Source organism: Capra hircus, chromosome 5, assembly GCF_001704415.2.
Source record: "Capra hircus breed San Clemente chromosome 5, ASM170441v1, whole genome shotgun sequence".
NCBI lineage: Eukaryota > Metazoa > Chordata > Mammalia > Artiodactyla > Bovidae > Capra > Capra hircus.
Genome location: NC_030812.1, coordinates 86,101,170 through 86,225,282, shown reverse-complemented (window position 1 = coordinate 86,225,282; position 124,113 = coordinate 86,101,170). Strand labels below are relative to the sequence as shown.

The following is a 124,113-nucleotide window of genomic DNA, read 5'->3' as shown; positions in this document are numbered from 1 at the left end:
ATTACACTGGCATAAATTTCTCAACCCCTTTTTTAATGTCCAGTATTTTCCTCTTGTTAGAAGAGGTGTTCAATAATGCTCCAATGTATCTTGAAAAGTAAAGCTAGAGATATATATTTACTAAAATCTGTAATGAGCAAGATTCAGCTTCTAGGCTGAACTCACTGTGGACTATTTAAAGGAGGGATGGTAACAGTGGGGAAGTTACTAATTACTGCAATTGATGGGAAGAACAGAAGTGAACCTAATCTATGGCTGGTATCCCTGTACAGCTCACTGTAATATGACACACATGCAATCTGTTCTGAACAGTTGCATAAAGGATTTCTAGACCTGCTATCGATTGAGTTGCTTCCCACAGGAGAAAGTAGCTTCACACATTACAGGCAACATACATACAGACAGCTACTACAATTCAGATGCAAGCAGTTGAAATTTTAGCAATACTTATGGGGACCATGTTGGAACAACAAAACTCAGTTGATGTAGGGATCTGAATGAATATTTCAAGAATAAATTCAGCTACATACCTTGGGACCTTAGTTCTTAGTTAACTCCTGTGGCTTGTCTTCACACCCACTTGGGTAAAGAAATTGACTCATCACCACCACACCTAGCCGAAGGAAGTTTGCTCAAATATCCCCTGATATATATTACTATTGAATGTTTGTCTACTGCTACAAAGAGAAAAACCAAAATTTCTAAACAATACTATAAGATTTTATGTGATTTGACCCCTACCAACTTTAACTAAGTAAGTAAGTGTTAGTCGCTCAGTCGTGCCTGACTCTTTGCAAACCCATGGACTGCAGCCCACCAGGCTCCTCTGTCCGTGAGATTTTCCAGGCAAGGATACTGGAGTGTGTTGCCATTTCCTTCACCAGGAGATCTTCCCAACCCAGGGATCTAACCCAGGTCTCCTGCACTGCAGGCAAGTTCTTTACTAACTTTACTAGCTTAATTTTCATGACCGACCCTTCCACTGACGTATTCCAACTGCATTGGTCTCCTTTAAACAATACCATTTTCCATTTCTTAATAATTAATGTTGAGAAAACTGAATAGCTGTATGGAAAAGGAAAAATTGCACATGTTCCTCACATCATAGTAGTTGGAACTTATATCACAGAAAAAGGATTAATAACTCTGTGAATAAAGAGCTTCTAAAAGAGTTTTTTTTTTTAACGACTAAGAAGTATAAACAGATGGTTCCTATCCATCCTGTGCATGCGTGCTCGGTCATGTCTGACTCTGTGATCCACAGGACTTTGCCTGCCAGGTTCCTCTGTTCGTGGGATTTCCCAGGCAAGAATGCTGGAGTGGGTTATCATTTCCTACTTCAGGGAATCTTCCCGACCCAGGGATCAAACCCACATCTCTCTTTTGCATCTCCAGCATTTTCAGGCAGATTCTGTACCCTGCACCACCTGAAAAGAGAAAATCAGGGAATTCTCTGGCAGTCCAGTGCTTAGGATTTTCACTGACAAGGGCACAGGTTCAATCCCTGGTCTAGGAATTAGAATTCCCAAAGCTGCACAGTGCAGGGGCAAACAAAGAAAAAGAAAATCAAATGGTCCTTGAGCATATAAAAAGATGCTCATAATTTTAAAAGCTGCAAATCATACCATAATGAATTGTCATTTCTTATATATCTGGTAGGAGAAAACCCAAAAGCTTGACAAACATACTCTGTTGGCAAAGCTGTGGGGAAACAGATATATCATACATTTCTGGTGGGAATGCCGAAACATAATCCATGTGGAGAAGAATGTGGGGATATTTAGCACAATTACAAATGAATTTTTGTTTGATGCAAAAATCCCACTTCTAGAAACATATCCCAAAGAAACACTAACAAAAACACAGAAGACTGCGTGCACAAGGCTATTAACGATAGCACTCTTTGTAACAGCAAAAGACTAAGAACACATATGCCTATCATGAAATGACTGAAAATCATGAAAGGCTGAATAAAGTACTATGTCATTTGCATATTTAAATATGAATAGTATGCAACTGTAATATGAGTAAAGGCAGTGTCTATATACTACTGAGGAACAATTACCAGGATATACAGGCTAAGCATGAAAAAAAGAAGCATGTTTTGAAAACAACCAAGTTGAGGGGAAAAAAAAACCAACCACCAAGTATCTTTTCTCGTAGGAAGGGGAGGAATAATAATAAAGAGAAAATATTAATATATATTATTTTGAAGCAAAGAATAAATGAAAACTAATAAAAATGGTTACCTGTGAGGAGAGAGAGTAGATAGGAAAGAAGCTAGCCTTTTTAGAAAATACTTTATTCTGTGGCGCAGGCTTTGGAAACAAAGCAAAATACAAAAAAAAATTTTTAATTGAAATCAAAATAAGGCAAATCTAACTATATAGAAGGTGCTTACCTCGTAGCTCAGATGGTAAAGAATCTGCCTGCAATGCAGACCTGGGTTCAATCTCTGGGTCAGGAAGATCATCCTGGTGACAGAAATGGCTACCCACTCAGTATTCTTGCCTGGGAAATACCATGGACAGAGGAGCCTGGCGGGCTACAGTCCGTGGGTCTCAAAGAGAAAAACGGTAAATTAACCACATACAAAAAATCATTCCAAATGTCTTTACAACATAGAAGTTCATCATATATCCCTACTGCGAAGTATCCTAGGGACAAAAATAACTGCAAAGAAATCTTAATCTATTTTATAGATTTAGTAATAATATCCATATTGAATCTTTAGTAATAATATCTTTAGTAATAATATCCATGTTGAATAATGTGTATATATATATTTATAATTGGACCACATCAAATTTAATGGCATGTATATTTTGTTGGAACTCATTAAGTGTGTAAAAATCCAATGTTCATAATATTTACAGCAACAGAATAAAAAGCCTTGTTGTTCCCTTTGGAGAATGCTAGGAAACAAACACATTATTCTGAGAACAGAAACTAAAGAGAATGAATAAAGTATTATCTTGCCTTTCCTAGAAGAATTTCACCTCAGGATAACTTAAAGGAATAATTTATAAGGGAAAGTTTTTCTTTATAGATATATTCCAGTTCATAAATAAAGAAATAGTAAAATTAAAATATTACCAGTCTGTGCTGTATAGCACAAGGAACTATATTCAATACCTTATAATAAACTCTAAAGGAAAATATATGTATCTAGCTGAATCAGTTCAGAGATGACTTCTCTATCTGAAAGACTTGTGTGTGGCAAGCCAAACTCATCTTCCGGTGACTTGTCTTTCTCCTTTTGAAGTCCCAGGCCCCTACCTGTGTCTCCTTAGCTGAAAAGGACACAGCCTTATATTAGCCTCAATTTCCTGACAGATTTTGAGTGTCATTGTCTCTGAGGGGCTCTTGCACATGTATATTTAAATGTGTTTTTCTCCTATTATTCTGTCTTATTTAATTATTAGACCAACCCAAGAACCTAGAAATTTTTTCACCCTACAGGAAATATATAGAATTAATAAATGTTTTCTTTTAAAATTAAGTCTACCATGAATTATTTTACTCATCCTGTGTCTAGGGTGCTCAAGACATTTAAGTTGAAAGATGAGTAGGAATTAATTTCAACACAATTGACATTTTCTCAAAGAAACCTTCCCTGCATTCCCAGATTAGGTCAGCATTGTGTAGTACTTTAAGTTACCCCTTTTGATGTTAAAATAATGGTAACTAAATAATTAATTAGGTGAGTAGTTGTTTAAAGCCCTCTGCCCTGGTAATAAGGCCTGTAAAATCAAGCACTGTCCGTTTCTGCCTCATCATTGCATCGCTGGCAGATTACACACAGTAGGCAATATAGTATATTTTTATTAAATGAATAAAATGTCATGTCCCTGTGTAAGAAGAACGGATTCTCAAGTTGGATGAAATGCTAAGGACTTGCAAGGAGACAATAGCCCTGGAGTTAAATCTTTAACTCCTCATTTACTATTTGAGACTGAGTAAATTACTTACACTGTAAAAACTAAGGATTTCTATAAAATTAAGAAGTGTTGGGAGTATTTCAATAATGCATTTAAACTTTCTGGAGGGACTTCCCTGGTGGCTCAGTGGTAAAGAATCTGCCTGCTAATACAGGAGACACAGGTTTGATCCCTGGTCCAGGAAGATCCCACGTGCCATGGAGCAACTAAGCATACGGGCCACAACTACTAAGCCTGCGCTCTAGAGCCTGGGAGCCGCAACTGCTGAAGCCCCCTTGCCCTAGAGCCTGTACTTTGCAACAAGAGAAGCCACTGCAACAAGAAGCTCTTGCACCACAAGAGAGTAGCCCCCTCTGCAACTAGAGAAAAGCAGGAGCAGCCACTAAGACCCAGCACAGCCATAAGTAAATAACTCTTAATAAAACCCCAAGAAACCGTTTCTGGAACCCAGAAGTATCAAACAACCATTAACTATTGTTTAGCTATTCATTTATTCAGTAAATATTTTTATGTGGCAGAAAATGTTCAGGGAACCAAACATTTCATGGTGAAGGAGAAACATTATCACTGCCCTCATGGGATATATTTCAATAGAGGAGAAATTAGGAACTAGGTAAATGAATACTGTAATCTCAGGCAAGTATAGGCACAATAAAGTATAATAGGAATTATTTTAAATAGAATAACTTGAAAATAGCCCTTTTAGAAGCAATATCAGGAAAAAAGGAGGGGAATACACAATGCAACGATGTAGAAGGAGAAGGGATGGTAAAGAAATTAGCTTCTCCATAAAAACTATTATGATTGTGGATTTATTTGTTTTCCATTACAGTTCTATCAATTTTTTTTTGCTTTATATATATTGAGGCTGTTATTCAGAGGACACAGAAATAAAATTGTGATCTCTTCCTGTTGATCATTTCAACATTAGAAAGTGAACTGCTCACAATATTTTTTTCATGAACATTTATCTATTAATATTGCCCAACCAGCTTTCGATTGGTCAGTATTCTCACCATATATTCTCTGTCCTTGGAGTTTTCCAGGCAAGAATACTGGAGTGGGTTGCCATTTACTTCTCCAGGGCATCTTCCCAACCCAGGAATCTAAACCACGTCTCCTGTGTTTCCTAGCACTGGCAGGCAGATTCTTTACCACTGTGCCGGCTTGCGGGTATATTTCTGCCAGTGAAAATGTTAGTTGCTCTTCATGTCCCACTCTTTGTGACTGCATGGATAGTAGCCCACCAGGCTCCTCTATCCATGGAATTCTCCTAACAAGAATACTGAAGTGGGCTGCCATTCCCTTCTCCAGGGGATCTTCCCGACCCAGGGATCGAACTTAGGTCTCTTCTACATTGCAGGCAGATTTTTTACCAACTAAGCCACCTCGTAAGACTTCTCTGTATACAAATGTTTCATATTTTCTATTGTGAGACATGTTTCCCCTAGCACAGTGTTTATCTCATAGTTGGCACTCAGAGAATATTTGTTGAATAAATGAATTTGTTGACTGATGACATCACTACATATCGATTGTTAGAGAATTTAAGGGCTCGTGTAAATAGTGGTTATTGAGTGTTTTATTGGACCAACTGCATGACACTTTCAAATTTATGCAAACAGCACCCCTTTTAAACAGCTCTTTAGAACTTTTGACTACAGGGCCCTCTCTTCCACCACCCTGCTCATTTGGGGAGGCATTTCCTTGTGCTAAGCCACAAGACAATTCTGGGGAAGAGAGGCTGGGGGGTGGGGGAGCAGGTATAAATAGATCCTGTCATTTTATATGTTAAGGAACTGGGTTCAGTGGTAATTTGCCTACGGTTAGTGAACACGCCCCCTCTTTCCTTCCTGTAACACACCTCTTGCAAACAACAAAGTAATTTTAAAATTCTGTTTTGGTTATCATATTTTCCACAACAAGTGGTGAAGTCCTGAGGCAAAAATGAGCCCTGATGTGACTTGGAGAAAAGTAAGCAAGTGGAAGAGGGATAGTTGAGCACTGCTTTTATCGTTGCTGTTGGTAGGGAATTAAATTGACCCTTTATTTGATATCATCTTTCTAGTCTCTGGAACAAACAGTGCATTTTCTTGTCCCTGTTGTTCTTCTAGAATGCCCTTTCTCTCCCCACTTATGCAAATCTTACTGCTTCCTTCAGCATCAGTTACTATTTACTGATGATGCTTTATCCTTATACAAGGTCTAAGGTATGGATCTTGATCTCCAGAAGTTTGTAGTTCAGGTATGTGGATGAAACATTTATTACACATGAAAAATGTTAACTATAATAAATGACTACATGTTGTTGGTTAGTCGCTAAGTCATGTCCAGCTCTTTGGGACCCCCTAAATTGTAGCCCACCAGGCTCCTCTGTTCATGGTATTTTCCAGGCAAGAATACTGGAGTGTTTTGCCATTTCCTTCTCCAGAGGATCTTGCCAACCCAGGGACTGAACCCATGTCTGCTGCATTGCAAGCAGTCTCTTGCATTGCAGGCAGATTATTTACCACTGAGCAACCTTTTGGGTGTCAACTGAATGGTTTGGATGAAACATTAAAGGAGTTAAGGAATCTGAGAAAAGTCAGGGAAGAAGCCTCACATAAAAGAAAGAAGTGAGTTGGCAATTTGAGGATTATCAAGATCTAGACAGTGGGGATTCCTTTGAGAAAAAAATCAAGAGCAAAACTATTCAAGAAAGAATGCTTACGAAATAGTCTAGAAATAATGACTAGAGTTATGGCTGGATTTGGGGATTTTGGAGAAAAGTGGTAACTTGGAAGAAGGATAGGTTATCCCCAGGGCAACAAATGGCAATCAGAATTGGGAGGGAGCTGATTCAATCAATAAATCGAAGGAGCAAGAACATTGTTATGTCAGCAAAGGAAGCCATCTAAGGATTTTTTGGAGGAAAGAAGCATAATTAGAGCAATATTTTACTAAGTGAAAATTCCATGAGGATTCAGGATAAATTGAACTACTGAAGGCCAAAGAATCATTGCTGTGCTTTAGCTATTAAATTAGCATAAACATGGTAACTGTTAATGGAAAGGAAAGTAGAGACGGAAAGTATTAAGGAAGAATTGATGAGACATAGCTCTGCACATTAAAGGGAAATAAAATGAAAGAAAAAGCCTGCCTCATGTTTTGAAACATGATGACACAGAAATGAAGGCACTATTATTAGAAAAGGGGGAAAACGAAAATCAAGAAAAATGAGTTTAGTTTTGTAATATTTTTAAAGAACGAAAATTCAACTGAGTCAATATAAGCATCAAACTGGCCTTATCAAACAATCCATGAATCAGGCAGCATCCATATAGTAAACAGATACGAGCTCCCTTGAGTTATGGAAAAGGAAAGGTTTTTAAAGGCAGAAAGGGGGTGGAAACCGAAAATTATTACCAAACAATGCAGTTTCAGACAGGATCACCTTTCTAAGGGGAGAGAAAATACCTATTGGCCAATTGCTTCAGTTAGTGCTGACAGGTAATTCCAGGCTGACTGGTTAAAGATCACATTCCAAGGGAGTTGAGACAGCAATTAGATTAGGTATTAAGTCTTGATTTGGTGACGTGGACTTAGCATAAATGACTCTATTTTGGGACTATTGTTCCTTTTTTAAAACATTGAGTTTCATGAAGTCTTCCTCAACTGTCCCAATCTGCTTTGAGCGCCCCAAAACCCAGTGACTTTACAGCAAGGATTTCTTATGCCAATTCTGAGTTGGTTGGATGGCTCCTCTGTCAATTCTGCTGACCCACTCATGCAGCTGCATATTTGCAAGAATGGCTGTTCTTGCAAGAACGCTGTAATTTGCAAGACTGGATGTTCGACACTGGCTGTTAACTAGGGGGTCTCAGGTCTCCTGAGAATGTACTCCATCCTATGGTGGGGTAGACTGGCTCTAATATGGTAGACATAGCCAGCATTCCAGTAGGGTAGAAACAGTCTGTCATTGAAATTTCTTGCCTGAATTGTTTCCAAAGTTTTCAAAGTCCACCTAACAGTCAGGAACCATTGCCATAACCCAGTCTCCTCTTCCCTTGCAAAGTGAACTTGATACTTAAAATTATACCATTTTAAAAGTTTATTTTTTATACTTAGGGCCTTGAAAGGCAGGCTTCTTTCAATTGAAGTGTTACATGTATTGGGGTTCAGACTACGTCACTCCAAAATGTACCTCAATAGCATATTGATTATTTTGAATCAAAGTTGCTAAAGGCCAATGCAAGAGGGCCACTCTAACTCTCCTCTCTGTCTCCCTGAAAGCAGGAAATAAATGTCCCATGTGAAAGAGGCCCTTCTTTCACCTGGAGGCAGAAGGACATTCTTATCTCCTGAGGTAGGAAATTGGGGCTGAGAAGCCTGTGTAAATAAACTTGATGACTTTTAAAATTTACTACCCCAAGCCCAAACTCAGTTCAGATTCTTCACTAATTGGGTGCCCCAAACCTAAGTTTCTTTGTCTGGTCAATTCCTCACAAATTTATTGTTTCTTTGTATAAAAAGTATAAAAGTTGCCTGTTTTCATCACTTCTTAGGTGTCATTTATATGGGACCACCATGCGCATGAATTAAATTGTGTTCTTTTTTCTCCTATGAATCAGTCTTGTGTCAATTTTATTATTACTCCAATTATAAGAACACAAGAAGAGACAAGGAAACTTCCCGTTCCCCAACACTTGGATTCAATACACGTGAACTTCCAGATGTTCAAGCTGATTTTAGAAAAGGCAGAGGAACCAGAGGTCAAATTGCCAACATCCGCTGGATCATCGAAAAAGCAAGAGAGTTCCAGAAAAACATCTATTTCTGCTTTACGGACTATGCCAAAGTCTTTGACTGTGTGGATCACAATAAACTGTGGAAAATTCTGAAAGAGATGGGAATACCGGACCACCTGACCTACTTCTTGAGAAACCCATATGCAGGTCAGGAAGCAACAGTTAGTACTGGACATGGAACAACAGACTTGTTCCAAGTAGGGAAAGGAGTATGTCAAGGCTGTATATTGTCATCCTGCTTATTTAACTTATATGTAGAGTACATATGAGAAATGCTGGGATGGAAGAAACACAAGCTAGAATCAAGATTGCTGGGACAAATATAAAAAACCTCAGAAATGCAGATGACACCACCCTTACGGGAGAAAGTGAAGAACTAAAGAGCCTCTTGATGAAAGTGAAAGAGGAGAGTGAAAAAGTTGGCTTAAAGCTCAACATTCAGAAAATGAAGATCATGGCATTCGGTCCCATCACTTCATGGCAAATAGATGGGGAAACTGTGGCTGACATTATTTTGGGGGGCACCGAAATCACTGTAGATGGTGATTGCAGCCATGAAATTAAAAGACAGTTACTCCTTGGAAGGAAAGTCATGACCAACCTAGACAGCATATTAAAAAACAGAGACACTACTTTGCCAACAAAGGTCCATCTAGTTAAGGCTATGGTTTTTCCACTAATCATGTATGGATGTGAGAGTTGGACTATAAAGCAAGCTGAGTGCCGAAGAATTGATGCTTTTGAACTGTAGTGTTGGAGAAGACTCTTGAGAGTCCCTTGGACTGCATGGAGATCCAACCAGTCCATTCTAAACGAGATCGGTCCTGGGTGTTCATTGGAAGGACTGAAGCTGAAGCTAAAATTCCAATGCTTTGGCCACCTGATATGAAAAGCTGACTCATATGAAAAGAGCCTGATGCTGGGAAAGACTGAGGGCAGGAGGAGAAGGGAATGACAGAGGATGAGATGGCTGGATGGCATCACCGACTCAATGGACATGAGTTTGGGTAAGCTCCGGGAGTTGGTGATGGACAGGGAGGCCTGGCATGCTGCAGTTCATGGGATTGCAGAGTTGGACATGACTAAGCAACTGAACTGAACTGAACACTCACATGCAAAAATTTTCATGATGTAGAGAAAGATATAAAGACAAAAACATCCTTCATACTCTTTCCTTAGACCATACAGCTTTGGAGTGCCTTGAATTTTAATGACAGTGTATCAGAACTGTCTCTTTCCAGATAAAAGAGACAGTCACATGACCATGTTAAAGTCTAATGTTTCAAAAGTCCCTGTCATCCATAACTTTCTCCACTTTCTGTTTTTCTGACTCAGAAAGAGAAATGATGGTTTGATATGTTCCCTGAAGATTAGCAATTCTGTGAAAAATAAGTAGAGATTAGCAGAGTGCGGACATCTCAGTTAATGACTTCAATTATTACAGGCTTGGAGTGATGATGCATCTTTAACGAAGATGTGAGGAGAAAATAGCTGGTGAATGGCATCTGGAACTTACCTGAAAATTTTTTTGCTTGGGGTCAAATAGAGAAATAAGTAAGAGATTGATGTCATTCTTAGCATAGGATACTTTTGTTTTGAAGCTTCATTATATAACAAGCTAAAACATAATAGTTCTTTCAAATACTTTTTATGGTAAAAATCATAATGAACAGAATCAAAGACTCAATTCAGCTCTTTTCTCTTCTCACCTAGGATGTAGCCTATCCACAGAGAAGAATATATTTATGCATTCATCACATGGTGATAGTAACTGAAATCACAGAAACAGTGTCTAGGAGAAAATACGTTCCTTGCTCTTTGGGTGCTTCACACCTTTTTTTTTTTTTTTAATCATTCTCTTTTACATGGTTACCAAAGTCATAATATTTTTGCTTAAAACATCTGATCCTCTGCATAATATAATGGAAACGTAGGGAAAGCTTTGGATTTCCAATATTCTAAACACACAAACTCCAAAGCATGAATAGATAATTTACTCACTCTGCAAAATTTAGAAACTGGTCTAGAAACAGCTGACTTAAGTTGGGGAAGAGCCTGTCTAGAGCTTTTGATCAGATTCGTCACTTAGGATATTCCAAAAATCCTTTCTCATTCTATCTTGCTCCCCTTTCACATATCTTTTTCTCCTGGAAAAAGCAAAATCAATACCCCAGTGTTCCAGATAGCTGGCACCTGAATTTAATGTGCCACAAAAGAAGTGGATAGTTTTTTAAAATTAAACTTTGAGTTTTAAGGTGAAATTTTCAGGTTCGCATGCAGTTGTAAGAGTAACAAAGAGATCCCACACACCTTTTACCCAGTTTCCCCCAATAGTAAGCTGTTATTTAGTCACAAGTCATCCCCAACCCTTTACAATCCCATGACTGCAGCGCATCAGGCTCCCCTGTTCTTCACTATCTCCAGGAGTTTGCTAGATTCATGCCCATTGAGTCAGTGATGCTATCCAATCATCTCATCCTCTGTCACCCCCTTTTCCTCCTGCCCTCAATCTTTCCCAGCATCAAGGTGTTTTCCAATAGTAAGTAGCATCTTTCAAAACTCTAGTGCAATAATACAGACATCACTGTATATTGTTAGCGCTCCCCCAAAATATTTTATTGTTATTTAATAGTTTAGCTAAATTAGCCCAAAATGAACTCGCTGGTCAGTAAGGATAACCCACACATGCTAACACTTGCCACCATCATTGTCTAACCAATGGAAATTCAGAGTTGTGCTGGAAGAAGTGGATTTAGTCATAAATCACAATGAATGAAACTAATTATGTAATTGTGAATAATTCAAGTTTAATTCCATTAAAGAAAGGGTTCTTATTCAGAATGTGGGGGAAAGTACTAAGAAAAACCTTAGATGTTCTTTATTTGTTGTTGGGTTCTTTTCAAAATATACTCCCCATTCTGATAAACTTTCGTGGGTAGTGGTATGGTTGACAAAATTCTCAAATGGTCCCCAAGTATCCCACTGAGAGGTTGTGCATTACCTGATAATCCCTGGGACTTTGAATCTGATGAGTTTTCCTCTTGTGATTATGTTGTTACAAGGAAGAGGTGACCTTAAGGCAGGGAGATTATCTGGATGGACCTGACCTAATTATATCGAATCTTTAAAAGTAGAGCATTTTTGGGCTTCCCTGGTGATCTAGTGGTTAAGAATCCACCTTACAATGCAGGGGACACTGGTTCCACCCCTGGTCCAGGAAGATTCCACCTGAGTTGGGGCAACTAAGCCCATGTACCAAAACTACGTGCAGCAACTACTGAAGCCAGGGTGCCCTAGAACCCATGTCTGCAACAAGAGAAACCACCACAATAAAAAGAGCAAGCACCACAAATAGAGAGTAGCCCCTGCTTGCCACAACTAGAGGAAAGCCCACATGCAGCAATGAAGATCCAGGGCAGTCAATAATAAATAAGTAAATATAAATGTGGTAGTTAGTGGCTAAGTCGTGACCAACTCTTGTGACCCCATGAACTGTAGCCCACCAGGTTCCTCTGTCCATGGGATTTTCCAGGCAAGAATATTGGAGTGGGTTGCCATTTCCTTCCCCAGGGGATCTTCCTGACCTAGGGATTGCAAGCTGATTTATTTATATTTAAATATAAATAAATGTTTTTTAAAAATAGAGCATTTTCTCTGGCTAGTTTAAGAAGGGGACCTTTGAGAACTGTCTGGCTTCGTATGTTGTGAAGTAGTAACAGTGGCCCTGCAGAAGGGGGCTAAGGACAGCCTCTAGCTCCTGGGAACTAGTTCCTCTAGGTCCTCTAGCTCCTGGCTGACAGCCAGCAAGCAAAGGGGACCTCTGTCTTAGAACAGCGAGGAACTGAATGCGGCCAACTACACCAGTGAATTTGGAAGTTGATTTTCCCCTAGAGCCTCCAGGCAAAAATCTCAGTCCATATGACGCTTTGGTTTCAGGTTCGTAATATCCTGAACAGAGAGCCTGGCCACACCATGTTGGACTTCTGGTGACAGAGAAGATGCAAAAGAAACTTGGATGACTCTGTAATAATCCATTACAATTTGGTAATGACCACCCCCTTTGAGAATTTGCATACTAACATTATATCATGTAGCTAGAGGATAACAAAGATTTATGACAAAAGGAAAATAGGAATAAATAAATTGCCATGTGGCCCTGACTCATGTTGGAATCATATTCAGAGGTACCAAGCCCAGCCCAGCCACATTCAATTCATTATTGTCATAAATAAAAATGTCCGGTCTCAGGCACATAGGTCACGTCTAAGCATGTATCTTACTATGTAAGAAACTTAGAAACTCCTGTTAAACCTCAAATTACTTAATCATTTCACTTCCTCTTGCTTTGATGCTTCATTTGTTTCCCTGCACAAAGCAAATTTCTCGTAGTTGTCAAGGCAACCACTGCCTCCATCTGTATTCATGGGGTATTTAGGAAAAAGCCCACTTCTTGCCTGTTTAACTTTTATCTTTTTTCTGGCTAGGAAGACAAATTTAGCTGAATTTTAAACTTAATAATCATGACACATGATTTTAATATGACCATCAGTTCAGTTCAGTTCAGCCACTCAGTCATGTCCAACTCTTTGCGACCCCATGAACCGCAGCACTCCAGGCCTCCCTGTCCAACACCAACTCTTGGAGTCCACCCAAACCCATGTCCATTGTGTCGGTGATGCCATCCAACCATCTGATCCTCGGTTGTCCTCTTCTCCTCCTGCCCTCAATCTTTCCCAGCAGCAGGCTCTTTTCAAATGAGTCAGCTCTTCGCATCAGATGGCCAAAGTATTGGAGTTTCAACTTCAACATCAGGCCCTCCAATGAACATCCAGGACTGATCTCCTTTAGGGTGGACTAGTTGGATCTCCTTGCAGTCCAAGGGACTCTCAAGAGTCTTCTCCAACACCACAGTTCAAAAGCATCAATTCCTTAGTGCTCAGCTTGCTTTATAGTCCAACTATCACATCCATACATGACCACTGGAAAAGCCATAGCCTTGACTAGATGGACCTTTGTTGGCAAAGTAATGTCTCTGCTTTTGAATATGCTGTCTAGGTTGGTCATAACTTTCCTTCCAAGAAGCAAGCGTCTTTTAATTTCATGGCTGCAATCACCATCCTCAGTGATTTTGGAGCCCAGAAAAATAAAGTCAGCAACTGTTTGCTCATCTATTTGCCATGAAGTGATGGGACCAGATGCCATGATCTTCATTTTCTGAATGTTGAGCTTTAAGCCAACTTTTCACTCTCCTCTTTCACTTTCATCAAGAGTCTCTTTAGTTCTTCACTTTCTGCCATAAGGGTGGTATCATCTGCATATATGAGGTTATTGATATTTTTCCTGGCAATCTTGATTCTAGCTTGTGCTTCACCAAACCAGCATTTCTCATGATGTACTCTGCATATAAGTTAAATAAGCAGAGTGACGATATACAGCCTTGACATACTCCTTTTCTTCTTTGGAACCTGTCTCTTTTTCCATGTCCAGTTCTAACTGTTGCTTCCTGACCTGCAAGCAGGTTTCTCTAGAGGCAGGTCAGGTGGTCTGGTATTCCCATCTCTTTCAGAATTGTCCACAGTTTATTGTGATCCACACAGTCAAAGGCTTTGGCATAGTCAATAAAGCAGAAATAGATGTTTTTCTGGAACTCTCTTTCTTTTTCAATAATCCAAAGGATGTTGGCAATTTGATCTCTGGTTCCTCTGCCCTTTCTAAAACCAGCTTGAACATCTGGAAGTTCATGGTTTATGTATTGCTGAAGCCTGGCTTGGAGAATTTTGAACATTACTTTACTAGCATGTGAGATGAGTGCAATTGTGCGGTAGTTTGAGCACTTTATCATTGGCTTTCTTTGGGACTGGAATGAAAACTGACCTTTTCCAGTCCTGTGGCCAGTGTTGAGTTTTCCAAATTTGCTGGCATATTGAGTGCAGCACTTTCACAGCATCATCTTCCAGGATTTGAAATAGCTCAACTGGAATTCCATCACCTCCAGTAGCTTTGTTCATAGTGATGCTTCCTAAGGCCCACCTGACTTCACATTCCAGGATGTCTGGCTCTAGGTGAGTGTGAGTGATCACACCTTTGTGATTATCTGGGTCGTGAAGATCTTTTCTGTACAGTTCTTCAATGTATTCTTGCCACCTCTTCTTAATATCTTCTGCTTCTGTTAGGTCCATACCATTTCTGTCCTTTATCGAGCCCATCTTTTCATGAAATGGTCCCTTGGTATCTTTAATGTTCTTGAAGAGATCTCTAGTCTTTAGACTGGTTCCAAATAGGGAAAGGAGTACATCAAGGCTGTATATTATCACCCTGCTTATTTAACTTATATACAGAGTACATCATGGAAAACGTTGGGCTGGGTGAAGCACAAGCTGGAATCAAGATTGCTGGGAGATATATCAGTAACCTCAGATATGTAGATGACACCAGCTTATGGCAGAAAGTGAAGAGGAACTAAGAACCTCTCAATGAAAGTGAAAGAGGAGAGCAAAAAAGCTGCCTTAAAACTCAACATTCAGAAAACTAAAATCATGGCATCTGGTCCCATCACTTCATGGCAAATAGATGGGGAAACAGTAGAAACAGTGAGAGATTTTATTTTGGGGGGCTCCAAAATCACTGCAGATGATGACTGCAGCCATGAAATTAAAAGATACTTGTTCCTTGGAAACTTTCTCTGTTCCTTTTCACTTTAATCAAACTCTGCTATACAAAACCCTTGAGTGATTAAGCCTGGTGTCTGGTCCCAAAGCTAAATCTTCTTCTTTGGAGATCACGAATCCGACACCATTCACTGTAAGCTATCATCTTGGGGGCTCCTCCAGGATCTTCAGGACAGGGTAAGAACACTCAAGAGCTCTAGCCTCTCTGCTTTCTCAGTGTAAACGTTTTCTGCTCTACTTCATTAACTCTATGGTGTGCTTGTGTGAAAGAATGATATGCCCTGCGTGAAGCAAGTGTTGAGGCCTGCTCCGCGGTTTTCCAGTGCCTTGTAATGACTGAAGGCAGTCCCCAAAAGGGGAACCTTGTCGGGGCTTTGTACCTACCTGCCAATGCCAGGAGACACTCAATGTCCCTGTGAAGAGAACGGCCAGAAATGGGTGAAGTGTATGGACCAAACTTTCCTTTCTAGGTCAACTTTACCTGGTCCCTTTGACTACTTCATAATTACATGGGGAATTAGAACTACTAACATAACCTGTCAGATTATAGACTTTCAAGGGACTTGTGATCCGTGCTGTTGCTGTGTACTTTTACTTAGACCCCATGTATGGAAGCACTTAGGCTTGCTAGGAGCCAAAAGTTACAGGAGCATATTTGGGAACAAAGTGGAACTCTAGCTTCAGCAACGTCTCTCTCGGTTGCCTCCTTCAGGGGCCAATGACCTGAAAGTGAATCTTTGTCATGGCTGTGCCTCTGATCAGTGTGGACAGAAGCACTGCTGGAGACCATGAGGTTTTTGAGGACACAGATCAGGGATTGCAGGATCTGGTTGGATTGGAAGTGCAATGGGCCTCTTCCTTTGGTAGTGCTAGCTCCTAGAAGACCAGAGAAAGCTCTCCAGGGGCTTCTGTTTCAACTCCTTAGATATTCTTTATTGGAATGTGTGGAAATGAACTAGAAGGATTGGCCCTAATAGCTTGAGGACAAAAATCACTTTTTCCTCGCTGGCCGACCCTTTTGCCCTCACATATGCTGGCATGATGACACTCAGAAGGGACATCTTGGTTGTTTTTCATCCCTTTATGACTCACCATTTCTACTGTAGTCAGGACTGTACTCAGGAATGCGTAGGCAGAGGGAAGATGGATGCTTCCCCTAGTCATCTTAGCTTGGGAGACATTACAAAAGACTACTCTGATCCGCTCTGGGTGGCATCAGAGGAGAAGAAATCAAACAAAGGTCGTGGTGGTAAGGAACTAAGTCAATTTGGGATGCCATCAGGTCTATCCTTGGTGCATCTCCACCCCACATCTGTGGTAGAACCAGGGGTGATGAGTAAGGCCCCTGCGTCCATAAGGGACAGACTAAGCCTGACCAGGGAAGGAAAGCTTCGGTGGAAAGTCTGTCTACACCCCCACCTAAAGTAGAGAGGGACACCTCTGGTGGAAAGAAACCACAGCTGTGGATGTGCTTTTTTTCCCTCTTACAGATGGGAGCTAGCAGTTCCAGAACCACTCCTTTATAATGTATATTTTTTGTTTTAAAAAAAGGGGGACAAGTTTGACCCCCAGAGTTTGAAAAAGACACACCTGATCTTCTTTTGTGATACTGAATATCACAGTATCCTTTAGAAGATGGGGAATGCTAGCTTGTTGAAGGGTCTCTTAATTACAATACTGTTTTACAACTAGACCAGTTCCATAGAAAACAAGAGAAATGGGTAGAAGTACCATATATGTTGCTCTTTATTTCTCTGTGAGACATGCCAGACTTATGCCCTAAAGGTGCAGATTTGGGTGTGAAACCTTTGGCCCCCTCCTGTCCTCTTACTTTGCCCCTGTATCTGAGGCTCCCAACTGAACAGGCTGAGAAGGCTGAACAGGGCACCCTTCCAGGAGGGGTTGCCTCAGTCTTGGTAAAAATTCAAACAGTCCCAATTGTGGTTGAACTATTTAGAGGATCCGAAAGGTACATAGAAGGCTTTACAGAACTAACTTTACTTTATGATGTTACTTGGAGAGATGTAATGCATGTCTTTCTTGGGACAGACACTGACTCCTGACTCAAAAACTTGAGTTTTGGGGGAATCAATTACTTTTGGAGATAAATGGCTTGAACGTGAGACGGGGGGAAAGAGGGAACACGAAATAGCCCTCCTTCCTACTGGGAGCCAAGTGGTTCCAATAACAGAGCTGCTTTGCCGGATGTATACTTGATGGTCTTAAGCAAGCACACATTAAGACTTTAAACTATATTAAGTTGGCTGACATAGAACGGGGAGAGAAGAAAACTCCTGGTAAATTCCTAGATAGACTATGGAAGGCTCTCCACAAGTTTACTGACGTTCATTCCGAAAGTTCAGAGGAGGAGTAATATTAAACAATAGATTTCTCACTCAGTCAGCTCCAGATATCCACCATACGTTATGAAAACAGGCGTTTGGACCAAATCAGTCTTTTGAAAAACTGTTACAGATGGCTCAGATATTATGGTAGAGAATATGAAGAGGAAAATAGGTGGAAAAAAATCAGGCATAAGACTGAAGCCCCAACAATGGTCGTTAAACCTGCTCTGAAACAGCCTGAGAAAAATACCCAGAGAGAACCAGGTGAAAAGGGATGGACTTGTTATTACCGTGGAAAGAAAGGGCCTCTCAAGGAGGAATGCCCTCAGGCATCTAAGCTGCCCCCAGCTCCATGTCTGGTCTGCAAAGGACCATACTGGAGAAGAGACTGCCCTCTGAGGTGTAGGCTCAAGACAGACTCTCAAGACAATCAGGACCGAAGGTGCCTGGGGGTCCCCACACAAGCCGCCATCCTAATAATACCCGAGGAACCCCAGGTATTAATAACTGTGGGGGGCCAATCAGTCGATTCCTTTTGGACACCAAGGAAACTTTCTCTGTGCTCACTGAAGCCCCTGGTCCACTTTTCTCCCAATCCACTACTGTAATGGGACTGTCAGGACGAGCCAAAGGCTATTATTTCAGTCATCCTTTAAGCTGCAACTGGGACTCTGCTGTTTTCTCATGAGTTTCTGATCTTGCCAGAGTCTCGCTCATCCCTTCTAGGGAAGTCTTCATTCTAGGACTGAATGAGGTCCAGGCCTCTGTTTTCATGAATATGGAGCTTGCTCTTTCTCTCCCATTAATTTAACGAAATGTAAATTCTTGAGTGTGGACTGATGGAAAAACTATGAGTTGAGCACAAAATACTGTTCCTGTCATTATCAAGCTCAATGACCCTCACCTTTTCACATCAAAAGCAGTATCCACTAAAGCCCAAGGTTAACTGAATTGGCAAAATCTTACTGTACTGACTTCTCATGATGTAAGTGGGATCTTAAACTCTGAAGTTCAGAGCAACAGTTCTCCACCTTCAAAGCTGCTGTAACTCGAGGGTGTCAAAAACTCGAGGAATAGAATGTCACTTACCCTGTTCCTGGAGACCCCAATGTCAGAAAAATTGAAAAGGCTAATGACATTATTAAGAGACATCTGTGTAAGCTAACTCAGGAAACACAAGACAGTTGGTTTAAAGCTTGACCCATAGTTTTAATGAGGGCTTAACTGACCCTAAGAAGAAGGGATTATCTCAATGACAGTTTTTGTGCACAGATATTGTCATAGATCCTGAAGCCTTAGAATTAACTACGTGACTCAGCTTTCAGCTTTTCAACCTCCTCCTCAACTGAAGGCTTCCCAGGGTGGGTTTCTCCAGTTCAAAGAAAGGGCTTTCCTCAACTCTGCGATGACATCTAACAATCCTAAGATAAACGGATGTAACTATGGACATAATGGGACTCTTAATTTTGATTACATTTTAACTTGGTTTAATGACTATTTTGCTGCACATAAGAAGTTCAGGTCCTCCTTTTTGCCTGGCCAGGCACTGATTGGGACTGGATCCCTCAGCCATGCTGGCTTGCTCTAAAATGGACCTACTGTATATGTGGCTCTTACCTATGGGTGTGACTTCCCCCTGGCTAGATAGGGAGATGCACCCTAGGTGTAGCTTTTACTCATGGCTTCATATTTTCAGAGTTTCCAGAGAAGCCTGAAAATCTGCCACACCTTAAGACTCATTGGGCAAGGTCTGTATTTCACTGGTATGATTATCTCTCTGGGAACTATGGATGTTATGCTACAAGTTGATGTTCTGACTAACTTTACTCAACTGGCTTTACAAGATTCTCAAAAAGCTATTTCAGCCCTTAATGCTGAATAAACACATAGTAGAAAGGTGATTTTACAAATCAGAATGGCCTTAGATACTCTAACAGCTGCACAAGGAGGAACTTGTGCTATTATTCATACCCAATGTAGATATATACCAGATATGAGTACTAATGTTACTCACTTTATTAAACACATGAACAAGATGATTCAGGCTATGGATTCTCCTGAAGCTTCAGTCACCTCACTTTAGGAAATGTTAAGTAGCTCCTCATGGTGAAAAACTATCTTAATTGTAATAATTCTAATTGTTCCGTTTTTACTTTTTACTCCCTGCATCTATAACTGTGTAACTGGATTTGTTTCTAACCGTCTGAAAGCTTTTAGGTTACAAATGGCTGTTCAAGCTCCTATGAGTGCCACAACCTCCTCCAACTATTACCTGGGGCCCCTGGATCAGAGACCCTAAATATGAGAGTTAGGAGAATATGATCCCTTGATAATTTAGGGATGATGCCTCTCAACAGCAGGAAGTAGTTATGGAATGAAAATGATGCCCCTTTCCCTTGGCAACATAATTCTCCTGAAAGAAAAGGGGAGAAAGAGAGAGTCAATTCCTAGGCAGGTTGATAAGAAGTCCAGGATCCTCGAGAAGGAGAAAGGGGCCTGGGGCTCTCAAAGGGGAGATAGGGGTCTGAAATTCTCAAGGAGGAGGAAAGGACAAACTTTTTTTTTTTTTTTTAAAGACAAACTTTTTCTCCTACATTCCTTAGAAAGGATCATATAAAAATAACGTATCCTGCTTAAGGACAGTTTCTCCTTGAAAACCTTCTGATTAATACTGTTATCCTAAAATGTATATTATGGGAGTGGGCCTGGTTAGATTTTTCTGTTGTTAGTCCTAATCCTGTCATCTTAAAATTGTGGGAGTGGGTCTAGTAATATCTTTACAACCTTGAGACATTCTTTTGATTTATTGTAATAACCAATTAAAAAATTATATAACTCCCTTGCATAGACTAGTGAGGGGGCACTCTCCATCCCCCTTCTGACGTCTATGTCAGAAGCTTTCTCTGTCCCTTAATAAAACTCTGCTATCCAAAAAAGAAAAAAGGCAGAGACATTACTTTGCTAACTAAAGTCCATCTAGTCAAAGCTATGGTTTTTCCAGTAGTCATGTATGCATGTGAGAGTTGGACCATAAAGAAAGCTGAGCACTGAAGAATTGATGCTTTTGAACTGTGGTGTTGGAGAAGACTCTTGAGAGTCCCTTGGACTGCAAGGAGATCCAACTAGTCCATCTTAAAGGAGATCAGTCCTGAATATTCATTGGAAGGACTGATGCTGAAGCTGAAGCTCCAATATTTTGGCCACCTGACATGAAGAACTGACTCATTGAAAAAGACCCTGATGCTGGGAAAGATTGAAGGCAGGAGGGGAAGGGGACAACAGAGTGTGAGATGGTTGGATGGCATCACAGACTTGATGGACATCAGTTTGAGCAAACTCTGGGAGTGGTGATGGACAGGGAAGCCTGGCTTGCTGCAGTCCATGGGGTTGCAAAGAGTTGGACACGACTGAGTGACTGAATTGAACTGAACTGAAGGTGAAGGTCAAAGTTTCTTCCTGAGTCTTTCGGGCCTTGATTGCTTTCAGCTCAAAATAATCCACTTACCAAAGAGACATTTGGGAGTGAAAAATCTTGGTCCTAGCCCAGAAATGCAATGCAGTAAGGCATGTACTGTGAGGAAGGCAAGGTCAGGGAAATGAGGCAACATTGAGGAGGAACATTGAACTCAGTTTGGGGGCATCAGAAAAGGCTTCTCTCAGGAAGTGTGCCCTATTGCTGATTTAACAAATTGCCACATGATTGTTAGTAACTTAGTACCTTAATACCTTAAAGCAGTATGCATTTTTACAGCATGATAACTATAGTTAATAATACAGTATTGCATATTTGAAAATTGTTTAGAAAGTAGATCTTGGGCTTCCTGGTGTTTCAGTGGTAAAGAATCCACCTACCAATTCAGGAGATGCAAGACACATGGATTTGATCGCTGGGTTGGGAAGATCCCTGGAGAAGGAAACGACAACCCACTCCAGTATTCCTGTCTGGAAAATCCCATGGACAGAAGAGCCTGATGGGCTATAATCTATGGGGTGGCAAAGAGTCAGATGTGACTGAGGACACACAGAAGGTGGGACAAGGATGAAGTGAAGCACTTGCTTTGTGTGTACCACTTAAGAAGGCCCCCAGAGACCTAGAAAATAAGATAAATTATTTTCAAAAATAAAAATTAATGTAAAAATCCATGATGAACAACTTATGAAAAATTTAAATAAATGCCAGGTTATTAGGGAAATCATTAAAAAGATGTGATGAGCACGTAATGCAGAAGAGGAGTACTGGGTCTCAACACACTTGGATGGATTAGGAAGAACAAAGAGAAGAGCTGTGGCAGGGGAGGGTTGATGATGTCTTTCACTAGTACAGTATACTCAAGAGGAGGCAAATGTTTAGATGGGGCAGGTGGGAGAGTGTGTCAAGGAGAAAATCAAGTTCTATTTGGGCATGCTGAGTCTAAGAAGCCTGTGGTATTTTCAACTGGAGAGCCAGTAGGCAACTTAAATATATGAATATAATGAAGCAAAAAAAAAAAAAAAAAAATGTCGCCCAGCTTTCCTTCTCCCTCACCTACTATCTTCTTAGTCTTTACTACTATTTCTCTGCCAGACCAGTTCTTGGAGAGAAAAGAAAAGGATCTTAAAGGACCTAATTCCTTGGGATACAAGAACAAAAGGTTGGTAGCTAATTTTTGGAAGGGAGATGATTAGGGACTATTTGGCATATATTAGAGCAATTGATGGATCTCCCCTCTGGTCCTGAAACATTTTCAAATCATTATACTTTCATCCTCACTGTTCCTCTGTGATTCATGTCATCAGCTATGTCAACCTCTAACCTTTGTTGGTACAGTCACTTATTGACAGTTTGGTCATTCTTTCTTTCTCATCACAGACTTTGATCCCTGAATGAGAAACACACACATTGCCATTATCTGAAAACATTTTACTCTAAAATCATACCACTCTAGGACTTTCATCTTCCTTCCAACTCTTCCCTTCACCATTCCTATTATATCAGTTCCTTGGGTTCATCAAGTCTTAATGGCCCTTGACCCACTTGTCTGGATGTCTATCAGCCCCTTTATACCTCCGCTTTCATTCCTGTCCAGCTTACACTGCAGTGGCTCATAACTTCAGCCATTTTTCTGCCAATATTCTCAATTCCTGTGCTTTTCTTCCTGTTGTCATATCATGTGATAGACTTTAATTCTGTGAGGACCCTCATATACGTAGGTGCTTATTGTGCACTGCACAAGTGCATCCTACAAACGGGAGGCAACCCCAGCTCTGTGCAGAGTTCTGGGGTAGTTCTTCTTCAAGGTTGTAACTTTTTTCTGATCTGTCATTGTCTAGTATAGAGGCTCACAAGTTTTGGTCCCCACAGACCAAAGCCACTTGTTGCCTGTTTTTGTATGGCCCACAAGTTAATATTTACGTGTAAAATTTAAAGCAGTTAAAAAAAATCAAAAGAAGTATAATAATTTGTGATATGTATAAATAAATATAAGTAAATATATATAAGGAGAAAAACTGTATTAAATTCAAATTTCAATGTCCATAAATAAAGTCTTATTGGAATACAGTGATTCTTTTTCATTTTTATATTGCCTATGATAGATTTCATACTACAAAAACAGAGCTGAATAACTGTGATGGCCTTATGACCCGAAACTCCTAAAATAGGACTATTATGCTGTTTGCGGAAAAAGTCTACCTATCGCTGTCCCAGCAGTTCTGCTGTCTGTCTTCTCTGTCCCAACAGCTGGGATGTTAAATATTTGTTAGAGAAAAAAATCCTTCAGTTACATCAACTGGTAAATTGGATGATTATTCATGATCTCTAACCCCACCTGGAAACATTACCTGCTTAGCCGTCTCATTTCTCTAGTCAGCTTTCTCTCCTCGCCTGTCGCTTTTTCTACTCTTCTAAGCCTCCAAACATGTTGCATCCTTATCCTGACAATGCCTCACTTCCTACTACTAGGTGAAAACAGAAGCCATCACATTGGCACCCCTGAGTTTCCTGTTCCTGTACCTGCAAATTTGCCTGTAAGTGCAACGGCACCCCACTCCAGTGCTCTTGCCTGGAAAATCCCATGGACGTAGGAGCCTGGTGGGCTGCAGTCCATGGGGTCACGAAGAGTCAGACACGACTGAGCGACTTCACTTTCACTTTTCACTTTCATGCATTGGAGAAGGCAACGGCAACCCACTCCAGTGTTCTTGCCTGGAGAATCCCAGAGGCGGTGGAGCCTGGTGGGCTGCCGTCTATGGGGTCGCACAGAGTCGGACACGACTGAAGCGGCTTAGCAGCAGCAGCAGCAGCCCTCATCCTTCATTCACTGCCTCTTGTTTTAGGTTGAAGTGGGAACTTGTCACTCATTTACGGCAAATTCTTCAACCATTGCTCCAGATGTCATCACCTTCTTCTTCAGCCTTCTAACACAAGTGATTAGCCCTTCTGTCCCCTGAAGCTCCATGTCTATTGGGTCCTTATCATTAGCAATTTGAAAATTCTGTATTAGTTGGCACATTTAACCTGACCCTCCTCCTTGAAACAATTTCTTCATTTGGCTTCCAGGACATCACATTTCTGGTTTTCCTCTTTCCTCATGAGCTGGTCCTCTTCTGTCTCATTTTCCGATTCTGTCCTATGTTCCCAACTTCTAAACCAGTGGTTTAGTCAAACATTTTGGACTCCCTTTATACTCTTAGAAATTATTGAGAATCTCAAAGAGCTTTGGTTATGTGGCTTATAACTCTTGATATTTACTCCACTAAAAATTCAGCTTCCCTGGTGGCTCAGATGGTAAAGAATCGCCTGCAATGCCAGGAGACCCAGGTTTCATCCCTGGATCAGGAAGATCCCCTGGAGAAGGGAATTGCTATCCATCCCAGTATTCTTGCTTGGAGAATTCCATGGATAGAGGAGCCTGGTAGGCTACAGTCCTTAGTATCACAAAGAGTCAGATGTGACTGAGCGACTAACACATGTAAAAACTCTACCCACTCATTTAAAAATGACAATTATAAGTTCATTACATGTTGACATAAATACTTAAAATTGCTTTCATTAAAATTTGTATTGATGTATAATTGACATAAAACACGTATTAGTTTCAAATGTACAATGTAATGATTTAATATTTGTATATATTGTAAAATGAGCACCACAGTAAGACTGGTTACTAGGTATGTAACCTCACATACTTAACAAAAATTCTTTTCTTGTGAAGAGAACTTTTAAGATCTACTGTCTTAGCAACTTTGAAATATGCAATACCATTATTATTAACTATAGTTGCCATGCTGTACATTACATCCCCATGACATTTATTTTAATGACTCATTTCACTAACTTCCATCCCTTGTTTCTGGCAACCACCAATTTATTTTCTGTATCTATGACTCATTGTTTTTTTAAATTCCACATACATGTGAGATTATATAGTATCTGTCATTCTTTGTCTGACTTATTCCACTTAATATAATGCCCTCAAGGGCAATTCATGCTGGTGAGATCTCCTTTCTTATGGTTGAATCATATTTCATTGTGTGTGTGAGTTTCTCTCTATACAGACACATCTTCGTATCTTGATGATTCATTTTCCATCAGTGGACACTTAGATAGTTTCCATGTCTTGGCCGTTATAAATAATGTGGCAGTGAACATGGTGATGATATGGCCTTCAAGCTAGTGTTTACATTTTCTTCAGATAAATACCCGGAAGTGATATTGCTGGATCACATCATACTGTTTCCCATAGTGACTTCACCAATTCATAATCCCATCAACAGTGCATGGGCTTCCCTGATAGTTCAGTTGGTAAAGAATCCACCTGCAATGCAGGAGACCCTGGTTCTATTCGTGGATCAGGAAGATCCCAAGGAGAAGGGATAGAATGGAATACCCATTCCATTATTCTTGGGCTTCCCTTGTGGCTCAGCTGGTCAAGAGTCTGCCTTCAATTCAGGAGACCTGGGTTTGATCCCTGGGTTGGGAAGATCCCCTGGAGAAGGGAAAGGCTACCCTCTCCAGTATTCTGGCCTGGAGACACGACTGAGCGACTTTCAACAGTGGATGAGGGTACTTTTTAGGAAAACAAACAAACAAACAAGCAAACACTGCATTCTTCAAAACAAATTAGTGAGAAAACTGACATTGTTTTACCATTTTGAAAATCTCTTTACTATCCAGTTTAGAGGCCCAGAAGTCCACAAATAATGGCCTACAGATCAAATTCAGCCAACTGCCTATTTTTGTAAATACAAATTTATTGGAACATAGCCATGCTTATTCACTTTCATACTGTTTATGGCAGTTTTCCCACTACAGTGAAGAATTGTATTTTTGTGATAGAGACCGTATGGCCTACAAATCCTAAAATATTAACTATCCGGACTTTTATAGAAAAAGTTTGCCTATTCCAGGTCAAATTGGTCTCATTTAATAGAAACCAGCTAGATTATGATTTCTGCTTCTTACTCAATCTATCGGAATTATGTTGTTTTGGTTGAAGAGTTACCAAGTCTAAGCTCATACTATTCACCACACAATAGGCCAATGAATTAGAGACTAGTTGTTGGGTCAAAGAATAGCAACTTTATTAAGAAAGCCAGCAAACTGAGGAGATGGTGAACTAGTGTTCCAAAGAACCATCTTACCTGAGTTAGAATTCAAGCTTCTTTTATACCAAAAAAGGAGGGAATGTGACTGGTTGTTGCAAATTTCTTGGTGCCAGAATCTTTTGTTTTTGCAGCTGTCCTTGTAAGGCTGATCACAATGTTCTCACAAACCTCCAGCAAGACAAATACTATTCTTTGTTCTGTGTCTTTTCATCTCTATATGCATGGAAATGTCTTATACCTTTAAAGGTCAGAACCTTGACAATGGACTATCTGTATATTTCAGTCTATAAGCAACATTCTTTTACGAAAGGTGTAGAGTTAGCATGACCATGCTAAGTCACTTCAGTTGTGTCCAACTCTGTGTGATTCTGTAGGCCTCCAGGCTCCTCTGTCCATGGAATTCTCCAGGCCAGAATACTGGATTGTGTTGCCATGTTCTTCTCCAGGAGATCTTCCCTGCCCAGTGATCGAACCCATGTCTCTTATGTCTCCTGCATTAGCAGATAGATTCTTTGCCACTAGCACCGCCTGGGAACCCCCAGCATGACTAAGCACAGGCAACAAAGCACAAAGTTTAGAGGTCAAACAATTTAAGTTCAATATGGAGTCAGGTTTGTTCTTCTCTGTTACATCATGACTTTATAAATCATTTAAATGCTCACAACCACTAAATTTTAATCTGCAGCCTGAATCATTCTCCTACAGATTGGATGTGCATTGGTATTTCAAACTTAACATTCTCAAATAGAATTCCAGATCTTACTAGTAAGTCTTCCCCTAAATTACTATCTTCATTCTTCCCTATCACATTAATTGTTCTCATCATATCAACTGTCTGAGGCAAAAAACCTTTGAGTCATCCTTGACTCCCTCTTTTCTTTTTTTTTTGCCACACCATGCAGCAGATGGGATCTTAGTGGCCCAACCAAGGATCTTAGTTCCCAAGGCAGGGATCAAACCTGTGCCCCTTGGATTGGAAGGGCAGTCTTAACCTGTGGGCCATCAGGGAGGTTCTCCTTCTTCTTTATTTTGTACCTCACATTTTTTAGCAAATTTTGTTTGCAGCTTCTGAAACTAGATTCTTATCATTTCTCACTATATGTTTAACTACTAACTTTGCCAACAAAGGTCCATCTAGTCAAGGCTATGGTTTTTCCTGTGGTCATGTATGGATGTGAGAGTTGGACTGTGAAGAAAGCTGAGCACTGAAGAATTGATGTTTTTGAACTGTGGTGTTGGAAAAGACTCTTGAAAGTCCCTTGGACTGCAAGGAGATCCAACCAATCCATTCTGAAGGAGATCAGCCCTGGGATTTCTTTGGAAGGAATGATGCTAAAGCTGAAACTCCAATACTTTGGCCACCTCATGAGAAGAGTTGACTCATTGGAAAACACTCTGATGCTGGGAGGGATTGGGGGCAGGAGGAGAAGGGGACGACTGAGGATGAGATGGCTGGATGGCATCACTGACTCGATGGACATGAGTCTGAGTGAACTCCGGGAGTTGGTGATGGACAGGGAGGTCTGGCGTGCTGCAAGTCATGGGGTCCCAAAGAGTCGGACACGACTGAGTGACTGAACTGAACTGAACTGAAGTGGTTCAAACCATCATCACATCTCATGTATATTATTATTTCACCAACTTTCTAACTGGTCTTCCTGTTTCTTCCCTTAGCTACCCATGGTTGTCTAGGTTTTCTCAACACAGCAGCCAGAATAATTCCTATGAAGAATTAGATTATGTCACTCTTTGACTCAAAAGCTTCTACTGACCTCTTGTATGTTTTAGCTTAGGCAATCTTAACAAAATATTATAGACTGGGTGGCTTAAAAAACATAAGTTTATTTTTTCACAGTTCAAAAGACTAGAAGTCCAAGATTGCAGTCCCAATATAACTGTGTTCTGGTGAGAGCTTGTTGGTGACAGCTACCTCTCATTGTGTCCCCACATGTTGGAGAAAGAGTATGCAGGCTTCCTGACACCTCTTCTTACAAGGATACTAATTCTATTGGATCAGAACCCCACCCTTTTGCTCTCATTGATCTGCCGGCGACGGAATGAAACACCAACACTGCAGAGTGGTTTAAATCTTTATATTTTAACACTTGTTTTTTACAGCTGCTTTATTTTATATCCCTTACACAACAACCTACAGGGCAAGCTGCCAAGCACTACGATTTAGAGACTATACAGTGCGCAGGCGCAGGGCGAGATAACCTTTACCTTGGCTTATTTACTGCAGCTAAGACTTTGTTTTGGGGAACTTCCTTATCAACTTAGAATCTGTTTTGTCCCAAGGTCTGTTCCTTTTGAGGAATCAGAGAAACATCCTTGTGTGCAAGCAATGTTCTTTTCCCATGGGAACAAACAGGATTCTTAGCTGAACATCTCGTTTGCAAGAATGTTCAGCCCTGGTTGAGAGTCTCGTTTGCAAGCACTTCTCAACCTTCCTTAAACCTAGTTCCCTACACTGGGCAGAACATCTCGTTTGCAAGAATGTTCAGCCCTGGTTGAGAGTCTCGTTTGCAAGCACTTCTCAACCTTCTTTATACCTTGTTCCCTACATTGATCTCAAGATTTTATAGCTCTGTAAAGTCCCTGTCTCCAATACAGTCTCCAGAGGGATTAGGACTTGGCAATACCTGAATGTTAAAGGGAAACACAGTACAATTTAATCCATTACATGTGTGTTTAGTGAAAAATTAAGCACTGTGTTTCCATTTCTTAAGAATATTGATGATACAATATTACTTGCACAATATATTTGCTCCTATTTAAATCCACCATGGGGATAACAGTAATGGCTACTAAATGACTGCTAAAAATCCAGAAAAGAAAAATTAGTTGAAGAAGCGATATATATTTCAAAAGTAAGCACTTCTTTGAAAAAGACTATGCCCTCAAACCAAAAATTTAGCATGTGCAGTTGTAGAAAGCCTTAACATACCACATTGTGATGCATTGGTCATAGGATGGTTTCAATTAATTTTACTCATTTTTTTATTGAATGTTTTTTGCACTCTTATAAAAAGTAGAGCAAGGGCTGTTACTGTGTTGGGTCCATTAGCAGAACAAGTAGTTTGTAAATAGTTAAATGGTGTCTGCTTTTATATCAGTGTTATCAGATCCTCAAATAAAAAATCAGTTCATTTCAGTAGTTTTTAATACAATTCATGGAATCAAAATTAAGTTTTTGAAAGGTCATTCTAAGGTAAAACATCTAAACATTTAACATTATTGTGAAGGTTACTGTAAATTTCATTTAAAGATATCAGCATTGAAACCTCATTTTTGCAAAATTTATTCAAATACAAAATACTGATGAATCACAGTATTATGATAAAAACAATGATCTAATAAATTAAGAAATCTGGAACAAAAATTAGTTTTGATACAATACTCATCAGTTCAGTTTAGTCACTCAGTTGTATCCAAATCTTTGTGACCCCGTGGACTGCAGCACACCAAGCTTCCCTATCCATCACCAACTGGGAGCTTGTTCAAACTCATGTCCATCAAATGGTGATGCCATCCAGTCATCTCATCCTCTCTCATCCCCTTCTCCTCCTGCCTTCAGTCTTTGCCAGCATCAGGGTCTTTTCCAATGAGTCAGTTCTTTGGATCAGGTGGCCAAAGTATTGGAGGTTTAATATTCATAATTGTATGGAAATGTATACTTCACAAGAGGACCTAGAGATGTCACATAAGTACATGAAAAGAGGTTCAATATCACTAATCACTCAGGAACTGCAAATTAAAACCATATGAGTTTCCACTATATACTTGTAGTAGTCTGTGCTAGCTACCATAAGAGAATACCTCTGACTAGGTGACTTAACTGACAGAAATTAATCTTCTCACAGTTCTGGAGGCTGGAAGTCTGAGATCAAGGTGTTGGCAGGGTGAGTTTCTGGTGCAACCTCTTTTTCTGGCTTGTAGAATGCTGCCATATTGCTGTGTCCTCATTTGGCCTTTTTTTGTGCTGTGTACCTCTGGTGTCTCTTCCTCTTCTTATAAGGACACCAGTCCTATTGAATTAAGCCTCCACTCTATAACTTCATTTAGCTTTAAAGACTGTCTCCAAATACAGTTATACTCAGAGGTTAGGGTTTCAACATAGAATGGGGGGGAACACAATTCAATTCATAATATTGGAAACGTTAATATTTTTAATGATAGTATCAAATGCTGGCTAGGATGCAGAGCAACTGGCACTATCATACATTGCTGGTGGGAATTCAATTTGTGTAGCCATTGTAGAAACACGTTGATAGATTTTTATAAATTGAAACACGCATTTTTTGGGGCCTGCATCACACAATTTGCAGGTTCTTAGTTCCCTGACCAGGGATCAAGCCTGTATCCTCTGCTTTGGGAGCTCAGAGTCCTAACCATCAGACCACCAGGGAATTCCCAAAATATACCTTTGGCATACAGTATAGCAATTCCACTCTTAGGCATTTACCCAGGAGAAATAAAAACTGAAGTCTATAGAAACACATACCTAAATATTTATAACCCTAAATTAGAAACAACCCATGTCCATCAGTTAGTGAGTAAAAAAAACAATACACCCACCCATAAAATCCAATATTCAGTTCAGTTCAGTTGCTCAGTCATGTCCAACTCCTTGTGACCTCATGAATCACAGCACGCCAGGTCTCCCTGACCATCAACTATTCCTAGAGTTCACTCAGACTCACGTCCATTGAGTCAGTGATGCCATCCAGCCATCTCATCCTCGGTCATCCCCTTCTCCTCCTGCCCACAATCCCTCCCAGCATCAGAGTCTTTTCCAATGAGTCAACTCTTCTCATGAGGTGGCTAAAGTATTGGAGTTTCAGCTTTAGCATCATTCCTTCCAAAGAACACCCAGAGCTGATCTCCTTCAGAATGGACTGGTTGGATCTCCTTGCAGTCCAAGGGACTCTCAAGAGTCTTCTCCAACACCACAGTTCAAAAGCATCAATTCTTCAGCGCTCAGCTTTCTTCACAGTCCAACTCTTGCATCCATACATGACCACTGGAAAAACCATAGCCTTGATTAGACGGACCTTTGTTGGCAGAGTAATGTCTTTGCTTTTTAATATGCTATCTAGGTTGGTCATAAGTTTTCTTCCAAGGAGTAAGTGTCTTTTAAAATCCAATATTACTTAGTAATAAAAGGAGACATTCTTGCTTATTCATTAACCACATTTGGATTGAATTGAGTTTTGTGCTATTATGCATAAAATTGCTCATAATATTTAAGTTCAAGTCTTTATGGAGACATATATTTTCATTCTCTATTTATAAATATTGAAGAGTGGAATTGCTAGACTGTGTTTTAATTGTATGTAGCAGAAACTCCAGTACTTTGGCCACCTCATGCGAAGAGTTGACTCATTGGAAAAGACTCTGATGCTGGGAGGGATTGGGGGCAGGAGAAGGGGATGACCGAGGATGAGATGGCTGGGTGGCATCACTGACTCAATGGAAGTGAGTCTGAGTGAACTCCGGGAATTGGTGATGGACAGGGAGGCCTGGCGTGCTGCGATTCATGGGGTTGCAAAGAGTCGGACACGACTGATTGACTGACCTGAACTGAACTTAACTTTATAGGAAACAGCCGAATTGCTTTCCAATATGGCCAGACAATTTGGACTTCCCTCAGCAGTCTCTATGTACCAGTTGCTTCATATTCTCCAACACTTAACGTTGTCAGTCTTTTAAATTTTAACCACTCTAGTGGATGGGGAGTGGTGTCTTATTATGGTTTTAATTTGTATTTCTGTCATTCCAGATTGAACATTTTTTTAGTGCTCAGTTTTTTTAAATGTAATTTTTTAAAAAGCAGTTTTAGGCTCACAGCCTTTCCTGGACTCTCAGCCTCCTTTCCTGAATCTCTTATGTACTGAATCTCTGAGCCTCTGCCATAAGTTGTCTTTTCTCTCAAATCTCTTTAGATCAAGCTCCTTTACTCTTAGGGCTTCATATACTGTCGAGATGATAATGATTTTATGGTGCTTAATGGTAATGACTATGAATATTTAATAAGAAGAATGTTTCAACTCTACTACTACATTATGATATTCCTAGAAACAAGAATGATCACCTTGGAGTCCCCCTACAGCCTAGCAAAAACTACGCAGACATCTGCTCAGACTGTGAATACTTTTGGATACTATCCCCTTCCTACTTTCAATATGTGACATTACACTCCATTATAAAAATACAATTGCAAATTTCCTGATGGTCCAGTGGTTAGGACTCAGCACTTTCACTAGATGGCTTCAATCCCTGCTCGGGGGATTAAGATTCTGCAAGTCTTACAGTGTGACCAAATTAAATAAAATACAACTGATCCAAGTAAATAACAAAACGTATGAGCCAAATAATTCTATGATCAGTAAAAGCTTTAAGACTAAAGAAGACTTCAGATGAGGTTGAACATTTCCATAAAAGCACTAGGAGGTGATAGCTATTGAACATGGACTTAAAGGGACATACCTATTCAGAACACGAAGAGGGGAAAATTGTCTTCTAAGCACCGGGAAGCTGTGTGCTCAGGAATACGGAGCAGTGGCTAAGTGCTGGGTGTCGTAGCGCCTCTTTTCTGAATTTTCAAGATCCTTTCACATCCACTTAGCTAAAAAACAACTTAACTATCACATTGGCAGAGTAAGCTGTATGTTCTCTACTTTATATATGATCTTGAATGAAGTCACATTGCAAAAAAAAGGCAGAGCCAGGACCAAAATAATTCATCACTTGGTAGCATTTGTAGACACCGAAGTTCATATACTTAGGTGGTTTCTTTCCAGCTCAAGATAGATCTGCTCTTGAAGATCTTGGATTTACTACATAGGCAAATTATCTGCAGTGATGAAAATGGGTTATATGGTGCAACAACACATAATTTACAGCAATATCTATTTTTATTCCTAAAATATTTTTCACATCTGTCTCAATTTGCTCAAAGGAATGACCATTTCTAATTTAATTATTACAAGTGTCTTTCTAAGCTTTCTTCCATTCCACTTGCAAGTAATTGTGACTGCAAGGGTATATCTTACACTTCCTTTGTATTTGAGCAGGATAAAATTTCTAATTAATTTCTTCCATTGCTGCATGTGAAAGAGATGTAAAGTAATAGCACTGAATCAGCATACAAACAGCAGAACTTAAGAAGAGGGTCAAAGTGAATTCTGCAATGTCACAAGATATGCTTAAGGAATAAGATTTATTGGGGAAACAAAACTGAAAGTTTAGCAAACGGAGACTATAAACTTTAAGCTCCACATATCCAAGATTCAACCCTTTCTGGAGCTCTTTCAATCCATGAAAAATTGTAATCCTCCTGGTAGGTAGAAGAAGCCACCAGCTGGTGGATAGCTGAGTTCAAAGGCAGCCCCTCCCCCTGAGAGACAGCTGCTTATTGTCTGGGAAACCTGCAGTAAGTTCCCTGGGTCATTTTTGAACAAAGCTGCTCCTTATAGAGCAGTACTCAAAAAAAAAAAAAAAAAGAAAGAAAGAAAGAAAAGAAAAGAAATGTCTTTCTTAGCAGTTTACTATTTGAAATATTTAAACACTCAAGTTAAATTTTAGAAATGTAAATTTTAGCTATTAAACAAATAGAGAAACAAAGCAGGAGAACACACACACATGGTAGCATTTATTCCTTTTCAACAAAAGCTGCACCTAACATTGATGAACCCTTAATCTACATTATTTAAGTGAGAATATTTGGGTGTCCTTGACAATGACTTGGGAAAAGATTACTTTTGAGGTTATTAAAATTAATGTTTGATTTATTAAAGTTATAAGTTAAAAAGCTCATTTCTTCTTAAGCTTTTAATCAAATTATCAATCAAATTATTAATTTAAAATCTGAAAAAATTTAACAATTACTTTTAAGAGGCTTTTGATTAATATTTAGTCTTGTGTATGGTTTTAGTTAAATAATTCAACTGTCTGATCAGCAAAACTTCCCAAGTCTTTGAATAACTCCTAAAGCTAGAAAATTAAATATGTAAATATATTTATGTTGAATCTCAAGCTATTTTAAAAGTTATAATATTATTTACAAAACTTAATAACACTGTCTTATGTCTTTCAACTTAAAATTACAAACATAAATTGACATAACTTTTTATATTGAAAAATGAGAATATCATGATGATAACCTGTAAAATATTAAATATGTCAAATACTTAAAGCACCAAACTGTAAAACATTAAAATGGCAAACAGCTAATTCCCAAACCTACCATGACAATATTAATACTGTAAATTTGGTTTCCTTCATCATTTTAATATGCCTTTCTTAAATGGGATTTTTCTTTCTTAATGTGGAAGGCCCATAATTTATATATATGTATATAAGTGATATTCTAATAAACATTGTACACCTATCAGAATTGGCCTATGGCTTTTCTTTGTTGCAAGATACTATGGATATCAAGGCTGTTGGGAATGAAGGTAGAGGGGACTAGAGAAATAGGCCAGTCTATCTTTGCTAGAAGCTACCAGTACATACAAAAATATTCTGAAAATTGTTAACTGGCTAAGTTAACCTAAGACATTTTGAAACATTTACATTGTCTTTCAACCCCCAGCAGAATGCCTGAAACATGATAGATTATTAGTAAATACTTGTTCAACCAATCAATGCTTAAATTGTTTTATAAATATATACTCCTGTTTTATTCTTCTCTTGTTGTTCAGTCGCTAAGTCGTGTCCGACTATTTGGCAGCCCCATGGACTGTAGCCTGCCAAGCTCCTCATTCCATGAGATTTTTCAGGCAAGGATACTGGACTGGGTTGCCATTTCCTTCTCTGTACTCTTCTTTGTGTGTGCTTAGTCACTCAGTCATGCCCTATTCTTTGTGACTCCATGGACTGTAGCTCGCCAGTCCATGGGGATTCTCCAAGCAAGAATACTGGAGTGGGTTGCCATGCCCTCTTCCAGGGGATCTTCCCAACCCAAGGATTGAACCTAGGTGTCCTGGGTTTTCTAGCAGTCATGTATGGATGTGAGAATTGGACTATAAAGAAAGCTGAATGCAGAAGAATTGATGCTTTTGAACTGTGGTGTTGGAGAAGACTCTTAAAAGTCTCTTGGACTACAAGGAGGTCAAACCAGTCCATCCTAAAGGAAATTAGTCCTGAATATTCATTGGAAGGACTGATGCTGAAGCTGAAACTCCAACACTTTGGCCACCTAATGTGAGGAACTGACTCATTTGAAAAGACCCTGATGGTGGGAAAGATTGAAGGTGAGAGGAGAAGGGGACAACAGAGGATGAGATGGTTGGATGGCATCACCCACTCAATGGACATGAGTTTGAGTAAATTTTGGGAGTTGGTGATGGACAGGAAGCCTGGTGTGCTGCAGTCCGTGAGGTCGCCGGGAGTTGGACACGACTGAGAGACTGAACTGAGATGAACTGAACTCCTGCATTGCAGGCAGATACTTTACCATCTGAGCCACCAGATAATATTATTACTCTTCTTTAAGATGTTATATATTTGACAGCAGAACATTTCGATATGTATTTCCCACTCTGATCTCAAATTCAACATATTTAAATCCCTAATTATCTGTTTCCATAAATGTGTTCCACCATCCTCCCCAAAATGGTCTCAAGCACCTTGTTTTAGTTATTTATTGTTGCATAACAAACCAGCCCAATAATTTAGTGGCTTTTAGAAACAATCAGAATTTTCCACAGTTTATTGTGATCCACACAGTCAAAGGCTTTGGCATAGTCAATAAAGCAAAAGTAGATGTTTTTCTGGAACTCTCTTGCTTTTTCAATGATCCAGTGGATGTTGGCAATTTGATCTCTGGTTCCCCTGCCTTTTCTAAAACCAGCTTGAACATCTGGAAGTTCACAGTTCACGTATTGCTGAAGCCTGGCTTGGAGAATTTTGAGCATTGCTTTACCAGCATGTGAGATGAGTGCAATTGTGCGATAGTTTGAGCATTCTTTGGCATTGCCTTTCTTAGGGATTGGAATGAAAACTGACTTTTTCCAGTCCTGTGGTTGCTGCTGAGTTTTCCAAATTTGCTGGCATATTGAGTGCAGCACTTTCACAGCATCATCTTTCAGGATTTGAAATAGCTCAACTGGAATTCCATCACCTTCACTAGCTTTGTTTGTAGTGATGCTTTCTAAGGCCCACTTAACTTCACATTCCAGGATGTCTGGCTCTAGGTGAGTAATCACACCATCGTGATTATCTGGGTCATGAAGATCTTTTTTGTACAGTTCTGTGTATTCTTGCCACCTCTTCTTAATATTTCTGCATCTGTATGGTCCATACCATTTCTGTCCTTTATCGAGCCCATCTTTGCATGAAATGTTCCCTTGGTATCTCTAATTTTCTTGAAGAGATCTCTAGTCTTTCCTATTCTGTTCTTTTCCTCTATTTCTTTGCACTGATCACTGAGGAAGGCTTTCTTCTCTCTCCTTGTTATTCTTTGGAACTCTGCATTCAGATTCTTATATCTTTCCTTTTCTCCTTTACTTTTCGCTTCTCTTCTTTTCACAGCTATTAGTAAGGCCTCCCCAGACAGCCATTTTGCTTTTTTGCATTTCTTTTCCATGGGGATGGTCTTGATCCCTGTCTCCTGTACAATGTCACAAACCTCCATCCATAGTTCATCAGGCACTCTATCAGATCTAGTCCCTTAAATCTATTTCTGACTTCCACTGTATAATCATAAGAGATTTGATTTAGGTCGTACCTGAATGGTATAGTTGTTTTCTCCACTTTCTTCAATTCAAGTCTGAATTTGGTAATAAGGAGTTCATGATCTGAGCCACAGTCAGCTCCCAATCTTGTTTTTGCTGACTGTATAGAGCTTCTCCATCTTTCGCTGCAAAGAATACAATCAATGTGATTTTGGTGTTGACCATCTGGTGATGTCCATGTGTAGAGTCTTCTCTTGTGTTGTTGGAAGAGGGTGTTTGCTATGACCGTGCATTTTCTTGGCAAAACTCTTATTAGCCTTTGCCCTGTTTCATTCCTTACTCCAAGGCCAAATTTGCCTGTTACTCCAGGTGTTTCTTGACTTCTGAAAGAGATGGGAATACCAGAACACCTGGCCTGCCTCTTGAGAAACCTCTATGCAGGTCAGGAAGCAAAGTTAGAACTGGACATGGAACAACAGACTGGTTCCAAATAGGAAAAGGAGTATGTCAAGGCTGTATATTGTCACCCTGCTTCTTTAACTTATATGCAGAGTACATCATGAGAAACACTGGGCTGGAAGAAGCATAAGCTGGAATCAAGATTGCCGGGAAAGATAGCAATAACCTCAGATATGCAGATGACACCACCCTTATGGCAGAAAGGGAAGAGGAACTAAAAAGCCTCTTGATGAAAGTGAAAGAGGAGAGTGAAAAAGTTGGCTTAAAGCTCAACATTCAGAAAACAAGGATCATGGCATCTGGTCCCATCACTTCATGGCAAATAGATAGGGAAACAGTGGAAACAGTGTCAGACTTTAATTTTTGGGGCTCCAAAATCACTGCAGATGGTGATTGCAGCCATGAAATTAAAAGACGCTTGCTCCTTGGAAGGAAAGTTATGACCAACCTAGATAGTATTTTCAAAAGCAGAGACATTACTTTGGCAACAAAGGTCTGTCTAGTCAAGGCTATGGTTTTTTCAGTGATCATGTATGGATGTGAAAATTGGACTATGGAAGAAAGCTGAGCACCGAAGAATTGATGCTTTTGAACTGTGGTGTTGGAGAAGACTCTTGAGAGTCCCTTGGACTGCAAGGAGATCCAACCAGTCCATTCTAAAGGAGATCAGTCCTGGGTGTTCTTTGGAAGGACTGATGCTGAAGCTGAAACTCCAATACTTTGGCCACCTCATGCGAAGAATTGACTCATTGGAAAAGACTCTGATGCTGGGAGGGATTGGGGGCAGGAGGAGAAGGGGACGACTGAGGATGAGATGGCTGGATGGCATTACGGACTCGATGGACGTGAATCTGGGTGAACTCTGGGAGTTGGTGATGGACAGGGAGGCCTGGTGTGTTGCAATTCATGGGGTCACAAAGAGTCAGACACGACTGAGCAACTGAACTGAACTGAACTGAAAAGTAATCATTTATTTGTTCATGATTCTGCAGTTTGAGCAGGGGTCAGGGGCATGACTTATCTCTGTCTGATATGGAGCTATCTGAAGTTGTTCATGCATCTAAGAGCTGATGCATGGAAATATCCAAGATCATTTCCTTCCTAAGTCTAAGGCCTTAGCAGGGAGCACTGGAAGCCAGAGTTTTTTCTTTGGAAGTCTATCATCTCTCCACTATTCAAAAGTCTCCTGACCCAAGGATTGAACTGGGGTATCCTGCATTGCAGGCCGATTCTTTACTGAGTCAACAGGGAAGCCCTATTCAATAGTCTAGTCCAAGTTTATTTATACTGCTGCTGGAGCTCCAAAAGAAGAAGCCTCTTAAGGCCTGTGTTTGAACGTTCTAGTATAAAATTGAAGTACACAAAACTGAATTACAATATTGAATTACAATATTTTGTAGTTTCAGGTATACAATAAAATGATTATATATACATATATATATATATTTGGGCTTCCCTTGTATCTCAGCTAATAAAGAATTCGTCTGCAATGCAGGAGACCTGGGTTCTATTCCTGGGAAGGGAAGATCCCCTGGAGAAAGGATAGGCTGCCTACCTCAGTATTCTTGGGCTTCCCTGGTGGCTCAAACAATAAAGAATCCACCTGTAATGCAGGAGACCTGGGTTCGATCCCTGGGTTGGGAAGATCACCTGAAGGCAGGTATGGCAACCACTCCAGTATTCTTGCCTGGAGAATCCCATGGACAGAGGAGCCTGGCAGGCTACAGTTCATGGAGTCACAAAGAGTTGGACACGACTGAGCTACTAAGCACAGCACAGCAACCTTGGTACTAAAATTAATTGTGTCAAAAGATAAATAAATAAATAAAATTAATTGTGTCCTATAAGAAAATAACATTATAGACAAACCTCAATTGTGAACGTAGAGCCAAAGATCATATATAAAATATGCTTTGAATAATCTAGTAACTGAAAAAAGTTATGACCAAATAAGGTTTATTCCATGAATATAAGCATGGTCCAAAGGCAGAAAATCTGTAACAATTTATCATATTAATATTTTTTTCAGGTTCAAATGTTTATACTAAAGAGATTCTCACATATGTCATCATGTAAAAGTTTTTTACAGTGACGTTTTTTGGTGTAATTTCCCCTCAAATTGGAGATTATAATTTTAATGCTTTTCCATAAGAAAATATGTATGTAAACAAATTGTATGTTATTCACTCTGGAATCCTATGCAGCAATTAAAATGAATTCATTACATGTATCTGCATGCAACAATCTTCAACACAAGTATCCTTCAGTTTCCAAATATTTGCTTTATGTCACTTCCCTTTCTACCAAAGACCTACACTAGTGTGTGCCAAATGAAATCTGGTTAGCAAAGCTGAGAGCTTCTGTGCTTAGGAAAATGGCAAAAAGTAAAATAGTCTTCAGCATTTGTTTTTGCAGAATTCTCTGAGAGCTCAGTGGTAAAGAATCCACCTGGAGAAACAAGAGATGGCAGGTTCAATTCCTGGGTTGGAAAGATCCCCGGAGGAGGAAATGACAACCCACTCCAGTATCCTTGCTTGGAAATTTCCATGGACACCTGGTGGGCTAAAGTTGACAATGACCACATTTGTTTTGCAGCCCATGATTATAGAGGCCGTGTGTGCCAGAGAGTGAGAGGGGCAACACCAAGCTCCTTTCCTGGGATTTACACTCAAGCCACCATAGCTTTGAATTCCAAGCACCTGTGCTTTATCTTGACTTACTTTGCGAATCCTTTTAGCAGGATGTGCCCTGAAGGACGGAGAAAGAAATGGCACCACACTCCAGTACTCTTGCCTGGAAAATCCCATGGACAGATGAGCCTCGTAGGCTGCAGTCCATGGGTTTGCTAGAGTCGGACACGACTGAATGACTTCACTTTCACTTTTCACTTTCATGAATTGGAGAAGAAAATGGCAACCCACTCCAGCGTCCTTGCCTGGAGAATCCCAGGGACGGGGGAGCCTGGTGGGCTGCAGTCTATGGGGTCGCACAGAGTCGGACACGACTGAAGTGACTTAGCAGCAGCAGCCGCAGCAGCCCTAAAGGAAATTGTTTCTTTGCTCTCCACAGCTTTGGCTTAGGAAAATACCATAGGAATGCTCCATGAACTTTCAGATTGCAGGAGAAACCTGCGTATAATTTTTAATGAAAAAGCAGTTTGCCGTTTGCAGCAACATGGTGGGCCTAGAGATTGTCATGCTTAGTGAATTAAGTCAGACAGAGAAGAACCAATATTATATGATATTGCTTATATGTAGAATTGAAAAAAAAATACTAATGAACCTATTTACAAGACAGAAATAGAGTCACAGATGTAGAGAACAAACTTATGATTACCAAGGGGTGTGAGGTGAGATAAATTGGAACATGGATTGACATATACACACTACTACATATATGATAGATAAGTAATAAAAACCTACTGTATAGTACATGGAATTCTACCAATTCTACCAATACTCTGTAATGACTTATATGGGAATACAGTATGAAAAAGAGTGGATATATTGGGTCAGTCAGAAAGTTCATTTGGATTTTTCTTTATGATGTTAAGAAAAAAACCTGAAGGAATTTTTTAGCCAATTCAATATGTATATGCATAACAGATTCACTTTGCTCTATAGCAGAAACTAATGCTGATGTTGTAAATCAACTATAGTCTAATAAAAGTTAACTTTATAAAAGCAGTTTGCAAGGGGATGTGTGAGTGCTCAGTCCTGTCTGACTCTTTGTGACCCCAGGGACTGCAGCCCACCAGACTTCTCTGTCCTTGGAATTTTCCAGGCAGGGGGATCTTTCTGACTCAGGGATTGAACCCCCATCTCTTGCATTTCCTGCATTGGCAGACAGGTTCTTGAAGCTCGCATATAATGTAACATTTGTAAACATACAGAATAATACTACATAGTATATAATGAATATAAACAATACATATGCTAAAAATATAAAAACATGCATGAGAATATACATATCAACTTCAGGATAGCTGTTCTGGGGAAAGAGAAAAGAAAACGAGGTAAGAGGGATTCTACTCAATAATTTTTTATTTCACCAGAAAAATGAATGCTAATATTTGCTAAATCTCACTTATATGAATATGGCTATCTGTAATATTGTTCTTACTACTCTTCTATATGTCCTCATTTCATTTTTAAAAAGTTAGACCTATTTGTTTGATGTGACTGAAATAAAATGCTTGATTATGGAAAGGGCAATAATGGCTCCTTCTGTGACCATAAAGCCACAGTTAATTACACAGTAATTCTAATATTGACATATGATTTCAGTTTGTATGGAACTGCACTGTTTTAGGACTCCCTCCTTTGTTTCGTTCATTACCATATCAAAAGGATCTGTCTTCAGGGTTTGTATCCTTGGGAACCCTCCCGGTTGCTAGGTAAACCAGTAACAGCCCCAAGATTCACATTCAATTGTCCATGACGGTTACTAAGCTGAAAGGAACCAACGAGAGGTAAGGGAAAGATGCATGTGCTCGGACCAAAGCAGAGTTTTAGTTCAACGTTCAGCCTACAAATAAAACATCACATTCAGCCCCTGGAGAGTCCAGAGAGATCTAGAAAAGAGTCACTGCTCTTAAATGAGTTCCATTTTAGTTCATATACTTACATGTAATAATAGAGAAGAGCCCGAACATGAATAGTAAATATGATAGTAATTCAGAGGAATTCAGAAACACAGCTTTGTGAAGCCAGATACTTGGTGAAATTTCAAGGCAAAAATGGGGCTTGCAGTGGGAAATCAATCCTGCTTCATCTGCTAAAACTGACTCTAAGTTATTTTTAATTTTAAAATATAAACAACACTATTTTATACAAAGGTGATTTTCCAAAGAAAGTAGAAGAATGTTGCTAAAAAAAATTATTGAAAGCTTAATTTCCAGAAGTACAAGGGCAAGGAGAGGAGTGATGTGGGAGGTGGCAGAGAGCTGGAGCTGGTTGAAGCAACTGGATTTTCTACTTGAGACGAGAAATGCGAATTGGTGTTACTTTTAACGTCAAAATGTCTTAAATCTGATATTTATTGTTTATATATGTTTCTGTCATCCTTGGATATTTAGAACACTTTTTATATCAGAAATTTGTAATACTATTCTGCACAAATCAAGATGTAACCAAAAAAACTTCATTGGTGGAATGAGAAACTTTATTCTTTAAAGCTAAGAGCTAGAAACTGCCTTCAATGTAACTACTGATTTTAATCTTATTATGAAAAATTGCAAACACTCACAAAGGTGGAGAGACTAGTAGTATAATGAACCCTAATACACGCAACTCAGAGATTTAAAAGTTTATTAGTATTAGCCATACTGGCTTCATCTACCCTCTTTTTCTTTCTTTTTATTACTAAAATATTTTAAAGTAGGTGGTGCAAGTGGTAAAGAATATCCACCTGCCACTGCAGGAGACCTAAGAGACGTGGGTTCAATCCCTGAGTCGGGAAGATCCCCTGGAGGAAGGCACAACAACCCACTCTAGTATTCTTGCTGGAGAATCCCATGGACAGAGGAGCCTGGCGGGCTACAGTCCATGGGGTCTCAGAGAGCAGGACACAACTGAAGCAACTTAGCACAGCACAGCACAATCCATGCAGCTCAGAGCTTTAAAAGCTTATCAGTATTAGCCATACTAGCTGCATCTACCTTCTTTTTTTTTCTTATTACTAAAATATTTTAAAGTAAATCCAAGACCTCATGAAACTTCATCCCATCTACTTATAAGTCTTCTGAGTTTTAATTGAATTATTGATTAAGTAGTTAACAGAAAACAGGATATTACAGGAAGTATCTACTGAGCTGCAAAGTACAGCAATTAATCTTTTCTCATTTAATCAAAGACAGCAGCAGGGCTCTAGTAATATCAATTATGTTTAGAAATGGAAATTTTTTAAAAAAATCAAAAACAAGGAAGCAATTTAAAGTATTTTTAAGCCCTCACTTCTACTTTACTTCCTCTTGACATATTCCCTGTTAACAACTGGCTACTTCTGAGGGCTCCGACCTCTCAGGGTAAACAAAAGTTATATGTAAATCACATTTATGTGGCTCAGCAAGGGGTTGGCAGAATCCTAGGACATAATTACAATAAAAGTTTTTATTTTGTACAGCAAAAACCTTGCCCTTCTAACTGAGAGAGCTTTCCAATGCTTTATATTTTAGCTCTTCTGTTGATGTTACTATTGTTGTTACTGTGTATTTATCAGTATTTTAAGATAAAATTTCCTAGATTTACATGAAAAAACACACAAAGAAGTAAAATATCTAATGTCGATAGAGGTTTATATGATGAATTTCTGGTGGGAGTATTTACAAGTTGTCACACTTAAAATTAACCCTCCCCCAAAAAAAGCCAGTTTGATAATCATACTTGAATACCAAGTTTAAATATTGAACTTGGAACTTGATAGCAAGTTTTAATATTTGGTATCTTAAATTCTGTTAGCCTCTTCATAACTGAGCAGGATAAGAAATTCTTAATGTGGAAATGACACTTCCTCCGCTGAAAGAGATAATGCTGACTTTCTGTTTTGCTTTATTCCAGCATCCCATCTTTTCCTCCAGAGAAAAGGTCCCTCTGCCAGGAAGTGGTGGGAAGAAGAGAAAAAAAAAAAAAGTAATGAAGAGGGGTGGACAGAAAGGGAAAAGAGTTGAGAAAATATTGGAGTGTGGCTTATAACAAAGAGGCTCCTGCCAGGCTCCTCTGTGCATGAAATTTTCCACACAAGTCCTGGAGTGGGTTGCCATTTGCTGCTCTAGGGGATCATCTCCACCCAGGGATCAAACCCCTATCTCTTGTGTCTCCTGCATTGGCAGGCAAATTCTTCACCACTGAGCTACCTGGGAAACCCCTTATAACTAAGAGGCTCCAGAGTAATATGAGTTTACAGAAAATTGAAAAAGAGAGAAAAAAGAGATGTAGGAAGTGTTACTGGAGTGTTAACAGCTTTAGAGGAGAGCCAAGTTCAGTTAAGCCCAGTCACTCAGTCATGCCTGATTCTTTGGGACCCCATGGACTGCAGCATGCCAGGCTTCCCTGTCCATCACCAACTCTCAGAGCTTGTTCAAACTCATGTCCCTCGAGTCGGTGATGCCATCCAACCATCTCATTCTCTGTTGTCCCTTTCTCCTCCTGCCTTCAATCTCTCCCAGCATCAAAGTCTTTTCTAATAAGTCAGTTCTTCACATCAGGTAGCCAAAATATTGGAGCTTCAGCTTCAGCATCAATCCTTCCAATGAATATTCAGGATTGATTTCCTTTAGGATTGACTGGTTTTGATCTCCTTGCCGTCTACAGGAATCTCAAGAGTCTTCTCCAACACCACAGTTCAAAAGAATCAGTTCTTCGGGGCTCAGCTTTCATTATGGTCCATTTCTCACATCCATACATGACTACTGGAAAAACCATAGCTTTGACTAGATGGGCCTTTGTTGGCAAAGTAATGTCTGCTTTTGAATATGCTGTCTAGCTTTTCTTCCAGAGCAAGTGTCTTTTAATTTCATGGCTGCAATCACCATCTGCAATGATTCCGGAGCCCAAGAAAATAAAGTCTGTCACTGGTTCCATTGTTTCCCCTGGAGACCCAGGTTCAGTCCTTGGGTTGGGAAGATCCTGTAGAGAAGGAAATGGCAATCCACTCCAGTATTCTTTCCTAGAGGATCCCATGGACAGAGGAGCCTGGAAGGCTACAGTCCATAGGGTTGCAGAGTTGGACATGACCTAGCAACTAACACCCAGACTTTAAGTACTCTTAAAATATAAAATAATAATTAGGTTTCTGTAGGGGATTTTTTTTGCCAGGAAAACAAATGATGAACAAGACAGGCATAAATGCCTTAATTGTTGCTTAGCTCAGTTTTCACTTAGTACAACTTCTGAAAATATTTCTCTTTTATTTTAGGAAATTTTATATTTCCATTAGACATGTTCCCGAAGTCAACAGATATGAAGATACCTGTAACCAAACTTGTAAAACTGAGATAATAGCCACATTAATACCAATGTCACTTTTAGCTAGAATCTAAAAGATATACAACCATGTATAAGAATCTGCACAAAACAATATTAAATTAGCTTTTAAAAAAATAGGATTTTTTTTTCAAATCACCACTGTGTCACTATGTATATTTCTTTAAAGAATTATCTCTCTGCACATATTTGAGTATGTGCCAAGTTGGAATTTCCTTGTTATGAGAAATGAGTCACAAAACAAAGTTCAAAGGAAGTGTTCACAACTCTAACTGCAGCACGTTTGAAGTTAGGATAGTTACACATACAATAAAAAATGTGAGGGAATGTCTCAGTGAATGAAAGACAACTCACAAGCTGTGTAGCCCTAGAACGCTGCAAAAATGTAAAAGATTTCCCATTTCCAGAAATGTTTATCAGTCTGCTGAGTTCTTTCAGCATCATTATGCCCCTTCTATTTGCAATTCAAATAGTTAATGAGTTACTTGAAGAAGTTAAACGCTAGTGTAGAATTGCAAACCTTAGGTCATATTCCACCATCCAGCTCACTCTCATGTTACTGGAAAATTAAGATCTCTTAGAGCTGTTCATTGACTTGGAAGTTCATCAGAGCCTGAAGTAAACAAAGTGATCTTTAAACACCAACAAAACTTAGATGCTTTTCATAATTTTAAGAGCTGTGTTAGTGTCGGCAGTTGGGTGATGATAAAGTCAATTATCAGCTCTGTTAGGTAAATCTCCTGTAATCTTAAGAAAACGGTCTTAGCACATTCAGCACTTCATGATCATGAATATCTGTGATTTTTCCAAAATGTGCTAGCTATCCAAAACTTACGTCAGTTTTTCAATTCTGAGAAATACGTGTGAGTTAATTCAGTAATTACCTCAGTCATTTCTTAAATGCCTACTGTTTGAAGCGCAACGCTAGGTAGGGAATAAAAAGCAAATAAAATGTAGTTCCTGTGTGCTGCAGTCCAAGGGGTCACAGGGAGTCAGACATGACTGAGCGACTGAACTGAACTGATCCTTAAGAATAGGCTTACCTGGTAGCTCAGCTGGTAAAGAATCTGCCCACAATGCAGGAGACCTCTGTTCAGTTCCTGGGTTGGGAAGATCCCCCTGGAGAATGAATAAGCTACCCACTTCAGTATTCTTGGGCTTCCCTAGTAGCTCAGATCTATCACCTCACATAGTTACCATTTTTCCTTGTGCGATGCAGGTTTCACGTTCAGCAACTGTATACAATACAGTATTTTTCACTATACTCACCAAGCTATACGTTAGATCCTCAGAATTTATTCATCTTATCAATATAACTGGAAGTTTGTACTCTTGGTCTTCACTCATTCCTTTCTCTCATCAATCCCCCATGACCAATCTGCTGTTTCTGTGAGGTGTTTTTTTTTTTTTTAGATTCCACATTTAAGTGAGATTATACAATATGTCTTTGTCTTATCTCACATTTCATAATGTCCTCTAGGTCCATCTATGTTGTAGCAAATGGGATGATCTCTTTCTTTTTTAAGATGTATGAGATATGTATAAAAATTTTTCTTCATCCATGCATCCTATAGTAAGCAATACTACAGTAAACATGAAGCGAAGTGAAGTGAAAGTCGCTCAGTTGTGTCTGACTCTCAGGGTCCATGGAATTCTCTGGGCCAGAATACTGGATTGGGTAGCCTTTCCCTTCTCCAGGGCATCTTCCTAATCCAGGGACTGAACCTAGGTCTCCCACATTGCAGGCAGATTCTTTATCAGCTGAGCCACAAGGGAAGACCAAGAATATTGGAGTGGGTAGCCTATCCCTTCTCTAGGGGCATCTTCCCTACCCAGGGATCGAACCGGAGTCTCCTGCATTGCAGATGGATTCTTTACCACCCAAGCTATCAGGGAAGCCACAATAAACATGGGGATGCATATATCTTTTCAACTTAGTGTTTTCATTTTTTTTTTCAGATAAATACACAGATGTGGCATTACTGGATCATATGGTAGTTTTATTAAGTTTTTGAGGACCCTCCATACTGTTTTCCATAGTAGCTGCACCAATTCACATTTCTGCCACCAGTGCACAAATGTGCCCTTTTCTCCACACCTTCATTTGCATTTATTGTCACTTTTCTTTTTGATAATAGCCATTCTAAGAGGTGTGAGGTGATAGCTCAATGTGGCTTTGATTTGCATTTTTCTGATGACTAAGGATGTTAAGTATCTCTACTTATACCATTGACCATGTGTATGTCTTCTTTGGAAAAATATATATTTATGTCCTTTGCCTGTTTTAAAATCAGATATTTTCTTGTTTTTTTGTGTTGTATGAGTTCCTTACATATTTTGGATATTAATCATTTATAAGATATTGGTCTGCAGATATTTTCTCCCATTCTATAAGTTACCTTTTCATTTTGTTGATCTATACTCGTCTTGAAATATAAGTAGAAGCTTTTTCAGGCATGGACTGGAAGGACATACTTCGGGTGTTCTACTATTGCTCCCCGCCCCCCCACCCCAAATGGGCTATTTATTTGCTGTCAATAAATCTATTGATAATGATTAAGAAATCGATGTGGCCTGAGGTGGGCAAATAGCACTCAGGGAGGGAAAGCTATACTATTTTTATTATAAATCTTTAATCACAATTCACAAGTGATATTTCTAGCATAATAAAAGTAAGTGAAATAAATAATGTTACAGTTTTGGTATATTACTTATTTGTTACTAATGCTAATATCAGATGATTCATATATATTATCAATTATTTCTTAAGTAGCTTATGGTTTCTTAAATTCTAAAGGTTCAAAGTTTTTCAAGGTCCTTTTATCCAAAAAACATGCATAACTACTTTTTAGCAGTCTCCCTTCAACATAGCATAAACATAAAGCTTAGAGTTTTCTAGATGACTTCAACTCTTCTATCAAATTCCCCTGACTCATCTCTTAAGGACAACCTAGTCAGACACCAGAGCTTTCCAATCAGCTTTAAATCAGCTTTAAAATCCAGCCTCATTTGACGAATTTCTGCTCACTTAAGTGCCCCTCTTCCCCTACATTGGCTAGTCTGTCAGCTAGGGATTGAAATAGAAGTAAAACTCAGTTCTTTTATTCTTTATCAGACATCTTGCCAGACAAGCATGGGAGGATCTTCAGCACAACACTAATAAAATATAGACTGTGGACTTAACTGTTTGTTTACAGGAAGGCAATAAACCCATTAACATTTTTATTATCTACCATCATATAATATATCAACATTTCATAGTGTGAAGCATGTGGTTGCCTCTTTACAGCTTTACAACCCTGTTCTTTCAGGAAATATTTATTGATTACCCGCTTTGGGTCAAATACTGTTCTACAGGTCAGACCATAGCCCAGACAGAGGAGCCTGGCAGGCTACAGTCCATGGGGTCACAAGAGTCGGACGTGATTTAGTGACTAAACCTATAGTTGCTTTACAATGTTGTGTTAGTTTCTACTGTAGGGATATACTATATGTTTTTAAGATGTCTTCCTAGGTAGTCCAAATAGATATTTTCTTTTTTATTGATGCAAATTCTAAGTTGTTTCTAAGTATTTTAAGGTCCCCATCGTGATTGATAGTTCAGGTTGGTTTAAAGTGACCAACACATACCACAATAGCACACATATATTGAGAATATTGAGTAGGTATTATGTGCCACTGTCTTAAGTGAGTCACATGTTTTATTTAATCTAGGTACTAATCAGGTATATGACTAGTCAGTCATATTATTCTCATTCTACAATGAGAAAACTGAGAGTGAGTGGTTATTAAACTAGCCTGATTTTAGTGCTAAGTAAGCCTTGCACTCTGATTGAAAAACCAGCTGAGCTTGTCCAGCCGTCTGACTGGAGCCATGACATGGATTTAGGCTCTACCCTTTGTAAGTTGTTTCACCTTTCTGTGTCTGTTTTCTCATCTGTAAAATGGAAATAACGACTATATCTTTATCATAAGTTTTATAAGATAAGATAAAGCACTTAGTATAATCTGCACAAAGTGGTGGTGTTTATCGTTTAGTCACTAAGTTGTGTCTGACTCTTTTGCCACCCCGTGGACTTTTGCCTGCCAAGCTCCCCTGGCCCTTCTCCAGGGGATCTTTCCCACCAAGGGATTGAAATTTCCTTTCCTGCATTGGCAGGCGGATTATTTACCACCGAGCCACGAGGCATACAATATATATATTTTTTAAAAAAATCCTAACTATCACAAGTCTGTAATACTTCACCAGAAATTCATGAGGTTTGATACACTTTATAATTCAGAATCACTCAGATTTTAGAAAAGTAAATGAGACTCTTCACCAAAATTTGTAGAACATTTTCAGCAGAGTCTGGATACTTCCCCATAAGCAAAGAAATAAATATATATGATTTAAATTTATTACTTCACATGGAGTGGAACAAATGAGGACTTTAAGTAGTTTGATTTCACTTCAAGTCTGAATTTGTTACCCAATTAGTTTAGGGCAAATGTAAAATAGTATTTTTGGTTTTTAGAAACTTTGGGATTTGAGAATTTTGGTAAAGGGCCTATTATTAACAATTAAGTTATACTGCCTACCCCATAGTAATCAGAATCATCTTTACTTCAGGCTCTAGAATTTCAAATGGGATTCAAAATAATATTTTTCATGTAAATCCTCCCTTCCAGTTACTTGGCAGAATTTAACACTCAGTGATATTGTTTGACATAACCAATTTCATTTCATCTGCTTCACAAAAAGTCTTCTGAGTTTCCATTTCAGAATTCCCAAAAGACATTTGAAATCTTTATAAAATTTCTGCTAGCTCTCCAATACAAAGCTTCTGATTCACATTTAGATTTTATCTTATGCCATAAAGTTTTAAAACCATGTAAAAGCTTCCCAAATTTTAATCATTTTGGTGCTGTAATCAGAAAACTTTGTAAATCATAGCAATATTTAGGATATACTAGGTTTTATTGCAGCTAACATACAGTCCAGGTTTCCCTGGTGACAAATGGTGAATAATCTGCCTGTCAAAGCAGGAGACACAGGTTGTATCCCTAGGTCGGGAAGATCCCCTGGAGTAGGAAATGGCAATGTACTCCAGTATTTCTGCCTGGGAAATCCCAAGGAGTGAGGAGCCTGGCAGGTTATATAGTCCATGGGGTTGCAAAAGAATTGGATGTGACTTGGTGACTAAACAACAACATACAGTTCCTCAAAACTCCATGGCTTAAACAATATAGGCAGATGAACATGTACTTCACTTATAGAAATGTAGTTTGAAAAAGACTTTTGGGAAAGCAATATGGCATTATTAATCAAATCTTAAATATAGTTATAGCCTTTGACACAATCATCTTTATTTTTTAATCTATCATAAAAAGTAATCAGAAATTAAAGAAAAAATACCTGCAGAAAGATGTTACTCAAAATGTTCATTACAACAAGGCATCTGGAAAAAAAAAAAAACTACTGAAATAGAATAAATAAATAAATTATGACACAATGCTGAAACAAGTTAGACAAAAATAAACCAAAATATATCCTGCCTTCATGAATTGGAAGAATGAATAGGGTTAAAATGTCCATACTACCCAAAGCAAGCTACAGATTCAGTGCAGTCCCTATCAAAATGTCAATGACTATATCAAATCATCATGTTGTACTCTTATAAATAGCTTATAATTTTATTTTTCATTTATATTTCAATAGAAATTAAAAAATTGCCACAGGTTTAGTGGTGTGAGAAAATGACACAAAATAGCATATGCTGCAATTATACTTTATTTCTGTCATTTAAGGTGACCTAAAAAGTCCTTCCTTTCAGACTCAACAAATTCAATTTATTTAGTAAAATTGAAAAAAATCTTGAAATTCACATAAAGGACTCTAAATTGCCAGGAACAATCTTGATAAAGAAGAACAAAGCTGGAGACCCCACATTTCATTTCAAAACATATTATAAAGCTATTAATATTAATACAATAATCAAAATAGCATGGTATTGGCATAAAGAAAGGCATATAGACCAGCTGAATAGAATAGAGAACCCAGAAATAAATTCATGTATTTACATTGAAATCAACTCTGGCAGAGGTGCCATGATATATCGTACATAATGGGGAAAAGATAGTCTATTCAAAAAATGATGAGAAAACTGGATACGGACATGTAAAAAATTGAAACTGGACCCCTAACTTACACCCACAAAGATCAATACAAAATGAGTTAAAGACTTGAAATGAAATAAAATTGCTGGGAGAAAACTTCGGGGGGAAACTTTCTAACACTGGTCTTGACAATGATTTCTTAGATATGTCACTAAAAGCATAGAAAACAAAAGCAAAAACAGACGAATGGGGGCACATCAAAATAGAAAGCTTTTGTGCCGCAAACAATCAACAGAGTGATAAGTAACCTATGGACTGAGAGAAAATATTTGCAAACCACATATCTGAAAAGGAAATGATATCCAAAATATAAGAAAAACCCCTACATGTCAATAGCAAAACCCCAAATAATCCAACTTAAAAATGGGTGGAGTTAATAAATAGATATTTCTCCAGGAAATACATAAAAATCATCTATGAGTGGATAAAAGTATGTTCAGCATCACTAATCTTCAAAGAAATGCCATCAAAACTACAATGAGATGTCACCTTACACTTATTAGTATGGCCATTATAAAAAAAAGCGTTGGTAAAGATGTGAAGAAATTGGAATATTTGTACACTGTTGGTGGGAATGTAAAATGGTAGAATCACTATGGAAAATGGCATGGATGTCCCTCAGAAATCTTATCTGGGGATTTATTCAAAAGAATTGAAAACAGGATCTCATAGAGATATTTGTGCCACTATGTTCATTGCAGTATTATTCACAAATAGTGAAGAAATAGGAAAAAACCTAAAAGTCCACAGATGAATGAATGGATAAAGAAAATGATGTATAGACAAACAATGGAATATTATTGTCCTAAAAAGAAGGAAATTCTGGAGACTTCTCTGGTGTTCTGGTTGTTAAGACTTACCTTCCAATGCAGGGGATGTAGTTTCAATCCCTGGTCAGGTTGCTAAAATCCCACATGCCAAAACATGAAAGCAATATTGTAACAAATTCAATAAAGACTTAAAAAAAAAAAGGAAATTCTGTCATCTGCTACAACACGTGAATTTAGAGGACATCATGTTGAGTGAAATAAGCCAATCACTAAAGGACAACTACTCGGATTCACTTAAATAAAGTATCTAAAGCAGTCAGATTCATAGAAGCAAAAAGTAGGGTGACAGGAGTTGATGAGGGTAAGGGGACAATGAGAGGTTTCTATTCAACAGAATTCCAGTCCTGAAAGATGAAAAAACTCTAGAGATATGCTGTACAGCAATGTGCACACAGCTAACAGGACAGCACCATATAGTTACACATTTATCCAGGGGCTCTGTGTGTGTGCTCCGTCTCTCAGTCACGTTAGACTCTTTGTGACCCCATGGACTATGGCCGGCCAGGCTCCTCTGTCCATGGAATTGTTCAGGCAAGAATATTGGAGTGGGTTGCCATTTTCTTCTCCAGTGGATCTTTCAGACCCAGGGATCAAACCTGCACCTCCTGCATTGGCAGGCGGATTCTTGACTACTGCGCCACCTGGGAAACCTGTTAAGGCAAAGGCATCTATCTTCCTAATTCCTTTACTGCTCCTGCAAAGACACACACACACACACCCAATTCTTTACCTTGAAAACACATTCCATACATTACATTTTGTCTTTCATTTCAAAATGTAAACTTAAAAAATTATTTTAATTAATATATTTACTTGGCTGTGCTGAATCTTAGTTGTGGCAATGTGGAATCTAGATCCTAACAAGGGATTGACCCTGGGTCTCCTGCATTGGAAGTGTGGAGTCTTAGCCACTAGACCACCAAGGAAGTCCCTCAAAATGTAAAATTTTTAAACTACATTTTAATTTGTGATTGCATAAATTTATGCTACACAGGCATATTCAAACCTGGTTTTGAATATTTAGGTTACTTTCAAACTTCATTATTTTAAATAGCTCAGAGGAGTATAATTCGCTGTAAATACTTAGGAAGAAAAGCAAAAATAATCTGAAAAAATCCTGAAACAGGCAAAAATTTTAAAAGATGTATGAAAGTATGAAGACATTGTGAAACAGGGCATCATGTGTGTGAAATTTAAAGTTACTGGAAATCTGTTTTGACCACTTTGTCATTCTGCTCAGTTTCTGTTTTGTTTTCTTTGGTTTGGTTTTGTGACTTGTGGGATCTTAGTTCCCCAACCAGAGATTGAGCCTGGGTCTTTGATAGTGAAAGTGTTTAGCCCTAAGTACTGGATCCCTGGAAAATCCCTCAATTGCCATGTTGATTAAATTACTTTTAACCAAAAATCTGGAGCTATTGTCATTAGAGTTAACGCTATCTGACTATGTTATTGATAATTACTGCAGATGTTTTACTCTTATTGAGAAAAAAAATACTGGATTTTCCTTTATACATGTTAATATTTTATAGTTTAAAAAAGTAAGTATGTACTATAGGAAAAGCTTTCTTACACATCTTTATTCCTGGGTAATTTATTCTTTTGTCTGACTTGCCAATACAATTTAAACATTTTTTTTTCCTCCCAAACTAGTTATTGGATGTACCTAAGAATCCCATTTATATTTACATATTCTGTTACACCTAAGATAGCTTTGGCTGAGCTGAAAGAGAGGTTGATTTTACGGGGTGTGTGCCCACCCCTCACCTTCCCCTTCTTGGGGTATTTTTTAAATGAAAACTACAGTGCTTATTTTCTTTTTTTTAATTTTGATGATAAAACACAAAAGCATAAATTAACTTACAAGTCCGAGTTCTGATTTAGCAGAGGTCTATCTTGCAACACTGTTTTCATATCAATTATTTCCCAAATATTGTTACTGTATTTTTAAGTTCCTTTTTGACTTAGTTTTCGTTTGGAAGAATATTCATTTGCCTCTTAATGTTGGGCCCTTCTTTTTAATCTCAGGCTAAAGATTTTGATTTTGTATGATTTGGCATGCGTCCTGCTTTAATGTTTATTATTTTGTAAACAACTCAAGATATAATTAATATTGAAAAATAATTTGGGACTTCCCTGGTGGTATAGTGGATAGGAATCTGCCTGCCAGTGCTGGGGACTCGGGTTCAATTCCTGGTCCTGGAAGATACACATGCCTCAGAGCAACTAAGCCCGTGCACTGCAACTACTGAGACCACACTCTGCAACAAGAGAAGCCACTATCGCTAGAGTGTAGCCCCCACTCGCTGCAAATAGAGAAAGCCTGAACACAACAGTGAGGACCCCGTGCAGCCAAACAATAAATTAATAAGTATTTTTTTAAACTTTTTTCTTTTTTTAATTTGTACCTAAATAAATACATATTTCATATTCTCGTTATGTCCAATTAGAACACTTTATATTATTTGGACTTTTTAAAAATACATTTTGCTCCTTCCTCTTTTCTCCCTAACCCAAATTTTTATTTCTTCTGTATGAATGTCTGTGTATTAGCCACCTCTAATATATTTGTACCTTATTGTAGTTGTTGTTTCAGTTGCTAATTTGCTACCTCATGGACAGTAGCCCTGCCAGGCTCCTTTGCCCATGGGATTTCTCATACTGGAGTGGGTTGCCATTTCCTTCTCCAGGTGATCTTCCAGGGATTGACCCCGAATCTCCTGCATTGGCAGGCACATTCTTTACCACTGAGCCATCAGGGATGCCCCATTTGTACCTTGGTTTGGCCATTATTATCACTGAGCACTAACTCAAGGGTATGGGAGTGGGTAGAAATTCCTACTGGTTTTCTATAATACTTGTCATATGTAAGTGCATTAAAAAAACCAAACAGAACTCTAGAAATGATCCTCAAGTAGCCCACCTGGCACATTTCACCATCCGTGGTTACTTTTAACCACTTGGATAAGATTTTCAGTCAAAATGTTTTCTAATTTATAATACTGAATTTAAAGGACTGGATCTATATAATCTTAACATGTTGATAAGAAGAAAGAACCACATCTTCCCAAATTCCAAATAGGTGAAATTCAGTGTTTCCTCATTATGTCCTGACACCATCATTAAAGTTAATTAATTAGGACAGTAGGCTATGTTCTCTTTGAGCCATCAGAATTTTGCCTTTCCTATTAAGGCTCTTCCAGATGTCTATTTTTGGATGGTTTAATAATCTGTTATTTAGTAGTTACCTAGGAATGCTGGTTTATCTCACCAGTTTACCATTAATAGGGTGACATTCTGCCCACCTTCCTTAAAAAGGCTCGTATTTCACTTAACTCTTTAGCAGTCTTCAGAATTTTCGTTACCCATTAGTTCAGTTCAGTTCAGTTGCTCAGTCGTGTCTGACTCTTTGCGACCCCATGAACCGCAGCACTCCAGGCCTCTCTGTCCATCACCAACTTCCGGAATTTACCCAAACTCATGTCCATTGAATAGGTGATGCCATCTAAGCATCTCATCCTCTGTCGTTACCTTTCAGTCCTGCAAAATAATGGCCCCATCGCTCCGCTCAGGTCTTAGGAGCGTGGGAGACGTTATCAGTGAGCCGCCAGTTACTGCATCACGCCTCATTCCCGGCTATTGTGCTCCCTTTCCGGGTCCTGTTACTCAGAGCAGCTTTAAAATATACAAAGGGAAGAAAAGGCGAGTAACCTGAGCAGACCTAGTGGATTACAAAGGGCCAGAGAAAGTAGGTCCTTGATACTCTCCTTACCCTTCCCCCAGAATATTCTCCTCTAGCGCATGTTACACCTCTCCCAAGGAAAGAAAAGAGATTTCATTAATTTAGGCAGACCTCCAAACCATAACTTAGTTTCAGATTTTGAAATCCCTTTACTGAACTAAGGTTTAAGCATTGTGACAATGTTCCTGGACTAAGTTAAGAAGGTCGTTTACCTTTTACAGTCAAATAATAATAGCATCATTTCGTTTAATAATAGCTAATTATTATGTTGTTGTATAGTCTCTGAGTCATGTGTGACTCTTCGCAATCCCCAGAGTGTGCTCAACCTGATGTCCATTGAGTCTTCATTTAATCCAGATAAAAAACTTAAAATAAGGTCTCAACACATATTTGAGCCCTTACTGGGACCAGACATTATCCTGAAGATTGTATAATCATCTATTTACATCTTTTTGGCATCTCTGTTATTATCACTGTTTTGCAGATGGGAAAACTGAGATTAAAGGAGATTAAAGACATTGTTCAAATTCGGCAGTAGAATCATCTCGCTGCAAAGCTCAAATCCTTTCAGCCCCTTCGATATGTCTCCAATATCTGTATACTATACTTTAAGAGCTAGAAAGCAAAGTTTCATCCTTTGGAACAAGATAAGAGTAGAATTTGAACTTTGAGAGACTGGTTCTTACTTGCTGTATTTTTCAAATGCTGTAGGCCCACAAGTAGCAGACATTAGACCTTTGTAGGGTATTCATTGGAAAGACTGATGTTGAAGCTGAAACTCCAATACTTTGGCCACCTGATGCAAAGAGCTGACTCATTTGAAAAGACCCTGATGCTGGGAAAGATTGAGGGCAGGAGAAGGGGACGACAGAGGATGAGATGGTTGGATGGCATCACCAACTCAATGGACATGGGTTTGGGTGGACTCCAGGAGTTGGTGATGGACAGGGAGGCCTGGTGTGCTGCGGTTCATGGGGTTGCAAAGAGTCAGACACGACTGAACGACTGAACGACTGAACTGAACTGAGCTGAGTTTGTGTGCATATATGATTGCTCTGAAATCCTGATTTCCAACTATTAAAACACAGTTTCAAACACTTCTTATAAGGACTGAATAAACATGAAAATAGAGATATTAAATGTTTAATTTGGGAATTGGTATTTAAACTCTTGGGTGCATTTGGGAGAAAGTTGGAATGGTACTGACAACAATATAGAGTGATTCAGTGTACCTTAGGGGTCTGAAAAAATTGTTTTAAACTATAATGCAGGACATATTTAGCCTGTCACCCATTTTATTATTCAAGAAATAATTAAGTGACTGTTAAATGGCAATCATCAGCAAAGTCCTGGAAAAATGGATTATTAAAAAAACCCACAGGATTTAATTAAGCTAAATATGTTTCTCCTTTTTTTTTGGGTCTCATCACATGGCTTGTGGGATCTTGTAGTTCCCTGACTGGTCCAACAGCAGTTAAACTCTGGTGTCCCAGGGAATTCCCTGTTTTTTCATTTTTAAAATGATGTTCTTGGCTGTGATTTATATAGAATTAAAGATGAAAGGGAAGCCTGGTGCACTGCAGTCCATGCGAGTCACAAAGAGTCTGACACTACTTGGTGACTGAACAATAACAACAAAAATGAAATATTGATCAGTACTTATGAACTTTTAATTAATATCACTTAAATAACAATAATAGGGAACTCCCTGAGTGTCCAGTGGTTAGGGCTCCATGCTTTCATTGTCAAGGGCCCAGGTTCAAGGCCTGGTGGGGCAGCTAAAATCCTGCAAGCCACACTGCATGGCTAAAAAAATCCAAAAGGAAATAAATAAATAAAAATAATAGACACAGACTTTTAACAAATTCTGTGAAAAATATGATCTCAACATTATTTTTTAATTACTCTGCCTTCTCCCACTGATTTAAACTATTAAAATTTATTATATCTAAATATCCATCTACACATGGATTTTTCTTTTTTGGATCTGTTTATTCCAGTGCCAGCCTCACAACTTACAGCTTTATAATATGATTCAATATTTGGTAAGGTGCATTCCCTCTCATTACCCATATATCCTTAACAATATTTTCCCCACTTACATATTTTAGATTCTTAAAATTCAGAATCATTTGAAATATTTCTCTGTTCTACTAAATCCTCAATAGTAATTTACAGTATGCAGGACACCCTTGACACCATCGAGGCTATTAAGAGGAAAACGATAGAATTCTTGCTATTAAGGAATTAACCTATTATATGGAATAGTTATAATCCGATTCTAGAAACAGGAGAAAGAAGCAAGCTAGAACAAGCACCAGTAGACATGTTTTATAGAGTTAAATATTTATTAGCTTTTAAAACTGAGCACACATGTGATTGTTGCAGTGGTTTTATAGATGGCCAGCTCCCTTAGGCTATCTTAAAGTTGTAAAGTGAAGAACAGGGGCAGCTTCATTTTTATGCAGCATCTGAAAATCTAAACACCTAGAGGGTCTTGTTTTTCTTTCTTTCCTTTTTTTTGTTTAAGAGATGGAGCAGGTGTGTGGAGCATGCATGTCCTTGAACATGAAGGAGGGGTCACAGATGTTTTGGATTTCTGAATTTTCAGTTCAGTCTATGATAGCATTAATGAATACTGATTCTCTGGTAGGTGTACAAGAGCGATTTCTTCTTAAACACGTGTTGAATCTGATGAATGATTTAGCTATTAGATATGCCCACATAATCTTGTTTCACAGAATATTTTCTTCTGTGAATTCTTTGTGTTATTACTCTGATGAACTGAAGTTGCTCAGTCGTGTCTCACTCTCTGCAATCCCATGGACTGTAGCCTACCAGGTTCCTCCGTTCATGGGATTTTCCAGGCAAGAGTACTGGAATGGGTTGCTATTTCCTCCTCCGGGAGATCTTTGCAACCCTGGGATTGAACCCATTACTCTGGTAACTAAGGTTAACTCCATTGTAATTAAAATATTTATGACTAGATCCTCTGGATGTATATTCAGTGGTCCTTTTATTCCCTCATACAAAATGTTTATTATGTAGCAAGTTATAAATATTTTACTAGTCTTTTATGTGTTGCATAATCTTTATGGCTTAAGTCTACAATACAGGTGGCACAAGGCAGAATTTTTAAAGTGTTCTAATAGATGCTGGCGTGCTGCGATTCATGGGGTCGCAAAGAGTCAGACACAACTGAGCGACTGAACTGAACTGAACTAAATAGATGCATAAAAGGGATAAAAGTAAAATTAGATTGGGAAAATCTAGCTAAACTCTGTGAAGATGGTTGCTGGAGATTAAGCTCTGAAGAATGAATCCGATTTCAAGAAGCAGAGAGAGAAGACAGATCTTCCCAAGTACTGGAGGGCCACAACATAATGCTAAATACTGGGAGGGGACTAAAGTTTGTTGTAATGTTATATTGCTGTTATACCTTCACTTCTCTTTTACAAGCAAGATGCTGAACAATTTTAATGATGCCCTGAAGCTAAGGAATTTTTCCAAAGCCAAAGATAATTTATGGGCTGGCCTATGACCTAGGAAGAGGTCAGAGACAGGAAAGTTCAGTGTGATCAGTTCAGTTCAGTTCAGTTGCTCAGTTGTGTCCAACTCTTTGAGACCCCATGGATTGCAGCACACTAGGCCTCCCTGTCCATCACCAACTCCTGGAGTTTACTCAAACTCATATCCATTGAGTCGGTGATGCCATCCAACCATCTCATCCTCTGTTGTCCCCTTCTCCTCTCTCCTTCAATCTTTCCCAGCATCAGGGTCTTTTCCAATGTGTCAGTTCTTCGCATCAGGTGGCAACATCAGTCCTTCCAATGAATATTCAGGACTGCTTTCCTTTCGGATGGACTGGTTGGATCTCCTTGCAGTCCAAGGGACTCTCAAGAATCTTCTCCAACACCACAGTTCAAAACCATCAATTCTTCGGCATTCAGCTATCTTTATAGTCCAATTCTCACATCCATACATGACCACTGGAAAAACCATAGCTCCATAGCTCAGCATGATCAGAGTACTCTATGAGTTCAGTTCAGTTGCTCAATCGTGTCTGATTCTTTGGAATCCCATGAACTGCACCACAGCCAGGCTTCCGTGTCCATCACCAACTCCAACTAATTCAGCCCCTGGCTAATGCTATTCTTATCTGTGACTGGCTGTTTCAGGAGCTAATGAGGTGAACTGAAGCAGTTGTTCATTAAGTACCTTTTATTTTCTAGGCACTATTCTAGGTAGTGGAAGGGGCAGTAGACAAGACAGACTGTGGCTTTGCTCTTTTAGGGCTAACACTGTGTCTACAAAGGTAGCTACTAAAAAAGTTAAGACATTGATTTTGAGATAACTTACACAGTGACAAGTTATATATAAAAAAATCAAATAGGTTATTGTGATAAAGGAAGCAATGGAAAGACCTTTTGGGGAACAACTTTTGAGTAAGCTCTGAGTGATAGGGAACCCATGGAAAGAAACCAGTAGGAAGAAATCACAAGAAAGCCAAAACAGACAATTAGAAGCAGACTAGAGATAAAAACCAGAGAAGGCAATGGCACCCCACTCCACTACTCTTGCCTGGAAAATCCCATGGACGGAGGAGCCTGGTGGGCTGCAGCCCATGGGGTTGCTAAGAGTTGGACACGACTGAGCGACTTTACTTTCACTCTTCACTTTCATGCATTGGAGAAGGAAATGGCAACCTACTCCAGTGTTCTTGCCTTGAGAATCCCAGGGACGGGGGAGCCTGGTGGGCTGCCGTCTATGGGGTCGCACAGAGTCGGACACAACTGAAGCGACTTGCAGCAGCAGCAGCAGAGATAAAAACAGGGGAAGAGAGGAGACAGAGAAGTCAGCTATTTGAAAACTATCCAGAGGCACTGTTGCTGTTGGGTCCTCCAATCTGCAGCGTGACCTCTGACTTCTATGGACATTGTTGTCTCCTAATGTATGTATGAGTAGATGGATGTGTTCCACCTGCTGTCATTATTCGGCTGTAGGATATTTCTACTTGTCTATTTATCCATCTATGTATCATTTATCCAATTGTTTGTTGACTGAGGGACAGCTTGGTTGTTATCACTTATAAGCTATTATGATTAATACCGCAGTGCACATTCCTTGGGCTTCCAAGGTGGCACTAGTGGTAAAGAACTGCCAGTGCAGGAGATGTGGATTTGATCCCTGGGTCAGAAAACTCCCCTGGAGGAGGGGATGGCAACCCACTCCAGTATTCCTGCCTGGAGAATCTCATGAACAGAGGAACCTGGCAGGCTACAGCCCATAGAGTCACAGAGTCACACAACTAAAGTGACTTGGCATACTTGCATGTATATTCTTTACACACTTTCCCATACACATATGTGAGGTTTTTGTATGTATCTGGAATTGAAGTTGGTGGATGGCAAAGAATGTTTATATTCATCTTAATAAATACTGAAAAATTGCTCTCCATAGGTTTTTACTTTTTTAATATTTCACCTTCCTATCAGTAATATACACTTGGCACTGTGAGAATTCAAAATTTTTCCCAGTCTAATGGATGGAAATAAAATGTCTCATTGTTTTAACTTGCATTGCTTATTAGTTATAGAAGTATATTTTGATGTTTATTTCCTGTTTATATTTTCTCTTCTGAAAATTAATATTCTTGATTCATTTTCTCTTGAGTGACTTGACTTTCTTATTGATTAGTGGTATTCAGAATATTAGTCCTTTTTGAGAATATATGTCACAATTATCTTTTATCTTTTTTATGTGTTGTCAATTAATATGTCTTTTTTATGGCTAGCCAATTAATTTCATAAAGTTTTAAATTTTAATATTTTCAAAATTTTCAATCCTTTTCCTTTGCAGTGTGCGCTTTATGAAACTTCTTTAGGAAATCTTTCCTTAACTTGCAAAATTGATCCTATGTTTTCTTCTACAATTTTTCCATTCATTCATTTACATTGTTAAAATAACTACTGCCTTGCCAAAGACATAAGTCTGAACTAAAGTCCCTAGTTTACATTAGGGTTCAGTCTTTGTGTTGTACAGTCCTATGGGTTTTGAAAAGTTCAAGTCTTGTAGCCACATCACAGTATCATACATACGGAATAGTTGCACTGCTCTAAAACTTCCTGTGAGCCATCTATTCATCCTCCCTTTCCTCTGGTTGAACACTTGGTCACCATTAGTCTTTACACTGTCTCTATTATTGTTTTGCTTTTTCTAGAATGGCATACAGTTGGAATCATTTTATAGCCTTTTCAAATCGGCAGACTTGACTTAGCAATATGCATTAAAGTTTCTTTCATTTTTTTTGGTGGATTTATCCCTCATTTCTTATTATTGCTGAATAATATTCCATTGGATACATGTCCTGGTGGTTTCTGTTGTTGTTGCTGTTGTTGTTATTTTTACACCTATTCAGTTCAGTCGCTCAGTTGTGTCCGACTCTTTGCGACCCCATGGGCTGCAGCACACCAGGCCTCCCTGTACATTGCCAATCACCAGAGTTTACTCAAACTCATGTCCATTGAGTTGGTGATGCCATCCAACCATTTTATCCTCTGTCATCCCCTTCTCCTTCTGCCTTCAATTTTTCCCAGCATCAGGGTTTTTCAAATGAGTCAGCTCTTCACATCAGGTAGCCAAAGTATTGGAGTTTCAGCTTCAAAATCAGTCCTTCCAATGAGTATTCAGGGCTTATCTCCTTTAGGATAGACTGGTTGGATCTCCTTGCAGTCCAAGAGACTCTCAAGAGTCTTCTCTAACATCACAGGTCAAAAGCATCAATTCTTTGGTGCTCAGCTTTCTTTATAGTCCAGCTCTCACATCTATACATGACTACTGGAAAAACCATAGCCTTGACAAGATGGACCTTTATTGGCAAAGTAATGTCTCTGCTTTTTAATATGTGTTGCCTAGGTTGGTCATAACTTTCCTTCCAAGGAGTAAGTGTCTTTTAATTTCATAGCTGCAGTCACCATCTGCAGTGATTTTGGAGCCCCCAAAAATAAAGTCTGCCACTGTTTCCATTATTTCCCCATCTATTTGCCATGAAGTGATGGGACTGGATGCCATCTATTCATCTATTAAATCTATTCACCTTTTCAGTGATATCTTGGTTGTTTCCAAGTTTTGTCAATTATGAATAAAAATGCTATAAATGAATAAAAATTCTATAAATATTCTTATGCAGGTTTTTTTTGTGTGGATGTAAGTTTTCAACTCATTTGGGTAAAGATCAAGGACCATGATCACTGATTTTATGGTAAGACAACGTTTACCTTTGTAAGAACCTCCCCAAATCTCTTCCAAAGTGACTATACCATTATCACTCTGTCAGTAGTAAGAGTTCCTGTTTCTCTACATCTTCAACAGCATTTTTTGTATTTTGGATTTCAGCTATTCTAATAAGTGTGTAGTCATATCACATTGTTGTATAAAGTTGCAATTTCCTAATGATATGATGTTGAATGTTTTCATATGCTTGTTTGCTGTCTGTGTATGGAATTGGGGTTAGGTCACTGTTCTGATCCTTTGCCCATTTTTAAATTGGATTGTTTGTTTTCCATTAGTAAGTTTTAAAAGTTATTTGCACATTTTGGATACAAATCTTTTATCAGATATATGTTGTGCAAATTTTTTCTCCCAGTCTGTGTTTTGGACTTGCAGTCTCTTAAATACAGAGATGTTTTTCACAGAGCAGAAATTTTTAATTTTAATTAAGCCTGTAAGCAGATAGTATAGAGGGTCTCCAGAGAAAGAAAAGCAGGCATGGCTTTCTTGACATAAGAGAAGCCATTTTTGGCCTAAGCCATTTTGTGATCTGAGCTTGGTTGCAATGCTTACCCTGTACAGATCTCAGTAATTAATGATCTCAAGGGAACAAAGGAGTTTAGAAACAGAAGAAAAGCAGTCAAGAAACAACAGTTAAGCTATGAAGTAGTCCTAGTTCTTTCTCAAGGTATAGCTATATATCTATCTATATAATTTGACACAAATTCTTGAACTGTTCTACAGATGGTAAGTCCCCTCATCCAGGTGGAAGACCCACACTGGTCACAACCTAAGGAATGAAGACGCTGACCTTTTCTGACTCTCATGACTTCCATCAACTAAAGCTTGGACTCTGCTGACCTTTGCCCCAGTAATATGCTGAATTATCCTCTATTCAAGTTCCTTCATAAATATGCATATTCCTCCCAATTCATTTCTTGAATATGCATGCTCCTTTAGGTTAAAACTTCTCCAATTTTGCTTTTCTAGGAGATGTTGCTTAGACGTTCCCTGGTGTCTCTTCACTTGCTGCAAGTAATAAATATTACCTTGTCCAGATCTTTGCCTTGGTTGCATCTTTTGGCTCAACATTCATGAAGTGGCAAACCCAGTTTTGGGGTAACAATGGGATCAAAAAGTTTCCCATACAAATAGCAATTACTCCAGTACTATTTATCCATGCTTTCCTAATTTTTAATGCCACTTTCATTATATTCAAAGATCTCATAAATGTGTAGATCTTTTTCTGGAATCTTTATTTGTTCTACTGGTTTGTTTGCCCACTCCTAAACTGTTATATCGGAGAAGGCAATGGCACCCCACTCCAGTATTCTTGCCTGGAAAATCCCATGGATGGAGGAGCCTGGTAGGCTGCAGTCCATGAGTTTGTGAAGAGACGGACACAACTGAGCGACTTCCCTTTCACTTTTCACTTTCGTGCATTGGAGAAGGAAATGGCAACCCGCTCCAGTGTTCTTGCCTGGAGAATCCCAGGGATGGGGGAGCCCGGTGGGCTGCCATCTATGGGGTCGCATAGAGTTGGACACGACTGAAGTGACTTGGCAGCAGCAGCAGCAAACCGTTATATAATAAATCTTGGTAGCATGTGTTCTCCCAACTTATTCTCCAATCTCCCTCTCCCACAAAGAAACATAGCAGCTTTTGTTTGACCTTAACTTTTGGTGTGAATTTTAGTATCACTTTAACAAGTTTTGTGAAAAACTCAGTTGAGATTTTAATTGTAATTGCACTATACTTATTGATTAGTTCAGTGAAAACTGAGTTCTTTATAATAATTATGTTTTCTTATTCATGGATGTGGTTCATTTCTCCATTAGTATAATTTCACCCATAAAGTATTACACATATTTTGTTAGTTTTATTCTTAGGCATCTAATAGTTTTTTTTTTTGGGGGGGGGTCTAATTATTAACAGATGTTTCTTTAAAATTACAAACTTGTGTAATTCCAGAAATAATTTTAAAAATCATTTCATAATTCAGAACAGTTTCAAAATTCTTAAAATTCCAACTGTGTAATAAAAGTACAAATTATACAAAAATAAAATAGATTCTATCTGAAATGTGAAATTATTAGTATATTATTCCCATACAAACAAGAAGAACATGTAATTTAGCGTTTCTTGCAATATATGATTTAAAAAAGACTAAGTTTGGAATATGCTGAATCAACTTTCTCGTTGTCTATAAAACTCTCTTTTCCTTGTTTTTAGTTTATGAAGTTTGGCATGCACACACGCCCACCCCCCCTTACTGAAAGTAAGCTATTTTGTGATTTACAAAGGTAAGTGGGTTCTGAACTATCAGAATGTAAACTGATGTTAATCAGATAATTAAACATTTTGACTGTTAAGCTGAGTTGTTAGTGATGTAATTCACCACTAACAAGTATATTCACCATTTACCAAGTGTTGCAGAGAACACAGATTAAGATCAACAGGTCAAATCTAAACCTAATTTCCTCACATTATAAGGAAAATTAGGAAGTCCCAGTAAATTACTTGTGGATTACCCAGTTTCCAGTATTCTCTTAGCAATGGTATTAGCTGATATAAGACCAGGAGACTAATAGGCCCACCCAGCACTTCCATCGCTGAGCCTCAGAATTACTTCCCTTCCATCTTCATCTTAGACTATAACCTGTTCCTCCTGACTCTAAATAATTCTCAGTACGGTCAAATAACCGACCTTTAAAAATACATCTTGACGTGCAGTCTCCGTTTTACCCAATTATCTTAACTGTCCCAGTATACCATGAGCTCAGTATACTGCTGATGGTAAGTTAGTTGTCAACCCAACTATGTGGACCTCAGTACACAGCAGCTCCGAGATCAAGGCGACCCAGTTAATTCAGCTTGCCCAAACTCAGGCCAAACTCAGAGGCTGACCCTGGGGTTATTTCAGGACTCGTCCCTGGCATTCCAGAAAAAGTCAGCTCTACCTCAAACCCAGATACCAAGACCCACCCCTTCCCCAAAAAAGGTGAGCTAAAGCTTCAGTGCCTTTCGTTCGGGGCTTGGCAGGGCTCAGCCTCATTCCAGAAGGCGAGCCCCGCGTGTTTCCGAGTAACAGCACGCCAGGAAGAGTCTGATAAAGGCCGAGAAACCGAGCCCCGGGAATCAGGTCCATTGTGCCTTAGAGCTAGACACGCGGCCTTGAGCCTGACGCAGCCGAGGCCCCGCCCCGCGCGTGACGCCAGCGTCAGGCCAGTCCCGGCATGCTCCGCGCCCGCCGGCGGCCGAGCGCAGACGAGAGGAATTTTTTTCCCGTGAGCATTCCCCGCTCAGTTCAGCCGCTGTCCAGATCCGGGTCGGCGAGAGTGCCGCCTCCACCGGTTCTCCTACCGCTCGGCTGTCAGTCTGAACGCCCCCAGCCCTCCCGTGAGGGCGCCCCGGGACGGAAGGATCCAGCAGCCTGTCGGCGCCCGCCGTTCTCGTGGTCGCCGTCGCCGTCGTCGTTGTGGTAGTCTCTGCCGTCGCCTGGGCCATGGCCAATTACATCCACGTCCCGCCCGGCTCCCCGGAGGTCCCCAAGCTGGACGTCACGGTGCAAGATCAGGAGGAGCAGCGCTGCCGGGAGGGGGCCCTGAGCCTCCTGCAACACCTCCGGCCGCACTGGGACCCTCAGGAGGTGACTCTGCAGGTAACGCCCACGCCTTAGCCCCGGGTCTCTCCCGACCTTGACGCGGCCCAGGGGGGAAGGGAGTGGGGGGTTTCCTCCTCACCATCCTTTATGGTCCCCGGGGCCCCAGGAGGATCTCCGGGAACGTCTTCTCGTTCCGTTCTTTGGGAAGTGACCCTGTGTTTCCTCCGTCACACCTAGGAAGGTCACTCCCCCTTTCATCATTGCCTACTGAGGCTGTCCTGAGGGCAGATTTCCTTTTTCCCGAAGCGGCTACGTTAGTGACGCACCCCTTGCACCTCAGGAAGGTCCTTGTTGTTTCTTGCCCCTCCTCCCCCTCGCCTATCCTAGAAGACTGAGGAATGAACCCTTTCCACTCCCCTTGCAAGGGGTCCTCGCCCGTCGGCCTAAGCCGCTGTCGCCTCTCCTTTCACAAATAATGCAGTAATTAATTTTCTCTGATCTTTTCCTTTCCCTTCCCAACCCTCCCCCCGTCGGTGTAACCCATTGATGCTCACCCTGCGTTTTATCTTCTCAAATCCTGGGATTGGCGACAGCCCTGTTTCCCAAAGTAATGACCATGGTCATCATGCATTATCAGATTGGGTTCTTAGGTGGCCCTGCACACGTTATTTTGTTTGTATCAGTATTTCTGTAAAGGTTTTAATCATGTGAGTGAACCTAACAATATCTGATGTTGGAATGATAGGTGGCTTGTGAATATTTCTTTTTCCGGAGCCACTGTATTCATAGAAATTGGGAGAAAAAGTCCTGGAGAACCTATGCGTTTTTGAATAACTTATTTTTAATAAGTTATGATGCAGCATACAGGAAATGTATTTTGAGCACATTTCTTTTTAACTTTTGCAGTTTTAGGTACTATATACGAAAATGAACCTCCTTTTCCCTTGCAAACACAAAGTAATTTTAAAGGCTGGCATATTTAAGGTTTGTTTCAAATGTGAGCAATAATATAAGAGTATTCAGTTGAAGTAGCCAGATCATCTGCCTTATTTTGTTGACTATTTCAGCAAAGTTAACTTAATAGTATCTCAGGTGCTTTGCTAAAGTAGTCACCTATACAAAAATGAATAAAACATGAAAAGTGCCCTAGGGCCCAGAACAGTCCTTGACACTTCAGTTTCATAAATATTGGCTTCAGTTCTTACTGTCTGGAAGAGTTTTGAGCAGATTAAAAGGACCCATATGTTTTGAAAAAAATTTATCAGACAAAAATTTTGAAAATTTAAGGGGGTGTTTGTTGGCCAGATATGTAGGACATAGTGAATCAAAAGTGATTTTCATGTGTAATTAAAAAAAAAAATAGTAGAGTTGGACCATTAAGAAGGATGAGCACCGGAGAATTGATGCTTTTGAATTGCGGTGTTGGAGAAGACTCCTGAGAGTCCCTTGGATTGAAAGGAGATCAAACCAGTCAATCCTGAAGGAAATCAGTCCTGAATATTCATTGGAAGGATTTATGCTGAAGTTCCAATACTTAGGCTGCCTGATTTGAAAAACTGACTCATTGGAAAGACCCTGATGCTGGGAAAGATTGATGGCAAAAGGAGGATGGAGTGGGATGCGGAGGAAGAGATGGTTAGATCCCATTACCGATTCAAGGGACATGAATTTAAGCAAACTGGGAGATAGTGAAGAACAGGGAAGCCTGGTGTGCTGCAGTCCATGGGGTTGCAGAGTCCGACATAACTTAGTGACTGAACAATAACAGCATATTTTCTTTAAGGAAAATTAGTTTAATTGAAACTTCCAAGTTGAAACTCTACACTTCTTTAGTTTATTATTTATTAACTTATTCTAGTTTTTTACATTTATTAAAATAAGTTATGTTCTGGCCGTCAATTATTAATTAAACATATTAATTAAAGACATTGCCGTTTTCTGGTAAGCTCTGGTTCTGACAAGCTGTATTACTTTTTAAGCAGAGACTTAAGAGTTTGAAGCTTTGATGACTGGAATTTCGGAGGTACATGAGGTGTTTTTTTAAAATCATTTAATCCCTCAGACAACCATTTAAGATGGGTACTATCATTTTTTTAGATATAGCTCAGTGGAGAAGGCAATGGCACCCCACTCCAGTACTCTTGCCTGGAAAATCCCATGGACGGAGGAGCCTGGTTGGCTGCAGTCCATGGGGTTGCAAAGAGTCGGACATGACTGAGCGACTTCACTTTGACTTTTCACTTTCATGCATTGGAGAAGGAAATGGCAACCCACTCCAGTATTCTTGCCTAGAGAATCCCAGGGATGGGGGAGCCTGGTGGGCTGCCGTCTATGAGGTTGCACAGAGTCGGACACGACTGAAGCAAATTAGCAGCTTTGAAGTAAAGCCAGGATATAGGTTGAAAAAAAGGATAAAATGTATTAACATTTAGACTGTTTCTGATTGTTGAAAGTACTTGAGATTGAGCCTTACCTGAAACCCGTGTATCAACTTTTGACTTTGAGACCTTTGTACTCATTATCCAAATTTCCAATGTGCTTATTTGTAAATGAAGGTAAATACTACCATTTGTTTTGCTCTTATGATGATTGTTATTTAGAAATCTAATCCCTCCATGTGCAAGCAAAGCTTTTGATCCAGAAGCTGGGACAACTGCTAAGCTGAGTTGATGGTTATTCATCTCTCAATTTAGTAGATCTGACTCCCAAATTCTAGGTCATTATAGTAAATATGGACAGAAATATTTTCTTTTGAGATTTGCTTTTATTTCCTTTGAAGTATAAAGATAAAAGTCATACCTCACATATAGTTAAAAGAGTAAAACAAGTATCAATAATAATAGCACATATTTTTTAAAAGATTTTTTTCTCAAATTCTTATGTGATATAAAATATTATTTAAACATTCCTTAGAAGCTTACTCTAATAATATTTATTTACCTGGCACTTAGTCTTGCCAGCTGAACTTTGAGAGCACATTACAAAATCCAGAAGCAAACAAAAAAAGATGTTAGTACATTCAAAATGATAGAGGGTCCCATCTTTGCTCACAACTTATGGACATATGGGATAATATGTCTCATTTTAGATAGAGCTTTAAAAAGTTGAATTATTTTTTCCCTATCTCTGCCAAATTAAAAGAATACGATATAAAAGGAGTGGTGAGCTTTGTGGAGTGTAGTATGTTAGAATAGGCAGAGTAGGTCTAAAACAATACATCAGAGTTTTTTATTTAATAATATTTTACTGTTTATAAAGAAAGCACTTTGGCATACACTCTCCCAGCAATCCTGTGAGATAGATGTAGACTGTTAATATGTATTTTATAGTTACATGATACTGAATTTGAAGTTAGTAATGGCAGATCTGGGATGCTGCTGCTGCTGCTAAGTCCCTTCAGTCGTGTCCGACTCTGCGACCCCATAGACGGCAGCCCACCAGGCTCCCCCGTCCCTGGGATTCTCCAGGCAAGAACACTGGAGTGGGTTGCCATTTCCTTCTCCAATGCATGAAAGTGAAGAGTGAAAGTGAAACTGCTCAGTGGTGTCCGACTCTTGGCGACCCCATGGACTGCAGCCTACCAGGCTCCTCTATCCATGGCATTTTCCAGGCAAGAGTACTGGAGTGGGGTGCCACTGCCTTTTCCAGATCTGGGATGAGAACTCATAAATTATTGCTCTTTGATAAAAGTTTATGTTTGTTCAGTTCAGTCGTGTCTGACTCCTTGCGACCCCATGGACTGCAGTTTGTATATTATGATTTAGACAGGGAAGCCATTTCTCTGCAATATTAGTAATTTGTTTAAAAATTAAATCTTTGGTTCATAGAAAGATTTTGTCTTAAGTTCCTTACAAATATGATTTCATTACTTTTTTCACATGTGACATTATTCTGGAAAAGGGATTCACTTCTGCTTTCTTTTAAAATCATTACTATCTAATAGGAAAGTATTTGAGTGGGTGATAACACCTAAGAGTATTTTAACTATGACTAAGAGAGATGGGATGTTTAATAGGCTCCTGTGAAGGATGTGTAATGTTTGATAGGCTCCCATGTATTTTGATAATGTGTGACCACAAAGTCAGGGGTCTAATGTGCTAGTTCACTTTTAGATATTAATAGCTATATGTCTTGGACTGAGCAACCATTTCACCACTCTTTGAGGCCTCAGTGTAGTGTAGTGGAAAGAGGATGGTTTCAAATCCTGATGTCAGCCATTTGCCACCTTTGGCAAGTTTAAAAATCTCTATAAAAAGAAATTATTATCTACCTTGGAAAATAGTAGCATAGTACAAAACAGAATTTAACTACTATCAGTTCAGTTCAGTCGCTCATTCGTGTTGCAGCCCATGGACTGAAGCTCGCCAGGCCTTCCTGTCCATCACCAACTCCCAGAGTTTACTCAAACTCATGTCCGTTGAGTCGGTGATACCTCCAACCATCTCATCCTCTGACATCCCCTTCTCCGATCTTTCCCAGCATCAGGGTCTTTTCAAATGAGTCAGTCCTTCTCATCAGGTGGCCAAAGTATTGGAATTTCAGCTTCAGCATCAGTCCTTCCAATGAATATTCAGGACTGGTTTCCTTTAGGATGGACTTGTTGGATCTCCTTGCAGTCCAAGAGACTCTCAAGAGTCTTCTCCAACACCACAGTTCAAAAACATCAGTCTTCGGCGCTCAGCTTTCTTTATAGTTCAACTCTCACATCCATAGATGACCACTGGAAAAACCATAGCTTTGACTAGACGGACCCTTGTTGGCAAAGTAATGTCTTTGCTTTTTAGTATGCTGTCTAGGTTGGTCATAACTTTTCTTTCAAGGAGCAAGTGTCTTTTAATTTCGTGGTTGCAATCACCATCTGCTGTGATTTTGGAGCCCCCCAAAATAAAGTCTGACACTCTTTCCGTTGTTTCCCCATCTATTTGCCATGAAGTGATGGAACCAGATGCCTTGATCTTAGTTTTCTGAATGTTGAGTTTTAAGCCAACTTTTTCACTCTCCTCTTTCACTTTTAACTACTACACTACAACAAATAGTAATTTTAATTACTATTCGTTTACTACTTTTACTACTTTACTACTAAGAGTAGAGTATCAGGAGAATTAAATGAAATAGGTAAAAAATTATAAACAGTATGTTTTATTACTTCACCCTGCCCCCCCATCCCCGGCTCACCCCCCCAGCCTTTGTAAGTAGAAAGTTGTTCTAAAAGAATTGTAAGCTCCTAAAATTCAGTAATTTTGACATGTATTTTTTTGTGCTGGCATAATGCTAATTTTTAGCAGCATTTCTTGTAGCAGAAGGTAGGCATGGGAGAATGGAGAAGGAAAGGCTTCACAGAGAGGCTTCAAGGGGTACCTTGAATTGAGCTTGGAAGGAAAGATAGGAGATGGAATGGGGGAAGTATTTCTGGGCAAAGAAAAACCACTTTCGTAAACTATGAGTGTTTCGTGGACTATGAGTGTCTTGGGTAGAATGGTGTACAAAGTGATTTCCAAATAAGGCAGAGGTTAAATATGAAGTATTTATGCCTCATTAGGAGGTGGTATTTTATTATCTAGGACGTAATGGGAAGTTGGTGAATGTTTTTAAGCAGTATGTTACATATTAAGTGGCAGATTACTATTTAGGCAGCATCCATTGAAGAAAATGTTTTGAATTGGAAAGTGAGTGATCACTTAGAACGGAGAAGGCAATGGCACCCTACTCCAGTACTCTTGCCTGGAAAATCACATGGACGGAGGAGCCTGGTAGTCGGACACGACTGAGCGACTTCACTTTCACTTTTCACTTTCACTTTTCACTTTCATGCATTAGAGAAGGAAATGGCAACCTACTCCGGTGTTCTTGCCTGGAGAATCCCAGGGACGGGGGAGCCTGGTGGGCTGCCCTCTATGGGGTCGCACAGAGTCAGACATGGTTGAAGCAACTTAGCAGCAGCAGCAGATCACTTAGAAAGGACATTATTTTTGAAACTTTTGGTTGTTGCTTACTAAGAGGATGCTAAATTAGTATAGTGGATTGAAACCACTACAGTTTAAAAAGATGAGTTAAGATGTGATAGGATAGATCAGAGAGCATTGCAAGTAATATGGTTAAATATTTCTTGTGAAGCTTTAGTTTTACATAAAATATATGCATTGAATTAAGCCATAAATACGTTTTTTTCCCCTGTGTGTTGCGTTAAAAAATGTTGTGAAAGACAACTGAGGAGAGACTGTTATGTTAGTATAGATAAGTGGTGCTGGGACCCAAATTAGGACGTGGCCTTGAAGCTGGACGTAAGGAATAGATTTGACATTTCAGAAAATAAATGTGCAGGACTTGTTAATTGCTTGCAGGTCCGGGAGGAAGTGGGAAGCTTAAGGGTTTTGTTTTGTTTCGTGTTTCTTTTTGCGGCTGACAAAAATAGGGCAGTAATGAAAGGCCTGTATGTAAGGAATCAGGTTGTATTTTTCAGGATTCTGTCACTGTTTTTTATCTTTTGGCCTTGCCATGTGACAGGTGGGATTTTAGTTCCTTGGCCAGGGATTGAACCTGAACCCTCTGCCGTAGAAGCACAGAATCTTACACCGGACCACCAGGGGAAGTCCCCCGAGTTTTTTCTTAGACGTTCTTTTACTCTGATACATCTTATGGGCTATAGATAAATTTTTGTCACCCTTTTAAAAATTGTGAGATACAACAAGCCTACAGGAAAAAATGAAACATAAATTATTGTAGAACAAATACCTTTGTAGCCCTAGCTCAGGGAAAGAGAAAATATTAACCAGTAACCCAGAATATCTCCCACTTCCCTTTCTGCTCCTAACTTTTCCCTCCCTCTAGTGGTAATCACAATAACAGTTTAAAAAAAGTTAACAGAACAATATTTTTGAATTGAATTAGTCATTTTTTCTAGTACTCTGAGAAAATATACTGTGTGTGTAAATTTTTTAAATAAAGAACTGTATAATCATGAAATAATTTAGTTTTACTGAAAAGATGTAACACAATATTAAAACTTTGAGTAGCAAAAAACCCCCACTTCCTATTCATATTTTATTAAACAATCAACTGTTCTATTTTGTTTATTACCATCTACTTCTCCCTTAAATATTTTACATAGTTTTATTGAATCTTATGTACGCTTTTATATTCCTGTTCTTCATATCAGTTCAGTTCAGTTGCTCTGTCATGTCCAACTCTTTGTGACCCCATGGACTGCAGGCTTCCCTGTCCATCACCAACTCCTGGAGCTTGCTCAAACTCATGTACGTTGTAAATATTTTCATGTTTTTATGGTATTGACCACAATTTTTGATAGCTAGAAACATAATATTTGATCATGTGACTTAATTACTTTTAAAGTGAGGTTTTAAAAAGAATTCTCAAGAGTATAAAGAGGAAAATTAGAAAGGCTCAGCAGATAAAGAATCTGCCTGCTTTGCAGGAGACACAGGATATAGCTTGATCTCTTGGTTGGGAAGATCCCCTGGAGGAGGAATTGACAACCCACTGCAGTATTCTTGCCTGGAGAATTCCATGGACAGAGAAGCCTGGCGAACCATAGTCCATAGGGTTGCAAAGAGTTGGACATGACTGAGCGGACTACACACACACACAGGCATTCATCACATTCGTAAAAGAATACTACCTAACTCTGGTGATTTTGTTTAATGAATACAAATGGTTCATGCTGTTAATAAAATATTTAAAACATAAATAAGGCTATAAAATGGAAGTAAAAAACTTAAATCCCTCAACGCTAAGTCCTTCTCCTCAAAGATAATTTTGTGAACAGTTTTTTTTTGACTTATGTAAAATTGTCAGATTATTTACCAGCATAAATAATTTATGTATGGATTTACCAGCATACATTATCCACCTTCATTTATAAATATAGTAAATATAATTAAATTATTCCATATGGTGCTTTTAAAATAATATATCTTCAATATCTGTATGTCAGTGTATGTAATCTTTTTTTAAATTTTGTTTTTATTTTTTAGATATTAAAATCAGTATTGCAGTGAACTACTTTTATGCATATATTTTGGGTAACTTCTTTAAGTACATCCATAAATTCTTAGTGAAATTTAAAGAGAAAAACATACACGTGTGTGTGTGTGTGTGTGTGTGTGTGTGTATATATATATATAAAATCTAGTTCAAGGAACTGGCTCACACAGTTGTAGAGGTTGGTAAATCTGAAATTTGTATAGCATTGTCTGGTAAGCTGTAAACTCTTAAGACAGGAATTGATGCTGTAGCCTTAAGGCAGAGTATCTTCAGGAAAACCTAAGTTTTGCTTTAACAGCCCGTCACCTGATCGAATGAGGCTCACTTATGGGGATTAATCTTTTACTTGAAGTTATCTGGTTAATAAGTCTGCGAAATACCTACAGAGCTGCATCTAAATTAATGTTTGATTGAATGACTGGGCATTATAGCCAATCCAAGTTGACATAAAACTGTCATGGTATTTCTCACTTTATGTAATTTTTTATTCCTCAAAAAGTATTGTATCTTTTTCTGTATATCTTCTCCAATCTCTGATATTAAATTAAAAAAAATTTTGCCAGTTAGATCCATGAAAATGGTATTTTGTTTTCTTTTTACATTGCTTTTAATTCTGTCATTTTGGAAGATGGTGGAATCACAATAGTTTCTTCTACGAAACAGTGAACTGACACAAATTAATTCCATCTTTCTAAATTTCTGGTCTTGTGTAGTAGTCATTATCTTAAAGAATAATTGAAACTTGTCTTTCCCATTATCTTGGCCTGTCGAAGCTTATTCATTTGAATTTAGTATTAATTGGTCATTTTAAACCATAAATAAATACCAAACTCTGCCTTATTTCTTAATCGTCTTAGGGACTAAAGAAATTTCGTGGTAGCTAAGATATAGAGTTTGTCATTGCAGGATAGTGTCACGCACTGAAAGGAGGCATTGATTTATGTTTTGGGGGTCTCAAGAAGGTCTTCAGGTTCATTGATAGTCACTTTAACTTCTAAGGTGTCATTAAACTGTAATTTCTTTTCACCAACAGGTTTTCTGTGTTACTTCAAATGGCAACCTGTACAGGTTTGGGCAGTACAGCAGCATAGAGTCTAGGGGCTAATCTGTAACATAGATGTTGTCATAATTATTAACTTTTATGATCTCATTATGAATCATTTTGTTGTCTTGTGTTGAAATTTAAATATGTGGTTATCTGCATACTTGATAAGGGCTTAGTTTGTGTCAGAAAGTGTTGTGTGTGCTTTTGTATATGTTAAGTCATTAATTCTCATGAGTGAAAGTTGTTCAGTCGTGTCCAGCTCTTTGCGATCCCATGGACTATACAGTCCATGGAGTTTTCCAGGCTAGAATACTGGAGTGGGTAGCCTTTTCCTTCTCCAGGGGATTGTCCCAACCCAGGGATTGAACCCGTATTGCAGGCAGATTCTTTATCAGCTGAGCCACAAGAGAAGCTATTAATTCTCATAAAAACATATTAATTAAAAAACAAACTAAAACTATAAAGTAGATTCTAATTGCTTATATTAAACATGAGATGAATAAAGCACATACAAGTTAAGTGACTTGCCTAAGATTACTCAACTTATAGACTGACACACCTAGAATTTAGTCAAGTAGAGCAGTCTTGCTCCAATCTCATTCTCTGAACTAGTACTATCTTAAATACTTGACAAATAGTGTAGGATAAAGCCTGTGAAAAGGAGCTCCATGAGATTTCTATTGTTTTTGTATCCCCTCCAATGAGGTGGAATTTTACATTTCTAGTATATATCTGATACAGTGCTCATATCTAGCATATACCTAGTATATTTTTGTCTGTTTTGGAAAGCTGAAGTACCTTGAATTAATTGTTGATTTATGCATGAGGTAGGAACCATCCAAGAGTGAAAAAGCATTATCCATACATCTTTAAAGCCAGAAATCTCCATCAAGAGGTCATTTGAATAGCTGAACAAATTGGATTTACTACTCCTTGCAGTTGAGGAAGACTTATTCCATGAGTAATGGTGGGGCTCTTGCTATGTGGATATTAGAAAGGACTTAGCATAAAAATTTAGGAGAGGGGTCAAGGAAGCTTCCCTGATAGCTCAGTTGGTAAAGAATCCACCTGCAATGCAGGAGACCCTTGTTTGATTCCTGGGTTGGGAAGATCCCCTGGAGAAGGGATAGGCTACCCACTCCAGTATTCTTGGACTGTCCTTGTGGCTCAGCTGGTAAAGAATCCACCTGCAACTTAGGATACCTGGGTTCAATCCCTGGGTTGGGAAGATCTCCTGGAGAAGGGAAAGGCTACTCACTCCAGTATTCTGGCCTGGAGAATTCCATGGACTATATGGTCCATGGGGTCACAAAGAGTTGGACATGACTGAGTGACTTTCACTTTCAAGGAAGCAAGGCTTTCCTGTGGATTGGGTGCTGTCAGAAAGGAAGTGGGGCAAGTCTGTAACTGTGGGTAACTTACCTTACCTAGAGGACTGGAGGAATGAAGCAGGGCCAGAACTGTGACTAGAAAAGAAACAGCATTTCCTCATATTAGCCAGAGCAGGGGGATGTTTGGTGATTTTTGTGGTTTGGAAAAAATTCATAGTTTTATCTGTGTTCACACATGATTACAGAGTGGCTTTGTTTTTGTCTTGATGCATTATGGTCACAGAGTGGTCTCATCTGATACTGATGTTCTGTGAAATTACTTATGTTCAACTGAATCTCTAGGCCTTGCTGTATGTACTGGGTCTGTTCCTAGCTATTGGGCTCCTTTTGTTTTTCTCACTAATTTAACTTTTTCACATTTAAACTGGATTGATTGTGGAAGAAAAAAAAAAGAAAACACGCATAATCCAAAAGAAAAAAGTTTAAAACAGGGAAACAAGAGACAGGATTTAAACTACCTAATATTTGTGTTGGATATTTTTGTAGACATTTCTATCCTTATTTATACATAAATATAAATTAAGTGACACTTTACATAAAATACTCTTATGAAGTGAAGTAAAAGTCGCTTAGTTGTGTCCGACTGTTTGCAACCCCATGGACTGTACAGTTCATGGAATTCTCCAGGCCAGAATATTGGAGTGGGTAGCCGTTCCTTTCTCCAGGGAATCTTCCCAACCCAAGGATTGAACCCAGGTCTCCCACATTGCAGGTGGATTCTTTACCAGCTGAGCCATCAGGGAAGCAAAATACTCTTATAAATGAAGTAATATTTTTTTGCCCCAGGAATTTATTGTGACTATCATTTTATTGTAAATTTGTAGCTATTTTGTATAGTAGAGTATGTTAGGGTTAGTGTCATTGGAGTTGTGACTCAATGTCATCCTTCTAAATGTGTGTATAATGTTCAATAATCTTATCCGTAATGTTATCCACTTCTAGCCCTTTTAAGTGCGTACATCTTAAATGTGTATTTCTGTGTGTACACATAAATATACAATATAGCATGCACAATTAAATTTATTATAGGCAAGAGTGAAAGAATAAATATGGCACCCTACTCCAGTACTCTTGCCTGGAAAATCCCATGAACGGAGGAGGGTGGTAGGCTGCAGTCCATGGGGTCGCTAAGGGTTGGACACGACTGAGCGACTTCACTTTCACTTTTCACTTTCATGCATTGGAGAAGGAAATGGCAACCCACTCCAGTGTTCTTGCCTGGAGAATCCCAGGGACGGGGGAATCTGGTGGGCTGCCGTCTATGGGGTCACACAGAGTCGGACACGACTGAAGCGACTTAGCAGTAGCAGATCAATAAGACAAGCTAATATTTAAAGTGAAAGTGAAGTTGCTCAGTCATGTCCGACTCTTTGCGACCCCATGGACTGTAGCCTGCCAGGCTCCTCCATCCATGGGATATTCCAGGAGAGAATACTGGAGTGGGTTGCCGTTTCCTTCTCCAGGGGATCTTCCCGACCCAGGGATCGAACCCAGGTCTCCCGCATTGCAGGCAGAAGCTTGAGCCACCAGGGAAGCCAGTATTTAAGTACTTACTAAATATTTGTTGGGAGAATGTGGAAAACATAGATTTTACTCCTGGCTTTTGAGAAGTGTGGAGTGTCATTCATCATAAGCATTTCAGAACATTAATTATTTCAATAATTGAAATATTTTATTTCTATATGATATTTGGAGGAGTTATAGAGTAATATGTGTGCTGCTGCTGAGTCGCTTCAGTTGTGTCCAACTCTGTGCGACCCCATAGATGGCAGCCCACCGGGCTCCCCCATCCCTGGGATTCTCCAGGCGAGAACACTGGAGTGGGTTGCCATTTCCTTCTCCCATGCATGAAAGTGAAAAGTGAAAGTGAAGTCGCTCAGTCGTGTCCGACTCTTAGCGACCCCATGGACTGCAGCCCACCAGGCTCCTCCATCCATGGGATTTTCCAGGCAAGAGTACTGGGGTAGGGTGCCAGTTGATATTTTAATAAGAACAAACTTGCAACATAGTTTTTAAGAAAATGATGATTGGAATTTAGTATAAGGGCATATGCTTCTTGTCATTGTTTCCCTACCTACCAGCTTTTTGAAATCTAGGTGGAAAGCAGAGTTTGTATGTCTCTGCATACCCTCAAAACATAAATATTCAAAATAAATCTTTTCACATTAGCTCATTAAATTTACCTACATTAGGTGAATAAGGATAAGTAAATACTTCTTTCAAATTTCACCTGAAGATCTTTAAGCCTTTTCAGGTATCATTTATCATTACAACAGTCTTATCAAAATAAAAATGATTACCGTCTTTCTCAGGCATTAGTTGAATGTGTATACATTTAAAACTTATCCTTTGTTCATTATTCTTGTTCTTTCCCAGTTGTCTTGGGAAAAATGTCCTTAACACTTGCTTTCACTTTTTTTCCTTTATTCCCCCCGAGAGCCTCCAAAAGCTCTGAGTTATAATTGGGTAAATAGAAAGTTTTAGTGTCAATTTTAGGAGAAGGGGATGACAGAGGGTGAGATGGTTGGATGGCATCACTGACTCGATGGACATGAGTTTGAGCAAGCTGCAGGAGTTGGTGATGGACAGGGAAGCCTGGTGTGCTATAGTCCATGGGGTTGCAGAGAGTCAGAGACAACTGAGCAACTGAACTGAGTGTCAAATTAATGTAGAGGAAGACAAAAGTTGCAGTTTTTGAATAGACTTAGAGAACTAATATTGCTAATCATCTGTTTGCTTTTTAATATAATATTATACTCAAATCTGAAAAAGGACTTTAAAACTCCTGAGGGGACTTCCCTAGTGGTCTGTTGGTTAACACTTTGCCCTTCCACAGCAGGGGGCATGGGTTCAGTCCCTGGTTGGGGAACTAAGATTCCCTCATGCCTCACGGTGCAGCAAAAAAAAAAATCTTGAAAAGTCCCCGACCTCCCTTTTAGAAAATGTCTGTGAAATCTCTAGTTACTTCTCTATCTTCATCTAATTAAGATTGTGCTGCTGCTGCTTGTTTAGCTGTAGCATTCAAGTTTAAATTAGTATAACCTGAATACTTAGAAGAATTTATAGTGTATATTATGTTAAGTAATCTTTGAAAATAGCATTTAAAATTAAGTTTTTTATAAATTGGAGATTTACCATAATAAAAATTATGGTACATTATGTTTGTAATTTTAAACTTGTGAACATTATTAAAGACTTTTTTATATCATATATTACGCTAGCAAGAAAGCCACTTTCCCTGTCTTCAGAGATTTTCCAATCTGTTAGACATAGCAGAGAGAAAGAATGTGTGTGTTGTACCACACAACATATTAAACAGCAGCATTCCATTTTGTTTACATCTAGAATTAAAGTTATAGACATGTTAGGCAAAATTATATTCAAAAATTAAGTAGACATTTTCTTTCAACTAGTATTTAATGTTTTTCAAATTATCTCCTAATCCTTCCTTAAAAGTGAATAATTGTTTTTCCTTTTTTTTTTTCTTTTTTTTGGGGGCAGCTTTTCACTGATGGAATCACAAATAAACTTATTGGCTGTTACGTGGGTAATACAATGGAGGATGTCGTCCTGGTGCGAATTTATGGCAATAAGACTGAGTTGTTAGTCGACCGTGATGAGGAAGTGAAGAGTTTCCGAGTGTTGCAGGCTCATGGCTGTGCACCGCAGCTCTACTGTACCTTCAATAATGGACTGTGCTATGAATTTATACAGGGAGAAGCGTTGGATCCAAAGCATGTCTGCAACCCTGCCATTTTCAGGTACATTTCTTTTCCTAAGTAATTTATCCTTTTGAAAACTTAAGTGCACTAAGGAAATGTTTTTTGAAACTGTCTTTTCTTTCTTTAAGCAACTATTTGGTTAATTTAGAAACTTTCTCTTGTTCGGATTTTGTTTTGTTTTTGCTAAAGAGAAAGCATTCCTTTTTATCTGAATCCTCATAGTTAACTCTGCAAAAGAAATAAGAGTGTGAGGTTTTAGATTAGCTTGCTATAGAAGGTCAAAGTTTCTCCTTAATTTTTTTAAAATAGTGCTTGAATCAAATCATAACACATTTCTTATTAAGTTTTGTCACTCAGTTGCTCATAGTTTCAGAGTTATTGCTCACTAAGATCCTTTTAATACTGTTAACACTTGTTACTCTTTAAACTTCTAGTATTTAATTCAATGTATTGTATTTTTATAAGGAAATGCTCTAAAAATATAATATTGATAAAATTTTCTTTTCTGCTCTTGAAAACTGTAATAAATGGGCTTGATTTGAAAACTGCAAGTTCATTTATAGTTTAGATCTAAACTTCTCAAACAGTTTGGTCCCAAGAATGTTTTACAACTTTTAAAGTTTACTGAGGACCTAAAGAGTTTTTGTTATTGTGAATTATATTTATCAGTATTTACTATGTTAGACCATTCAGGTATGACCTAAATCAAATCCCTTATGACTATACAGTGGAAGTGAGAAACAGATTTAAGGGACAGACATAGTGCCTGATGAACTATGGATGGAGGTTCGTGACATTGTATAGGAGACAGGAATCAAGACCATCCCCAAGAAAAACAAATGCAGAAAAGCGAAATGGCTGTCTGAGGAGGCCTTACAAATAGCTGTGAAAAGAAGGCAAGCAAAAAGCAAAGGAGAAAAGGAAAGAAGATATAAGCATCTGAATGTAGAGTTCCAAAGAATAGCAAGGAGAGATAAGAAAGCCTTCCTCAGTGATCAATGCAAAGAAATAGAGGAAAACAACAGAATGGGAAAGATTAGAGATCTCTTCAAGAAAATTAGACATACCAAGGGAACATTTCATGCAAAGATGGGCTCGATAAAGGACAGAAATGGTATGGATCTAACAGAAGCAGAAGATATTAAGAAGAAGTGGCAGGAATACACAGAAGAACTGTACAAAAAAGATCTTCATGACCCAGGTAATCACGATGGTGTGATCACTCACACTCACCTAGAGCCGGACATCCTGGAATGTGAAATCAAGTGGGCCTTAGGAAGTATCACTATGAACAAAGCTAGCGGAGGTGATGGAATTCCAGTTGAGCTATTTTAAATCCTGAAAGCTCATGCTGTGGAAGTGCTGCACTCAATATGCCAGCAAATTTGGAAAACTCAGCAGTGGCCACAGGACTGGAAAAGGTCAGTTTTCATTGCAATCCCAAGGGTAATACCAAGGAATGCTCAAACTACTGCATAATTGGACTCATCTCACATGCTAGTAAAGTAATGCTCAAAATTCTCCAAGCCAGGCTTCAGCAATATGTGAACCGTGAACTTCCTGATGTTCAAGTTGGTTTTAGAAAAGGCAGAGGAACCAGAGATCAAATTGCCAACATTCGTTGGATCATTGAAAAAGCAAGAGAATTCCAGAAAAACATCTATGTCTATTTTATTTATTACACCAAAGTCTTTGACTCTATGGATATGTGGAAAATTCTGAAAGAGATGGGAATACCAGACCACTTGACCTGCCTCTTGAGAGGCAGGTATGACCTGTATGCAGGTCAGGAAGCAACAGTTAGAACTGGACATGGAACAACAGACTGGTTCCAGATAGGAAAAGGAGTACGTCAAGGCTGTATATTGTCACCCTGCTTATTTAACTTATATGCAGAGTACATCATGAGAAACGCTGGGCTGGAGGAAGCACAAGCTGGAATCAAGATTGCTGGGAGAGATATCAGTAATCTCAGATATGCAGATAACACCACCCTTATGGCAGAAAGTGAAGAAGAACTAAAGAGCCTCTTGATGAAAGTGAAAGAGGAGAGTGAAAAAGTTGGTTTAAAGCTCAACATTCAGAAAAGCAAGATCATGGCATCTGTCCCATCACTTCATGGCAAATAGATGGGGAAACAGTGGTAACAATGGCTGACTTTATTTTTGGGGGGCTCCAAAATCACTACAGATGGTGATTGCAGCCATGAAATTAAAAGATGCTTACTCCTTGGAAGGAAAGTTATGACCAACCTAGACAGCATATTAAAAAGCAGAGGCATTACTTTGCCAACAAAGGTCCATCTAGTCAAGGCTATGGCTTTTCCAGTGGTCATGTATGGATGTGATAGTTTGACTATAAAGCAAGCTGAGCACAGAAGACTTGATGCTTTTGAACTGCGGTGTTGGAGAAAACTCTTGAGAGTCCCTTGGACTGCAAGGAGATCCAACCAGTCCATTCTAAAGGAGATCAGTCCTGGGTGTTCACTGGAAGGACTGATGCTGAAGCTGAAACTCGAATACTTTGGCTACCTGATGCGAAGAGCTGACTCTTGAAAAGACCCTGATGCAGGGCAGGAGAAGGGGACAACAGAGGATGAGATGGTTGGATGGCAATTCAATGGACATGGGTTTGGGTGGACTCCAGGATTTGGTGATGGACTGGGAGGCCTGGCGTGCTATGGTTCATGAGGTCGCAGAGTCGGACATGACTGAGTGACTGAACTGGACTGAACTATGTTAGAAATTAAAACAAAGTTTTTAGAATGGAAGATTACCAAAGTGCATATTCTTTTAGCTGTCAGTCAACATGATGACAACATCAGACCATTTCATGTAACTTTTCAATATTGTTCTCTACACCCATTTAGAAAAGAACAAAAAAGGTAAATAACACTTGATGAAAATAGTTTTAATCTCAAAAACCTTTTCCTGAAAGGGTCTTGAGCCATAGATCAAAGTTCACAGTATTCCCTTGCTTTGACTTCTCCAGACATATCTACTTGCCTGTATTATGATTATAATAAAGAGAATCTACTTTGGATATACCGGGCATTGGAATATATTTATATTTAATCTAACCTAGGGGAGGAAAAGTAATTTAGTCAGCTGCTCTACTAGTAATACAGTATGTGATAGACAATAGCCTTGGGGGGAAAAATAAGCTAAATAGTATACACAGAGGAGTAGAAAAGGTTTTTAAAAAAGTACAACTAATTTACTGTGGCATAGTTGGGAAATAAGCAGTGTTTAACTAAGATGATATTTGAATTGGACCTTAAAGGTGATGCAGAACATGGAGGAGTCTGAGGGGGATGACAGGTAAAGACGAATTACATCATGCTAATACTCAACTGGTAATTCAGCCTATGCAAGTTTATCATGACCTTTTTTATTTGAATTTCTCTATAGCAGTCAAATATTGCAGAAATCTTTAATTATTATTATTATTTTTTAAATTCTAAAGTGTTTAGGAATTTTCTTACCTGGTATTTCTCTAAAATTTACCTCTTGCTGGGAATACTGGCTGAAGTGTAATTAAAACTGCTCAGCAACAGACATACAGGGAGAAATGCAGTTTAAAATGAGTTTTGCACATTTATCAATAAACATAACTAAAAAATACCAACTTCCAGTGCTGAGCATATTGTAGTGAAACTGGTAAACTATGGGTTGCAAATAGAATTGGTAATGTTCTCTTTTGGAAATCCGTAGGGCAATATATAGTAAGTCATAAAAGAAAGTCATATGGCTTGGTTGTGTGATAACAACTCATATTTGAATATAACAAAGGTACATTAGCACAAATAAATGTTATGTTAATATTGAATGTTGTCTAAAACATACAAAATGTCTGATGTAGGACTAAGAAAAAATCAGCTTACTAGTTAAACTGTGGCTACAATCAGTAATTTGTTTATGTAAAAAACTGAAAGGAGTTTTTAAAAAATAAATTCTGTTGGGAAGGTAGGATTGGGGATCTATTTTTTCAATTTCAAAAAATGCCTGTTATTGTTACAGTTTTTAAAAAGTTTCCAAGAAAGGAGCAACTAGTGAGTATTAGTAGGTATTTGAAGAAATTCTCTGCAGCCTTGAGGTTTTCAAACATTTGGGTTTATTGAGTATGGAATTTAAAGTAGCATTTGCCTTGATGTTAGTACAGTAAAACCTTATCTTATTGAGACTACATAGAAGAAGGACCATCTGTGATAGTGAAAATAAGAAATCTTAATTTTTTATTACCTAATTGTTTTTCTTGTTGTATATAAAATTAGCCAATAGAAAATAATTGAGTTCTAATCAAGTCTTTTTAAGAACTGTATTCTTTTTTATGACCATTTATATTATTTAACATTTTTATTTTAAATTGTAATAAAATACATGTAACATAATTTGCCATCTTAATTTTTAAGTATGCAGTTGCATAGTGTTAAGTACATTCACATTGTTTTGCAAACAGTCTCCACAGTTCTTTTCGTCTGGCAAAACTAAAATTTTATATACAAAAGCAACAACTTCCCATTCTCCCCTACTGCCCCCTTGGCAGCCATACTCCTTTTTGTCTGTATGAATTTGACTGCTCTGGATACCTTATATTAGTGTTACTTCTGTCTTTTTGTGACTGGCTTATTTCACTTAGCTTAATGTCTTCATCCATGTTGTAGCATGTATCAGAGTTTCCTTCCTTTTTTTAAAGGCTGAATAATATTCCATTGTATGTGTAGGCTATGTTTTGTTTACTCACTAATTCATGGATGAACATTGGGTTATTACTACTTTTTTTGCTGTTATGTATAATGTTCTTATGAATGTGGGTGAGCAAACGCTTTTTTAGACCCTGTTTTCAGTTCTTTAGGATATATTATCAGAATTGCTTGATCATACAGTCATTCTATTTTTAATTTTTTTTGAAACTGCCATACTGTTTTCCATAGCACCTATACCAGTTTCCATTCTCACCAGCAGTGCACAGGGTCCAGTTTTTCCAAGTCCTTGCTGACATATTATTATTATTTTGATAGTAGCCATCCCAATTATAAGGAGATGGTATCTCATTGTGATTCTGATCTCTATTTCCCTAATAGTTAGTCACATTTAGCATCTTTTCTTATGCCTGTTGGCCATTTGTGTATCTTCTTGGGGGAAATGTCAATTCAGGTCCTCTTCCAGTTTTCTAATTGGATTATTTTTTGTTGTCAAGATGTAAGAGTACTTAGATAATCTGAATATTAACCCCATATCATATATATGACTTAAAAATACTTTATTTAATTCTATGGGTTGCCTTTTCACTCTGTTGATTTTGCCCTTTAATGCACAGTTTTAAATTTGGATGTACGTGGATTGTTTTGTTGATCACTAACAACCTCTGCAATTGTTGGAAGAGGTCATCAAGGGGATGTGACCACCAGTTGACCCCCTGGGCTGTACTCACACAGTAGGAGGTTCCTCACCCCCTCCCTGGAGAAGGCGATGGCACCCTACTCCAGCACTCTTGCCTGGAAAATCCCATGGACGGAGGAGCGTGGTGGGCTGCAGTCCATGGGGTCGTGAAGAGTCAGACATGACTGAGCGACTTCACTTTCACTCTTCACTTTCATGCATTGGAGAAGGAAATGGCAACCCACTCCAGTGTTCTTGCCTGGAGAATCCCAGGGACGGGGGAGCCTGGTGGGCTGCCGTCTATGGGGTCGCAGAGTCGGGCACGACTGAAGTGACTTAGCAGCAGCACCCCCTCCCCTGCCCTTGGAATGTGTCCTCTGCTCACTGTTCCCCCAGTGGAAGCTATTTTCGAGGCTAGAGCCTTGAGAGAATGAGGTGTTGTTGAGACTGTCTGGATGGCATACATTACTGAACTCCGTTAAGACTTCTGTATAAACTTCTATGATTCTGGCAGGCAGGTAGATGTATTTCTCCTGCAGCTACCCAAGACAAGCCTTATATGTAAGTTCTCTTGCTTACTTAACCTGCCACCTGCCCATCTGGGGGAAAAAAAAAATTGATGTATGTAGGCCAGTTTGTTTGTTTTTGCTTTTGTCATCTGTGCTATTGGTGTCATATCCAGGAAATTGTTAGCAAGTCCAGCGTCATGAAGCTTTTCCCTTGTATTTTCTTCTAAAAGTTCTATAGTTTTAGCTCTTACATTTATATTTTTGATCCATTTCAGGTTAATTTTTGTGTATGATTTAAGGAAAGGATTAAGGAATTTCTGTCTTTTACATGTGGATATTCTGTTTTTCTAGCACCATCTGTTGAGAAAACTGTCCTCTGCCATTGAATAGTCTTGGCATCCTTATTGAAAATCATTTGCTCATAAACTGGGGGGTTTAGTTTTGGGCTCTATTCCGTTGCTCTGTGTGTCTTGTGATATGCCAGTACCACTCTGTTTTGATAACTGTAGCTTTGTAATAAGTTTTGAAATCAGGAAATGTGAGACCTCTAACTTTATTCTTTTTTCTTTAACTTGTTTTTAATCTGTCTGGGATTCCTTAAAATTACATTTGAATTTTAGGGTTTTTTTTTTTTTCTGTTTAATGTAAGAAATTCTATTAGGATTTTGGTAGGGATAGTATTGAATTTATGAATCACTTTGGCTAGTATTGACATTATAGCAATTTTAAGTCTTCTAGTCCACAAATGGGATATCTTTCCATTTAATTCTGTATTTAATTTTTTTTCAGCAATGTTTTGTATGGAACTTTTTTTGCCTTCTTGGATAAATTTATTTTTAAGCATTTTATTCTTTTTGATGCTATTGTAAATGGAGTTGTTTTGCTTAATCTCCTTTTTGAGGAGAATGTTGTTCATTGATAATGTAGATTTGCAGCATATTTTATGTGTTGATTTTGTGTTCTGCAAATGTGTTGAATTTAGTTACAAGTGAAAAACCATAAATTTTCCTAACAAAGCCATCCTTCACAAATTGCATGTTGGTTTTTTTTTCAAGACCCAATTTATTAAAAATTTCAGATGAGTATGGAACTTGTAAATAGGACTTATTTAATTTTTAAAATCTCTTAGCAAAGCCTGGTTTTTAAGTATGTAGTTGCTGTGCTTGCAGTTTAACTATGTTTGTTATTTCCATGAGGATATTTGTATAATAGATTTTCTTCCTTTCCTTGTTAATTTTGCTACAGAGACGATAGACCAGTAGTTCTAAGACCTGTAGAAATTAGCTTAAATTCTAAATTTTGAGAAAAAAAAAAAAAAGACAAGACTTATTATACAAGTTATGTCTTGTCAAAGAACAGGCAGTGTTTCAAATGGATGGTCACTTTGTCTTTCTGTAGATCTGCGTTAATTTCGGCACAACTGGTATTATATGAGATTAAAAAAAAATCCAGGATAGATTTTAATCCACCTGAGGATAACTCCAGTAGTGGTAGAATCCTGTGGTAAGTTTCTAAATGTACCCTGAATCTGTTACCAAGATGATGATTCTTATTCATCAAGTATCTATTAAGTACCTCCTTTTAGTGCTGAATGCTAAGAGAGAAGAATAAGGCATGGTGTTTGCCTCTTGTAGGATAACCTAGTGATAGTATTGATCAGTAGTATTAATAAAGCAATCTCAACTATACTATTATTATTTGCTGCTATTTTAAAAAAATTACATAGGAAAATGCTATAAAACATTTAAATAATATTCTGAATATATTTTTACCTGTTATATAAGCATGATCTTATCATTTAATATTAACATCGTCCCTTGTATAATCAAATACTATTTTGACAGTGCACCTTTAGAAAGGACAAAGATATCTATAATTTACTTTAGAAGATACTAATCATTAGCTCTTAAGTTTTGATATAGCTTTGTTTGAAAATACTAATTTTGCTCTTGTATGTTGGTAATTAATAGTTTGTTTTCCGTTTAGGTAGATATGTATCTCATTATCTAACAGTATTTTTAAAATTTCACATAATATAGTTTTTATAATTTCACTTGTAATTTCAGAAATTTACTCAAAGATGAAAATAGTTGCTGATTTTTGATAAAAATCAGTATCATTTGGAAAACTTTGCCTCTTTTAGTCCATAGATCATGTATATTTAATATTTCTATTATGACTAGTAGGAAATTGATATGAGATGGGAAGTTAGTTTACAGGAGCCTTGTATATGAATAAAAATGTGAAATTCCTATTGTCATTATTGAACTTAAATCTCTAAACTGAGTGGATGTTTATATAAATTTTTTTCTTTTATTTACAGACATCCCTTCTTAGATATGAAGGAGAGATTTTAAGATTACATGAGTAATTTGGCTTTCCTTGTTAGAACCCAGAGACTCAGAAATGCAGTGATTTGCTAATTCTGTGCAGTGTTACTGCAGTATACTGTGGTGGAAAGACAGTGGCCTTTGCATCATATAATCAGTTCAAATCCTGGCCCAGCTCTAGTTAGCCATCTTTCTGCCCAAAAAGTCAAGATTCTCAAATTAGTAGGTGCTTTTTCTTATAGCAGCTATTCGACAGATTCTGTTAACATGTAAGAGCCCTTTGGAGTTATGATCATTCTATTTACTGTAGAATTGTCATTTCAGTCACTCGTAGCTGAATAACTTATATTTGGAGAACTTCTGAAACTACATTTTTTGGTTTTCAAATCAGTCTCATATAAACTCTGGGGTAAAACAATGAAAAATGACATTATTATTTATTTTTAAAACAGCAAATACAAATTTAAGTATCTATTTTAATACGTGACCCTTCTCTGAAATCATTGGTCTCATTTGTTGGGTAAACAGTTTTAGGTCATAATGTTCTGTTGATATAGATTTCTCCTTGAGTTCTGTGTAACATGGATTACTTTTGTTCAGACCTCTTGTCCCAACTCCCTCGCTTAAAGTTTAAAACCAGTTTATGTATACATACACCTGTGTGCACGTGTATATAAATATATGTGTTTATTTGCACTTTAATTATCACTTGGTCTTTTTAATGAAGTTTCTTAGTGCTTAAAGTGCTATATGTTTATTTATAGCACTTTTAGGGGGTCTAGCTTTTTAATGCAAATACTATATGAGAGATTGATAATAAAAATAGATTTTTTTATTCTGTATTCTTATAGAATATGTGGTCTTAAGGTCATTCAAGCAATAATTATTTATAAAAAATGATTATTTGGTAATTTGAGAGGTATGAACCAAAACACACATACCTGAAAAGATCATGGATTTTAATATTTTGGTAATGCATTAGGATTCTTTTTTTTTTTTTAATCAAAATGCGATTTATTCTTCACATGGTTGCATACTTAGTTTTATTCTCAAATCAGCAAGGTTTTCCATTTTAGACAAGAATGCAGTGCCTTAAAGGCAAAAGATATTCTCAGATAAGATACCTTTTGCCTCTCCTTTTAAATAACTTCAACATCCATAGGTAGAATCATAACTTAATCATCAAAATAAAGGCCAAAAGCAAATATTAACTCAGTTACAGTGAAACCTCATCATACTTATTTTTCAAAATAGAAAACAGTAGAAGGAGAAAAATATTGAATGTCTCACGAGAAGAAAAATATTCAATGTGTCAGACATGACACTTGCAGCGTCTTTAGGCTGAAGAACTGGCTGGATATGATCTACATGTAGTCTTTAAGCTTAAGAGTAACAATATTAGGAGGTTTCTCTTTAAAAATTTAGGTAGGTTAAAGAACAGAATTACAAATACTTTGTTACTCATTTTTAATTCGATAGTAAAGTCCAGTAGTGCTCTGAAGACAAGCGAAACTGACCAATTTCTGTATCTGGGTACAGGGGAGAATCAATAGGGAAACAGTGAATTCAGTTACAGCATTGTGCATCAAAGACAGATCTGTGAGGGCTATGTCCCATAAGCCTCATTTTGTTGCTTCAAGTACTGTCAGACCAGTAACAATTGTCTGCTTCTTACAAGCATTAAGCATTACCCCCACTGTGAAATATTTTTCAGATCGTCGAACATCAAAAATCAGCTGAATTAAATCATCTAAATGGAAAGATGAAGAATATTAGTCAATTGGTTGGTTCTTTAATGCTATGTTCTTTCAAACAAAGCATTGAACATTTCTTGTAGTAAAACTGGAACTCACTTGCAGTAATGACTAAACACTTCTGAGCTGCATCAGGACTCTTATTGAGGATAATAATATGAAAATTCAGACAGGCTCAAAGAAGAAGGAATTTGTTGGTGTCTATATCTGAGAATACTAAGTTCAAGTATGGGTGGATCCAGGGGCTCTAATAGTGTCTGTCATGAGGAGTGTTGCTGTCTATTTTATTGTATGTTAGCTTTTTTTTTCTGGCAAACTTTTCTGAAGAGTGACAATTATAATTACTAGCAGTTGCAGACTTATCTAATCAATTTGCGCAGTGTGCGTGTGTGTGTGTGTGTGTGTGAGGGTGTGTTCCTCTTTTTCTGATGGCTTCACCCAAAGTCAGTAGCTTCAGTAGAAGTTTTGGGATCAAATCCTTTTAGCCTGAGCTTGGGTAAAATACCCTGAACCAATCACTCTGGCATGCAGGATGGAGTGCTTTGGGCAAGTCTGATATCTCTTCACTCCTGAAGTTAGTGGTGCAGCTGGGATAGGGGGTTAGGATGGAGATCAGCTCTGAAGGAACCACATGAACTAAAAGTAAGAGGCATGGAAGTTTTTCCAAAGTAAAATCAGGAATCTTATTAAAAACTAAGTAGATAAGAATATTCACTATAGTATGAAAACATAATAAAACTGTTACTTTATTACAGATTGGTGAGCGATAACTACAATACTAGATTCCCTGTGTGCTTAAAGTGATTTTTGCGTATTCACGTCATCTGAGAAGCTTTTAAAATACCTTGATGCCGTGGCTGCACCCCAAACCATTTAATTTCTGGGGTAATACCCAGGCTTTTTTTTCTTTTTTCTTTAAGTTTCCAAAGATCAATTTTAGTACATAGGCCAGCTAATGTTTGTTAACATAAGATATAGAAATTAAGTCATAGAACCTGTTAATCTGCCCACTTACCTTTTTACCTTAGTCTCTTTTGCCGTTTAACCTCGGTGACTTCAAAAGCAGAATTGGAACATTAAGTCAGTACTTCTCAAATTACACAGTGAATTGGAATCACCTGGAAATCTTGTTTAAAATGCAGAGTGCTAGGGCCTACCCCTAGAGTTTGTGATTCAGTAGATGCAAGGTAGAACTTCAGAAATTCCTTGGTGGTGCTGTATTTTAAGACCTAGGACTTTACTTTGAGGGATGTTACATTAGATTGTAGTGTTGAAGATTTGCCAGTTTTAAGTTCTTTTTTTATAGATTATTGTCACTTTTTTACCTACAGTTCTATGGACTGAATATTAATTTAGTTCTTATTTCTATGTAGTATGCTTATTCCTCCATTAGCATTTGCTGTACTAGGTTCTACAGATAAAAAGATAGTGTGGACATAAATACACACAGCTTCACATTATTTTTTCATTATATCAAGATTAATTGACATCATAAAATCCTAACATTTGTTCAGAGAATTTGTTAACACCCCCCTTCAGAAATTAACTCATAGAACCTTTTTATCTGCCCATTTACCTTTTAGTCCTCTTTGCCCTTTAACTTCAGTGACTTCAAAGGCTCAAAATTAATATGACTCAGTGTAATTTAAATGTATTGGTAATTAATGTCTAATGTGTGCCTTGAAATCATTTATAGTTGTGTATTCTTCTGCTGGTTGCCAACATTGTATAATCAAAATAGTCTGCCACTCAATCCCTTTTGAACTATAATTGCTATATTAATTTTAGGTATTTCTTCCTACTTATATTTTAAATGTTTACCTTTTCTAGTGAGAGTTGACTTGCCATATTATTTTGAATCTTATGTAAGGTAAAAAGAAATCATGTTATATGATAAAAGCACCCTAATTGTTTTAGTTTGAGTAAATATGAACTGTATGGTGCATAACACTTTCCTTTTTATGCTGTTTTGTTTTTAAACAGGCTAATAGCTCGTCAGCTTGCTAAAATCCATGCTATTCATGCACACAATGGCTGGATTCCCAAATCTAACCTGTGGCTAAAGATGGGAAAATATTTCTCTCTCATTCCCACAGGATTTGCAGATGAAGACATTAATAAAAGGTAGAATTACTTTTTTCATTTGAAATTATGTTTTACATTGTTTTGCTATATATATATATAGGGTTTCGAAGATAACTGTAAGGTGTGTAAAATCTGATTTTGTTTATCTCTTTGCATTTAAGTAAAATAAGCAATAATTCATTTAACTCTCAGAAGGCACTACAGAAATCTGCTTTCTTCCCCAGTCAGCTCAAAAAAAAAAATCAGTCCCTATAAAACTGGGGAAGTGGGGAGCCAAGAAACAAATATAGAACATTTATTTGGCAGTAAACATAATATAAAGGTTACTGTTATTGGGTATATTAGTGTGAATTGACCATAGAGACCTTTTTAAAGCAATTCTTTCTGTCCAAAGGAAGGCTGCTTTGAATGGGCCTAGAGATCTACATTGGGGCAGTGTAGTCATTGAAGTGTGAAAAGGTTTGGGTTGTCTTAGTTTATTATGACTTTTAAAATCTCATATAATGAGATTGAAAGTTCTTTTACTGGAGTCTCAGATTTTGTAGGACTTCAGGTTCAAAGTAACTAAGATATTTCATTTCCTATAAAGATAAATGTGTAAATCAGAATTTAGAATCTAAACAAGTTTTTTTTTCTTCCAGTTTTATTGAGATATAATTGACACACAGCACTGAATAAGTTTGAGATACACAGCATAATGGTTTGATTTCTATATGTTATGAAATTATTACTGCAATAAGTTTAGTGACCATCTGTCATCTCGTAATAAAGACATAGAAAAAATTTTTTTTTCCTTGTGATGAGAACTCTTAGGTTTTACTCTCTCAACTTTTCATGTATAATGTACAGCAGTGTTAAGGGGGCCAGGCTGGCTCTCTGGTGGGCAGAACTGGGTCTGGGGTCGGTGGTTGTGGGGCTACAGATCCTCAGTCTAGTGTGGGCCTCTGGTGGACAGGGCCCAGGTCCTGGAGCTTCCTGGGCCTAGAGCTGGTCTGCTGTCTGGGTGGAGTCAGGTCCCAGGGTCTCTGGCTGCACAGCCCTGAGGTTCCTCAAAGTAGGTATCAGACCTCCAGTGGGCAGGGCTGGTTCAAGCACAGCTGGCTTTGGGGTCCAGGGTGTCCTGGAAGCTGGTATCAGCTTGCTGGTGGGTGGGGCAAGATCCCTGGATGGCTGCGGTAGGGGCCCAGGGTGTCCTGAAACTTTATCAGCTAGAGCGGGGTGGGTCCTGGTGCCACTGAGCTAGAGGGAGGATTCCACAGTGGTGGTTGCCAGGACCAGTGTCCTCCTGGTAGAATGAGCTCCCAGAATGGCTGCTGCCAGTGCCTGTGAGCCCAGGGGGAGCTTCGTTTGCCTCTTGCCTTATCAGGAGGCTCTTGAGGGTCAGCAGGTGGGTGTGACCCAGGCTCCTTTCAGATGACTGTTTCTGCCCTGGATCCCAGAGTATGTGGGATATTGTATCTGCCCTTTAAGAGTGGAGTCTGTTTCCCACAGCCCTCTGGTTCTCCTGAAAGTGTGCCCTTAAAAAGCCAAATGTTCTAGGAGCCAGCCTTCCCAGTGTAGGATTCCTGGGCTAGGGAGCCAGAGATGCGGCTTGTTGTCTCTCCATGTGGAGAACCTCTGCAATTGTAATTATACTCCCATTTGTAGGTTGCCCACCCAGGGGTGTGGGTCTTCATTGTACGGCATCTCTGCCCCTTCTACTTGTCTTACTGTGACTTCTCCATTCTACCTTTAAAAAATCTTCTGTGCTAGTCTTCTGGTCTTTGTCCTCATTAGTACCTCTGTCGGTAGTTGTAATTTTGATGTGTCCGCTGGAGCAGGTGAGCTCAGTCTTCCTACTTACCATCTTGACTGCTCCTAACAAAGAGAGCACAGTCCTGCTGGGACCCTCTGAAATAACCTGTGATACATGCCTCAGAAACTACACCAAGCATGTTTTTACATAATGTTATTAATATTAGTAGAGAAATTGCAAATCTTACTTTGTCTTTATATCTAAAATGTACATGAAGACTTCCACTTTTGTATTCAGGAAGTCTTTAAGAACGACAGAGGTAAGCAGGACCTGTGGATTTTTTTTTCCTTGTTTTGTTTTATTTTTTATAATTCATTAGGAAAAATTAAAGTTGATTATTTCAAAAGATTAGTTTGGCTCACTCTGTGTGTGCTTTGTTTGCACACAGTTTGTCAGACTCTGAATGGACAGGGATATTGTACCCTGTAAACTGGGAGAGACAGACATCTGAAAGTTTGTCCATGGTGCTGGATATTCAGAAAATGATCACATAAAAACAAACAAAAAAAAAATCCACCTTTGAAATAACAATTTTATTGAAAGATTTCAGGAAAAAAGTCACTTTAAAATAATGAAGCTAGCAGTGGTGCAGTGTTGAGAGGGAGTATGATATTGTATGGATTAAGAGTACAAGACTCTGGAGCCAGACTGCCTGGGATCAAATCTCAGTTCTGCTGTGTAACCCTGGACACGTTACCTGTTTCCTTTTCTGTAAAATGGAAATAACAAGGGTAGGATGTTTACGTTTTAGAGATTTTGTGCGGATTGATTCAGTATATACACATATCTTAGAACAGTGCTTGTGCATTTAAGTGCTAAATAAATGTTAGCTGCTATTTTAAAAATTTATTATTCAGAGGTTACTTTAAATTCTTGAGGTTAGTGATAAATCTGGAGATGCCCTATGGTAGATAACGAAAGATCCTTGCCCCAATAGAAAATACACAACTAAAGTATTAAAAATAATTAATAGTAAAAATATTTTTCATGTTTCCTTTCATTCCTTTTTGTCTGTACATGATTGTGATTATTAATAATCCTTTGAGTCCTATTATTTCCATTCAACTCGGTACTTTTAAAATAAATTCTTGAATAATTACACCATTTTACGGATCTCTGTTGGAAGCTATGTGTAGAAGAGAATGCAGCAGTTGGGAGAACAGTGAATAGGCAGATTCATTAAAGTAAACTCTGATACAGATTGTTTATTGTATTGTAAAATGAAAGGGGTAATCTGAGAGACTGTATAGAGAAAGAATGAAGAGAACTTGTCTTGAAGCTTTAGGGAAGAAGAGGAGGAACAGCAATTTTGTAAGCCTGATGGTGCTATTGAGGAATTAATAGCAGCACACTATTTTTGTTCCATTGTATTTTTATTATTACAAATATGGCACAATAAATAGTACAGAAAAGAGTACAGGATAAAAAGCCATAATCACCAATCCTTCTTGTCAAACTCTCATCCTTCACAGTCTAACTACTGAGGCAATTCTCTGTAAAGATGAATATTCTATGATATGGTTATCATATGATAGTATCATAATGTTTATATGGTTGATGATTATCATATAATAATGAGTTGATTTGTCAGCAATAGATAATATCTGCATGCGTGCATCCAAAGTCACTTCAGTCATGTCTCTCTTTGCGACGCTGTGGACTGTAGCCCGCCAGGCTCCTCTCTCCATGGGATTCTCCAGGCAAGAATACTGGAGTGGGCTGCCATTTCTTCCTCCAGGGGATCTTCCCAAGTCTCCTGCAGCTCTTGCACTGCAGGTGGATTCTTTACTGCTGAGCCACCTGGAAACCCAAATATATCTGTTGACTTTCAAATGTGACTTTAACTAATTTATATGACATTCACCCTTCCAAGCTTGAGATAGATGTTTTAGTTCTTTAATAGGTTATCTTTGTGACTTTAAATACTTAAACTTTTTTTATTAAACTATGTGTCTTGGTTTCCCCCATCTGTAGAGTGGAGATAAATATAAAACATTGAGAAGAATAGTGTTAGTAAACGTCAGCTGTTAGACATGTATATTCTTCCCTGCCCTGTTTTGTATTGATGCACTTTTTACTTTCATGCCCTGCATTTTAGGTGTCTTGTTCAGTTTCTTTTTATTCATAGTAAAGTTGTTTATAATGGATTTTCTTTATTCTAATCTTAGAATAATTGGCCTGTTTTAATTCAGAAGTCTACATTTAAATAGAAAGAACTTATTAAAAATAGATTTTTTGTTATGTATTGAAATACCAAATTACTGTGTCATACACCAGGAAGTAACAGTATTGTAGGTCATTTATATTTCAAAAACAAACTCACTCAGACAAAAAGAGATCAGATCTGTGGTTACCAAAGATGGGGTGTGGGGAAGGGGGAATTGGATGAAAGTAGGCAAAAGGTTCAAACTTCCAGATATAAAATAAATAAGCACTAGGGATGTAATATGCAACATGGTAAAGTAACATTGCTATGTTATTTATGAAAGTTGTTATATTGTAACAACTTTTGTTATATTGTTACATTGTTATGTATGAAAGTTGTTAAGAACATGAGTTCTCATTACAAGAGAAAAATATTTCTTTTTATTTTGTATCTGTATGAGATGATGGATACTTAACCTTATTGTAGTAATCATTTCATTATGTAGGTAAGTCAAATTTTATTTTGTACACCTTCAATAGGGCTGTGTGTGTCAATTATATCTTAAAACTGAAAGGAAAAAAGTTTTATGTGACCAAAAAGAAAATAAAAGGTTTTATTCCTTCAGTTCAGTTCAGTCGCTCAGTCGTTTCCAACTGTTTGCGACCCTATGAATCGCCAGGCCTCCCTGTCTATCACCAACTCCAGGCCTCCCTGTCCATCACCAACTCCCGGAGTTGCTTAGGGAAACTTAAAAAAACATGTTGTCATTAATATAAACAAGATGTAACTTTTTTTTTTTTTTTTAACTGAAAGGTTCTTAAGTGATATCCCAAGCTCTCAGATTCTTCAGGAAGAAATGACTTGGATGAAGAAGATTCTTTCCAACCTGGGCTCACCTGTTGTGCTTTGCCATAATGACCTGTTGTGTAAGAATATAATCTACAATGAGAAACAAGGTAGGTATCTGACTTTAGCAGTAAGTAAAGTTTTTTTTTTCCTTTGTGTTTATAACAGTCCTTTGATCTTTGTATCAATCAATAAATTTAATTCAAATGTAAGGGTTAAAAACATGTATGAAGACTGAAGTGTTTTCTTTTGGTTACAAAGTCATGGTAACTGTGCTATATTAGGAATACATATTTTCTGCATAGTTGTATAAAATGTGTTTCTTAGAATTGGTTTATTAGAAATAGTTTTTGGTTTCTGTTAGAGTTTTAAGTGAAAAATGATGACATGACTGTTTATAAATTTAATTGTAAATATTTGGTAATTCGTGGTTTGAAAATGCACCTGCTTGTAATGAGGGTTATTGAAAAACCAACTGACATTGCACTGTTTTATAAATATAGAAATATTCTGAGTGTTGGGGGTGGATAGAGTATTAAAAATGTATCCAGGTTTCCTATTACCTGTTTATTTTACTGACTTGTTAGATATTTTGATGCTAAGGAAATAAGCCACAGATGGAGGAAATTTTATTTTGTAGTTGCTGAAATTTTATCTACTGAAGTAATAATCAAGACACTTTAGTAAATTGTCTTAACAGTTTTTGAGGAGGACAGTGATACATTTTGGTGAAATATTTTTGGGGATTGTTTTTATCTTGCTGTATTCAAATCCTCTTATGTTTTCATATTTAAGAAACACATGATTGTATAATATTGGATAAAGTGGTTTGAGGTTTGGTTGCTAAAATGGTAGATGCCCTTCAATATACTACACTGAAATTTAAAAGACACAATTTTGGTTGAAAGATTAGTGTTAATTCAAAAAGTCTGTCTGAAACTTTGAAGCTATTGCATTTTGTAGGAAACCAGTTTTGAAGATAAATATTACAGTTGGAAGATTATTTTGAATTATAAGTGTGCTTTTTGAAGATACTGAAGCCAAACAATTCTGATTAAGTGGTCATATTATGTCAAATTACTATTTGTGACCATTCTTATCTAATTATAAGTTGAGACTGTTCTAATGCAAAAGCTTGTAATATTTATAACTGACTTCAACTTGAAAAACAAAGAACACTGTCAAGGATGGTAGACTGAAGCCAATATTTTCAAAACATGCTTAAGTCCCTTTTATATTTGATATTTTAATCTGGATTAGAGTCTAAAAAAATTTTGAGCTAACATCTCTGTTGTGAATGTCTTGAAGTCTATGGAATAATATTTTTTAAAAACTTCCAGTGTACCCTAAAACATTAAGTACTTGACAGTGTCCTTTAATTTATTGTTATCCATTTATTACCTATAATTGTTACAGTATATATGTACTACATTGTATAATAGTAACCAAATCTCAATGCCATTTGTGAAACAAGAATATTAGTTATTCATTAAAGTGATGTATTATCTTTTAAGTTCAGTGCAAGACCTAATAACACATTATATTATATAATGGAATTTCAAGTAAGGGCCTTCATCTGACATTTGAAGTGGACACTCAGCTTTATTTTTAACTGCAAGTTAATTAAGAGAATCTCTTATTTCCTTTGGAATATAATTTTAACTTTTCACATTTTTATTTTATAAGTTTCTTTTGCATATTCATTTCACCAAACAAACTTAATTGATAAATAAAAGGGACCAAAAAAATCAGATTACTATGTTTTAGGTATAAAACATGAATTTTTGCTTTTTTATTTAACTAGTTGGCTATCTAAACTGCTGATTAGTGATATGAAAAGTTATCCTATTTTCAAATAAAATATTTATGCTTCATCCTGGCTTTAAAAGTTCAAACTTCTTGTCATTTTTTGTTTTACCAGGAGTTACCTAAATCATACTTTTGTGTCTAATTTTTCTTCCCTACATTGAAGAATAAAGCTCACAGTTTAACAAGTGTAAATACGTTGATACTGTTTTTAGAGTTTGCGCTTCGTCATAGGAGTCTATTATGTACCATTTGTTTCTTCTTGTCTTTGTGGTTATGTTTGTGTGTTAGTTATGAAAATATTCTGTTATCTTTTCTTACAATGTTTTTTTTTTTTTCTTCTTACCAATGGTTTTATACTGTTCATTAGGAAGGCTACTTTGGACTTTGCGGCATCCATTAAAAAAATAAATTTCTATGTGATTAGTTGATACATAAGCATTAAGAAAACATGTTTGGAATGTTGTTCAGGTAAAATCTGAAACTCATGAAAATGTGGCAAGAAGCTTGTTTTTATTTTTTATTATCTTATCCTGCTATTATCTTACTTGTTTTGAATTAGGAGCTAATGGTTTTGAAGTAATGTGGTTATGACATATTGTCTTTAGTTATAAGGAGAAGTAACTTGCCTCATACTTTTAAAAAAGGTAAATTATATAAATTTAGTGAATTTAATAAGCAAAGAATATATGTATTTGAGCAGTAGCATAGCATTAGTACTTAAAATTGTACCATCAGGAGGCTCATTGAAATTAGAAGCATGGACTGCAGAGTTTTTTACCTTACTGCCTTGTAGCATCTGAAATCCCAAGTTTTAAGTCTTTCAGAATTAAAATGGTTTCTACATAGAATAAATGATTAAGTTACATAGTATGTTCACAAATGTTTGATTTGTTATCACTTGATAAGTCGTTCATGTGATTTGAGCTCAGGGCTTCACCATTTTGTACCCACCTATGATATATATAAAGTAATAAGATATAGTGTATTTCAGACTCTTAATTTCTTGAAAGTACAAATTTTAAACTTTATGAATGTATATTGGATCATGTTGGTCTCTGCATGTACTTTTCAGCTATAATAACTTAGATTTTTATATCGTATAACTAGATTAAAAATCTGTTAAGTAACTCTTATCAGCAGATACATTACTCTTAAAAGAGTAATCAAACTCTTAAGTAACTTTAAAGAGAAGTCAAAAGGAATATAGATTTTGGAACCAAACACTCTTGTGTGCAGATCCCTGCTCAATCACATATGGAAGTAGGTGGTATTAAAGAAGTCGTCTTTATCTTCATTAAGTGTTTATATTTAATCCTTTACTGTCAGCACCAGAATCACCTAGGATACTTGGGGAAAATGTAGGTATCTGGGCTCCATCCAAGACCATCTGAACAAAAATTTTCATGGATGGGCTTAAGACTCTAGGAAGTGCTGCTTATACTGTTGATAGTCTAGAACTTTTATTTGCTCTGTTTGAGACTAGAGATAATAGCTACTCCAGATGCTTCCTGACAAGATTTTAGATGAGGCATATAACACATATTGCACCAGACTAGGTACTTAACAGCTCTCAGTTGCAACTATTATACTGTGATAAGAGTTGGCAAACTGTAAGGAGCTTTCTGTAAGGAGCTATGTAGTACATACTTCAGACTTTTCATCCCATATTATAGTCTCTGTTTCCACTATTAAGCTCTGTGTTGTGGCACAAACACAGCCATATATTGTTAGGCACTGGGTTGAATTTGGCTTGAGGACACATTGTTTGCCAACCTCTGTATTATGTTCATAGGAGATGTATTATACAAAGTGTATTTGATTCTGAAAAAGTAAAAATGGTAACTGTAAGCCAGAAGGATTTATGGCTTAGTATGACAATTCAGATTGTCTTTAAATGCAATTTACAGATTTTATCTTAACTATAATTCGAGTGATTAATTTAAAGTTAAAAATGCATATATATATGTGTGCTGTACTTACTTATATCCACACAAACACAGACTATGAGTACTCTGCAGTTTGTAGGCATTTTCACCTGTGAATGTTACAGGAACTGGTAGGCATCACAGAAGAAATCCTGCTTCTACTTGTTTTCATCATGTCAGTTGACAGGACTCAGGAATATGGGAGAAGAGTAAGCTTCCTTTCTGAAGTTGATGGTAGTTGTCAAGATTTTTGAAATGTTAGTCAGTGCCAGGAATTAGGTGGTTGGTAAGACAGCGTCCCATTCCTTGGCTTCAGTGAAATGACATCTTAAAAAGGTAAGAAAAGTATACTTAATGATACGATGATAGGATTTGTTATATAATGATAAAACCAAAAGCAGTGACTCTTGCTCCAGAACTGTATGATAAGACTTACCAGTCTTCTTTTAAGTTAATCAGCAGTTAATTAAAAATAATTTATACTAAGTTGAACAAATTTCAATATTGCTTATTAACTGACTTCAAATCTCGTATTTTAATTTCAACTAATCCTTTAGCTGCTGACAGAAGTAATCGCTAAAGCTTTTGAGTTTGTCGTCTCATGTCTTAATCCTCTGTCAGAATGTTTACTGGTGGCTGTTTTGTTTCTTCTTTTCCCTGATTCATAAAGTGAAATTTGCTCAGTCATGTCTGATTCTTTGGGACCCCATGGACTATAAGAGTCCATGGAATTCTTCAGGCAAGAATACTGGAGTGGGTAGCCTTTCCTTTATCCAGGGGATCTTCCCAACCCAGAGATCATACCCAGGTCTTCTGCATTGCAGGTGGATTCTTTACTAGCTGAGCCACCAGGGAAGCCCCCTGTTCATAAAAACTTCCTAAAAAGCTTAAGACCTAATATGTAACTTTAAATGGCTGCCATTGATTATTTTTTTCTGTCAGCAAATGCAGGAAGCTAATGTATAACTATTTAGGAAACAAAGCTTTCTTGGGCAATTACAGAGTAAGCTAGATTCTTCTTCAGAGTTTTAAACAATATAATTAGAAAATGGGTGAGTCACCATTCACCCATTGATCGACTCTAGAGTTGATTGACTCTAACTCTTACTTTATTATTATTCATGAAAAAGCATTGTTGTGGTTATTTTATTGATTTTTAACAAAAGTGTTTTTTTTGTTTTATTTTTAAATTAAAATTTGTTACCGTATTTGTTAGCGTATATTTTCCAGGGTAGAATTATTATGAAGGATAGTCTTAACTTTGTTTTAAACCTTGTAGTCTAAATCACTATTTAGCATAAAGTAAAATATCCCTAATTCACATAATAAAAAACTTAAATGGACTGTAAAAACTTGAACTATTAAGGAAGAGCTACTTAAAATAGTTACTAGTTTAGATTTTTTTCTTTACTCATACATTCACTTCCGCTGTATGTTCAACCATATACTTGAATAAGAATGTCAGAAATGCCATACTTTGTTCCTTAGTGTTTCGTACTTATCTCCCCTGCTCCCATTTAAACATGTGTTATCACTGTGTCTGAGCATTCTCTGCAAAACTTCCATTTATTAATATTTCACTAGCATTTGACTACTTCCTGTGTGCTAGGGTTTGCTCTGTGGATTGCATGAAGAAAGGTGGAAGGGACCTGCTGCCCCTCCAACTGCCCCTCCAGGAAACGATGGAGGAGTCAGATAAGAAAACGGATGTTTACATTCAGAACGATGAGTGCTGTGGTCAAGGTGTGCATGTCCAGGGTAAAGTTACTGGACTTCAGAGAAAGAGATAAAAGGAAACTTTCCCAGAATAGAATACTTCCTTTTTCTGCCTAAGAGAGAAAACATTTTGCCAACTTGAGTGTAATCGTGGTTACTTTTTCTCTCTTCTCTTCCTGTCTTACATAACTCTGTAGAGCAAGTAGGGTGAATTGGAACCATTTTCAGGTTCTCATATTGGTTATTTTGCTTTTAATCCTTTTTTCCTTAACAACAACAAGTAAAGGAGTCCAAATGAATGGATTGTGTGAATTATATAGCCTTAGTTAATTAACGTTTTTTTGGTTTTAAAGTACTTTAAATATTGTTTAAACTGTACTGAGATTTGAACAATTTATTTAACTCAGTAAGAGTGGACTTCATTACTGTGAAGATAAAGAAACATAGTAATAAAAGAAAAAGCTTTTGAGAAAACAAGATAGTCATGCCATATGAGCTGTTAGTTTTTAATAGTGATGTGGATGTTTCTCTAAATAAATTGGAAATTTTAGAATTCAGAAGTTAAATTTGTAGAGGAAAAAAGTTCAGGGTATTTTTTTTTTCTTGTAGGAAAGCATTTTCCAGTAATTTGATTTTTCTGGCACCCAAAATAAGGAAAGCAGGCCTCTTTAATTCTACTTTGTTGCAGAAGATTAAATTTAAGGTTGAGTTCCACTTTGTTTGCAGTAGTTTGAAAAGAATAGTTAATGCAGATTAAAAAAATTTTTTTTTCCTTTTAAGCTTTGTGTCTTGTAAAATGTGAGTTTGCCAAATTTTCTTCATCTGCTACAGATTAGGTATGCCATTGTTGCTGCCATGTGGCGGCGCACCCGTGCTTCTTAAACGCACTGACTGGAGGTTTATCGCATCACTTGTTCACATGCACGGAGCCTGGTAACAGCCTCATCTGTATCTTGTTAGCTTCATTTTCTTATTTTTAAAATTTCATTATTTATAAACTCAACATAGCATTTAAAAATAAAGGCTAGTTTTAATGAATTAATGCTACTACAAAAAGTCATTGCTAAAATTTTCATACTGAAACAGATTTTAACTTTTGTTAAAATGATCTATGCTTTATTTAAATTGTATATACTCTATAAGCAGGCATGTTTTACCTGCTGTTTTATTTATATTTGCCAAATTCTAAATATGATTTTGAAAATTGAAATTGAAGCTTTTGTTTATGTGGCTAAAGTAAGCTTCGGGACTGGGCTGTGTATTTTTATTGGCATGTAACAGTTTGTATGAGCTCTACAAGAATTTGTATTTAAAGAGCTAAAACAATCAACAGCTGTAATTTGAAAAATTGTTTATTAAAATTGTTTGGTTGACTCAGTGAGACAACTTGGTAAATCCTCTGGAATCCTCATATTTTGAAGTCTGGGTGGGTAGATAGGTATTTCCCAAATCATTATGTTTAGTCTTTTTCATCCTAATCTTTTTAAACTATCATTTTTTTCCTCCTTAAAGTAATGTTTATTGTAAAGAATAAAGGAAAAAAGGTCACTTGTCTACCATCTGAAATGAAACCAATAAAAATGTTTTGGTTTATTTCCACCATCTTTTCCCCCCTATGTATTATGTTTCTTTTTTTTCCTTCTCTCTTCAGGCATATTTTAATAATTTGGATCACTGTGTTTACTATTTTGTATCTTTTTTCATATAACATTTGTAATTCTCCTGGCCATTAAATAACTTTTGAAAATGAAATTTTTATCATGGCTGCAAAGTATTTTGTCATCATGGTGGTCTTTACCCTGTCATTCCCAAGGGTACCTAGAAGAAAATTTTTAAATATATTCTGACTTTTCATTTTGCAGCTTATTGCTGAAGTGATTTGGTTAAAGCTTGTTCTGTCCTCCCATTCTGCTGGTTAGTGAAGTGCTTTGGTTAACTTTAAGACTTTCTGTGGGATAGTTTTTGTTTCTCCAAGAATATAAATTGGTTGTGTTGCAGTGGTTTATGTAGTCACCAGCTCTTAGAAACCTTATTTTGTCAATATGCATATAGATTTTGGTAACTGGACTTTAATACTTTGATGATCTCACTTATTTTACTCTAGACTTGACTATTATGAAAGTTTTGAATTATATATTAAATGCAATTATATTAATTTTTTTTTTTTTGCTTTTGTGTAAAATACTCCTTGCTATTACATTTTTTTGGTCATATAATACTCTTTTTCTGAGTTGGAATATGATCAACATACAGTCCAAGATTAAACATATAAATTTATAGCAACACATGATAGTTAAAAGGCTCTTTCATCTGGGAAAAGCCAGTGTGTTTAAACCAGAAGTTTATTACCTCAGCTTGATGTTTTAAAAGATAGTGTAACTAGACATAGCTCTGTATTTTCTCAATATCAGCAGCTTAGAAACTATTCTTAACAGCCTTATATCTGTGTTCATGTGTCCATTTTAACTGTTTAGCCTTTTGAGTTTGTGATCCCCTGGTGTAGACAGTGACCCATTTTGATGTTTTTTTCTTAATGTTTCTCTCTCTCTCCCTCCCTGTCTTTACCTCGTTTGAATAGGACCTATATCTGTGTTGAGCCAAATCTTCTAACTAAAACTCAGTATTCAAAGATGAAGCTTCCTAAGCAAGAGTTTGTCCCTTGGGCGAATGGAACAGGATAGTCTGAAGAATTATAATAAAATTTGCATATATATAAAGCACTAATTTAGAATAGGAATTTTTTTAGTTTATATATATAAAAATTTCTCAAAAAGAAAAAATAGCTTACCTTTGTTCCTTTAAATGATAAAATGACCACCTTAATGCTGCTCAAGTAAGCTATTGGAAACCTTAATTATGTAGCATTTCAAGAATATTTAAGAGTTTGATAGCAACTGTCTTACCTTAAAGAGGTTCTGTTAATCAGCAAGTGTTATAGCTTAAGTGCAGGACTCACAGAATTCAAACCTTTGAAAGTCTATGTATTTTTTCCATCGGTAAACTCACTGTTGGAATATATATTAATCTTTTGAGAAAGTTGCATAAATTATTGTTTCCGAAGGTAGTTTTCATTTCTAACTAACTTGAATTTTTAAGTAACTGATGCCCCCATGTGGTTAAATACATATTTGCTTTTGTTTGAATGTGGAGAATTACTGTATTTTTTGACTTTTATTTAGTATAGTGGACATTGATGTCCACAAAGAAGCTGTTGACCTATGTACATAATTGGAATTTTGTAAAGCTCATTGCCATAAAATTCACAGCCTTACCCTGTATTGTCTCAGAAGTGCATGTAACCAAGCACGTACAATGAGACAAAATATTGGAAGCTATTTAATTATAAATAGCATAGGGATTTTCGTATCCTATATGTGATTTCTTATGTCTTTGTTTTTGTGTCTCACATAGGTGATGTACAGTTCATTGATTATGAATATTCTGGATACAACTACCTGGCATATGATATTGGAAATCATTTCAATGAATTTGCAGGTAAAATCCAGCAGAGAACATGTTCCTCTAGTGAGGTAGCATATAAAACTTTGAAAGGATGCTTTTTAGAATTTTTTTGTTCTTTACAGAAGATCAACTTGGGGGTAGGAGCAACAGTTTTAATTTTCTTCATGACCATTATGGTTTTTCTTTATTATTGGAGGAAAGAGATGATGACCTCTTCCTTAATTTCTTAAGGAAAATAAGAGAAAAATAATAATTGTGGCTTTTACTTTTTTTTTTAAGAATTGACATAGTTGCTTTATAAATCTCATCTAATTTTTTCTACACACAATCCATGTTCTCAATTTACAGATAAGTAAAGTAATTCACCAAGGTCATGGTAAAATGCAGAGAACTAAGATTTGAAACCAACTCTTTTTTTTTTTTTTAATCATTTAAAGGCCTTTGCTGTTTCCGTTGTGTGTGAGTGAAAGTCACTCAGTCGTGTGCAACTCTTTGCAACTCTGTGGCCTATACAGTCCATGGAATTCTCCAGGCCAGAATACTCGAGTGGGTAGCCATTCCCTTCTCCAGGGGATCTTCCCAACCCAGGGATCAAACACAGGTCTCCCACATTGCAGGCGGATCCTTTACCAGCTGAGCCAACCGCCAGGGAAGCCCAAGTGGAGAATTCCATGGTCAGAGGCGCCTGGCAGGCTACAGTCCATGGGGTCCTAAATAGTTGGATATAGCCGAGTGACTTTGACTTTCCATTGTATACCTGGGCTTTTTGAATGTCATCTAACTAAAAAGCTCAAGAATTTATTTCTTTATCTATAGGAAGGGAGAGTAGTTGTGCATAAAAAGAGTTATCACCATGAATATGCTTCACTGGTGAGGATACAAAAGAGGAAGCTTCAGTGATCTTATTATGATTTTGTGTAGAAAAAAATTGAAAAAGGTAGAATTTTGATATGCAAATAGAAAGGAGGGCACTGCAGGAAGAAGGAAGAAATCTTCAAGGTGAATATACCTATTCCTATAGGATATAAAATCCATGAAGGAGAATAGAGTGTCATAAGACCAGAGAGGTAAGTTTGGATCAACTTAGGATCAACTTGAATGGTAGGCAAAATACTAGGAACTAGATGAGTATTTTTCAAACTGCACATCATGAGATCAGATGTGTAGGGGAATTAATTAAAGCAAAGAATGCAAAAGAAATAGAAAATATCAGAATTGGAAGGTGTAGTTAGGGTAAATATTGTTTCATGAAATACAGTATCAGGTGCATGTGTAAGGCTTCAGTATAAACATGTATTTATGGTTTTCACTAGTGGTCCAGTAGGTAGGACTCCATGCTTCCAGTGTAGGGGGTGCAGGTTCAATGCTTGGTTGGGGAACTAAGAGCCCACATGCTGCGTGGCCAAAAAACAAAAAATATAAAGGTCTATCCACTTAAATATTTGTTAGTTTGGAAGTAATGGTTAAAGATGCTTTAAAGCCACAGTTCTAGAAAATGCTCTAGATGCTAGTGTGCATAAGAATCATAAGAATCTCCTGAGGTACTGAGGTAAATGAAGATTTGTGACACCTAATGGTAGTTGGTTCAGGCTTCACATTTTGAGGAAAAATTGAGGCAGTGAAAATTGATTATGGTGTATTAGAATTTAATTAGAAATATGATTGGTTTACTTAATAAATGGTATTTACTTAATAATATCTAGTGTTTCAGCAAAAAATGGAGACATTTAATAATTTTTTTCTGAAAAAATAGGTAGATGGTGCACATTATTAAAGTAAAAGATATGTCGTGTTTTAAAAAACCTCACTGTATTTTTCTATTTTAGGTGTGAGTGATGTAGACTATAGTCTTTATCCAGGTAGAGAACTACAGGGCCAGTGGCTGCGTTCTTACCTTGAAGCCTACAAAGAATATAAGGGTTTTGGGACTGAAGTTACTGAAAAGGAAGTAGAAATACTCTTCATTCAAGTCAATCAGTTTGCTTTGGTAAGTTTAAATTTAAGAAATTAATGAAAGGTTCTTAATACAATGTTAATAGCTTAAGAAAAGTTTTCCATCATTTTGTAAGCAGTTCCTATTTTGAGTTTTTTGAACTTTTTAATTTTTTAAAATAATGACAAAACAAGAGTGTTTAAAATTCCCCCACTGTAATGCTTTTGAGGACAAAGATTTTATTTCATTCACTACTGTATTCCCAGCCCCTAGAACAGCAATGCCAAACTACAGGTTAAGTGCTCAATAAAATTATTTGTTCAGTTAATGGATTTGAGATAAAGTTAGGATTAAAGTGTGAAGCACTTTTTAAAAATACCGAATTCTCTTTCTTTATGTTATTAAAACACATAATCAAGGATAGATTTATGAGAAATGAGGTTATTTCCAGAATACATGTAATCATCACATGAACTTCTCATGTTAGCATGATTAAAAGTAGATTGGAAGAACCAGTAGAACTGCGTTCATAACTGCACAGTATTGTATCTTCATGACCTTTTGATAAGCAGTTATTTCCCACATCTTTGGTATTTTAATGCTCTGTTATTTTCAAGACCCACCTCTCTTTACTCTAAATGCATCTACTTTTTCAAAATTTAATTCATTTAAATTATCTTTTGAGAATGACATGATGCTCTTAGAATGAGCTTTCAGCTAAGGTGTTGAGACAAATTGAATATTGGCTTGCAGTTCTTTTAGCTACTGTGTCTTTTTAGTTTTAATACAATTCTCTACAATTGACAAGGGAATTATTTGCCATGTAGTCTTTACAAATAGACTCTAATGGTGGCTCATGGGTATACTGTTTCCATAGTATTAAAAGTAGCATTTCTTCTGAGTCATTCAGAATACATCTTAAGAGGATGTGCCGAAATGTGACTTCTTTACCTACTGTTCTGATGGCTTTAGAACATTAATGACATGCTCTCCATTTGGTCCTAGGATGCCTGCTGTTTCTGTTTGTTCTTTTTTAAGCATGGTCTTAAAGTAGAGAATATAGGGTTTTCTTAACAATTACGGCATAATTACTAAATCCAGTTAAAACTCTTAAGTCTTTATCTTACTTTATCTGTCCATAGCATTTGACAGTATATTTTCTCATTGATTCCAGTTTTTTATTTGTTAATTTTTGTGGTACCATTTTCCCTTGGTTTTTCTCTCTTGTGCTCTCCTGCTTGTTTGCTTCTCTGGCTCTTCTTTGTTCTTACTCTTCCTCTAATTCTCTTGCATTCTAGTGTTTCCTAGTGTTCAGATTTTGGGCTCTGCCCCATTTTCTTTTTCTTTTTTTGGCAGTGCCACACAGCTTGTGTGGATCTTAGTTCCCTGACCAGGGATTGAACCTGGGCCCTTAGCAGTGAGAGTGCCTAGTCCTAGTCACTGGACTACCAGGGAATTCCCTACTTTATATACATTTCCCTGGCTTTTACTGCCCTTTCTTTTAATGATCCCAAGTTGAGTTTCCTCCCACTGTCAAGCTCCAGATCTGGACTGTATCTCTCCAGGGTTTCATTAGTGTTTGACCACAATGTGTCCAAACTTGAATTTTATTTTCAGCATCTTGTCCTGTTTCCCATTATTTATTCTTCACTGTACTGTTTTGACTTAATTAAAATGATGTGCATTCTGTTGTATTCTGAAACCAGGAAAGAAGGAATTATCTTTCAAGTGTTCCTCCTCTCACACTTTTCTATTTTCAGGTTTTTTTTTTTTTTGGTTCCTGAAATTCTATGAAGTCCACCCCTTATCTTCTTAATTGCATGACCTATGATTAAGGACTTAATCTCTCACCTACGTTAGTCTTTACTTGTCTCTTCACCTTTAGGTTTTTTCTGTCTGTAATTCATACAGTACATTTTAAAAGTGATCTTTCTAATAACTAGAATCTAATTTATGAATCTGATTGTGTCACTTCTCTACTCTATGGCTCCCTATGATTTACAGAGTGACATACAAATGATAGCATCTATAGATTTTCTTATTTCCCACTGTATTTCTCACATCCCACTTCCTCCTCTAGCAGAGTCATCATGTTTTCTAAACACTCCAAGGTGTTTTAACCCTGTATGCTTCTTTCTACCTAGGATACCCTTTTCCCTGTATTTTCTGGCAAGTTCCTCTTATTCTTTATGGATATGTCTTAAAAACTCTTTCCTTCTCCTTCCTTGATCACTTGTCATGAAGAAGACAGCACTGACATGCATTGTAAGGCTGTTTTGATACGGGAGGAAAAGAGGTTTGAGTAATAAGATCGAGGTGTAGAGGTTTTAAATAAATGAATGGTTATGTGAAAGTCACTCAGTCATGTTTGATTCTTTGCAACCCCATTGACTGTATAGTCCATGGAATTCTTCAGGCCAGAATATTGGAGTGGGTAGCCTTTCCCTTCTCCAGGGGATCTTCCCAAACCCAGGGATCAAACAGGTCTCCCGCATTGCAGGTGGATCCTTTACCAGCTAAGCCACCAAGGGAAGCCCCAAAATAAATGGTTGGTAAATGTTTATTCCTCAGGGCATGGTCAGACTTTTAAATATTAAAAGACTTCACTTGTTATTGATTGTTTACTGTAATTAATTAATGTTGAGATGATGACAAACAAAAGTAGGTATTTGCATTATAAAACCAAATAGGTAATCTGGGTTTTTTAAGCTCTGATGAGTTTTTAGACACATTGTTGGCAGACTTCAGATTCTTTGTAAGTAAAGTTATGTTGTATAATTATATATTTACAAACTTATACATATGTATTATTCATATATAATATATTAAAATTATATGAGGTTTTCAGAAGAGTTTGAGAATTTATTTGTTCACTATATAAAGCTTCTAATTTTTCTTGGCAACAGAAGTGGGTAGCCTAGGAATTAAAATGCCCTCTGATAGACGTACATATCTGTAACTTCCAAATCTGAGACAAATAGTATTAGTAAATCATAGAATCGTAGATTATTATATTAGTTGTACTTCAGTATTCTCACTTCTCCATTTTTGAGAATGCAAATAATAAATGGACTGTTCCCTTACTTTCCTTTTTATTCATATAAGAGACTAATATAAATATAATTTTTTCATTTTCAGCCTGTAAAAGGTGTTAACCTACCAAAATAAGTGAGGTTCTGTGTATAATGCTTCTCTAATATAGAATCATTTAGTTATTTTACGTTACTGTATGAATAAAAATTGAGAAATACGGTTGATAACAGTGCTTGAAACATTGGGGAGAGCTGTTTTGATGTTATTTTTAGGTGACCAATATTTACCATCTTGGATATTAAAACAAATTTAAAATATTTACTAAATATATATATTTTTAAAAAGCTCAGATTAACATAAACAGCATTTTAAAAATTAAAAATAACTATTTTCCAAAGCAAAAAACACTTCAGTGAGAAGAATGACATAATTTTATACTTTCACAAATTTCTCTGATGTCTGGCTTAACAAAAGTTAGACTCTCATATTTGCATCTGCATTTCATCTCATATTATGTGTTGTTTTCTCTGAAGTGTGTGGAGATAGTCCTGTTTCACACACATATGTTTTTGGGAAAGAGAAGTATTTTGCCTTTTCAGAGAACTGTGGATATTCTTTTTTTGATGCTTCACCAAAATTCAGTAAGTAATAGTTGCTTAAAGTTTAGTAGTAATGTTTAATCTGAGCATATCAGTTAAATTTTCTACTCTATTACATTAAACTTCGTTAGTTTATCTTACACTTTGAATGCCTCTTATACCAGTGTGTGATTTTGTAATTTTAATGTCATTCATTAGTTAATTGGAAAATATGGATTTATTAAGCTGTATAATCTTCTCAAAGTTGATACATCTCATTATATATTGAAAAATTACACTTATTTATGTCACTGCCAGTATCAGAAAAATAATAAGCGCTTTATTGAGAAGCTGATAATCTCACAGAATTGAACACAGATTTTCCAGTGTTCTAATTTAGGTTGAATAGTCTTAAGTCTATCATTGGCAACAAATACTGTCAGTTATTTTCATTGAAATGACAAGTTCTCTTTTTTTATATTTGAGAAATGTCTGCCAAATACCCAATTCTAATAACTAGTTCATATGTCAGTTGTTCTTTCAAGTAAAAATGGTATTCCATTAAAATTGTGCAAGTTTAGGTCACAACTCAGTCATATGTGTGTTACCTTGAGACAGCCTTCATACTTTGGGTAGGCATCAGCCGTGCTTTGTGTGTACTTCCTGTGTCATCTCACAGAATGTCAGAATATCATGTATTCAAGGGTGGAAATGTAATAAGATTAATAGTTTTAATGGCTTCGTAAAGTACATTCTTTAGTGAGACTGTATTTGTACTGCGAGTGTGTGGTGGTAGAGTAAGACCATTATACTAGTACAGTTTGGGGTACCGCTGCCTTGGCTTATGTTAAGGAACCAGGAGTGTGACCCATTACTGCTTTTCCATTACTGCAAAGGTAAACAGAGTCATAAAGACAAGTAACATGTTAGTGTTATAATGAAAATAGCTTGGGGCCTCAGGATCTTCCATGGACTCATGGACCGCTTTGAGAACCACTGACTTAGACTTTCAAAAGAAGGAGGGCATTTCACAATTCACCTTTCAATACCTGAGACATATCCTTAGATAGAAAGACCGTTTTTTAAAGTCTTCCTCATTTTTGTCATTCTGGTTTTGTATAATTATAATAATTAACATTTTATTGGATGTTTGTTGTATGCCAGGTGTAAATACTATTGTTAGTTGCTCTGAGGTAGTTCTCCCCTTCACACACACAGACACACACAACACAGACACAGACACACACACACACACACAGACACACACGGACACACACACACACACAGACACACACACACACCCACACACACACCCACCCCAGTTCTCCAGTTCTCAGCAGGCAGTGATTGGGTGTCTTACATATTCTACTCAAGTCTGATGCTGTCCACCTGGAGGTAGTGTCAGATTCTGTGAGTTCAGGGTTCAGTCCCACAAGACTGTGCCCTCACCCCTTTAGAAGCTACTTGCAAGTCTAGGGTGTTATTGGTACTTGGCTATAAATGGGAGGTTTTCACAATTCCCTCCTTGGGGCCTATTAATTTGCCAGAGTGGCTCACGGACCTTAGAGAAATGTTTGCATATGTTCACCAGTTTATCATTAAGGATATTATAAGGATACAGAAGAAAGCTCGATGAAGAAGTGTGGTAGAGTGAGATCTGGAAGTGTCCTGGGTTCAGGAACTTCTGTTCCGTGGAGTTTAGGGTAGAACACCCCCTCCCTTCCCAAGCATGTGCATAGGTTGTGGTTCGTGAAATTAGGAAACTTGCCAGACCCCTTCCTTTTAGGTTTTAATAGATGCTTCATTACAGAGGCAAGACTGATTAAATCATTGGCCATTGATTTATCTCAGCCTTCAAGCTCCTCTTCCCTCCCCTGAGGTGTGGAGGTGATGGGGTTGAAAGTTCCAACCATCTAATCACCTGGTTGGTTCCCCCTGGCAACCAGCCCTCAAGTTTAGCATCTTTTCAAAGGATACCTCAGTAACATGTGGTTGAAAGGGACTTGTTAAGAATAACCAGACATTCTTTTCACTTTTATGGCTCTGGAACTATTTTAGGAACCAACGACAAAAGACCAGATATTATATAAAAAATGCTCCCAGTTGCTTTATGCTTAGGAAAGTCAGAAACAGTGGATGTAGATCAGATGTTTATTTTTTATTATAAATGATCACACCTGCATTTTACCGATGAGGAAACAGAGGAGTTAATTAAGTTGTTTACAGCCACACAGCTAGTAATTTTTTTCCAGTTATAGTATTTCTGGTTACAATAGAATATTTCTTGGGAAGTGAAGTCTTAGATTCACTAAGTGAATAGTGAAATAGATTTTAGTAAAGCATAAATACAAAATTATTGTGCAGCTCCTAATTATACCGGAGAAGGCAATCCAGAACTCTTTCCTGGAAAATCCCATGGATGGAGGAGCCTGGTAGGCTTCAGTCCATGGGGTCGCTAAGAGTCAGACACAACTGAGTGACTTCACTTTCACTTTTCACTTGTATGCCTTGGAGAAGGAAATGGCAACCCACTCCAGTATTCTTGCCTGGAGAATCCCAGGGACGGGGGAGCCTGGTGGGCTGCCATCTATGGGGTCACACAGAGTCGGACACGACTGAAGCGACGCAGCAGCAGCAGCAGCAGCAGCAGCAGCAGAGAATTGTGCACTTCAGTATTACCTGTGTTGTAGATACTATGTGTTAAAAAGGCATCAAGAAAATATGCATGGAGTTGATGAAAGAGGAAAAACACAGAATTTCATATTTGCTTTAAAAAGAAATCAATTATCATAATTCTTGATTTTTCTTTCCTTCTTTTAGGCTTCTCATTTCTTTTGGGGATTGTGGGCTTTGATTCAAGCCAAATACTCCACTATTGATTTTGATTTCCTTGGGTAAGTTTAATTTTATTGTATGCATTGCATTTGTCTCTACTCTATTTGGATTCATTTTAGAATCCATAAGGGACATGTAGTTATTATTTTTAGTCAGATGTTACAAGAGTTGCATGCATTTAATAGTTGGTTTGCAAGGAAATCTGGTTTCATCTGTTAAATGTTCTCAGTATTAGAAAAGTGTCCAGTAGGTGGTGCAATAAACTAAAAATACGTCCTTTTAAATTTTAAAACTTAACTTAGAAGGGTAAGTGAAAATAAAGGAGGGATTAAGGTTTTTAGCTCTAATTCTGTTGTTACTCTCTTTTCTTGATAGGTATGCAGTTGTTCGTTTTAACCAGTACTTTAAAATGAAGCCTGAGGTTACTGCATTAAAAGTGCCTGAGTAAAGAAGACTTTAATTATTCTTAAGTAGCTGAACAGTGCTTGTGGATCTTTAAGAAATTCCAAAAAGTCAATATTTGTTAAAATTCTTTTAATTTGGTTTTCTTGCTTTACAAATTATGCCTCTTAACAACCAATTTATTTTTTAAATAGTCTGAATGATGTCAAGAAATATACCTACTGCTTTCAGTATGTGGTGGGTTAGAAGTTTGTTAAATCAGCAAAAAGATACAAAGATGTCAGTTTAATCCTTTTATAATTTAATCTGTGTTATATGTGAATTATTTATTATAAATTTAACATGAATTTTGTGACTGCTTTCATCTGTTTCATCTGTTTGTTTAGTGTAAGCAATGAAAAATTCCCAGAGAAAATATTTTTTTTTGTTATGTTTTACTTTAATAAGATTAATTTCAGTAAACATTTTTGATGTTTAGAGTAACCTTTCTGACACACTGTAAGTAAAATGAATCATTTACTCTTGAAATGCCAGACACTGGTTTAGATAACTTAGAATGTTCATAGAAAAATATCTGTTTAGGAGAATGAAATACATATACTGTCTATGATAGTGGTACATCTTTCTGAAGAATTGGAAAGCATTTTGGAGGGGGAACATCTTAGAATTTAAATTTCCCTCACATAGTCTGGCAGAATAAATATTAACATTTACCATATAATCCTGGAATAGATATATGGTGGTTTTGTTACCAAAATCTGCATTAAATAATGTTTCCATGTACTGTGTATGGTCATTTTAGGTACAGTTTGTTTTTAAAATTTTACTGTATCAATTTGTTTCTAACCAAAAATTTTGTTTCACTTATTGGGATATACTGTATTTTGTTTGTTATTAAATAGTAGCTAGTACAGCAGTTACTAATTTTTGAAACAAAGGTAGAATGCTTATAATATTTGGGAACAAGAAAATGTCATTTAGATTAATTCTTTTTTACTTCTCCAGATTCATTCCTTACACTGTGGCTTTATGTTTTAGTTTCTCTTCTGTGTCTTTAGAATGATAGCAAATGATTACTTGATAACATGTAGTTTCAGAGAAATAAGTTGAGGTGGTTAAAAGAATTAAATAAGGAACATTTAGAACATCAATCCTGTACACTTAAAATCTGATATAACAGTGTGAATTAAGCAAAAATACTCATGGTAGGAGGGCTTCTGTTTGTTTTGATTTCTTTTGATTTTGTTTGGTTTTGTCTGTGAGAGGATGACAGTTATTATTTGGAAGGAACTTGTGTCTTTGGGATGGATAAGCAAACTTCAAGTTTTGAAGACTGCTGTGTGGAGTTGAGCAGTCATGGTTAACTTTGCTTAGAAAATTAGTCTGAGAAGCTTTGCACACTTTGGTCACATAAGTGCCCATGTACAAAGTTGTCTTAATGAATCTGCATATTCAGAATATGCAACTGCAAATTTATCCTCTGAGAAATCTGGGGAGTCTGATGTATTATTCCAAATGACTTATACTCTCAGATAAGTGCTTTAAAATACTTGGATTAGCTCAAGATGTTTAAAACTGATAAAGTAAGTAGAAACACAGGCATTGAAAATGGTAAATTCTAGTTACATGATTAGAATCTTAAAATCTGTCTGAATCTGTAACAGTGTTAGCCACTATTTGTTTCCTACCTCCCCAACGTTGCAAATGTTCATTTCTGTTTTTATAAACCGTATTATCATTGGATCAGTACAATTTTACCTAATTAACTAAAGGAAAAGAACCAGTTAAACAGTTAATAGCTTTTTATAGAATGTTAAGAGTGAACTTGAGAAATTGTTTTTGGTGGAATTTTCATCTGTGGCTGGAACATTTTCTTAGAACAATGAAGAATATGTAGGACTTGAGGTTTTTTTGCTTTCTGACTTCCTAAAAGTGCAACAGTATATATCTTGGAGAACAGTAGTCAGAGAGGAGATCATTTTTCTATCTTCCTTCCATATTCTTCAGACTATTTTGAATAGATTCACTGAGCCATTGCTGGTAGACTGTGCATGGCTGCTCGCTGTGACACCGTTGTAAGTGGTTCAGAGAGATTCAGGAAGTGAATGTAAAGGGGAGTAAAGACTCTCACTTTAGCCCTAGGCAGTGGATCTTGGGAACAAAATAGGATATTTAAGATATTTCTCCCACTCTTTGGGGTATCATGATGTTCTCACTTCCTTTGCAGGTTTTGGGGATCATACTTCAGCCTAATAATAGAATTCAAAATTGCTTCCCTTTGAATTGACCATTTAAGGGATTCTCAAGGGAAAACATCCCTCTAAAATTTGTCCTGTGTCTTGCTGAGATGTCTTTTGCCTTTTTATGTTAAGGAACTTGAATGCCTTACCTAATAACTGATAGTAAGCTCATTTTGTAAATATGAAAATGGTTGTTAGAGAAGTGGCATTCATGTATACTCATTGTTAGTCAGTAGACCATAGTGGCCTGGATGCTTAAACAAGCAGAATTCCACAATTCTTTTCCTCTTTGTTCCTTACCTACTTATGTGATCTTACCTGACCAGTAATACTTGACTTTTTTCCCTCCAGACCCCATGCTACCACCACTTTCTGGGAATTAAAGAGATGTGGTAGTAAGTCATACTGTTCACGTGATCATTTGAGATCAATATGAGCACAAAACTCATCAACTAGGTCTGCCTGGAATGTATATAAAACAGTGTAAATAAAAGTTTGTAAATTAGTGTGAATTGTATCTTGCATATGAGATTGTGTATTGTTTTTGCATTCTCTTTCCTTTTGTAGACATTTTTCTGTAAGGGAATGATCCAGCTCTTTGGTTTAGACTGGAAATAACCAACAGATGGGGCGGTACAGTGGGATAACAAGAGGAACTGGAAATAGGGTTATCCATTTTTGTTAACATCAGTACTTACTTGTTTAGCCTCTCAGTGCCTAATATGACTTTTTTTCATTCTTTATTTGGCTATTAGTTTTTGGAGGTTAGATTCTTGCAAGCATTAAATTAATACCCTGTAAGAATTCCATTCTTTGAGTCATGATTCTAAACTAAAGCAAATTAAAAATGCAGTTTAATGATTGCAAACTGAAGTATTACCCTTTTCTATTTTCAAGGCTGTTAACTTTTCTCTACCAAAAAAAACACTTTCAATTTTTATATATCTCAATATGATTCTTAAGTCCCATAGGTACAAGGGAGATGATAAATAATAGCTTCTAGTTCAACTTAAGCATATCTCAGTTGGCTTCTCTAAGTATGAAATTGTTCATTAGGGGATTGTAAAATACAGAAAAAGATAGAACTGTTCTTCTAATGACTGCTAATTCCATTTTTGTGGAACATTTAACTTCATAAACGTATTATGAAAGCTTCCAGATTTAAAGGAAAAATTCCCCCTAAACACTCTGAATTAAAAGTTAAAAACCTCCACTTTTAAAGTTATACAGGTATTTCTTTCTTTCATTTTCTGTACCATTTTCAAAATCCTTCATAATGTAAATGAGAAAACTATCATTTTGCTTTTCTGCTTTACATTGCTTTTAATAAGCATTTTATACTGCGTTCCAAAGTGATATAGGCAAGCTTTTAATATTAGTCAGTTGTTCAGTTAATAGAGTTAACAATGCTTTATGCTAGGAGGAAAGTTTTGTTATTGACGGCAACTTGCATCACTCAACACAAAAGGCAAACGCTAGTAACTATTATGTACCAAGGAAAGTGAATTATAAGGATGTCCTAAAGCAACTTTAATCTTTATTTCAAAATTGATTTGCTCTGAATTTTCTAATATAGTTCGTTAGATTTTAGAATATGTTTGACTGGAAACTTAGTTACATATTAAGGCAATTTGTTTTTGTTTCTTTTTTAAACAAAAGATATTAGTTATAGGGAACCGCCTTTTTTTCTGTTACATACCACTTGTGTGATTACAGTGTTTTGTCTTGGGTTTGGTGTCTTCAGACAGAAAAATGGAGCGATTATTTTAAATGAATTTCCCCCCATCTTGGAAGTTTAGTGTGTAAATGCATTGCTCTAAAAGAAAATGCTTGAGTTTGCATTACTTGAGTACTTGAAAAACTGAAATTAATAAGATATATTACATGATGAATTGGATTTTTTGAACAGGTTTTACACTAAAATTTTCCTTTCTGGATTATAATTTGAAATGGACAGATTTCAACCATTTGAATAGAAAAAATAATGGTAGTGCTTGTAGAAAATACCTTTTTGAGTTTGAGGCATTCAGAAGTCAAGTTTTTAGTAGGGTTCTATCCTACAATCTGCTTTCTCTTCTTTGCTATACTTAATGCACTTACTATGCTACTGATGTTATCAAACAGCCAGTTAAAATCTGTGTTCATTATGCATCCTATGACTTTTCTAGTTATGAAAAAAGTTGCTCTGTAAAATTCTTAATTCCTAAATGTAGACATATTTTTGTTTACATCCTGAACATTAATGGTATTAATTACCATTACTCATTTTGACAATACACAAGGTATTTATAAAAACTGAAAACATTATGTGTTATATTTGAACTAGTTAATGAAGAGTAAGAAAAAGCTGGCTGATTTGAATTGTACCATTAGTTAAATTTCATAACTCTTAACGAAGGGACTTTAAGAGAGAGACCAAGATCTGATGATATCCATGAATGCTAGATCCTATGAACTGGAAAAGGACCACCCCCCAAAAAAAGCAGTGGCGGAAATAAGAGCACTTGCATGGATGTGGTGTGCTGCTACCTAATTTATGTAGTGACACACTGACGTTTTTATTGTTCAGTAATCTGAGGAAGTTTCCTATTACTTCCATGTTCTAAAGTAATTGTAAATTGGTGGAATTTGCAAAGAGGAGAGTTTTAAACTCTATTCTATTTAGGAGCCTTTGTATAGCTGGGTGAAGTTTCCATGATTTGAAGTATTTGGATTTTAAAACATACTATTATTTTAAGAAAGAAGACCTGGCATTATTCCATGTTCTTAAATGATAATGTCCTTATCGGTTTCAAAAGAAAAAAACTAAATTAATAACTGTCATTGCATTAGCTGTATGTTGAATTGGGAAATTGTGGCATAAAGGTTAAATTTGTGTTTATTAAATGTGAAACATAGTAGTATAATGCTGCTCTGTAAATACTGTAACTGCTACAAATAGTCTCAGCACTGAAAATGTATTGATACCTCTCAAATGAATGCAACGTTTGAGGTAGGTGTATTTGATATGCCTCAGAAAGTATCTGAGTGTCTGAGAACTTGTAATCTGTTTGGTAATGAAGATACTTCCTGTTTTTTGTTGCTCATTTTCATGTTTCAATTTTAATTTTTACATTTTTACTGCTGTTAATTTAAGTAAAATTTGTTCTGTGGTTAAAATGGGGTTGCCAGTGAATAAAATTAAAAACAGCCTCATTCATGTAACTTCTTAAATAAAAATGCATTTTTGCTATATGTTCACAAACTTTTAAAGAATCTGTATTTCTGTTTAAATATAAGTAATGTTTAGGCTTTATTTCTATTTAATAAGGCCTTTTACCATTGATTAAATGAAGGAATGTATCTTTTTGAAGAGATTTATAATCTGTAAATAAAAATTGGTTGTAACAATAAAGTTGAGTTCTAACTGCTTGTATCCATAAATCTTGTGACTTCAGCTTATTTTTGTAGTTTTCCTTTTGTAGCAAAAGCTTTTCAGTGTTCGCGTATAACTGTTTGTATATTTGAAGTTGTTCAGTTCAGTTCAGTTAAGTCACTCAGTCGTGTCCGACTCTCTGCGACCCCTTGAATCGCAGCACGCCAGGCCTCCCTGTTCATCACCATCTCCCTGAGTTCACTCAGACACACGTCCATCGAGTCCGTGATGCCATCCAGCCATCTCATCCTCGGTCGTCCCCTTCTCCTCCTGCCCCCAATCCCTCCCAGCATCAGAGTCTTTTCCAGTGAGCCAACTCTTTGCATGAGGTGGCCAAAGTACTGGAGTTTCAGCTTTAGCATCATTCCTTCCAAAGAAATCCCAGGGCTGATCTCCTTCAGAATGGACTGGTTGGATCTCCTTGCAGTCCAAGGGACCCTCAAGAGTTTTCTCCAACACTACAGTTCAAATGCATCAATTCTTTGGCGCTCAGCCTTCTTCACAGTCCAACTCTCACATCCATACATGACCACAGGAAAAACCATAGCCTTGACTAGACCGACCTTAGTCAGCGAAGTAATGTCTCTGATTTTGAATATACTATCTAGGTTGGTCATAAGTTTTCTTCCAAGGAGTAAGCGTCTTTTAATTTCATGGCTGCAGTCACCATCTGCAGTGATTTTGGAGCCCCCCAAAAATAAAGTCTGATGCTGTTTCTACTGTTTCTCCATCTATTTCCCATGAAGTGATGGGACCAGATGCCATGATCTTCGTTTTCTGAATGTTGAGCTTTAAGCCAACTTTTTCACTCTCCTCTTTCACTTTCATCAAGAGGCTTTTTAGCTCCTCTTCCCTTTCTGCCATAAGGGTGGTATCATCTGCATATCTGAGGTTATTGATATTTCTCCCGGCAATCTTGATTCCAGCTTGTGTTTCTTCCAGCCCAGTGTTTCTCATGATGTCCTCTGCATATAAGTTAAATAAGCAGGGTGACAATATACAGCCTTGACATACTCCTTTTCCTATTTGGAACCAGTCTGTTGTTCCATGTCCAGTTCTAACTGTTGCTTCCTGCCTGCATACAGATTTCTCAAGAGGCAGGTTAGGTGGTCTGGCATTCCCATCTCTTTCAGAATTTTCCACAGTTTATTGTGATCCACACAGTTGCTCAGTTGTGTCTAACTCTTTGTAACCCCATGCACGACAGCACTCCAGTCCCCACTGTCCTTCACTGTTTCCTAAAAGAGTTTTCTCAAACCCAGGTCCATTGAATCAATGATGCTCTCCAGCCATCTCATCCTCTGTTGCCCCCTTCTCCTGCCCTCAGTCTTCCCCAGCATCAGAGTCATTTCCAATGAGTCGGCTCTTCACACCAGATGGCCAAAATATGGGAGCTTCAACTTAGCATCAGTCCTTCCAGTGAATATTCAGGGTTAATTTCCTTTAGGATTGAATCCATACTGATAGCTCCAATATCTGATTCAACTTTCTAGAGTTCTTCCTTGCCTCTCCAAACAAATATTTCATATTTGTTTTTCTTATTTCCTTACTCTGAAAATATAGATATGTATTTTTGTTAAGAATACCATAGTAATGTATCCTTTTCATTGTGTCATATGAGATTGTTGTTGTTATAGTCGCTAAGTCATATCTGACTCTTGCCACCCCATGGACTGTAGCCTGCCAGGCTCCTCTGTCCATGGGATTTCCCAGGCAAGAATACTGGAGAGGGTTGCCATTTCCTTCTCCAGGGAATCTTCCCAATCCTGGGTTTGAACCTGGGTTTCTTGCTTTGGCAGATGGATTCTTTACCACTGAGCTTCCTGGGAAGTTATGTGAGGTATAATATATTGATATGTATGTTACTAGTGGTTTTAATCTTAGTTACTTGATTAAAATGTCTCCCAGGTTTTTGAAGCTGTGCAGGATTTTTGGGGTATTTTTTGCTATTTTAGCATCCATTGGCAGTTTTTGCCCTGAGACAGTATTGTGACATTTGCATGATGTTGCTTTTCTGTTGCCCTCTTTCCTTCTACATTCATAAATTAGAATTTTACTCTTAAGGGAAAGAAGTACCTTTGTTTATTTACTTTTATTTATCCAACCAGTAAGGACACAAGGATGTTCCGTGAGCTGTAATTTTCGTTGTTGTTGTTCTAGTGCTCAATTAGTTTCAGCTTGGTGATTGGGAGCTCCTTCACTGTATTGGCTGTATTCTTTCAACACTGTCCATGTCATTTCTGGAGCACTTCCTTTTCTGGCAATATAAGGTGTTCCAAGCTAGATTTGTACTTTACCTGCCCCAACCCTCAGTTCAAATACTTAAGGAGCCTTAACATTTTTTTAATTTTTAGAGACTATTTAGAAATTAAGGCCTTAACCATTTTGGGGCATTATTGTTTCTAAATTCCATCAGTGGACAGAATTAGGAAATACTAGCAAACTCATCAGACTTTATTTTTTGGGGCTACAAAATCACTGCAGATGGTGATGGCAGCCATGAAATTAAAAGACGCTTACTCCTTGGAAGAAAAGTTGTGACCAACCTAGATAGTGTATTCAAAAGCAGAGGCATTACTTTGCCGATTAAGGTCCGTCTAAGTCAAGGCTATGGTTTTTCCTGTGGTCATGTATGGATGTGAGAGTTGGACTGTGAAGAAGGCTGAGCGCCAAAGAATTGATGCATTTGAACTGTGGTGTTGGAGAAGACTC

General features: G+C 37.6%; 1 protein-coding gene across 1 annotated transcript; it reads left to right on the top strand.

The window, feature by feature from the left end:
• Positions 66,684 to 121,041, top strand: ETNK1 (ethanolamine kinase 1). Its single transcript, XM_005680753.3, has 8 exons — positions 66,684 to 67,105; positions 80,987 to 81,246; positions 93,165 to 93,305; positions 98,021 to 98,163; positions 106,915 to 106,998; positions 108,792 to 108,952; positions 115,330 to 115,403; positions 115,720 to 121,041. The coding sequence occupies exons 1-8, from the start codon at positions 66,950 to 66,952 to the stop codon at positions 115,790 to 115,792; spliced, it is 1,092 nt and encodes a 363-aa protein (XP_005680810.1). The 5' UTR covers positions 66,684 to 66,949; the 3' UTR covers positions 115,793 to 121,041.

Excerpts from the sequence above, each read along its gene's own strand:
- ETNK1 (XM_005680753.3), top strand. The coding sequence starts at position 66,950 with ATGGCCAATTACATCCACGTCCCGCCCGGCTCCCCGGAGGTCCCCAAG. Across the intron at positions 81,247-93,164 it reads TGCAACCCTGCCATTTTCAG|GCTAATAGCTCGTCAGCTTG; the intron begins GTACATTTCTTT and ends GTTTTTAAACAG. Across the intron at positions 106,999-108,791 it reads TCATTTCAATGAATTTGCAG|GTGTGAGTGATGTAGACTAT; the intron begins GTAAAATCCAGC and ends TTTCTATTTTAG.